The sequence below is a fragment of the Oenanthe melanoleuca genome, chromosome 3, assembly GCF_029582105.1.
Source record: "Oenanthe melanoleuca isolate GR-GAL-2019-014 chromosome 3, OMel1.0, whole genome shotgun sequence".
NCBI classification, from domain to species: domain Eukaryota; kingdom Metazoa; phylum Chordata; class Aves; order Passeriformes; family Muscicapidae; genus Oenanthe; species Oenanthe melanoleuca.
Genome location: NC_079336.1, coordinates 1,227,227 through 1,349,122, shown reverse-complemented (window position 1 = coordinate 1,349,122; position 121,896 = coordinate 1,227,227). Strand labels below are relative to the sequence as shown.

Sequence of the window (121,896 nt, the reverse complement as noted above, 5' to 3'; positions counted from 1 at the left end):
GCTGCTCTCAGTGCTCTGTTCTCGTCCAAGGGCGGAGCAACCCGCAGCCCAAATCCGCGAGTTTGTGTTTGCTGGAAGCCTGCCCGGCGTCCACGAGTGCAGATGTTGGCGGGAGATTAAAGTCTGGAAATCTTTCTTTAAATTCAGAGAGCTGCTGGCCAAAGTAAAACCGGATCTTTAATTATTTCACCTTTGTATCTCAACTGCTGAACCGGGTTTTTTAACAGAGGTAGGATTATACCCACGGGAGAAGAATTGGAAACCTGGTACCAGAGTTTTTCCATCGTTTTATTAAAAACTTCCAAAGGTCTAAAATGAAAATGTACACCAACTACAAGGGAACCAATTTGTACACTCACAGTTAAAGTGCTAAAAATTAAACGTTACAAAACCGACACTGGACTAACTGTAAACAAGTCTACAAGAGCTGAGTGCAAGTGGGGTCGGCCCACACATTCCACGAGTTGAGAGGATTCAGGGAGCTCCTTCCCGGGGATGTCCCAGCAGGGGAGGAAGGGCTGCGAGAGGCTTTGCATGCACCGAGCTCCCCACAACAGCGCCTGGGGGCAAAAGCAAAGCTGATCCCATTAGAGAGGAAGCACGGGGGGTGGGTAAAGCTTCACATTCAGCTGGACATTCTGCAGCTCAGGGGGGAGCTGGGATGGCTCCCGGGAGGGATGCTCTGCTCTGTGCCCTGCTCTCACCACACTGACACGGCTGTCGGCTCCCTGCTGCTTTTTGGGATCCTCAGTGCCCCGGAGCTGGGCTGCAGAACCGGCTCCCCTGGAAGGGTGGGCACTGCTCTTCTCCTTGTGCCCTTCCTGAGGGATTTTTCCCTCCCATCCTTGCTGGAACAGCTCAGGAGCAGTGCTGGATTGTGGCTGTGACAGAGCCTCCCGTGCTCACCACTGACCTCTCCCCTAGAGCTGGTGGCTTCAAGCTTCCAGCACAAAATTTGGGTCTAAACTGGAAGAAAAGGGGAGAACACAAACACACTGACACCCAAATGTGGCTGTTTGCTGCTGTTGGGTTGTTTATGGTTTAAAAAAGAGGAGCAGCTCTTCCATGCAACACGAGCACAGCTCTGATCTGGGATATTTCACAGGAGCTGAAGGGATTAAGGGAGAGGGAACACCACAAACTCAGGGGGAGCTGCTGTCAGCACAGTCAGGTTGGTAAAACAGGAGCTGGAGATCCCTGGGAACGCTGGGAATGAGGAGTCATGCATTTTGCAGCTTTGATGGAGCAGTTTCACAGAGCAGAGTTTTGGTGGGAGGGACAGGGCTGAAGTTTGGGATGAGCTGGAGAACCAGGCACTGTCCAGCTTCCCTGCCTGATTCCTGGGGACAGCAGCCAGATCCTGGTGCCCCTGCCTGAGATGCTGGTGGGTCACATTCCAACTGGGATGCACCTCAGATTTGGGAGCTGAAGCCCTGTGAGCCCCAGCTGGGGGAGAACCATGGCTGAGGAATGCTCTGCCAAGAGAGCACAGCTCAGGTGCTGAAGGTAGAAGGGAGTTTCAGTTTGATGTTCAATCACCTCTCTGGGGTGACAGGAGCCTGTTCCTTTAGGATCCATGAGCAAGGAACAACTTGGATATTCCCATCTGGAAGCAGCATGGGGACTGAGCCTCACTAATTAACAACATTTCCAGCAGGATCCTTCTCCAAGCTCCATCAGCATTCCTCTCCCTGTCTCTAAACAAGTCAAAGCATTGCTGCAATTTATTAAAAAAAGATAAAAGTACTGGAAATTGAGCCAAGAGGATCAATGTAAACCCTTGAGCTTATTTAGTTCAGTTCCAGTGTTTAGAAAAACTCATCTTCCACAGATCCAGATTTCTATCAGATCACTGTGAGGCAGGAGGAGCTGAATTTGAAAACAGCAAAGGTTCCACCCTTGGGGCTTCCAGGGAGTTGCAGCTTCTCTGGTTTAAATCACTCCAAAGGATTTTCCACGGGCTTTGGATCTGGGCAGTTCTCCCTGGGACAGGGCAATCCCTGGGCTGACAACAAAACTTTGTTACTCCAAACAACAAAAATTTGTTACTCCTGGGCTCTTTGTTTTCTCCTCCGACCCGGTGGGAGCAAGGAAGACAATTTGGGATGAATCTGTCTGGGAGCCTTTGATTGCACAGCACACAGGTTATGAGTCTGCTGTTGTGTCATCAGCTGCAGTTAAAAGGAGTTAATTGTGGAGCAGCTCCTGCCCTCGAGGTTGGTGCACAAAGGCTTCTCAAAGTGCCTCCAGCAGGTCAGGGAGGGAATTATGGAAGGACAATGTAAAATAAGGATTCATTTCCCAGCAGTGATCTGAGCAGTTACTGAGGTAGCTCTGCCTCCTTCAGCATGAACCTCTGCAGAAGATGCTCCAGCAGATCTCCAGCACCATCCTCGACTTCTGCCTCAAGTCCCCCACACAAAAAAAGCCCAAACTGAGAATTCTCTACCATGAATCTGCAGTAGGGGTTGAAAACAACCCCAGCAGAGGTGGATCTGTAACCAAGGTCCCTGAACTGTGGATCCTGGCTCCTCCTCAGCTTCCAGCTGCCACTTGCTCCATTTTCCCCATCTGGGGACAGCTCCTGCCTCAGTTTCCCCCCACCCATCTCTGAATTCCTGCTCAGCACAGAGAATCCTCCCCAAACAGCCATGACATCACCAGGCAGGTGGGGCATCCTTGAATCAACTCCTCTGCTCCTTCTGGCCTCAGCTGCTGGGGTTTGTAAACAGGCTCAGCTCTGGCTGTACATTCCTGCTTGGGTGACAAATTCAGCTTTTCTATGATAGTTTTTTTTAAATAGATCAGGAACAGGCAATCTCAGCTTTTGTACGTGACTCTAAAAAATAAATGGCTGAACATTATCTAGATAATTGCTTTTAAAACCCATCTCTTCCTACAGAAATTGTAAACCAGTAGAAAATTTAAATAGTCTTTTGTAAAAAATGCAAGGACAATACAAGTTATAAAAAAACTGCTCTTGCCTGCCTCTCTCTTCCCCTGAACCCTGTGGACAACTGAGGAAGAAATGTGATCCTCAGAGGAGTTTCCTTCTCCAAAATGCTCGTTCCTGTGGTGTTTCCAGTGTGACCAAACGCTGCCAGGCGTCCCTCAGGCAGTGCTGGACGTGTCCCCTGCAGGGAGGGATTCCTTCAGCCATCAAGAGTCCCCTCCAGTCTCATCAGAACAACTCCCAGCACGACCCCAACACCGAAATTTTGGGGCTGGCACAGAAGGAGGGACAGAGGGAGGGACAGAGAAGGAAGGGGGAGATGTTTTCCACAGAGAATCCGAAATTCAGCAGTTGTGTGTGATGAGTTCTCAAATAAATAATTACCTCCAGAGAGGTTTCAGAGGAGACAACCAGCTGTTTTTAACTCAGCCAGCTCCAAGCCGAGTTCCAGGCAGAGAAGCCAACCCCGACTCCCCACGTTGAGCCCAAGCTGAGCACCTGAGAGGCTGAGGACAATGCTGGGCGTGTCAGCTGCCGAGGAAGGCAGCGGGGCCGGCAGCCTCAGGCACTGGTGCCATCCTCCTCGATGACGCGGTTCATGCTGGTGCCGTGGCTGATCAGAGTCACCGGGTTCCCGCTGAGGTCCCGGGCGCTGCTGTGCCGCGACTGCTCGTTGAGCCGGTGCGAGCTGCTGTGCCGGGAGTGGTCGGTCAGCCGGGACATGCTGCCGTGAGGTAGTCGTTCCTCCACGCCCCTGTAGCTGCAGGGAGTGTACCTAACCCAGGGGAAAGATCAGCACAGGTTTTGGGAGGAAAGGCATTCCCTGCTATGGTGGGTTGCTGTGGCCAGAAATGTGAATCCTGTCACCATCTGTTAAAAACCGGGTGGGGTTTTATCCTTTTATTCCTTATCTCCTGGCACACATTATCTGCTCATGGGCCATCTTTAAACCAGCTGGGCAATCATCTTTATCTTCCCACAGCCCATCCTCCCTCCAGGAGATATCTCCTGTTCATGGCCAGTGAGTCCCAGGGCATGACTGATAAAATTCCATCATCCCATGGGAGATGCTCCAGCCAGGGGAGGAGCCAAGCCTTTCCTACCCAGAGAAAAACTGAGATTTGGAACAGCAGAGCAGCCTTTGCCACTGGATTCCAGAGGAAAACTGGACCTTTGCACATCATCCCTGGAGCTTCAGAGGAAACTGCACCTTCTCCAGGAGCACTGCTCCAGCTGAACCACATCTGTCCCTGCAGGAGGATGCAGCCACCATTGAATGGGACTGTGCCAACACCCTGACTGACTGACGGGTGTCAGCTTGGATTCTGACTCTGGCAGGGTTTGGGATTGTTCTGTGTAATACTGCATTTCTATTTTAATTTTCCTAGTAAAGAACTGTTATTCCTAATTCCCATATCTTTGCCTGAGAGCCCCTTAATTTCAAAATGATAATAATAATTTGGAGGGAGGGGGTTTGCACTCTCCATTTCAAAGAGAAGCTTTCTTGGCAGACACCTGTCCTTCAAACCAGGACACCTGCTCAGCTCCTACAGCCCCCAGTTCCAGCTCCTGCACAATGGGTCTCACTTGGTTCTTTCTCCAGCTAATTGATAATTAGGGGAGTGAAACACTGGATGATTAATTACTCTGGAAACCTTAGCTCCACTTCGACTCAGGGCAAGGAAACAACAAGGGAACTTGTGCCCTTGTTTACCAGGAGTACTGACAGTCACAAAATCCACTGGCACACGGACTAAAGCAGCCAGGAAAGTGCTGAGCTGATGCTGGGGCAGGAAAACCAGCTCTGCTGTGTAATTAATTCACCAAGAGCAGCACAGACTCTGAAATACCACAGCATTTTTTCTCTCTGATGCACCAGAACATCCCATCTTAGCAGAATTATGGCTGGAAGGAGCCTGTCCAACTTCTGCACAAGATTTACCAAAGAAGTTGTGAACTCCCCACATCTGCAATTATTTGAGGACAGGTTGGAGCAACCTGGGAGAGTGAAAGGTGGAAGGAGGTGATTTTTAAGGTGCCTTCCCACCCAAAACAGCCAGGATTTTTTGGTGGCCACTCAGGCAGGAGGAAGGAGGAAGGAGATGAGCCTTAAGGTCCTTTCTCCCCTAAAACACCCAGAATATTTTGTAGCCTGGAAGGAGGAAGTCTTTAAGGTCTCTTCCCACCCAAAACAGACAGGATTTTTTGGAGGCTGCTCAGGAAGGAGGAAGATGATGATCTTTAAGGTGCCTTCTCCCCAAAGCAGCCAGGATTTTTTGTAGCCTGCTCAGGATGGAGGAAGGAGATGATCTTTAAGGTCCCTTCCCATCCAAAACACCCAGGATTTTTTGGAGGCTGCTCAGAAGGAGGAAGGTGGAAGAAGATGATCTTTAAGGTGCCTTCCCCCTAAAACACCCCGGATTTTTTGTAGCCTGCTCAGGAAGGAGGAGATGATGTTTAAGGTCCCTTCCCACCCAAAACACCCAGGATATTTTGGAGGCTGCTCAGGAAGGAGGAAGGAGATGGTGTTTAAGGTGCTTTCCCCCAAAACACCCAGGATTTTTTGTAGCCTGCTCAGGAGGGAGGAGATGATCTTTAAGGTCCCTTCCCACCCAAAACACCCAGGATTTTTTGTAGCCCACTCAGGAAGGAGGAAGGAGATGATGTTTAAGGTGTTTTCCCCCTCAAGCAGCCAGGATTTTTTGTAGCCTGCTCAGGAAGGAGGAGATGATGTTTAAGGTCTCTTACCACCCAGAACAGAATTTTTTGTAGCCTGCTCAGGAAAGAGGAAGGAGATGATGTTTAAGGTCCCTTCCCACCCAAAACACCCAGGATATTTTGGAGGCTGCTCAGGAAGGAGGAAGGAGATGGTGTTTAAGGTGCTTTCCCCCAAAACACCCAGGATTTTTTGTAGCCTGCTCAGGAGGGAGGAGATGAAGTTTAAGGTCTCTTCCCACCCAGAACAGAATTTTTTGGAGGCTGCTCAGGAACGAGGAAGGAGATGATGTTTAAGGTGCTTTCCCCCTCAAGCAGCCAGGATTTTTTGTAGCCTGCTCAGGAAGATGCTGTTCCAGGCCCCTCCCCCAGAGCAGCCCGGATTTTGGGGCCGTACCGTCCGTCCCGCGAGCGGTGCAGGCTGCCGTGGTAGCTGCTGACTTTGCTGTGCACGCTGCCCGCTTTGCTCCTCTGCTCGTCCAGCATGGCCAGCTGCGTGGACGAGGCGTGCGTGGAGGTGCCCTGCGTGGAAGTGCCCCTGGATTTTCGGATGATGGGCGTGTTGGGGTCCCTCAGCAGCGACTGGGCGAAGTCCGGCTCCTGCAGCACTTGGCGGCTCTCGTTGACGACCCTGGAGCGATTAGCGCTGATTAATTACTGCGTGAGAAGTGACCGCAGAACGAGCAGCACTGCTCGGCAAACAAGAGCATTATTTATTTAATGATAATGGCCCTGGCTGCCCGATTCTGAAGCACCTCCCTATCCGGTTATTTCAGCCTTGAAGGGTGCACCAAAAGTCAGGGAGGAGTCACCCAAAGGCTTCTTCTGCTTTGTGGCTCTGCTTAAAAACATCTTCAAGGACACTATTAGCAAAGTACCTACCCACTGCTACCACAAAATCACCCAGCTCGTCTCTAAATCGATCCCAACCTTCATCTAAATTAATTTCAACCTTACAGAAGCTCCAAGAAATTCTTGTTGTCTCTATCAAACTGCTCTTCAGCACCAATCCATAAAGAAGATTTAAAGCAGAGACAGATTCTTTCAGCTGCAACCACGGTGAGAGGAACCTGTGTTTAATTTGAATTTAAAGCTCTGGTTCAGTTGGCTAGATGCACATTTATAAATAAAAAGTTTCCATTCCACCTCTCAGTAAGAGGCAGAATAGTTGCAGTGTTTATTTGATACTTAATTCTTATTAAAACCATTTTGAAGACAGACAAATGCAGATTGGATTCTGGAACAAAGAATAATTAGGGAGAATAATTAGGGATGTTGCCTGTGTTCTGAGAAGTGACTTTTCCATCCATTCCTGCCTTTCCCCCGTGACAAACAACCCAAACTCTCTCCCAGGGCAGCAAGGGAAGGGTTACTCTGCAGAATATCCGTACTCACTCTTTTTTCCTGCGCCCGTGGAAGAAGCTGGCCCACTCAAAGCAGGTCTTCTTGCTGCCCACCCAGAACACCGAGGGGATCCCGACCACCAAGGCCATCAGGTACTTCATGAGGAACAAAATCAGATCGGGACGGCTCATCTGAGTGACCTGCAGAGAGAAAAAGAGAAGAAAGGGCGATTCCAGCAGCCATCCGGGCTGGGCACTCATTTATTTCACACTTTTCAATCGTCCCTCCCTGCCTGGAGCCAAAGCAAACACGGCCAGGATTCCTTTGTTCCCTGACCGAGGGGCTGCACAAGCCACACAAAAGGCTCAACTGCTGTGAGGTCCTGGCCTTTATTTATATTTCTGGCCCTTTTGTCCCTGCCCTGAATAATTGTGAAATATTGTTCTAGTCTGCAAATCAGGAAGAGTCGTTCCTTTGATGGGATTAACCTATATAGGACCAGGTGCTGTGGCTGCTCTTGGGAAAATGCCCCTGGGAGCTTCAAGGATGGCCAGCACTGATCCTTTATTCCTTGGAGGGTTTTCCTGTCTCCCTCCCCTGGGAATTCAAGGCTCTGGCCAGGTACAAGTGCCTGGTTCTTATCAAGCCAGCAAAACTTTCTCTCTTCAGGGAGATCAGCTCAGCTTGAAAATGCTCACAAGATGTTTTTCCAAACGTTTTTACACACAAAGGGTTTGTTTGGAAAGGAAGACAAATGTTTTCCTTCCAGGAAAACAAACACCCAGGAGCTTTCTGGAACTGATAACCCAGCTCAAAAACTGAATTTTCACAGAGAGGGAACTTCCAGAGCAAGGCTGGAAGAGGCCACCAGGCTGTGGAGAGAAGGAACAAACTCCTGGTGCTGTGAAATCCTCTGTGAGCATTTGTGTGATTCCCTGGAATTCCAGCAATCCCAGCGACTGGGAGAACTGGGATAAAGGCTGGGAATTCACCTGGAGAGGAGAAGGATCCAGGGAGAGCTCAGAGCCCCTTGCAGAGCCTGAAGGGGCTCCAGGAGAGCTGGAGAGGGACTGGGGACAAGGGATGGAGGGACAGGACACAGGGAATGGCTTCACTGCCAGAGGATGGGATGGATGGGATATTGGGCAGGAATTGTTCCCTGGGAGGGGCTGGGATGGAATTCCCAGAGAATTCCCAGAAACCACCATTTCCCCCAACATTTCACCCACATCCTCCTGACTTCCACACCTAAAATACCATTTCTGCTCAATTCTCCCCAGTTTTCCAGAGTTAAAACATCATTTCAGCCCCATTCTCCTGAGATTTCCAGAACTAAAACATCATTTCAGCCCCATTCTCCTGAGATTTCCAGAACTAAAACATCATTTCAGCCCCATTCTCCTGAGATTTCCAGAGCTAAAACATCATTTCAGCCCCATTCTCCTGAGATTTCCAGAGCTAAAACATCATTTCCCAAACAAAACATCATCCCAGCCCAGAGCAGCTGTGGCTGCCCCTGGATCCCTGGGAGTTTCCAAGGCCAGGCTGGATTTGGCTTGGATCAGCCTGGGATAGTGAAAGGTGTTTCTGCTCATGGCAGGGGATGATCTTTATTTTTTTTTTCTTGTTTTTTTTTTTAATTTTTATTTTCTCAGGAGATGAGGGACAAGACAGAACTTGGAGGACAAAGAGCAGATTTCTCCTGATCCCAAGAGAAATAAACTCAGTGCACATCCCTCAAGGATTGGAGTGGCAGGAAGGTTTAGTTGTGGGGACATGCCCATGAAATCTTCCCAAATCCAATCCCAGCAGCTGTTTGAGACAGGCACTGGTGCTCTGTGAGGGGAGGGTGAGGCTGGAACACTCTGGGAATTCAAGAAGCTGCTCTGGCCTAGGGGGAGACAAAGAATGAGAAAAAGAATGTTTGAACACTAAAACATGGAGGGAAAACCACTTTAAAAGTGTTGAATGCAAGCAATAGGAAAGAAATACTGCAGCAGCCAGGAAGGGATTCCATCCTTGGGAGAGAAGGATTTTGGGATGGCTTCAAATATGAATTGTGGCACATTCTGGGTCTGTGACAATCAGAGCTCCTGTCTGGTCCTGTGCTGCTGCAGAAATACAGGCACAGCCTCCCAGAACAACACCCAGAACTGATTTCCTCCCAAACTGAGAATTCAAAGTCCAATCATGCCCTGTGCCAGAGGGATTTGTCAGAAATCAGCTCCCACCCTGTGATAATTGATGTTTCCACTGGTTTAATCCAGCAATCCACAGTTTAATATTTTGTATTATTGCACATTTTTTAGTCCTGGAGGTGGAAAATGGAAGTGCAGAAGTGTAATGAGATAATTAGGAGATGTTCTTTATTCTGCATCCACCTCTGCCCCAGGTCTTGGACACCACTGGATCTTCTGCAGCATTTAACAGAACAGAGCCAAGCTGTGAGATTCTATCCAGAAATCAAAAATATTAATGATTACCCAATAGAAAATTACCCAGCAAAACAAAGCTCTCAAAAATCTCAATTATTTTTTCATCACAAGCTCGTTTGGCACTAAGTGGAGTAAGAATTGAAATTAATCATTTCTTAATGAAGGTGACATCCAGGTGCATTTTTATATTTAATTATTTATATTTGTATTTCATGTCTGTCCACAGGGCCAGGTCTCCCCTAGCAGAATTTCTGTCCTGAAGGGGATTTAATTTTGAATTTTTCATCAAGAATAAACCACCAGTTGTAGTGCTAAAGCTCACTGGATTAATTCCAGCAAGATATTACAATAAATCACTCAACAGCAAAACTCCTGGCTCAATGTGCTTGTGCTGAGTGCTACAAATAATTCCAATGAAAAAAAAATTAAATTAAATACATCCAACAAATCTTTCAGGTGAAAGGAAGCACATCCTGCTCTTTGGCAAAAAAATAAATAAAAATTAAACATCACCACACACTTTTCTCCAAGCAGCCACTAAACTCACATTAATACTGAGTGACTGCACCTGTTTGAAACAATATTCATCTGCAGATATTCAGAATAATTAACAACATTTAGAATCATTAACACCATGAAAAAATGAAACTTGAAATTATTCTTCCAGGTTTAAAAACCAAGTGTTTGAAATTTTGAAAAATTTTAAACCCTTTGGGTTTAGAAGCAAATTTCTTTGAGCACAACCTTGTTCTATTTCTATTTACACCTGAATAAACTGTTGGGTTTTTTTATGAAACTTCCTTGAAAGCTGAACTATTGCAAGGAGAAAAAGGAATTAAAATGAAGTTCAGGAGAATTTAAAGCAATAGATAAATAAATAAATAAATAAATAAATAAATGGAACTGAAATGAAGTTCAGGAGAATTTAAAACAATAAATAAATAAATAAATAAATAAATAAGTAAATAAATAACAATAAATAGATAAAAAACAATAAGCATGTAAGTAAGTAAGTAAATAAATAAATAAATAAATAAAATATATTGTGTATATATATTTTTTTTTAATTTTTTTTTTTTTTTTTTTAATATAATTCACAATGGTTTGGGCTGGAAGGGCCCTTGGAGCTCATCTCACTCCAACCCCCCCTGCCTGATTTTTTCCTGGGAGGGATAAAAATCACAGAGAAATCACTGATGTGAGCTCTCTGTGCAGAATTTCCTCTTCTTTTACAGAAACATGAAGCCAGCAAAGCTCTGCTGCTGGTTTTCAGGCTGGAATTCACTCAGGAGAAATGATTCCAATATAAAAATCACCTTCTCAGCAGCACAGACACCCCTGGAATTTATAAATATAAATATTATATTAATATAAATTATTATTAACTATTTAGTATTAAAGTTCCCAAAGTGCAGCTAAAAACAGAGCCTGATTTTCAGCTGTGAAATAACAATTAATTATAATTTTTTTTTTTTTTTTGGTCAGAGATGGGGATGTGGAAATGCCACCAGAACATGATCCCTCAGTGTCAGAGTGAATTCCACTGCTAAACCCAATTTTAGTCTCTACATTCCTGCCAGCAGCTGAAACAATAATTGGGAATATTTACTGAGGAACTGAATTCTGCCATTTCTCCTGTTCCCCACCTGGCACCATCACCCTTCTAAATACACCTCAATGTTCTCCTCATAATCCAAAAAGTTTCAGAATTCCCCTTTTGCTCTGAAAAACTCAAATCCAGAGACAGATCTCTGGACCTTAAAAAAAATGGGATAATGTCCTTTTTAGCTAAAAACCTTGTTTCTATCTAAAAACTGCTTTTCTGTGAGGAGTTTTCCCTGAGTGAATCCAAGAATCCCCAATCCTGGTTCAGAGGAATTGCATCCTTCACAAAACACCAGTGGGCAGGTGCTGAGAAAGGAGGTTAAAAATATCAATTTCCAAATAAATGCACTTTTTAGCCCATTTTTTCCCTCCTATCTGCAGAGCATCCAAAAGAAAAGTTGGGTGAATCCAACTCTGAAAGTTGGTGAATCCAAGAATCCTCAGTGAATCCTCAGTGAATGTGCTGGTTTGGAGGAATCACTTTCCTCACAAAACACCAGTGGGCAGGTGCTCAGAGAGGAGATTGAAAACATCAATTTCCAAATAAATGCATTTTTTAGCCCATTTTTTCCCTTCTATCTGCAGAACATCAAAAAAAAAAAAATTTCCCTGAGTGAATCCAAGAATCCTCAGTCCTGGTTTGGAGGAATCACGTCCCACAAGAAACACTGGTGGGCAGGTGCTCAGAAAGGAGATTAAAAATATCAATTTCTAAATAATTGCATTTTTCAGCCCATTTTTTTATTCCTATCTGCAGAACATCCAACAAAAATTTTTTTTCCCTGAGTGAATCCAAGAATCCTCAGTCCTGGTTTGGAGGAATTGTGTCCCCCATTGAACACCAGTGGGCAGGTGCTGAGAAAGGTTAAAAATACCAATTTCCAAATAATTGCATTTTTCAGCCCATTTTTTTATTCCTATCTGCAGAACATCCAAGAAAAACAATTTTTCCCTGAGTGAATCCAAGAATCCTCAGTCCTGGTTTGGAGGAATTGTGTCCCCCATTAAACACTGGTGGGCAGGTGCTGAGAAAGGTTAAAAACATCAATTTCCAAATAATTGCATTTTTCAGCCCATTTTTTAATTCCTATCTGCAGAACATCCAACAGAAAAGTTTTTTCCCTGAGTGAATCCAAGAATCCTCTGTCCTGGTTTGGAGGAATTGTGTCCCACATTAAACACCAGTGGGCAAGTGCTGAGCAAGGATATTAAAAACATCAATTTCCAAATAAAAGGGGTTTTTTTTAGCCCATTTTTTCCCTTCTATCTGCAGAACATCCAAGAAAAACAATTTTTCCCTGAGTGAATCCAAGAATCCTCAGTCCTGGTTTGGAGGAATTGTGTCCCACATTGAACACCAGTGGGCAGGTGCTGAGAAATGAGGTTAAAAAGTTGAATTTCTTGATTCCCCCAGGGAACCCATGGCTGCTCATTTTTAAATAAAAGCTTCTAAAACTCATTCCTGAATATCTGCCCCTCCTGCCCTTGAATCATCCATCTCAGCTGCTTTTTTCTGACACTAAAAATGTGTGAAAATACAAATTAATGAGCACAGGGTGTGTGTGTGGGGGAAAACCCAAATAAAACACCTGTCCCCTCCTCTGGGGCAACAACAGCAATAATTTGATATTTCCCTCAGGATAAAAAGCAATGAAATTCAAATTAAATGGGAAAATTGGAATTTGATCTGCTTGTTTCCATCACTGTCACTGAGATCCAGGATTACACTCACAATTTGTTTTCCAGTCAAATGTAGGAGGAGTTGTCACTGTAAAGTAAATTATTGTTCAAATCTTGGTTTTTTTTTGCTTTTATCAGACAGTTCTGCAAGGCTTGGGTGGGTAACAGCTTCAAAGCTGACTCAAGGGAAAAAGAAATAAATAAGACATTGGAATATCAATTTATAAAATGATCATCTTCGTGGGGAACAGCTATTCTAAGAGAAAAATTCACCCTGGAAATTAAATAAATAAATAAAAATTTATAAAATTATCATCTTCGTGGGGAACAGATATTCTAAGAGAAAAATTCACTCTGGAAATTAATTAAATAAATAAAAATTTATAAAATTATCATCTTCATGGGGAACAGCTATTCTGGGGGAAAGAAATTCACTCTGGAAATTAAATAAATAAAACAGTAATAAAATTTATAAAATTACCATCTTCATGGGGAACAGATATTCTAGGAGAAATAAATTCACTCTAGAAATTCAATAAATAAATAAAAATTTATAAATTAGCATCTTCATGGGGAACAGATATTCTAGGAGAAAGAAATTCACTCTGGAAATTAAATAAATAAATAGAAATTTATAAAATTATCATCTTCATGGGGAACAGATATTCTGGGGGAAAGAAATTCACTCTGGAAATTCAATAAATAAATAGAAATTTATAAAATTATCATCTTCGTGGGGAACAGATATTCTGGGGAGAAAAATTCACTCTGGAAATGAAATAAATAAATAGAAATTTATAAATTACCATCTTCATGGGGAACAGTTATTCTAGGAGTAAAATTCACTCTGGAAATTAATTAAATAAATAAAAATTTATAAAATTTCCATCTTCATGGGGGACATCTATTTTGGAGAAAAAAATCCACTCTGGAAATTAAATAAATAAATAGAAATTTATAAAATTATCATCTTCATGGGGAACAGATATTCTAAGAGAAAAATTCACCCTGGAAATTAATTAAATAAATAAAAATTTATAAAATTTCCATCTTCATGGGGGACATCTATTTTGGAGAAAAAAAATCCACTCTGGAAATTCAATAAATAAATAGAAATTTATAAAATTACCATCTTCATGGGGAACAGATACTCTAAGAGAAAAAAATCCATTATGGAAATTAAATAAATAATTAAAAATTTTTAAATTACCATCTTCATGGGGGACAGATATTCTAATAGAAAAATTGGGAATTAAGGGATAGAGCAGATCCACCTCACCACACCAAATCCATCCATCTAAAATCCATTTTTTCCCCAAGAATTTTAACTGTTTAACTGCCTAAAAAACACATCCCTGACTCTTTACTGCACTGATATATATTCAAATATAATTACATTTTATTAATGATTTATTTCTACTTAAAACTCCTCTCAGTTCCCTCTGAAAAACTGCTTCAGGAGGAGGAATGGAAGTATTTTTATACAGTAAAGTTGGGTTGTTAAATCTATAAAATAATGATAATTTCTATCATAAATAATAGAAATAAATAAAATGATAAAAAATAAAATAATAAAATAAATGGAATAAAAATAATATAAATAATAAATACAAAAAATAATAAAACAATGCAAAATAAAACAATTCCCAAAATTTAAACACAAGCAGTAAAATAAAATCCCTGATTTGAACATAGCTCATCAATTTTTGATATTTTTTTAAATCAATTTTGATATTTCTTATTAGTTTTGACATTTCTTATCAGTTTTTGATACTTTTCAGTTTAGTTTTATTTTTGGTGAAAATGAGAAATAGACCCCAGTCTTGCTCATTTTTTGAGCAATTATTTTAAAATAATTCCGATTATTATTATTATTATTATTATTATTATTATTATTATTATTATTACCTCCAGAATTCCTATTCCTTAATAACCAGAATTCAGGTTGCTCCTCAAATATTTTATTTTTTTTTTAGGAAACCCTGTGATCAATTCCAATTGTGATTAATATGGAAAATCTGATTTTTATCTCCACCTTTGTTTTGGTTTTATTTATTTAATTTTTTTTTCTTTAAGGTGGAATCAGATTTAAGCAAATTTAACCTTTCCTGAGAGGAATTCTGAGCAATAAATAATGAAGAAAGAAAATGGAGGAAAAATCTGGATTTACAGACATTGATTTATTCTCTTTTATATGAATGGTGCTGAAAATTTCCTTTTTTTTTCAGCACTCCTGCAGCCCCACAGATGGCAAAACAGCTGAGACACTCTGGGTGAAAAAAAAAAAAAAAACAAAACAGAGGAGTGGAAAAAATGGGGAGAAAAAGGGAAAAAATGGGATAAAAATGAAAAAAAATGGGGAAAAAATTGAATTTTCTCCACAAAAACAGAGAAATTCCATCCTGACTGGAGCAGCACTGAAAATCCACAGGGTCAAGGATTAATTCTTGGTTTTTTGTTTGTTTTTTTCACACAATGTTAATTTTGGAAGCACAAAAAAAAAAAAAAAAATCCCAGAATTATTTGGTTTGGAAATTAATTAAAGCTCATCCCATTCCAACCACATGTGAAAGGATGGTAAAATATAAAAATATAAAAATAAAAAATGAACCATTGTCAGCTCATTATCAGAAAATTGCTGAATTCTTGATTTTAATCTTATTAGGATTTTAATCCTAATATTAAAACCCACTGGGATCCCATGCTGTCAGATAATTAAAATTTGCATTAAATTTGAGTTAAAATAGCATTAAAATTGGTGTTAAAATTTCAATTTTAACAGGAATAAATTGAAATGTGTATTTTTATTCCCTCTGTGCTTCAGTGAGTGGGTGAAATTCCAGTAAAAATCTCATTTTATCCCACAGGTCTCAACTTGGAATGAAGAAAAAAAATTAATTTAAAAAATTAAAATTAATTAATTAAATTTTCAATTAAAAAGTTTTAATTTTTTTTTTCAAGAGATCAGAAGGAAAATAGAAAAGATTTAGAGATAAGCACAGGAACTGCTTCAAAGAACTCAGTGAAAATTATTTTTGTAAGAGTTGTGCTCATTGTTCCTGCAGAAAAATGAAATAATCTCTCAAATTCCAGGAAATTCAATCCTCAAAAAAATGGCTAAAAAAAATATTCTTCCCTCATTTTCTTTCTGCAATGATTATAAGGATTTAACCAAGGCTGAATTTTTATAATCTATTTATTAATCTATATATCTTTATATATTCTGGATCTAGAAAATGAGTTTACAAGAGTTTATTCTCATTTTTGAAAGGGAGTGATTGCAAAAAAAAAAAAAAAAATCCTTCACTTTTTCTACCCCTTTTGCCCCATATTTTCTCAGAATTTTGCAGGAAAAATCCCCAAATTAAAAATCCCCACTAAGAGCCAATGTGACTCCCATTACAGCTGCAAATGTCTCTGAAATTGTTTATTTTCCTTTATTTTTTTCCCTTTGGTATCTAAATTTGAATTCTCTCCCAGCAGCTCAGGGCTGAGTCAATTTATGGAAATTGTGGATTTTATTTAGGTTTGGATTTGAGGTAAATTACTCCTAAAACTTTCTTTGCTTTGTAGGAAATCAGATTTTTCTTGGGTTTTTTTTTTTTTTAGAAGAGAAAAATACATTACAAGCACTTGGAAAAAAATCCAACCTCCTCTTTCTTTCTTTCTTTTCTTTCTTTCTTTCTTTCTTTCTTTCTTTCTTTCTTTCTTTCTTTCTTTCTTTCTTTCTTTCTTTCTTTCTTTCTTTCTTTCTTTCTTTCTTTCTTTCTTTCTCTCTCTCTCTCTTTCTTTCTCTCTCTCTCTCTTTCTTTCCTTCCTTCTTTCTTTCCTTTCTCTTCTTTCTTTTCTTTCTTTCTCTCTCTCTCTCTCTTTCTTTCCCTTTTTCTTTTTTCCTCCCTTTCCTTTCCTTTCCTTTCCTTTCCTTTCCTTTCCTTTCCTTTCCTTTCCTTTCCTTTCCTTTCCTTTCCTTTCCTTTCCTTTCCTTTCCTTTCCTTTCCTTTCCTTTCCTTTCCTTTCCTTTCCTTTCCTTTCCTTTCCTTTCCTTTCCTTTCCTTTCCTTTCCTTTCCTTTCCTTTCCTTTCCTTTCCTTTCCTTTCCTTTCCTTTCCTTTCCTTTCCTTTCCTTTCCTTTCCTTTCCTTTCCTTTCCTTTCCTTTCCTTTTTCCTCTCCTGAATTTGGGACACTGATTCCCTGTCCCTGTGGCAAAGATTTTATCTCACCAGGAAATTCATGGATTCCTCCCAGATTTGCCAAAAACCAGAATAATCCATACCCAGTGGGTGAGGATTTTTTTGCTTTCTCCACTTGGGAATATTTCAAATTTTGCCAACATTTCAGATTTTGGGCAGCCAGATAAACAATTTCTGGTTTTTTATGTGAACCCCAGCCTGGAGGTGGAGCAGAGAATCCACAGCTGCACATTCCCTCCCCCTGCACTGGGAATTTTCCAGAAGGATTTTCTGTGACATCATCTCCCATGGCAAAGATGATGTCACGCCCCAGTGGATTTTTTAACCTCGGATTTGCTGAGATTTTTGTTGGGAAAAAGCTCCTGACCCCGGGGAAGCTTCACACAAAAAACCCTTTTATTGACTCCAGCTATCCATTTAGGATGGTTCTGCTCTCAGAAACACTGCAAGTTAATTAAATAACATTAAAGCTCTGTAAAAATACACTCTTATTTCACATTTCCCCCCTAATTTAAAGATATATTTCACTAGCATGAGCTAAGGATAAAATAATTTCCCCCCACAGCTTTGAGAAATCTGTTTCAGTCCTAAATTTGGATTGTTTCATAGGGGAAAAAAAATACAAATGGATGGGTTAAAAGAAAAAAAAAAAAAAACACAAAAATCCAACCCCTCTAATGCTCCCTGGGGTCTGCAGGTCCTTCAACCCAATTTGAAGTGAATGAAACCATTATTGTTCTTTTGACTCCTGCTGGGCCATCACAGCAACGGTTTGCCAGGGATTTCAGCAGCATTTTCCTACATGGTTTCATTATCCAGCTTTGTTTGGAGGTTTAAAATTAAGTTTTTCCTCCTAATTTTGCCTCCTCAAAACCCTCTTGATTTTATAGGCTTTAAATTTAGATGTTGGATGTTGGAAATTAAAAGATAAAGACACGTCTCCCCCCCTCCCCCCCCAATTATTTTTATTTTTTTCATTCTTTTTAAGCATCAGCCAGTTTGAACAGATTCAAACTGCAGCAGTGAAGACTCAATCAAGCCAGTGGAACTGCCAAGAGATTTCCTGCCATAAAAATGCTCCCACATAGGATGGGAGGGAAGAATCCCACCCTAATAAAACCTCATAAAAAACCCAAAACAACCAGAAAGGGTTAAAAGGTAATAAAAGGATTATTATCAAGCCTAAGCTGAACCTTTAAGTGATATTTTATTGCATTAAAATGTAAGCTTTGATGACTCAGCTGGTGTTTTAACTGCTTCAGAGCCAAAATGGTAATTTTTAAATATCCCTCTGTGTGCAGCTGTAAAAGAGAGGTTTGCTGTAAAACCCTCTGGAAATAAAGTTCCTTTAAAATAAATTGCAGAAAATATCTAAGGAATGTCATTCCAAAAACAAACTGCCATTTTGGCCCAAAAGCAGGCAATTAATCCCTAAAATACTTTCTTTTCAACTGCATCTGAATAAAGCAGTGGAGAGTTTGATCTCAGGGCTCTCAGAGGCTTCTGTTCCTGTGATAACTCAATTAAACCAAGCAGATAAGCCTCAATTTCTTGGGAAAAAACCCAAAGCTGATGAGCTGCAAGCTCTGGTTTTCTTCAGAAGAGGCTTCAAATCAGATTTTATACAGATGTTCCTGGCACAAAATGAGCACAAAACCTCCAGGCCACCAAAGCCCCAAAATTTGCTAGAGATGAACAAGAACTACAAAAATCAGACTGATGACAACTCAGCTTAAACACTAAAACCTCACCAGAAAAATTTCCAACAACCAAAATTAAACTTATCAAGCCCTGGTCTTGAGGTTGGTTTAAAATAACATTTTTACATCCCACACAGCCCAAAAATTTCAGAAAAAATCACCAAGCAGATGATGGGAACTTCTGATTCCCCAACAACACCTGGCCTGAGGAATTTCCCAAGAATTTGAGTATGACAATGATTTTTTTTAATAGGAACAGCAGAACTTTGAGGGAGGAACAAGTAACTCTCCCCTGCCACCCAAATGAGCTTCCACACCCTGTAGGAATTTTTTCCCATTCTGAGGAAGCTTTTCCCCACCCACCCACCCCATAAACCCTCTCTGAGACCCCCCCAAGCTGCTCCAAGAGCAGCCACAGCCCCTCCTGCCTTGGGCTTCTCAAAATTGCCCAATAATTACTCAATAATTCAACATCTTTTGGTTTTAGCACCGAGTGGCCCCAAGCTCTGCTCCCTCCAGACCTTCAGCTGCTTGAGCAGGAGATTTTATTGCTGGAGGGACCCACAGGGCCCTTCCTGAGGTGGGGGAGGCTCCCAGAGGGAAGGGCACCATCTCCAAGGACACAACAGCTTTGCATGGCCAGCAACTTCTACCTGTGACAAAGGAGGCAAAAATCCAAAACCTCCCCAGGCAAAGGAGGGAAAACTCCACTCTCAACATCCCCTTTGAGTGGAAAGAGCCCCAAAAATCAGCTCATGGAATCAGCTCATGGCTCAAATCCCAAGTGATTCCACTGCTTCAAATCCACCATCATCCTTACAGAGGGAGAGAAACCAAGAATTCGTTTTCCCCACACAAATCCAAATTTTCTATGTTTGCTTTGTTCTCAGCACACATTTTAGGTCTCACAGCACAAAAAAGGATGATGGAAGGTCTTGGGTTACCATATAAGATGTGGCCAGCAATGTGAATTCTGTCCCCATCTGTTAACCCAGCTGGGGCAGTGACCCTGATCTCCTGGCACACATTATCTGCTCATGGGCCATCTTTAAACCAGCTGGGCAATCATCTTTATCTTCCCACAGCCCATCCTCCCTCCAGGAGATATCTCCTGTTCATGGCCAGTGAGTCCCAGGGCATGACTGATAAAATTCCATCATCCCACTGGGAGATGCTCCAGCCAGGGGAGGAGCCAAGCCTTTCCTACCCAGAGAAAAACTGAGATTTGGAACAGCAGAGCAGCCTTTGCCACTGGATTCCAGAGGAAAACTGGACCTTTGCACATCATCCCTGGAGCTTCAGAGGAAACTGCACCTTCTCCAGGAGCACTGCTCCAGCTGAACCACATCTGCCCCTGCAGGAGGATGCAGCCACCATTGAATGGGACTGTGCCAACACCCTGACTGACTGACGGGTGTCAGCTTGGATTCTGACTCTGGCAGGGTTTGGGATTGTTCTGTGTAATACTGCATTTCTATTTTAATTTTCCTAGTAAAGAACTGTTATTTCCATATCTTAATTTCAAAATGATAATAATTTGGAGGGAGGGGGTTTCCATTCTCCATTTCCAAGCGAAGCTCCTGCCTTTAGTGGCACAGAAGGAGGGGATGGGTGCCGGGCAGGGGTGCTGCTCACCTGGTAGGGACAGGGGATGTGGTACTCGCGGCAGCGCTCCTGCACCCACGTGGTCTCCCACACGCCGCGGTTCGCCTGCTCGTAGAAGTAGCAGCCGATGACGACCAGCAGGGGCACGAGGTACAGCACGCTGAACACGCCGATGCGGATCATGAACTTCACCAGCTTGTCCTGGTTCTCCTTCTCCAGCGGGATCTCGATGCGCACGCGGTTGAGGGAGATGATCCCGGCCAGCAGCAGGGACACTCCCACCACCACGTAGAGGCAGAGGGGAGCCAGCACGAAGTACCTCAGCGCGTCCACGTCGTAGAGGCCGACGAAGCACACGCCGCTGATGTTGTCGCCCTCGATCTTGTTCATGGCCAGCAGGATGATGGTCAGGGTGCCCGGGATGCCCCAGGCGCTGGCGTGGAACAGCAGCGCCTTCTTCTCGATGGCCTCGCTGCCCCACTTGGGCACGGCAGCCAGGAACCAGGTGATGGTGAGGATGACCCACCAGACGCTGCCCGCCATGGTGAAGAAGTAGAGCACCATGAAGAGCATGGTGCAGGCTTTGTTGTGGGATCCCTGGGTCACCGTGGAGGCTTTGTACTGGGAAGGGCTGGAGGCGTTGCAGGCCACCCGGTCCTCCAGCAGGAAGCCGATGAAGAAGATGAGGGACACCATCATGTAGCAGACGGCGTAGAAGATGATGGGGCGCTCCGGGTAGCGGAAGCGCGTGACGTCGATGAGGAAGGTCAGGAAGGTGAACAAGGTGGCCGAGAGGCAGACGATGGAGATGACCCCGATGAAGTAGCGGGCGAAGGAAAGCTCCTCCCGGCGGAAGTACATGTTGGGGCACGGGGGGGAGCAGTCCCGGACCCGCAGGAAGGAGTAGCCCAGCTCCGGGTCGATTTTCAGCTCGCGGGGACACCAAAAGCCGTAATCCCTCTGCACGGCCATCGGCGCCTCCTCCGTGGGCTCCCCGGCCAGGCTGAGGTCAACCAGGCGAGGATAGGGCTCGTCGCAGTCTGGGAACCTGCAAGGAGGCATTTTCAGGAAATGCACTCACTTTACAAGGACTTGATTTACCAAAATATGAGTACTGGTCTATTCCCATACTCAACTGGGATGGACAAAAGACTCTCTAACAATTTAAAGTCAGAAAGTGTGTTTATTCAGCGCTGGGCAGCAGTGAGGTAATCCTCTAATACACTGCCAAATCACAGGTGATCACAAAGTCTATTTATTAGCTAAGGATTCAAACAAATACATATTCATAATAACAGCCCTTCCCATCCCTCACTTCCTATGATAAGTAGCTTGAATAGCTATTAAGCATGCGTGATTGACTTCTTAAATTAAGTCTGGGATTGTTTTTGTGGGGAGGGGTCTTAAAAGGAGGAAGTAAGGTGAGTCTTCCTCACCCTGAACTCTCGACCTTTTCTATCACTGACAATAGAAATGATTTCTGGGGATAGTCCAGTTTTCCAAAGAATGGATTTCTGGTTGCATTGTCCATATTCCTTTGGATCTGCTCACTAGTTTCATCTTTTCCCATTGTAAGCACAGCTGAGCAAACATGAAATGACAGACAATCAATTTATTTAAGTTTCAGATAACTACTCCCTTCTAATTTTTAATTGTTTTCAGCAAGGTAACTAAGATCCTAATTTTCTAAGATTAGTGTTTCAGACTGGTAACTTCATCTCTAAGTGTGACTTCAGCCAAATCAGCTGGAGCAAAACTAGACAATCCAAAAAATGGGGAATCTGGGAAATCCTGCACAAACTCATCCCACACAGCAGTTTTAAAACTATAAAATAAGTGTAAAAATGAGACTGATAAGGAGCCCATTTGGGCCTTAAGAATGAAGGGAAGGATGTAAAATCCATCCCAGGAAATCTGTGAATTCAAGCCCATGGCAGCAGGATTTCAAAAACATTTGAAAGCCTTTCCTCAAAGCCTGCCTTTGCTGCCATCAGACAGAGCAGTGAGGTGGTGACACCAAAATTCCAACTGGCAATGCCACCAGTTTTAATAAATGGAGTTATGATGAAGATGTTTGTGTAGTTGACACCAGCATTAATAAATGGAATTATGATGGAGATATTGGTCTAAATAAAGCTCTGACTGGAAGATGGAGTTTCATTGAAGCAATCCAAATAACCTAGAAACATCCTCTGACTTATTTAACTAAAAAGTTAAATAGTTTAACTAAAAAGTTTAAAAGTTTAACTAAATAACTAACTTATTTAACTAAAATAATTTTAATTGCTTTTCATTCTCTCCAAGCCAAATGTAAATTATATCTTCCTGTTTCTGCTCCTCAGTTTCATTAACGGTTGGAGTCACTTACAAAAAAACAATAAAGCATGAAGATAGTGCTTCTAATTTCATGCATATTCTGTCTCAAACAGATTGAAACACCATGGGATGGTTTTTCCATAAATTTATTTGCACAATGTAAAGCTGAACACAACTGTTTGCAGCTCAGCATGGGGTACACGCTCTGCAAACAGCTTTGAGATTTCAGCCTCATCAAACCAGCCAATTTTCAGGTGACCTCTTGGGCGGAAACAGGAATTCAGTTCCCACCTCAGGAAAGGCTGCTGGCAAATGGGAAGAAAAATGCAGCTTAGTGATGGAAAACGTTTAAAACCTGCTTTTTACAGGTGTCTTAGGTTGGAATACTGGATGTGATCAAAAGTCTGTATTCTGTCCCCATCTGTTAACCCAGCTGGGGCAGTGACCCTGATCTCCTGGCACACATTATCTGCTCATGGGCCATCTTTAAACCAGCTGGGCAATCATCTTTATCTTCCCACAGCCCATCCTCCCTCCAGGAGATATCTCCTGTTCATGGCCAGTGAGTCCCAGGGCATGACTGATAAAATTCCATCATCCCACTGGGAGATGCTCCAGCCAGGGGAGGAGCCAAGCCTTTCCTACCCAGAGAAAAACTGAGATTTGGAACAGCAGAGCAGCCTTTGCCACTGGATTCCAGAGGAAAACTGGACCTTTCCACATCATCCCTGGAGCTTCAGAGGAAACTGCACCTTCTCCAGGAGCACTGCTCCAGCTGAACCACATCTGCCCCTGCAGGAGGATGCAGCCACCATTGAATGGGACTGTGCCAACACCCTGACTGACTGACGGGTGTCAGCTTGGATTCTGACTCTGGCAGGGCTGGGATTGTTCTGTGTAATACTGCATTTCTATTTTAATTTTCCTAGCACAGAACTGTTATTCCTAATTCCCATATCTTTGCCTGAGAGCCCCTTAATTTTGAAATTATAATAATAATAAGCTCCTGCCTTTCTTAGCAGACACCTGTCCTTCAAACCGAGACAATGGGCCTGAAATAAATATATCCTGCAATTAAAAAAAAAAAAAAAAAATTAAAAAGGGGGATTGGGGATGTCTCACCTGGTGCACTCCATATCCTCGGGCCAGGAGACGCCGAACATCTCCATGAGCTTGGAGCACTCGCTGTGGGCGCGCTGGCAGAGCCGCCGGCAGGGCAGCGTCACCCGCCCGTACTCCATGCACACCGGCGCGTACAGAGCGCACAGGAACGGCCGGAAATCCCGCGAGCACTCCAGGTTCACCATGGGGTGGAAGGGCTGGCAGAAAGGAAAGAAAAATAAAGAAAAAGAAAAAAAGAAAAAAAAAAAAAAGAAGGAAAAAAAGAAAAAAAACAAGAAAAAAATGAAAAAAGAAAAAAAAAGAAGAAAAAAAAAGAAAAAAGAAGAAAAAAAAAAAGTAAAAAAATAAAAAAAAAGAAAAAAAGGAAAAAAAAGAAAAAAAAGAAAAAAAAACAAGAAAAAAAAGAAGAAAAAAAAGAAAAAAAGAAGAAAAAAAGAAGAAAAATAAAGAAAAAAAAGAAGAAAAAAAGAAAAAAGAAAAAAAACAAGAAAAAAAGTAAAAAAGAAAAAAAAAAGAAAGAAAAGAAAAAAAAAGAAGAAAAAAAAAGAAAAAAAGAAGAAAAAAAGAAGAAAAATAAAGAAAAAAAAGAAGAAAAAAAGAAAAAAGAAAAAAAAACAAGAAAAAAAGAAAAAAAGAAAAAAAAGAAAAAAAAGAAAAAAAGAAAAAAAAAGAAGAAAAAAAAAGAAAAAAAGAAGAAAAAAAGAAGAAAAATAAAGAAAAAAAAGAAGAAAAAAAGAAAAAAGAAAAAAAAACAAGAAAAAAAGAAAAAAAGAAAAAAAAGAAAAAAAAGAAAAAAAGAAAAAAAACAAGAAAAAAAAGAAAAAAAGAAAAAAAAGAAAAAAAAGAAAAAAAAAACAAGAAAAAAAGAAAAAAGAAAAAAAAACAAGAAAAAAAGTAAAAAGAAAAAAAAAGAAAGAAAAAAAAAAACAAGAAAAAAAGTAAAAAAGAAAAAAAAAAGAAAGAAAAGAAAAAAAAAACAAGAAAAAAAAAAAGAAAGAAAGAAAAAAAAAAAAAGAAAAAAAAGAAAGACTGAATTCAATAGTCTGAATTTAATATTCCAAATTCAATATTCCGCTTTTGTGGGTTTAGCGGTTTTGGTTTATTGATTTAAATTTTTTTTTTGTTGTGAGATAGGATTAGGAGGAAGGTAAGACAGGCTTAATTTAAAAATGGTAAAAAGAGAAACTTCAGTATTAGAAATTGTAAGAGAAAAAAAATCAGAATAAAACTTTAGACTGTTTTTTCTTTTTTACACACTTATTTTCTTTTATACTCAAAATGTACAGAAAATAACTTAGTTTATTATCTTTAAAATAGTTTTTTACTAATTTTTGGGAGAAGAGACTTTTTTCTTTGGTTTATGGAGATTTTTTTATAAGAAACAGGTTTTTTGTGATTTTGATGTTCCAGTGATTAGTTGTTCGGGAGAACAGAATTCTGATTACTATGTAAAAATATCATTTTTTAACTAAGAGGTTTTTTTGGAACTATTATTGAGGACAATATTGATTATGGAATACATTTTAATGATTAAACTATATAATTAAATTATAACAGTTCAAATAATTTTTTTTTTTATTTTTTAAAAAACAGAGGTATTTTTTTTAATTTTATTTTTTTCTTTTCTTTTTTTTTCAAACCACCACCTTGGAATATGCCACTTTAGTGGCATCACCATTGTAACTGCGACCTGTTGGGAGAAATGATTGTCAGGACAGAACTTGGGGGTTCTTATTTAAATTCCCACATAGCCACAGAACTTCCAGGGCTGTAATCACACCGAAGGCACAGCCAAGATGTCATTTCTTGCCTAAACATCAGAAAAAATAATGAAATCAAAACCTGAAAAAAATAAAAAAATCCAAATAAATAACCGTTATCTCGTGCTCCTTTATAAGAGGTTTGGGTATCAATGACAGCGACACTCCTTGGAAGCTCTGAGAGAAAATCTGTCAGAGTTAGGCAAATACAGCTGGTCTGGAGTACTTCTGAAGGAAAAAGAAAGAAAAATAAAGATAATGGGGATTTATGTCTCAGAAGAATCTGGTGCAGGGTGATAATCCACATTATTGTCCAGTGTGGCTTCATTCTGCTCTTGGTTTTTGTGGTTTGCCCTTAAAACTCTCCAAGAATTAATCAATGTTTTATTCCAAATCTCTGTGGCACCATCACCTCTTTGGATATCAATGTAAGATCAATGATATTCCTGTGAGAGTGGAATTAGAGAATATTGGAATACTTTAGGATTTCCAATTCTGGAATAAAACAAACCCCAGACTGGAAAAACACCTCCATGAGCTACTTCTTCCCCTGATTTATATTTCAAATCACAGCTCGAAGGGAAAAGGTGACAGTGGCTTTTTCTACAGCTTTGTTCTACACAGATTTTTAGCAGAAGTCTATTATTTGGATATCATTATTTCTCCACAGCCCAGCAGGATTAAGGAGCAGGAATTCTGATCCTTGGAATTTGCAGTGCACAATGAAGCACAAATGAACTTGCTATATATAAATACCTAGAAATCCTTAAGCTTGTTACAAGTGCAGCTGAAGAGGAGCTGCAGAAAGATTACATTCTCAAGCAGCAATTTCCTGAGAAGTGCTTTAAACCAATTCAGCATTTTCTTTTTCCACACTGTAGAGCAGAACTGATCTAAGAGGAAAAAGTAGGTCCAGAAAATAGCAAATACCAGGAACTATAAGGAAAAGTTTCACTTCTCTCTTATCATTCTTTACTCTTCCAATCCTTCCCAGAAGTCTCCCTCCCTCTGCAAAATGTTAATTTTGGGAATACAAGACACAACCATGCCATGATTTTAATGTGTTTTTTTAAAACATCATTACTATTTACCAAGTTGATTAAATTTCCTTAATTTCTCAAACATCCCATGAAATTCAGCAATAACATGCAGGAAGAGCAGGATGAGCCTCCAGAGTTATCAATCAGGAAAAAAGCAGCAGCAGTTGGGAAATATTTACATTTACAGGCTCATGTTACTCAAGGAAGTCCTTCTGTTTGGCTGGATGTGTACTTCAGATTTATTTGTATTTACATATTGATTTGTGAGTATTTATTGTCTACAGCAGAGTTAAAGCCATTGTTTGACCACATGGATTCAAAAACTGATTCCAGGGAGTTACAACACCTGCCAGGAAAAGGTGGACATAAAAGCCTTCACTTAATGAAAAGGGAAAATAAAACAAGAACTCTGCTTTTATTCTAATAAGAATTTAACTTCCATTCTTTTCTAAAACCTTGAAAATGAGAAAATGAAGTTAAAACTTTACAAAAAAAGAGTTCCTGTTTTCATGCCTGCCCCAATCCCAAAGTTTTGCCTCCTGACACTTCAAGTTTTCACAAACCTACACCTAATTTCAACTTCTCCTGACAATTTCTCCCATACTTCCATCTGATACACCTCCCACTTAGCAAACATGTCCCAAAGTTCCTCTTTTCCTGCTATTTTGCCTTTGCTAAAAGATCTGTTTGGTTTTGGGGGAGCTTGCAGAGGCTGAACCGTTTAGGAAGAGACCTCAGAGTATCTCAGGGTGTGCAAACAGCTCCAGGTGAAGGGGCAGGACAGAAATGGCCTCAAGCTGTGCCAGAGGAGCTTCAAACTGGACATCAGAGGGAATTTCCTCATGGAAAAGCTGTGAAACATCAGAAGGGGCTGCCCAGGGAGGTTTGGAGTCCCCATCTCTGGAGGTGCCCAAGGAACAACACTCAGAGCTCTGGGCTGGTGACAGGGTGAGCATCAGTCACAGGCTGGACTCAGTGATCCCAAAGATCTTTTCCAGCCTGGGATCCTGTGAATTTTAAAATCAGGAAGAGGCTGAGCTGGAGAACAAAAGAAAAATCTCAACAACCACTCCTGATAACACAGAAAAAGAGACTCACTTGCCCTGAGCCAGCATTTGTGCCTGTGGGCAGCTCCCTCTGCAAGCACCCCAAAAATTATCTCCAAACTGTCCTCCCCCCTCGCAGCTCCCGAGATGAAAGGTCACCTCCACCTACTGATTATGGTGTTCCCTATTAAAAATAAACACGGGGAGATTAAAAGGCTCTTTTCATGCTCTTGCCCAAGGACGCAGTGCAAGTTATGACATCGAGCCGAACAAAAGGCTCTCTGTTCATCGGGATGCGCTTCACAAAAACGCCTGGTGAGCAACTCCAGGAGCAAAAAGGGAACAGGATGAGGGCAAGAGGAGGCGTGGCAGCAGCCAAACTGAGTGATTTGGGACATCAAGAGAAGGAAGAGAGAAACTCTTCTTGTCCTTCGTTTTGCCACTCAGGTGTTGATGTGAAGAGACCTTAAAATCCATCTCGTTCCAACCCCAACTTTCACCCTCCAAGGGATGAAAAGCAAAGGAGAGATGGAATGTGTAGATTTTCCCCCACTCCAAATAATTTTCTTAACAAATCCTCACTTTTGGTCACAAAGCAAGAGCAGTAACTCAAATTATAAACAGTTCCAATTTCAGACCTCATAACACTGCGAGATAATAAACCAAAATTACTTTCTTTTACGCAGACATTCGGCTGTTATTTAGGAAGTGGCTTTGCAAGATTTAAACCAAATTACCGGGGTGATCTTTCCCCCATTCTGTTTATTTATACATTCTATTCTTTGATCAGAGAACTAAAGAGGAAGAGAGGGAAGGAGGGAACTTTTCTCCCCTCGGGCTCCAGGGAAGAGAATGATGCTATGACTTTCAATTGCTGCTGCAATTCCCGGGTGGAAGCAGCTGCCTCGGGGCACATCCCGGCTCGGAGCAGCCACATGAGCAGCTCTTTGTCCTCAATCTCCCGGCCTTTGATGGAGCTCGCTGTTCATCAGGGAAAAAAATCGGGAATTGTGTCTCAAAGGGCGATGCCTCCCCTGGAGAACTGGATGTGTTTTGGATTTAACTCTGCAGGCAGCTCCTGCTTCCACTGAGCACCTTCAGCCTCTTAAAAGCAAAATTGGTTTCCTTGAGACTCTAAAAATTTATTTTTCATTCCCCCAGACTCCTCTGAAGCTCCCTGGGTTGTGCTGCTCACACTCCACCTGGAAATGTTTGCTCCAAGTTCATACCTGAGCTAAAAAGCTGCTGGAATAAAACAGGGTCCTGCTCAACCCAGCTGCTGCTTCCAAAAATAAAAACCCAGGGAATGTTCACCCAGGCACAGCAGAGCAAAAAGCAGGGATTTGGGGCATGAACTTGGCAGAAAATCAGGGTTATTTCTCTTTTCTCTCCCAGTTTGGCTGGATCATGCCTTGAGCCTCTTAAAAGCAGAGTTGGTTTCCTTGAGACTCTGAACATTTATTTTTCATTCCCCCAGACTCCTGGGAAGCTCCCTGGGTTGTGCTGCTCACACTCCAGCTGGAAATGTTTGCTCCAAGTTCATACCTGAGCTAAAAAGCTGCTGGAATAAAACAGGGTCCTGCTCAACCCAGCTGCTGCTTCCAAAAATAAAAACCCAGGGAATGTTCACCCAGGCACAGCAGAGCAAAAAGCAGGGATTTGGGGCATGAAGTTGGCAGAAAATCAGGGTTATTTCTCTTTTCCCTCCCAGTTTGGCTGGATCATGCCATGAAATCAAAGGTGGCAGCGAGGGCTGTAACACAGCCAGGTGTGCAGGAGTGAGTTTGTTTCTGCTGGAACCAGCCCAACTGAACACAGTGACTCTGGCACTGCAGCCCCTTTATTCTGATTTCTGAAGGCAAAAGGTGATTTTGCCCAAGCCTGCTCTGAGTGCTCAGTGCCAAGACACGTTCAGTGAGAATTCCTGGCACAGAGCACAGCCCAGTTTATCTCACCTCCCACTTCCCTGCTGAGAAACTCAGGTGTACTTTGATTTTTGGAATTATTTCTGGTTTCTCTCACTGCTACATGTATGAAAAGCCAAATGAAAAGCCTGTTGAGCTTCTCCCCTTCAGCATGGAATAAAGTTTTTCCCAATTATTTGTGTGAACCCCACATCTCATAATTTGATGGCAGCTGGAAAAATCCTGATTGCAACGAGGATTAAACTGACACTGCACTGCTTTAGGGGCTGGGAAGGGAAAAAAAATCAGATTGTTTTTACTTCAGCACTAAAAATAAATGTCTGCATTTAAATAGTTATTTAAGAAACTCCAACAATAAAAAAAGACAAGTAATTACTGTGTGTTTAAATGATATTTTCCATGCTATAGGTTGAACTAGGCACTCACCCTATTATTCACTTTAAAACCCAATTATTTTACCTGCCTTGCCCTGAGAGGGCAGCAATCATGAAAAACCATCCTCAACTTTCTGTCTGCAGACAGACAGCCAAGGTTAATTTCAGCAGGAAAAAAAAGGAGGATAAAGATGGAAGCAGTTAAAAGCCAGTGAATTACATTAATCTCTGCCTATAGGTGCAAAAAGCAAAGCCATCTGCTGTTGTTCTTTGAAGATGTCTCCTGCTGCATTTTAAATTCCAAAGTTCCTCTGGAAATGGCATCCATCTGTCAATCTGCACTTTTCCTGCATGTGGGATTTGTGTTTTGGGAATGGGGGGATGCAGATGGGTGGTCCTGGGAACCATTTCCATTTGGGTTCAGAGGGTTTGGGTTTCCTCCTTCCTCTCCACGTGCCTGCTGTGATGGGCTTGGGAGAATTCCAGAGGGATATGAGCAGGGAAATAAACCCACAAATCAATCCAGCATCCTCTGCACTGGGTTCAGATCCTGCTAAATGAAGACACTTTGCCTGGGTGAGGAAGAGACTGTGGGGCAGGAGCTGTAAATCTTGTCACAATCCTGTTTTTCACAGAAATGACACACTCCCATCTCCTGCAAGGATGACATTCCCAGTGGGAGTGTGATCACAGCTCCAGGCTGCTGGGAAATGCTCCAGGGCTGCTCTCACTGTGGGAGGGGAAGGAGACTCGTGGTGAGAAGTAGAGCAACAACAACCTTCTCCTTCTTCTCCTTCTCCTTCCCCTTCCCCTTCCTCTTCTCCTTCCCCTCCTTCTTCTCCTCCTCCTTTTTTCTTTCCTTTCTCTCCTTTTCCTTCCTCTCCTTCTCTTTCTTTCTTTCTTTCTTTCTTTCTTTCTTTCTTTCTTTCTTTCTTTCTTTCTTTCTTTCTTTCTTTCTTTCTTTCTTTCTTTCTTTCTTTCTTTCTTTCTTTCTTTCTTTCTTTCTTTCTTTCTTTCTTTCTTTCTTTCTTTCTTTCTTTCTTTCTTTCTTTCTTTCTTTCTTTCTTTCTTTCTTTCTTTCTTTCTTTTTCTTTCTTTCTTTCTCTTTCTCTCTCTCTTTCCTTTCTCTCTTTCATTTCTTTCTCTCTCTCCTTCTCCTTCTTCCCCTTCTTCTCCCCTCCTTCTCCTTCTTCTCTTTCTCTTTCTCCTCCTTCTCCTTCCCCTCCTTCTTCTCTTCCTCTTTCTGTCTTTCTCTTCTCCTCCTCCTCCTCCTTCTCTTCTCTTTCTCCTTCTCTTTTCTTTCTCCTTCTCCTTCTCCTCCTCCTCCCTCCTTCTCCTTCTCCTTCTCCTTCTCCTTCTCCTTCTCCTTCTCCTTCTCCTTCTCCTTCTCCTTCTCCTTCTCCTTCTCCTTCTCCTTCTCCTTCTCCTTCTCCTTCTCCTTCTCCTTCTCCTTCTCCTTCCCCTTCCCCTTCCCCTTCCCCTTCCCCTTCCCCTTCCCCTTCCCCTTCCCCTTCCCCTTCTCCTTCTCCTTCCCCTTCCCCTCCTCCTCCCCCATCCCTGATGCACCTGCAGGGTCACACAATTCCTGCCACCTCCAGGGAAGTCTCCTTGGAAAACTACAGGAGAGAGAGGAGTGTGGCAATTCACTGCTCAAAAATTTCTCTTGAGCAAAAGAGGAAAAGCTTTTGGTGGGATTTGTTACAGGATTTGACACTGATCAGATGGAATTCACAGGCAGATTAAAAAAAAAAAAAATCTGCCACATAACACACATAAACATAACATAAAACCCTACAGAATATAACCTGGCAAGCTGAATTTCCAAACCTAAGATTATTATTTATTGTTTGCAAGTTTATTTATCTTGTTCCTCTGCAGCCCTGACTTGGGTTTAAGGTAAATAAAGTGAATTTCAGAGTCTCAGTCCCACAGCAACTCTTCTTGCTGTGACAGAAGCATGAAGCTGTCAGAGCAGAATTTTGGCAGCTGGGAATGTTGAAGGAATCACCATCCAACAGCTCTCCTGACTTCCCTGTCTAAACAAGGACCAGCAACTCCTTGGGAAGAGGTTAAATGAGTGAATTTTGCTGAATTTTGCTCCTATGAAAAGAGAACTCACCTAAATCCTTCAAGGCATCATCCTGCAATATCCACAAAGTCCCTGCCCCAAATTAAACCCCAAAAGCAGTCAGGGGATAAAATGATGCATCTCAGAGCACAGCCCTGATCCACTACAACAATAGCCACAAATAACATGATGCAAAATAAAGTAAAAACATCATCTGCTGGATTAAAGTTATAAAAATTATTCTGGATAGAAAACTGTGTCTGCAATGTGAATGCTGATTATTTTTTAGCAGCTGTGTCTCAATCTAACACTGCAGACTGTGAAATCTGTTAAATTTATAATGCAGCAAAACCACACACACATTGGATGGGAGAGAAAATTTGCATCTTTGGGCCTCAAAATAAAGGATATTTCACAGAGAAGTAAGAGAAATGTATTGTTTAGAATAATTCTAATAAAGATATTATATTATTTTTGCTTCATGCTGCTCTGTCAGTCGAGGATACTGAGCTGGTTTCTTGGTGGAATTAATTCAAAAAATCAGCAGGTTGCTCCATGTGCAAATAATAATAAATAAATAAATAATAAATAATTCAGGATGGTTTTCTGTTCTCCACAAACTCTGCAGCCCTGCTGTCCCTTAAATTATGGAATCACAGAATTATGGGATGCTTTGTGTTGATTAAAGCTCATCCAGTTCTTACCCCAACATCTCTCCCTACCCCAGGTTGTTCCAACCTGGCCTTGGACACTTCCAGGGATGGAACAGCCACAAATTCTCTGGAATTCCATCCCAGCCCCTCCCCACTCTCAGAGGGAGGAATTTCTTCCTCATTTCTCTGCATTTCCTGGAGTAGATCCCCCCCAAATCAAGTTGCTCCACCACCAAATCTCAATTTGGCAGCACCTCCCATTTAATTCTGCATTTACTCCACCTCACCTGTTACTGCTGAATAAATATTTCCCAATTTTGAACTCCAGATTATTTTGTTTGTGAGGATTCTCATGGTTTGGAGATTATTTGAGGCAATTTCCATCACCAAAGAAACAAAGCTGCAGCACTCAGCACTCCTCCTGTATATTAATTGGGAAGATGTGGCCAGATTATGACATAATTCAGATTTCACTCACAAAAACCTGTAAATTTACCTGAAATTCTGGTGAAAAACCAAAAGTGTTTCTCTCAGTGTCCCCTGGTGCTCCACACAAAATCACCCTGTGCTTGTAACAAGCCAATAAAGCCATTACAGAAATCCAAGGTGAATTTCAGCTGAATCTCTCAATTTCCCATATTTTGGTATTCATGGAATTCTTCCAACAGCTGGACACCAACAACAAGGAAATGAGGTGAGTTTGGAGGAAAACTTCAATATTTAGAAAGAAATTTTCCTTTTCTTTCATGATTCTAATTCTATATCCAGCCTGTAGGGTCTGAACAAATAGTGAGAGAGTTTTTTGAGGATTTTTTTTTTTTCCCATCCCAATATAAATTTCTCTTCCCCAATTAAGGAATTACAAGAGGGCAACCCAAAAGGCCTCTCTATTAATAATGCAGAATAGCTGAGTATACTTTAATTTATTCCAATGGATTAAATGAAAATTAATTTAAGCTTCTAAATAGAGGAATTAAGATAATTAGGGGGTGACTTCAATTTTTAAGCATTTTTAAGCCATTTCTAAAAAAAAAAAATGGGTGAAGGCAGCAGCTGTAAATTAAAATTTCAGATTCATCAGGCAACACTCTGCCTTCCATTCAGGGCTGAGTTAATGAGGTCACAGCTGAACACTACAGGGGGGGAGAGGGGCAAAGAATTAAAAATAATTGCAATTGTATCCCACTTCAGACAGCTGTTCCCCACCTCAATCCCAAAAATCCTCCCCAAAACTGAGGGCAAACCCAAGGCCCTGACTTGATTTTCTCAGTTAATAATTCACCAGATAAATATTTGACAGGAATTCCCACTTATTTGTTTCTGAGGCCCCCTAAAAGGGTTTTTTTTTAGTGCTCTCAAAATAGATGAAAGAACATTTTGCCCTCCAAATTTTGGATTTTCTCCTGTTTGAGGCCAGGAGTTTGTTGTCAGCTCTGTTTTGGGGGAAATCTCTGGAACACTCAGCCAAAAAATAATGAGATTAATCAGAGTGAGGGAAACAAGGCAAGAAAAAAGATTCTGCAGAGGATAATTACAATTTCTTTCTCAGTGAAATAGAATAAAGAAAAATAAATATCTGTTGGAAAACCCCTACAAAGCCTTTTTAAACAGTAAATAGGTATGAGACAAAATAGAGATTTTTGAGTGTTCTGTCTTCTTCCTTCTTCTTCATGATTTCAGGTGGATTTTTGGCTAAATAAAACCAAAGGTCACAAGTGTTTGGTTATTAAGTCAAAAGTATAAATAATATAGATTTTAGCTCTTTATTAGGATATTCAGCTTTTTTTTTCTCTCCCCATTTTGCTCACTTTTAGCTGGAAGTCTTGCAGAACTCTTTGTACTTGAAATAAAAATAAATAAACAACTGAGCCCTAACATGAGAAAATTTGTGGGTTTTATCCTAATTCTGAGTAAAGGCAAAAAAAAAATAATAAAGACAAGCTACTAAATTAACTAATCCATAACAGGTAGGGAAGCAGCAGGATGGGGCAGTGTGAAAAATAAACTTTATTTTTTGGTAGATTTTAAAAAGTTTAATAAGAAATAATAAAGAAAATGTTGTAACAGATGGATGCTTGGCATTTAGCTGAGAGCACATTTGCTGTTTTGGAGAAACTTTAAATTTATTAGTTTGTTGCATATTTATAAACTTATCATAGATTTTGAAAACTTTTTATAAGTTATTTTTTTATATTTTAGGAATTATTTTACATGGTTACTTTTTGAGTCTGCTTTTTTAGACCATATATTTTTTTGGCTGTGGTTTTAATTTTTTTTGTTAGTTTTAATTTGGGTTGTGGTTTTTAATTTTTATAGATAGTTGGTAACTCTTGATAATAGGTATTTTTATTGGGTGTTATCTAATTAAGCAGGTAGTTTACTTAATACAAAGATATTTTATTACTTAGTGTTATTTTTAAACTGTATCTTAAAAACCATTAAAAACCCAATAAAAACACCTATTATTAATATACCAATTACCCACACAAATCATCTGTAAAAATTAAAAAGCACAGCCCAAATTAAGACTAAAAAAAGCCAAAAAACACATATACTCTAAAAAAAAAATACTCAAAAAGTAGCCATGTAAAACAATTCCTAAAATATAAAAAATAGTTTTAAAAAAGTTTGAAAATGTATAGTAAGTTTATGAATATGCAACAAGCTAAAAAATTTAAGTGTCTCCAAAACAAGTGTGCTCTTAAATGCCAAGCACCCAGCTGATATAACCTTTTATTTTATTATTTATATTTATTTATTATTTTATTTTATTTTATTTTATTTTATTTTATTTTATTTTATTTTATTTTATTTTATTATTTATATTTATGTCTGTTATTATCTTTTATTAAACCTTTTGAAATCCACCAAGAAAATAAACCTCATTTCTCACACTAGGAATGATTTGCAAAGGAAGAGGAAAGAAAAGATCTGTGTTTTAGCCACAAGATTTGGAGGACAGAATTCCAAATAATTCTTTTTTCTTGGATGTGAGGGAAAGACTTTTTCTGGAAGATTTGGATAATCTGTCATCCAAAAAAACCACAGAGAAAAACCTGGAGGAAAAGTGACTTTCATGCATTTAAATCAAACCTTGTAATTGAATATTTTTATATTTTTGTTTCCTTGGTTTTATTTTTTTTTTTGGTTTTTCATTATTGACAACAAGCAAACCTGAAACCCAAGGTCAAACTTTATAATCTTATTATTCTCTGCAGTTCCACCTGCACAGGGAGGGTTAAAATGTAAAATAAAGAGGGAAAATGAATTCTCAGGAGCAGAGAATTCAGCCCTGGCTCTGCTGATTCTCAAGGACACACAATTCACCCACTCCTCCATAAAGACAGGCTGCAGATAATTGACAATATCATTGAGTCCTTATGGAGTGGAAAATATGTAATACATGGGAGTTTTCAGGGAGAAAATTTAAAATCATGAGTGATGCTTTCAGAGCTGGCAGTGGGGAGAAGAAAACGAGTGGCTGGCCAGAGCTGTCTCCCTGAATTTATAAAAAAAGATGTTTCTCCTTGCTGGACACGCCAACTTTTGTCCTACAAATGGAGAAACAGGGAATATAAATAAGTTTACAAATTGAAAGCAACTTTGAGAAGATAAATTTCGGGCTTTCCAAGAACTACAAGGAGCCTTCCTCCCCTTGTTCAAATTCAAATGAAGCAGCTCTTTGTGCTTCTCTTTTCAAATTTCCTTCCCTGTTTCCATGGGAACCTCCAGGAGGCCAAGCTCAGCGAGGGGTGTGAAAAGGGGAGGGAGTCAAAGGGCAGAATTTGGCTCGGGAGGACCCAGATGCCAACCTTTGTCCCCCCACAAAGAGGGGGTAACCATAGGAACAACTCTGCAGGACACAGCAGGAGCTGGGGGGGCCAAAATCGCCAGGAAAATGGGAAGAAAATGGGAAGAAAATAGGGAAAACACGATGCCAGGACTTGGTAAAGTCTTAAAAAGAAAGCAAAATGAAAGAAAACTTGAAGGGCCGAGCATCCAACTACATCCAGATTGATTGATAAGAGATCACAGAAAAAATGGGAAGAAGGGATTCCCAAATCTGACAGAAGTGAATGTTCTGTGAGATGCTGAAGGGCTCTGCCAGGCTAGGAGCATTGCAGCTCATCCAACTACTCCAAAAAAAAACCATGGAAATAGCTGCTCCATAAAAATATAAATATGGCAGGTTGTGATTATTGCACTTGTAAAAGAGACAGCAGGAGGATGAGCCCTGTAAAACCACTAATGGCACAGCAAGGAAAGCTTGTTGTGTCTTCAGCACAAAAAGCAGGGAATAAAAAAGCAGCAGGTGGTTTATTGAAGATTAAAAAAAAAAAAAAAAACAAAACAAAGCAAAGAAACAACAGTAAATTGTGATTTGTGTGGATGTTGTTCTGAATGTCAGGAGAAAATGGATCAATTTGGAGAATATCAGAAATATGTCCCTGTACTGAGGATGGTTCTGGTGATGCCAGAATGAGGACATGGAATTGCTGGAGCAGCACAGAGATGCTCCAAGGGCTGGAATTCCCAAAAAAGCTATGGCTGCCCCTGGAAGTGTCCAAGGAAAGACTGGAGTGACCTGAGATAATGGGAAGTGTCCCAAATCCATAAAAACCCTCTGAACTCCCTCTAAACTCACCAATGCCCCCCAAAACAGAGAAGGGAACTGCCATGCCAGCAAGACAATTATTTCTGACAGCTGCTCCTTGGTGCTGAAGTGATCCCAGATTTATTCCTTGTCTTCTGTCTGGTGTGGTTTTTATTCCAGATCCATCCACCCTCTAACTGGAACCACCACCACACACCAGAAAAAAGCAGGGAAAAGCCAATTTCCAACACACAAAAAGCACATCCCAACCAAGCCATTCTGCTTTTAAGCAGCCAGACATTATTTATTGCTTATTTTTTGCACAAAAATCATACAAAGATGGGAAGGAATAGCTGTGACCTCATAATGGGTGAGATTGGTAAAAGGCAAACCAAATATTCCCAAAATATTACCAGAGAATTTCATCCTCTGGCACCTAAATCTGTCAAGCTACAACTGACTGTGCAGAGCTCTGTTATTTAACAATTCCAAATAAATCTGTGCTTGTTCCACCTTTCCTAATAATTCCTCCTTAAGGCTCCACCAGCTGCTGCAGAATGAGCCACAAGGCAGAGCCATCTGCCTCCCTGACCCCAAAAACATCCCCCTGGGAATACATCTTGATTAAGATGTGCAGCATTGACTTTCAACTGAATCTTTACATAAAAGATTTTTTTTTTTCCCCTTCCCCTATGTTTGCATTAAGCCATTAAGGTTTAACTTGGTTCTCCCATTTCCATCGTTCAGAATTAATCTTGGATTTGAGCAAATATGAAAAAGTGACAAAGTTCATCTCTCTGTCATTTTAACAAAACCTCAAAACCTTGTTTTTCTCTCTTCCTTTTTTCCTCTCACTGTCATAGCCAGCATTAAAAATACTCACATCTTGTTCTCATTAACAAACATAAAAGACTAAAAATCAGTATTTCTTAAATTATTCCTTGGGGAATATGTGTTAGGTAGGGGGGGGAAAAAAATCAGTGTTTCTCACACCTGTGATTTTATTTTGGTATTTGGGCACTGGTGATCTCCAGGCAGAAGTTTGACCCCTTGAGTGTTTTGTGCTTCTTTTAGAAGGAAATCTCAATTTTTAGATCCCCCAAACACAAACCACTGCACACAGCAGCCCAAAATTCCAAATTTATTCCTGGATATTGTCTGAATTAACTGCTGCCAAATATTCTCATCCAAAACTCTTTCCCTTTTTCCCTCCAGCCTCCACCAACCTCAGAGCAGCTCCATCAAACAGAGCTCTGTGTTTTATCTGAATGCAAATTTCCACCTCCTGTGGCAGCTCCTCCTGTCCAGACAATCAAAATTATTCTCTCTTCATGGAATTTGCAGAATTCACTCAGAGTACACTGGATTTTCCTGTGAAAACATCCAGCTGATGGCTCTAACAGGAGCTCTGCTCCCTCAGAAACCTCGTTTTACAGAATTGTCAGATCATGCTCATTTTTGTATGAAACCTGCTGGGGGATGTAACAGCTCTGGTTCTTCCCAGATTATCTTTTCCCACTAAGGATTTCACCTTTCCATGACACTTTGCAGATCAAGCCTGAACCAGAGGCTGCTGCATTTCAAACAGTTGAGCTCCAGGAATTCCCAAGGACATCATCAGCAATTCCTTGACTCCAGCTTTGCTTTAACAATAAAATCTAAAAGTTGGGGTTTTTTTGTTTTTTGTTTTTTTTTTCCAAGGTAAAAAACTCCAGCTGGAGATAAGAGAATATAAAATGAATGAAATGGAAGGCTTTAATCAGCTGGAGCACTGCTCACATCCCTGTGATCCTGCACAGCTCCATTGTTCTGAGGGGATCACAGAGAAAATTAATCCTTGCCTGAGATCAGGGTGCTTACAAAACAGCAGCTGATTAAAAACAACTTTTCCATCAGCTTTATGTGCCTGTGCTTCCAGGAGTCTGGGAGGCAGAGCTGAGGAACAGAGAGCCAAGAAGTGTGAAATTTGGGATCTGAACAGAGAAGGCAGAAAAAGGAAAGGAATAAAAGTGGAATTAAGTTAAGGATTTCCCACTCTGCTTTTTTGATGATTATTAGGAAAGAAACTCTAAATGAGCCACTTAATACCATATTTAATACCTACCTCTGCTGGAAAAATTCCTCTTATCACAGATGTTGAGATTGGGCTGGGAATAAATACAGCTATGCCTTCTGTTAATGCCATTTTAAATACACTCTGGTTCTTTTCTAATTAAAAAAAAGGTGGAAAAAATGGACTAAGACTCCAAAAAATAGGGCTGGCAAGGGCACACAGACCTTGCAGCTCTGTGGCAGGTCAGTGGAATTTCCTCTGTGAGCACCAGAACAGGCAAAAAAATCACTAAATCTGAAATAAGATGTCCTCACAGCTGTAGCTGGATATTCTGTGGAATATTTGGAATATTCTAAATATTCCAAAAAAGGGGATTTAATTTATATCAATGATTTCCTGGTAGGATCAGCACACTGCAAACCCCAAATCATCCTGGGATAACCCAATTCCTCCATCTCCTGGCTAGCTGCATCCCTGAGTCCCAACTGCTGCTCTTTTTTTTTATAGGGAAATAGGAATGGAGTGCAAAGGAAGAGCCATTATCTCCCTGGCCATATGGTGACTGCATCAGCTCCTTTTTAGAGCCTTTAACCTCCAGTTTAATCCCAAAAGAAAACTCAGATTCAGCCCTCAGCCATGTCTGGCTCCTGTCCTTTAAAACCTCTTTGATCCCCTCCAGGATTTTGTGGGGTGCCATAAAAACCAGGGTGAGGAAAAAGAAGTGGTGACAGCTTATTTAATTCAAAAAGCTTGGCAATCATCAAATGAAACTGCTTTTCTTCATCAGTGATGATAAAAGCTGTCATTGAATGGCCACAGGCCACCAAAATTCAGGTTTTCTGATCAAAATGTTTGCCCACAAAAACTGCACTGGGGCAGATAAACCCCACTGCTGCCACACCTCAGCAAATCCTTCAAGGAATATTAAATGGAAAAGGGACAGGAGATAATTCTTTGGAGCAATAATAACCCAAAGAGATGAGAAAACAAGGTCAGGTCCCTGGGGGGGACAGGGTAATTTGAGTTCTCCACCAGCTCAGGATTTATGGATTTATGGAACACACAGAGCTGCAGCATCCTCAGGAATATTTAAGGCACTGCTAAAAACAGATATTCCTGATGGATACTGGCCAAAAACAGCCTGTCAGAAGTTAGAGAAAATGTCACCTCAGAGCATGCTGCTCCACAGTCAGCAAACAATCCCTGGACAGCTCCCAGCTCTGGACAGCTCATCCCAAAAATTCCACAGCAGCTGGAAACTCCTGCCCTGGACACTGGGACTCACATCACACCACTGCAGTCACCACTCCTTTATTGCTGCTTTAGAACAGCACAGGTAAATTTTTTTTTTTTTTTTGCAGCAGAGGCAAAATAATTCTCATTTCAGTCTCTGTTGGATTGGTGTTTGTCCTAAAATAAATCCCCAAAGCCCTGGATGCAGCAGCCCTGCCTCCACTCCTGGATCAAAGCACAGAGCTGAAGGAATTCCCTTCCCAAGGAGCAGGAGCTGATTCCAGAGCACTGATGGGCTGAAAAAAGGGAAATTTAGAGGGGGAAAAAAAATCCTTCCCTGGGAAGGTGGGGAGGCTGTGGAAGAGAATTCCCAGAGAATCTGTGGCTGCCCCATCCCTGGAATGTCCCAGGCCAGGCTGGAGTGACCTGGGATAGTGGGAGGTGTCCAGGATGGACTTTAAAATCTCCTTTACCCCAAACCATCCTGGAATTCCCTGATTTTGCTGATTCTCTCACCTGATGCTGACTTTATTACAATTATGAAGGAACCACATCAGTTTAAAGCCTCAAAGAGGCAATTTAATTTGATTTTTCAAGAAATAATAAATAAGTTTTTAAGCAATAAGCAGCATGGGAAGAGAATTCCACTGAATTTACTGATGGCAAAACAACAGCTACAATAATTCTCTTTTTTTTTTTTCACTCTTTCTTTTATTGCACAAACCAGCTGAATTTTTCTTTTTTTTTTTTTTTTTAAATCAGGAACTGCTGTAAAAAAGAGGTTCTGCAAACCAGAGCTTTACAAAGTACACAAAATGAATCACCCTGACTCTGTTTCTACATCATTTTATGTTCACAGCAACCAGGGAGGGGGCTTGGAAACCAGAGATGTTCCCAGAAAATTCAACATTTAACAGCATTCAGCCACCTGAACATTAAATAATAACTAAACAATAATAATAAAAAAAAATTCCCTCTTCTTAAGTAGATATTAAAGTGCAATCTAAGTTAATACAAAGAATGGGAATAAATTTATGAAAATATGTAGATTTTTAGTCTTTTTTTTTATTTTTTTTGCTGCTGAAAAATCTCAAGTGGGAGAATTTAATGTTGATAAATTTTCGTTTTCCTCACAGCATTCACCTTTACTAAGAAGTGGCCCATAATCTGGAATTACCACCTTAAACACTGATTTTTTTATTGGCTAAAAGGAAGTGTTAAACACACCCACGAACCCAGAATGGCTTTGGTGTGAATTGCAGCATTTTGTGCTAGATAATTTCTGCTTTTAATTTGAATTTTTGCACCACAAAAGGCAGAGAAGCAACAAGAATGGCTTTGGTGTGAATTCCAGCATTTTGTGCTGGAAAATTTCTGGTTTTAATTTGAATTTTTGCACCATAGAGGGCACAGAAGAAAAGCTCAGTTCCCCTCTCCGTGGCAGGAAGCTTCCACAAAAATCAGAATAATTGTTCTGGCTCAGGCTGGAATTATTCCTCTGCACCCAGCAAATGGGATTTAAGTAAAAATTGTATTTTTGACAGTTCTCTTAAAGGAGAGGTTTAATGTGCAAGAAAAAGGCTGAAAAAACAAGCAGGATGTTGGGCATTATTAGGGAAAAATGGGATTTATTCATAAATTGTGTCCACACCCTGGACAAGGACAAGGCAAGGATAAAAAAAAAAAAAAAAGGGGAGAGGAGAATTCAAATTATCCCAGGAATGAAGCAGCAAAATTGCAGGAAGGAGAAGGACACTGCAGGAAAAGCTGGAAGGATTCCATGGAGAGGAAAAGCTTGGGGGATAAAAATCCCAAGAGGGGCTTGAAGGAAAGAACAGAAAAATGATTTAAAATAAGTTAGAGAATGAAAAAAGAAATGAAATTATTAAATTCCAGCATGGTTTGGGTGGGAAGGGAACTTAAATCCCATTCCTGACACTTCCCACCTTTCTGCTTCAACCTTGGAGAAAGGAAATTCCAGCTTATTTTTGCCAAAAAATTCCCTCCTTTTGCCCTGATTTAAAATAAAATTCACTCCTTTTGCTCTGATTTAAAATAAAATTCCCTCCTTTTGCCCTGATTTACAATAAAATTCCCTCATTTTGCTCCATATTCAGGATAACCAGAATCTGCAGATCCAAGCCCAAAGTTCCTCCAAATTTAAGGGAAAAGAGCTGAAATTTTTAAAAAATCCACCACATTTAATTCCAAACTCTTGCACAGACAAACCACACAAAGCTAAATGTTTATATTATTTTAAAATAGCAATGAAAATTCAGTTTCTGTGCTGTCAGGAAAAGAATTACAAGATTATTCTTAAATTTCTTACAGATTTATCCACAAAGGTTCCCCAAGCACTTTAAAAAAAATACAAATAAACCAAAATCTGCATAAATCCTTCATGGAATTTTGAGCAGGTTGAGAGCAAGAACTTGATAAATATTCTGAATTTTCATTCATTTTAGTCTTATCATAGAATAGCAAGTGAGGAAACTCATTGGGTAGGATGGAAAATAGACTGAAAAATTGAAAAAAATTATGATTTTTGAAGGTATTTAAAATACTAAGCACAGGCAGAGCATTTCCCACTCAGTGATATTAAATCAGATTGGATATTAAATATAATATCTATATATAAAATATAAAATTTTAATATTATATTAATATAATTAACATAATTGATAATATTAATTTAGATAATATATTATCTGAATATAATATCTATATATCAGTGATGTATAATCAGATATTAAATTAGGCAGAATATGTAGCCATGAAATATTTTGACTATTTAGAATATGATGGGAAACAGATTGAAAAAAATTTGTATAAATTAAGTTTTTTAAAGGTATTTAAAGTACCAAGCACAGGCAGAGCATTTCCCACTCAGTGATATTAAATTAGATATTAAATTAGGCAGAATGTGTACCCATGGAATATTTTGACTTAGAATATTAGAATTAGAATATTTAGAATATGATGGAAAACAGATTGAAAAAAATTGTATAAATTAAGATTTGTAAAGGTATTTAAAGTACCAAGCACAGGCAGAGCATTTCCCACTCAGTGGGAAATGATATTAAATTAGATATTTATTAGATTTAAAATTAGATATTGATTCAGATATTAAATTAGGCAGAATGTGTACCAAAGGAATATCTTTGACTATTTAGAATATGATATTTTGGGTTATATTTGAATTATTCAATACCTTAATTTATTTTTTTTTTTCATTCTGGATTCTCTCATCAATCATTGATGAACGAAAGGTCGAAATTAGATAAATAAAGATATATTTATGCCAAAAAAAATTAAAAAAAAAATATTTTTACCTCCATAGCCAGAGCTGCAGTTTGCTGGTCATAGTGGTTGAGGAGGTTGGGCATGAAGGTGGAGTTGTAGGGCAGGTCCTGGCACATCCTGAGGATGATGGGCTCACAGGAGAAGAGGCTGTGCCCCCCTGTGGGGCTCACCCAGCCCCCCCAAATCCCCAGGGAGCAGAGCAGCCACCCCCAAGCCATCCCTGCACCCCAACAGGGGGGCCAGCACATCCTCCAGCTCCTCATGGAGCTGCAATTCTCACCAAAATATCACCAGGGTTTGCTGGAGGAAGAGGTTTTGGGTTCAGCATCCTCAGCTCAATGTGTAAGAAATCTTGAAATCTTCTTTTTTTTTTTTTCTTTTTTTTTTTCTTTCTTCTTTTCTCTGTGGCATGAATTAAATATTGGAATTTCAACCACATTCCCACACCACTGAGCCCATGGTGGCAGGGCAGAGCTCCAGGGGATTCCTGCTTTTTTTTTTTTTTGTCCTGGAAAACCTGGAGCAAAAAACACAAGACAAAACACACTGAAAAACTTGGTAAAGCCATAAAAATATTAAAATATTTTACCTCTCAACTCCTAAACTGCTTCAAGGTCTCCTGGGCAAGGCTACAAGGTTCTTCTGCAAGTTTTAATCCTGATTTTTAAAAAAATTTCTGGAGGAAATGAGTGGAAGATGGAGGAATTAAATGGAAGAATTTGATGGAGGATTGCCACTAATTGGCACCAAAATTGACAGAATTGGATGGAAGAAAAGCACCTAAAAATGGTGAAAACACGAGGGTCATATTGATTATTATATTAATATTTTATATATTAATATATAAAATAATATATAAATAATAAATATATAATAAATAATAACAATAAATAATATTATATCATAAATAATATATAATATATATATATAATATGTTATTATATATATTTTAAATTATATAAATTTAAATTATGATTATTAATATTATTTTACATGTTTAATAATCCACCAAATTTAGCAGAATTGGATGGAAGAAAAGCACCCAAAAATGGTGACAACACAGGGGTCATACTGAATATTATATTAATATTTTTATATTTAATAATAATAATTTAAATTTCTGATTACTAATAGAATTTTGCTATTTAATAATCAGAATATTTGTAGAAACTCCCCCACTTTCAGCTTGGCCCCACTGAAACCAGGCTGTTTGTGACTCACTCACATGATAGCATCTCAGGAATAATTATAAATTCTAATTATAAATTCTAATTGTAAAACAAAAACACAAAACCAGTCACCAAGCCCACAAGTCCCAGCTTGTCACTGGCCTGCCCAGGGAGGTTTGGCTACCTGAGCTCAAATCTGGCATTTTAATCTGGTTTTTTTTTTTTAATTGCACATATCCATCCTCTCCTCCATTCACAGAGCCCCAAAAATACAAAAAAAAAAGTCAATTTTTAATAACAATTTTGTCTCACAGAGGTAATATTTGCAAAATCCAGTCTCTAACCAGCTGGTTTAATGTGAATTATTGTTAAAAAAGTAACAGAAATGTAGAAAACTCCAAATATTCCATCAATATTCCCAAAATCTGAACAGATTCCCAATCTTGAGAGAACAGAGATTTTTCCTTTTGCACATTTTTATTTACACAGGCCCATCTTATGGTCAGAAAAATTCAAGTTTTTAAAGCCTTGGTGCAGTTTTGTGGGTTGGACTGGATAATGTTGAGAGGTTCCTTCCAACCTAAACAATTCTGGTTTTTTTTGTGGGAGGGGAAAGGGTTTGGCTGGAGTTTTTTGGAGATAGGTTGGTTAAAAACAAACATGCAGAGAGATGGGAAAAGAAAAAAAAAAAAAAGAAAAAAAAAGGCCAAGCTGCTAAAGATAACCACATTAAATTCAGTTTATTGACAACTTTGCTTCTCCCTCTCACAAGGCACTGAAATAAGGGAAAAAAATAGAAATAGGAGAAGTTGCAAAGCCAGGAAAAACAAAACATGAGCCAAAAAAAAAAAAAAAAAAATAAAGAGGAAAAAAAGGGAAGAAAGAGAACTTCCTACACACCTGAAGTGGTAGAAGCAACACAGCTCAAATCTCAGCTTGTGTTCTGAAATTTTTCAGAAAAACTGCTTAGTTTTGTGAAATTCCCTGGCAGAAAAATTGGAAATAAATGGTTCTTTCCAACCCAAATTTGGTGTGATCCCATGTTGGACAAGGTGCTTAATCCCCCTTAAATCCATTCCCTTGGGTTTAATATTTTAATAACAGCTCCTCAAATTCAGAAAATTTAAAAAAAAATGTTTTTGAGTTTGTTGGCATCTCCAGAATTCTGGATTCATCATTTTTTGTTGTTTCTCCAAAGGATTTTATTCCCCAATTTTCAGTGTGGATGAGCAAGAGACTTTTTTTAGCTCATTGTAATTGAGGTGTAATTGCAGTGATCTGTAAAAAAACCTTCACAAAAAATGGTTCAGAAGCAACCTAAGGTGAACTGGGCTCCAGTTAAAGTCTGCACCACAAAAATTGGGAAAATCCAGGTTAGGATGTGGAGTTTTTTGGGAAAAAGTCCAAGAATGCTCCATAGAAATCTTATTAATGACACACAGAACAGCAGGATCCAAACAGATCCATTTCTCCTCAAAAACAAAGATTCAATAAGCCACAAAATAAAAAGTTAAAAAATAAAGTTTTAACTATGCAAAAAACAGAAAAAAAATTCATCTTGTTCCTTTTCCATTTCACGTTCAAGTTCATAATTAAAGTATCATAAATAAAATTAAGAATGTATTTCCAGGAGGTTGGAAAGCACATCAAAACAAAGAACCTGGCCCTGGGAAAAGTGAAACAATTCAAATAAAAAGAAAGGAAGGTTCCATTGTGCAAGGAGTTTTGCAGTGGATGATCCATGGATCGGTGCAGACAGATGGGTGCTGCAATAACCTGAGTGTCAGGAGATCTCTCACCACAGATCCAGTCTGTGCACTCTGGGTTAAGGCTCTGCACTTATTTTGGGGTTATTTTGGTGATGCATATGAAAACAAAACACTTTGGATGACACCAGGGATAAAAACAAGGAGGGGTGGCTTCCCCTCCCACCGCAAGCACTGGAAATAAAACGTAGCAAAAGGAGCAGTTTGTTGGTGTGGTTGTGGATTTTTACATTGTTTATCAGCCCATGCAATTCTTGCTGGGAAAGATTAATTAAGACATGCACTGACAATTATTATAAAGAGTGAAAATTCACGAGGAGGAAGGGTTGATTCCCACAAGGAATTTTTTTTTTTTTTTTTTTTTCAAAGTCCCTAAGGGAGCAATGAGGAAGAAGAATGAACTTATCAGACTTTAGGAAAAAAGAGAAAAGGGGAGATAAAACCACAAACCAGAGGAGAGGAAAATGTCCTCTCAGCTATTCCCCACCCAACTCTGACCCTGGAGAAAGCAGAACTCATTCACTGCATCTCCCCAGCCCTTCCCCACCCACACCAGGGCACAAAAGGAGAATAAATTATTCTCCCAGCTCCTTTCTAATTAATTACTCAGAGGGAAAGCAGCTCCAGCGCTGTTTTGAGGGACAGTTATCCCCCCACATCCCTTATTTCAATTAGCAGCAGAGGGAGCATGGAAAGGCAGAAACAACCCTGGCGAGATTTTCCATGATTGTCACGGGATAGAATGGTTTGGGTCGGAGGGGACTTTGAATCTCATCTAATTCCAAGCCCAGCCCCGGTCGGATACGGAGGGACAGGTCTGTCACCTCTCCAACAGAAGGGCCTGGGGAGGGCAGTCCCGGCGTGGGCAGCGGGCAGAGCCAGCGGCGCTTTCCGAGAGGCGCAGGAACAAGTGCAAGGAACAAGGGCGGGATCAGCATCGCTGCGGCACGGCCGGGGGGCGGAGAGCGGCGGGTCCGGCCGGGGTCCGGCCAGGGTCCAGCCCAAATTCAGCCCGGGTCTAGCCTGGGTCCGGCCCAAATTAAGCCCGGGGCCAGCCTCGATCCAGCCCGGGTCCAGCCCAAATCCAGCCCGGGTCCAGCCTCGATCCAGCCCGGATCCAGCCCGGGACCAGCCCAAATTCAGCCCAGATCCAGCCCAGGACCAGCCCAAATCCAGCCCAGATCCAGCCCGGGTCCAGCCTCGATCCAGCCCGGGTCCAGCCCGGGTCCAGCTCAAATCCAGCCCAAATCCAGCTCAGATCCAGCCCAAATCCAGCCCGGGTCCAGCCCAAATCCAGCATGGGTCCAGCACGAGTCCAGCCCGGATCCAGCCCAGATCCAGCCTGGATCCAGCTCAAATCCAGACCGGATCCAGCCCAAATACAGCCCGGATCCAGCTCAGATCCAGCCCAAATACAGCCCGGGACCAGCCCCGATCTAGCCCAAACTCAGCCCAAATCCAGCCCGAGTCCAGCCCAAATACAACCCGGATCCAGCCCAGATCCAGCCCGGGTCCAGCCCGGATCGCCCGCACCGCCTTCCCGGAGGGATCCGGGGAGAGCGCGGACAGCGCGGCACCCCTGGAGCCCTGAGTGAGGATCCAGCATTCCCCGGACCTTCAGCGAGGATCCGGCATCACCCGAGCCCTCAGCGAGGATCCGGCATCCCTGAGCCCTCAGCGAGGATTAACATCCCCCGAGCCCTCAGTGAGGATCCGGCATCACCCGAGCCCTCAGCGAGGATCCGGCATCCCCGAGCCCTCAGCGAGGATCTAACATCCCCTGAGCCCTCAGCGAGGATCTAACATCCCCGAGCCCTCAGCGAGGATCCGGCATCCCCCGAGCCCTCAGTGAGAGCGGTGAGGCTCCACCTCAGCGAGGTTCCAGCCCTCAGCGAGGCTCCAGCATTCCCCGAGCCCTCAGTGAAGGCGGTGGGGATCCAGCATCCCCTCCCCGGGGCCGCAGTACCGCACTACGGCACGCCGAGGCCGCGCCAGCATCCCCGGCCTCACGGGGAGCGGATCCGGCCCGTTCCCGGCGCTCAGGGCCGGCATCCCCCCGTTCTCCACCCACCCGCCGAGCTCAGCAGCACCGGCATCCCCGATCCCCGCGCTGCGCTGCACGGCCCCGCCGCCGCCTGTGCCCGGGGCGGGCAGGACGAGCCGCTGAGGGCAGCGCCGTGTCCCTGCCGTGTCCCTGCCGTGTCCCTGCCGTGTCCCCGCCGTGTCCCCGCCGTGTCCCCGCCGTGTCCCCGCCGTGTCCCCGTTACCTGCGCGGCTCCCGCCGCCCTCACGGTCCCGCGCGCGCTCCTCGGGCGGCGGCGGCGGCAGCGCCCGGCCACGCCTCCCGCATGACCACGCCCCCGCGCCAGCACGCCCCGCCCACTCCAGCCGCCCAGCCAATCAGAGCGCGCCAGACTGGTTGCTAGGTAGATCCGAAACCCCGGCCGCTCTAACCCCGCTGGGGGGGCTCTGATTGGCTGGCGCCCCCCGGGGTTGCCATGGAGACGGGATGCGGACGGGAGGGAGGGAAAAGGCGGGAGCTGATTGGTTGGCGCCGCTCCCTCCCCCGGGGTTGCCATAGCGACGGGATGCGGATGTGGGGGGGGAGGAGGAAGAGGAGGAGGCGGCGTCGGCAGGCGGGAGGAGGAAGGTGAGAGGACACGGGGGACACGGGGGGCAGGAGCGGACACACCCCAGGGGACACCAAATGCGCTGGGACACGGCGGGGAGGTGGCACAAACTCCGCTGGGAATGCGGAGGGGATAAGGGATTCGGGGAGGAAGGTGGGAAATGTCAGCGGTGTTCCCACTGTTTCCATCCCTACGGATGGAGGTGCCCAGGTGAGAAAGAAGCCGGTGGCACCTGGGCTGTGAAGGAGGACATGGAGCAGCTGGAGCGTGTCCAGGGCAGGGAACAGAGCTGGGAAGGGGCTGGAGCACCAGGAGAGAATGAGGGAGCTGGGAAGGGGCTCAGCTGGAGAAAAGGAGGCTCAGGGGGAACCTTGTGGCTCCGCACAACTCCCTGACAGGAGGGGACAGCCAGAGGGGTCAGGATTTCTCCCAGGGAACAGGGACAGGAGAGGGAACAGCCTCAGGCTGGGCCAGGAGAGGCTCAGGCTGGATATTTGGGTGGTCAAGCCTTGCCCAGGGCAGTGGTGGAATCCTCATCCCTGGAAGTGTCCAAACGCCACGAGGATGCGGCACTTGGGGACACGGGTTAGTGCCGGGCTCGTGTCTGGGTTTGCTCAGGTTTTCACCAACCTGAACAACCCTGTGATTCCAATAATAGGGGTTTAAAGGCATCACGAAAACAAAATAAGCTCAGGGAATGCTTGGATAACACATTGGCATCCATGGACAACTCCCAGCCTTGCTGGGCTATTGATTATTGGTTATTGATTATTGATTATTGATTATTGATTTCAGCCCCAGCTCCTTCCTACTCCACCCTCTGCCCTGCCTGTACCTCTGCTTGGTGCTGCTGCTTAAAACCTTCCTCCCACCACTGCACTGTTTATTTTGATATATTAATTTATAATCAAAATTGCACTCCTTTAACTTGAGGTTGATTCAGTTAAATCCTAAAATTTTTAAGTTTATTCCCAGCTGAATTTTTCCATTGTTCCATTGGTGCCACATGGATTGATGAGATTAAGGGAACACATCCTTAAACCTCTGCATGCAGCAGAACAAAGGTTTTATTTCTGCAGAGATGTGGTTTAAAAATCATGAATAAATAAATAAATCATAAATATAATAAATAAAGTGCTTCTGCTTCTGCAGGAGTTGTTTTGGGAATGGTTAAGCAGAGATTAGCCCAGGTAAAAGAAATTCTTCCTGGTTAATGGGATGAGATCATGATGGATTGTTGAGCTTTCTTCAATGGAATAATTTATTTTTTAAACCATTTTTAAATTTCAAATTGTGCTGGAATAAGTGGAGGTATTTCCAGTGGTTTCCAAGTGACACTTTCCTGCTGATAAAATGCACCATTCCTGTCTCCTGCCCTGTGAAATTTTGTTCCACAAATTTCTTGGATCCTCCCATCCCAACTGGGAACCATTCCAAGGGACTCTGGCAATTTTGCTCTTTTTAACTCTGCATAAATCACAAAACTCGGGATTTTTTCCCCCAAATTTCTTTTGCACTGACATTTACCATACCCACCACCTGCTCCTACATTTCCAATTTTTTTTTTTTTTAATGTAATTATGGCATTATGGAATGATAGAATTATGGAATTTTTGTATTATGGAATTATGGAACTATGGAATTATGGAATAATGGAATTATGGCATTATGGAATTATGGAATTATGGAATAATGGAATAGTGGAATTATGGAATTATGGAATAATGGAATTATGGAATTATGGAATTATGGAATAATGGAATTTTGGAATTATGGAATTATGGAATAATAGAATTTTGGAATTATGGAATTATGGAATAATGGAATAATGGAATAATGGAATTTTGGAATTATGGAATAATGGAATAATGGAACTTTGGAATTATGGAATTATGGAATTATGGCATTATGGAATGTGACTTCTCCATGTCACCCACCCAGATCATCACATCCAAGCCCTGGCCCTGCACAGACATCCCCAAAATTCAGTTTCAGACTTTCCCCAGATCCTGAATTTCAGACAGACTTTCCTCAGACCCTGAATTTAATATTTTTCAAAGATCCTGAATTTTCAGACTTTCCCTAAATCCTGAGGTTTCAGACAGATTTTCCTCAGATCCTGAATTTTCAGACTTTTCCCACATCCTGAATTTTCAAACAAACTTTCCCCAAATCCTGACCCACATTTTTGGCTCTTTAGGGATTTCCAAAGATTCCACCCCAACCCTCAGAGCTGCTTTGGGAATGGGGCTGCTCCAGCCACAAAATCCCAAATTGAAAATTGCAGGGAAACAAAACAGAAACGAGGCAGGGGATGATCCCAAATCCACCATAAAAAAAAAAAAAAAAAAAAAAAAAGAGAGAGAGAGAGAGAGAGAAAAAAAGAAAAAAAAAAAAAAGAAAAAAAGAGAAAAAAAGAGAAAAAAAAAGAAAAATAAAAAAAAGAAAAAAAAAGGGGGGGAAAAAAAAGAGAAATAAGGAGGAAAATAAAAAAAATCAGATTTTTGTCAACGAATTTATTTCCTGAGCACGGAGGGGAAAATGCAACAGATTTTTGCTTGGGATATTTTTGTTTTCTGTTTGTTAGTTTTTTGTTTGTTTTTGTTTTGGTTTTTGTTTGGTTGGTTGGGCTTTTGTGTATTTTGGTTTGTATTTTGGTTTTTCAGGCTTTTTTGGATTTTTTAAAGGGTGTTTTGCATGCATATGGTTTTTTTTTTTGTTTTTTTTTTTGCTTGTTTGAATTGTTTTATTTTATTTTTGTTTTCATTTTTAAATCGATTTTTTTTTTTACTCTGTAATAACACAAGAAAGGAAGGAAAAAATAAACAGAAAATTGATGTGATTTTTGAAGATTAATCCATTGAAAAAAAGAGGAACTTGGGTCTGGGAGTAGCTACAAAATCCCTTTTTCTGGGTGGATTTTGATGTGTTTGGGTTCAGCACAGGCTGGTAACACAAGATGGGATTTAATTCATGGATTTGCCTTTTTTTCCCCCAAAAAAATCCCATTATCCATCCTGCCACCATGAAGCTCCAAAGTGATTTGAGGTATTTACAGAAAAAAATTGCAGAATAAATATATGCAGGGAAGGGAGATTATTGTAAAATGTGGTAAAGAAATTACATTTATATGTATATTTATATGTATATTTATATGTATATTTATATGTATATTTATATTTATATTTATATCTACATTTATATTTATATTTATATTTATATTTATATTTATATTTATATTTATATTTATATTTATATTTATATTTATATTTATTATTTATATTATTTTCCAGCCTGGAAATTGGATAGCTGAGGTGGGGAATGAAGATGAAGGGGAAAATAAAAAATAAAAAAGTAAATAAAAATAAAATAAAATCCCTTTTATTATGCCTGGGAAATTGTGGAAAAAATCTGATTTACCCCAGTGGAAATTCCTGCAAAAATTTTGTCAATGTTGGAATAAACCTTTAAGGTCATCAAGTCCCACCATCAACCACTGAATTTCAAATTATTTTCCCATTTTGGGTCATTGCTGTGCTATGAAATCATTGGATTCCTTATTAAAATTATTTTTTTTCCCACCAAAAAAGTGCTATAAAACCATTGCACATTAAATGCTATTAAATCATTGGATTCCTTGCTAAAAATCTTTTTTTTTTACATGAAAACAAAGAAATGGCACAGGGATAACACCCATTTTTGTCCAATTAAATAATTAAATTCCTTGTTAAAAAAATTGCAATATTTTTTCCATAAAAAGTAAGGAATGGCACAGGGATAACACCCATTTTTGTCCAATTAAATCATTAAATTCCTTGTTAAAATTTTATTTTGTCCCACAAAAACAAAGGAATGGCACAGAGATAACATCCATCTTTTTTCTATTAAATCATTGGACTCCTTGTTAAAAATCTTATTTTTTTCCACAAAAACAAAGGAATGGCACATGGATAACATCCACTTTTGCCCAATGAAATCATTAGATTCCTTGTTAAAATTGTATTTTTCCCACCAAAAAAAGTTATATGAAACCATTGCACATGAATTGCTATGAAATCATTGGATTCCCTCTTAAAATCTTATTTTTTTCCATGAGAAAGAAGGAATGGCACAAGGATAACACCCATCTTTGTCCAATAAAATCATTGGATTCCTCTTTAAAAATCTTAATTTTTCTCCACAAAAACAAAGGAATGGCACAGGGATAACACTCATATTTGTCCTATGAAATAATTTAATTCCTTGTTAAAATCTTTTTTTTTTTCATGAAAAAAAAAAAAGAATGGGACAGGGATAACATCCATCTCATAAATCATTGGATTTCTTGGTAAATTTTTTTTTTCCATTAAAAAGAAGAAATAGCAAAGAGATAACACCCATCTTTTTTCTATGAAATCATTAAATTCCTGGTTATTTTTTTTTCCCATGAAAAAGAAGTAATGTCACAAGGTCAATGTCCATTTTTATCATACAAAATAATTAAATTCCTTTTTAAAATTGTATTTTTTTTTCTAGGAAAAAGAAGAAATGGCACAGGGATAACTCCCACCTTTGTCCAATGAAATCATTAGATTCCTTGTTAAAATTGTATTTTTCCCACCAAAAAAAGTTTTATGAAACCATTGCACATGAAATGCTATGAAATCATTGGATTCCCTCTTAAAATCTTATTTTTTTCCATGAGAAAGAAGGAATGGCACAAGGATAACACCCATCTTTGTCCAATGAAATCGTTGGATTCCTTTTTAAAAATCTTATTTTTTCATGAAAAAGAAGGAATGGCACAGGGATAACACTCATATTTGTCCTATGAAATAATTTAATTCCTTGTTAAAATCTTTTTTTTTTCATGAAAAAAAAAAGAATGGCACAGGGATAACACCCATCTCTGTCCAACAAAATCATTCAATTCCTTGTTAAAAATCTTATTTTTTTCCATAAAAAGGAAGGAATGGCACAGGGATAACACTCAACTTTTTTCTATTAAATCATTGGATTCCTTATTAAAATAATTTTTTCCCAGCAAAAAACGTGCTATGAAACCATTGCACTATGAAATCATTGGATTCCCTCTGAAAATCTTAATTTTTTTCAGGAAAAAGAAGGAATGGCACAGGCATAACATCCATAATTTTTCTTTCAATTCAGTGAATTCCCTGTTAAAAATCTCTTTTTTTCCCCATGAAAAAGAAGGAATGGCACAGGGACAACGCCCATCTTTGCCCAATGAAATAATTTAATTCCTTCTTAAAATTGTATTTTTTTTTTCCATGAAAAGAAAGAATGGCACAGGGATAACGCCCATCTTTGCCCAATGAAATAATTTAATTCCTTCTTAAAAATCTTATTTTTTTCCACGAAAAAAAAGAAATGGCCCATTTTTGTCCTACAAAATCATTAAATTCCTTGTTAAAAATCTTATTTCTTTCCATGAAAACGAAGGAATAGCACAGGGATAACGCCCATCTTTGTGCTACGAAATCATTAAATTCCATGCTAAAATTGTATTTTTTTTTCTTTTTTTTTCCATGAAAAAGAAGAAATGGCACAACGATAACACCCAACTTTTTTCTATAAAACCATTGGATTCCTTGTTAAAATTATGTTTTGCCCACAAAAATAAAGGGTTGGCACAGAGATATCCTCCATCTTTTTTCTATAAAACCATTGGATTCCTTGTTAAATTTTTTTTTCCATGAAAACAAAGAAATGGCTCAGGGATGACGCCCATCTTTATCTAATTAAATAATTTAATTCCTTCTTAAAATCTTTTTTTTTTCCCATGAAAATGAAGGAACGGCACAGGGATAACGCCCATCTTTGTCCAACAAAATAATTGGATTCTTTGTTAAAAATCTCATTTTTTTTCCATGAAAAATAAGGAATTCACAGGGCTAACCCCCCTCTTTGTTCTTTTTTTTTTGGCAGGAGGATCCTCCCTCCCCATGGCGTTTGCACCTCCCAAAAACCCAGATGGCTCCAAGCTCCAGCTCAAGCTGAGCACGTGGACTCCCCTGAACCACCAGCTCATGAACGACAAGGCAAGTTCCCAAAAAAATAAAAAATATAAATAAAAAAAAAAAATTTAAATAAATCAAATAAAACCAACCTGAAAATCGGGGGATCGCGGAATTGTTGGGTTTGGAAGCGACTCACGGAGATCATCCAGTCCAACTCCTCAAGGCAAAACCAACTGGAGGATTTATTTCCTCAATCTTGTCCAGTGGGTTTGGAATAGTCTCAGAATCCTCAATTTCACCAATTCCCAAGCCTGAGAAAAATTTAATTTTTTTCCCATGGAGGTCATGGGAAACGGAATAAAAACCTGGAGGTTTTGCTCCCTGTTACAAGTACAAAGAAATCTTTATGATACATATTTTTGAAATTAACATTAAAAGATGAAAAATTTACTTTTTTTTTTTATTTGATTTGCTACTTTGCCAAATAATTTGCTTCTTTTAAGAAAAAAAGTGGATTTTTTTTTTGCTGAAAGTCATAAAATTGTCCTTTTTTTTTTTTTTTTTTTTTTTTGGCACCAAAGTCCTCCAGTTTTACCCCAGAGCAAACTGAGTGTGAGTCAAAGGTGATCATGAGTAATGGAATAAGAACTTGGAGTTTTGTTCCCCTGTTGGAAATGCAGAGATATTAGCCACATAAATCTTTATGGTAAAATAATCTGAAAAGATGGAAAAATCTATTTTACCTATTTAAAGCAAACAAGTATTTAAATACAGCTATTCTTTAAAAATAGCTTTAAAAAAAAAAAAGAGAAGGTGAATTTTTTCTTTTTTTTTACTGAAAGTCACAAAATTGTGCTTTGGGGCAGGGGGGTGAAGAACTGACATTCCTTAAAAAAAATAAAATTTCACCACTTTCCTAATAATTTTCTTGTGTTTAATCCCTTATACCATAAAAAGATGAAACGTTGTCTCCTGTCTGGATACCTCTGGCATTAAAATTAATTTGATTTTTCCCTTGCTCCCTAATTAAACTCCTCTGCATCCAGCATTTCTTTTTCCCTGTGGAAGGACTTTTACCCCACTTCAAGCCAACACTTGAATTAATTTTATTTCTGATAAACTCAGGAGATTGAGCTCTTTGAAGTCCTTTCAATCTGGCAAATTCTCCAGCCTTTGAATCATTTTGATGTTTCCTACTCCCTTCCAACATTATTTTTGCAGATACACATCACTGTGCAATAAAGTATGACCTAACCAGAAATAAAAAAAACCACATTTTCCCACATTTCCCCACATTTTCCCACCTTTTTTTTTTTTTACTACTCTGCTCCTTAGCCAGTTGGATTGAGCTGCAGCAAAACTTTTAGGGATTAATACTGGATTGTTGAATAAACAGTTCTTGGAGATGCTCCAGGGAGTGAGGAATATACAAGAATATCCCAGAAAATGCCAGAAATTAATATTAAAAATTGAAAAAATACCAGGGATGAACTGGAAAGGCCTTTGGCACATGGGGAACGTGGTGGTGCTGGATTAATGGTTGGACTCAACGACCTTGGGGGTCTTTTCCAACCTTGGAACATTCTGGATTTCTTCCAAGATTTTCCAAGATTTCTTCTTGGAAGAAAAAGATCTTTTCTTGTTTCTGATCCAGGTTTTAAACCACTGACCTGGCAAAAAAAAAAATCCCTTTTTTTTTTTTTTTTTTTTTTTTTTTCCAAATCCCTACCCTGCTCTGCAGCAAAAAAATATTGAAAAATAGCTGCAGCAAAATTAGTTCTGACATTTGGAGTCAGGAGATGTTTTTATGGGTATTTATAGGGAGCTGGAGAGAGAGAAGGTGACATTGTACAGTCAAGGAATTTGTAGATGGAAGGAATGGGAATTAAAGATAGAAGGAAGAGAAGTTTATAGATGGAAGGAACAGGAATTTATAGATGGAAGGAATGGGGATTTATAGATGGAAGAAATGGGAATTAAAGATGGAAGGAACAGGAATTTATAGGTGGAAGGAATGGGAATTTATAGATGAAAAGAACAGGAATTTACAGATGGAAGAAATGGGAATTTACATATGGAAGAAATGGGAATTTATTGATGGAAGGCAAGGGAATTTATAGATGGAAGAGATGGGAATTTATAGATGGAAGGAATGGGAATTTATAGATGGAAGAGATGGGAATTTATAGATGGAAGGAATAGGAATTTATAGATGGAAGGAACAGGAATTTATAGATGGAAGGGATGGGAATTTATATTTGGGAGGAACAGGAATTTATAGATTGAAAGAATGGGAATTTGTAGATGGAAGGAATGGGGATTTATAGACAGAAGGGATGGGAACTTATAGATGGAAGGAAAAGGAATTTATAGATGGAAGGAACAGGAATTTATAAATGGAAGAAATGGGGATTTATAGATGGAAGAAATGGGAATTTATAGATGGAAGGAATAGGAATTTATAGATGGAAGAGATGGAAAATGCAGGGAGAGATGGGGTGTGTGAGAAGTGGACTCGTTGGAACAGGGAATGAGGGGCAGGAGAGGTGGGAATTCAGGGCTGGTCCAAGGCAGAATTGCCAAAATTCCACATTTAGGAGCAGACCTGGGAGTTTATGGTGTCATGAATTTGCTACTTGACAAATTTTGTGTAATTCTGGGTGTCCCATTGGCAGTTCCTGTACATTTCCATGGGTTTTCAAACATGGTGGGGAGTGCACTTGTCCCAGAATTCCTGAATGGTTTGGGTTGGGAGAAACCTAAATCCCATCTCATTCCAACCCTGCCAAGAGCAGGGACAAGTCTCACTATCCCAGGTTGCTCCAGCCTGGCCTTGGACACGTCCAGGGATCCAGGGGCAGCCACAAATTCTCTGGGAATCCTATTCCAGGGCCTCACCGCCCTCCCAGGGAAGAATTTCTTCCTAACATTCAACATCTTCTCAGGGGGTTGGAAAGAGATGATCCTTGAGGTCTATTCCATCCCAAACCATTCTGTGGTTCCTGAAATCTCCTGGATTCAGTGCCCCTGGATCCCTGACAGTGCCCAAGGCCAGGCTGGATGGGGCTTGGAGCAACCTGGGATAGTGGGTTGGAACTGGATGAGCTTTAAAGTCCCTTCCAATCCAAACCATTCCAGGGTTCCATGATTGCTTTAAAGGCAGGACCAGCACCAGGGACAGGCCAAAGCCAAGGAGGCACAATCAGGAAACCCCAAATTGTTCATGGTCACAAAAGCAGGGATGGAATCTCCAGGGTGGTGCTGCAGCTGAGGATGAAGCAAGGGCAGGAGATGGAGAGTCCTGCAGGAAGGGCTGGAATTGGGGAGAGGATTTGCCTTCTGCTGGGCAGGAATTCAGGTCTGAATTCCTCCAGAAGAGCCTCCAGTGGTATTTGCAGCAAAGGATGGAGGGATTTTCCAGCCACTTGAGCATCTTTGAACCCCCTGAAGCCACGGATGTGAGACAGCAGATCCCAAAATCATCCCGGGCCTGTGGCTGCATCCGAGGCACTCCACAGGTGTGGATCCACAAAGCCTTGGAGGAGAGGACATGGGCTTGATTATTACACCAAATTTGGGCCATTCTGTTGCTAATTAACACTCCTGAGTGCCTGGAGAGGCAGAACTTTGTGAGAGCCTCAGCTCAGATGTGTCTCCAAGAACGCTGAAAGCAAATCCGCGTCTGTCTTTGATCAAAGACCATAAACAGCTCCCTCCCCTCTGGAATTCTCCAACCCAAAACTCACATCTTTGACTATTCATCCCTTCCTTGGGGCAAATCCTTTTCCAAGTTCAGCTTGTTGGGTTGTTGGTTTTCTTTTTTCCCTCTGTTTTACCGGTGTCCCCCATGCAAATAAAGCAAATAAAAACTGTCAAATAAAAGAAATGTAATTTCCAGCCATGTCAGAGACACTCCTGCTGGGAGAGACAGAGCTGGAGCTGTCAGCTGCTGCAGCAGCCAGCAGCACTGATAATGTCCCTCCCTGCAGGAGCATCTCTGCACGTCTGGGGTTTGCAATGATCCCGCGTGTTCTCCTGCCCGCGCTTTAATCGCTGCTTTGTGTGCGGTTACAAGCCAGGCTTTTCTCCTCCCTCCCTCCCTTCTTTGATCTATCTGCTGGAAAAAATCATTCCCATCATTCCCTCACTTCCCAGGTCACCATCCCGAGGGTTGAGGTGGTTTTTGTGGTGCTGGGGGAGTCACATGTTAGCGCATGGGGGTGCAGCTCCCTATGGATAAAGGTCAAGGGCAGAAATCCTCCTCTGGATTTTGATAGGGTGGGAGTTGTCACTGCAAAGTGGACAGGGAACAAAGGCTGCTTGTCCTGGTGTGAAGGACAGGGGTCTGCCAAGAAAGGCAGAAGCTTCTCTTTGAAATTGAGAATGGAAACCCCCTCCCTCCAAATTATTATAATTTGGAAATTAAGGGGCTCTCAGGCAAAGAGATGGGAATTAGGAATAACAGTTCTTTACTAGGAAAATTAAAATAGAAATGCAGTATTACACAGAACAATCCCAACCCTGCCAGAGTCAGAATCCAAGCTGACACCCGTCAGTCAGTCAGGGTGTTGGCACAGTCCCATTCAATGGTGGCTGCATCCTCCTGCAGGGGCAGATGTGGTTCAGCTGGAGCAGTGCTCCTGGAGAAGGTGCAGTTTCCTCTGAAGCTCCAGGGATGATGTGCAAAGGTCCAGTTTTCCTCTGGAATCCAGTGGCAAAGGCTGCTCTGCTGTTCCAAATGTCAGTTTTTCTCTGGGTAGGAAAGGCTTGGCTCCTCCCCTGGCTGGAGCATCTCCCAGTGGGATGATGGAATTTTATCAGTCATGCCCTGGGACTCACTGGCCATGAACAGGAGATATCTCCTGGAGGGAGGATGGGCTGTGGAAAGATAAAGATGATTGCCCAGCTGGTTTAAAGATGGCCCATGAGCAGATAATGTGTGCCAGGAGATCAGGGTCACTGCCCCAGCTGGGTTAACAGATGGGGACAGAATTCACATTGCTGGTACATCCTGTATTGCAACCCAAGACACTGCTCTTGTTATCCCATTCCTGAAGGTTTTTTGCTGAGTTGGGATGGAATCTGTGCAGGATTTCAGGCTCCCAGTGCCTCCAAGTCGGAATTAATGGAATTTTGGAAATAAAGAGGTGGGAAATCTGGATTTTGGGGCACCTCCCATCACTACATGTCCAGGAGAGGAGAATTCCCGTGAATCCAGGCTGCGAATGTTCATCTGGAGCAGAGAAGGGTCCAGGGAGAGCTCAGAGACCTTCCAGAGCCTGAAGGGGCTCCAGGAGAGCTGGAGAGGGACTGGGGACAAGGGATGGAGGGACAGGACACAGGGAATGGCTTCAAATGGGAAAAGGGAGATTTGGATGGGATTTGGGAAGGAATTCCTGGCTGTGAGGGCTGAGATTTCCCAGAGATGTTGTGGCTTCCCAATCCCTGGATATTTTGTGTTGGAAGGGACCTTAAAGCTCATCCAGTTCCAACCCTGACACTGTCCCAGGTTGCTCCAAGCCCCTCCAGCCTGGCCTTGGACACTTCCAGGGATGTGGCATCGAATCCAGGAGGTTTCAGGAATTCAGGAATGATAAATTCCCAACAGCATCACCAAGGAACAATCAAGTGTAGGTGTCAGGAGAAGGGATGTGGGTTCTTTCCCTCTCCTCAGAAAAGATCAGGAATTTCTGGGCTCTTCAAGAAATAAATGGATTTATGGAATAAATCCAGCACAGGGCCTGGGGAATGATTAAGGAATTGGAGAACCTGATTTTAGGGAAGTTCTGCAATCTCCATCCAATAAAACACCCAAAACTCACAGACATGCCTCATCTACTCCTTTAGCTGATCCTGTCAGGGAGTTTGAATTAAACTCCCTAATTCTTTTTTCCAAAATCACCCATTCAGTGATTCCATTGATATTTTGTGGACTGTTTTTGAAGCTGGGTTTTTCTCAGCACATATTGAGTCCCTTTCAAATACTCAATTTTCTTTTTTTTTTTTTTTTTCCTTGTGCTTTATAGGTATTTGAAGAAAGAAGAGCCCTGCTTGGAAAATGGGTAAACTTTTCTCTTTAAATAAATATTTGCTACAGGCAGATTTTGGAAGTGATCAGGAGTTTATCTCATGGGAATATATAACTTCTCCTTTTTGGAAAAAGGGGATTCACTTCCCTGATGTGGCTGCTCTGCTTTTGAGGAGAGTAAAGTCATAAATTCCCTCAGTTCCCACATTCTGTAAATTTTGAAGTTGGGAAATTATATTCCATCATTGGAATGAGCTGAAATGAGATGAAAAAAACCCAGGAAATGTCTGTGAAGTCTTCAAAGGAGATGCTGGATGTTCAGATGCTGCCATGGCCTGCTGGAGGGTCTTTGAAATCTGCAATAAATGGCATTTTATCTACCAAGTGCACACATAGATTGGTTTGGGTTGGAACTGGTGGTTCTTTATGCTCAACAGTCACTCATGATTTATTTTTTTTGTTGCATCTCACATGGTCTTTACAGGCAAATATTTTGATTTTAAGGATTGTTTGTCTTTATAGGAAATAATATTTCCATAACTTGTTGTGTTTTGATAATAAGGGATTTCAGGGACACGAAGGAAATGAAATAATTGAGTGATTACTGTTCAAAAAACAGCTTTTAATGGGATAGGCAGCAAGAGGAAAACATTTTAAAAAAACTAAAACCAACCTTGGAAATCTCTGGATGTCTAAAAATGCCAAAATCTGGGAAGAACCTTCCTCCAACGACTTTCACAAGCCCTGAATCATCTCTGGAAGGTCACATTTCCCTCCTCGTGCTCCTGCCACCCAGCATCCCAAGGAAAGGAAACACAAAGGCTGCTCTCAATCCCTCCCGAGCCTGGGCTGTGTGGGAGGAACCACGAGGAGGAATCTCAGTGCTCCAGGCAGGATTTCCCACGTTGGGCTCAGGAAATGTGGGTTAAATGGAACTCAGATTTCCCAGCTGGGATCACGTTGAGTTTAAAGGATTTATTCTGGATCTGGGAGGCTGGAGCCTGTCCTGACTCCTGTTGAGCATTTTCAGTGATATCCAGATGATGGAACAGGAAACAAATCCTCATTTAATGGTTGGGCTCGATGATCTGAGAGCTTTTCCAAGCCTGATTCCATCTGTGGATGGAATGCCAGCCTTGGAGGGGTTCCCTGAACTTTGGGGGTCAGAAATCAGGCTGGAAAGGTAAGAGCAAGGGAAAAGTGCTGCATGAAAGAGCAACACCCAAAAACTTCACATCTGAGAGAATCCAAGGATGCAGCAGTTCTGCAGAAAAAAATTGCTGGGAATGAGAGTGGATCACAAACTGAAGGGGAAATAAAATAAAGAGGAATATCCTGAAGACAGGGATCTGCTCCCCACGTTTTGGGAAAGCTGGGGACAAGTCAGAGGTGAGAGCAGGTCCAGAAAACGTGGGAAACATCACTGTGCTGCAGGGAAGATGGAGAAGAGGTGTGAAAATGAACACAGAAGGTGCCAAAAAAGAGGAGGGGAGTGATCTGACCCCTGTGCTCACTTTGGAGGGGGCAGGAAATCCCAGGCCTGTGTTGGAGCTGTGGAGACACGATTTAGACACAAGCAAAACCCAGTGCTGCAGATAATTCCCTGCTGGAACAGCTTGCCTGGGAATTTGGGGAATCTGGAGACTTCTGAGGCTACACAAACACTGCAGGAATGGTTTGGGGAGAGGAGATCCTGCCCTGTGGCAGGAGGGGAACCAGATCAGCATCCCTCAACTTTTTCCATGCTGTGTTGGGTTGATGTGACCAGAAATGTGAATTCTGTCCCCATCTGTTAACCCAGCTGGGGCAGTGACCCTGATCTCCTGGCACACATTATCTGCTCATGGGCCATCTTTAAACCAGCTGGGCAATCATCTTTATCTTCCCACAGCCCATCCTCCCTCCAGGAGATATCTCCTGTTCATGGCCAGTGAGTCCCAGGGCATGACTGATAAAATTCCATCATCCCATGGGAGATGCTCCAGCCAGGGGAGGAGCCAAGCCTTTCCTACCCAGAGAAAAACTGAGATTTGGAACAGCAGAGCAGCCTTTGCCACTGGATTCCAGAGGAAAACTGGACCTTTGCACATCATCCCTGGAGCTTCAGAGGAAACTGCACCTTCTCCAGGAGCACTGCTCCAGCTGAACCACATCTGCCCCTGCAGGAGGATGCAGCCACCATTGAATGGGACTGTGCCAACACCCTGACTGACTGACGGGTGTCAGCTTGGATTCTGACTCTGGCAGGGTTTGGGACTGTTCTTTGTAATACTGCATTTCTATTTTAATTTTCCTAGTAAAGAACTGTTATTCCTAATTCCCCTATCTTTGCCTGAGAGCCCCTTAATTTCAAAATTATAATAATAATTTGGAGGGAGGGGGTTTCCATTCTCCATTTCAAAGAGAAGCTCCTGCCTTTATTGGCAGATACCTGTCCTTCAAACCAGGACACACAGAAGGAGCATCCAAGCTCCTGGAAAAGCAGAACAGGAAACAGTGCCCGTGGTTTTCCTTTATTTGGTTTTCCTAATACAGACTGGATTCAATTTGGGATGCTCATTGTTTATTTAATTCCTCCTGATTTTACTTGCACGTGTCCAAGGATTTACATTTTCTTTTTTTTTCCTGCTGGTGCCACAGGGCACCTTTGATGTTTCCCAGGGCGTTGTGGTCCATAAGATACAGGTTGTGAAACAAGGAACGAGGTGACCTGAAGGGATTTAATTTCTGATTCTGTGCACAGAAATTTGGGCTTTGCTTCCGGGGAATAAAGGACAGGACAAGAGGAAATTGCCTCAAGCTGTGCCAGGGGAGGTTTAGATTGGATATCAGGAACAATTTATTAAACAAAAGGGTGGTTGGGCATTGGAATGTGCTGCCAGGGAGGTTTGGAGTCCCCATCCCTGGAGGTGTCCAAGGAATGTCTGGAGGTGGCACTCGGTGACAAGGTGGGGTCAGCCACAGGTTGGACTCCATGGTCTCAGAGATCTTTTCCAACCTGAGTGATTCTGTGAATTAACCTCTTGTTTCTCCTTCTGTCACCTCTGTGTGAGGTCCTCCCAGGTGAGGGACACCCTTCCAGGGCCACACACCACGTTCTCTGCTCACCTTGCACAAGGACACTGCCCCTAAATTCACTGATAATAATTGATCTTCCCATGACAGGATTGTCCTTGGCTTGTTCTCACTTTTACCACCACATCTAACAAATAAACCTGACATTTTACAGGAGAATCACCGAAAGATCTGGGTTGGAAGGGACCTTAAAGCTCATCTCATTCCACCTCTTGGGACAGCTTCCACTATCCCAGGTTGCTCCAAGCCTCATTTCCAAGAGGAGATTCCTGGGAATACTCTGGGGAAGGGAAGGTGGCCGTGGGATCAGCTCCTGGGTGAAGGCCAGGCTGGACAGGGCTTGGAGCTTTAAGATCCTTCCAACCCAAGTCTTTCCATGATTCTCCTGCAAAATGTCAGGATTCTTTGTGTAACTACAGAGGGAAAAGTGAAACCAAACAGATCCCGGGGGGAGAGTTCCTGATTGCTGACAAGGAGCTGCTTGGCAGCAGAGATTTTGGGATTTGGGTGGATTCAGGTATTTTACAGGTCTCAGGTGCCTTGTTGGTTCTCACCTCGCCCAGCTCCAACAGATCCTTCCAGCAGGACTGGGAGAGAACAGCTGGGGAGGGAGAGGGAAGTTTTTTGTGCTCTGGAGAATCCATTCCTGCTGTTGCTGAGCACAGGGATCCCAAGCTGAGCTGGAGATGAGGGTTGTGTCCCTCTGCAGCTGGAGCCAGAGGGGCCTCTGGGCTCTCCCTCCGTGTCAGGCTGGGTTATTTGTGTGTGTGCACTCATGGATTAATTGTAAACCGATCCAGCCCTGCCTGGTGTCACACGATCCCCGCGGTGACATTGTTCTGGGGAAGGCCCTGGCAGGGGAAAAGCTGCGGGGAGAGGGAAGGAGAAGCGAGGGGAATCCAGTCCGACTGGTTGGGCTGCTGCAGTCACTCCAAGGGGAGGATCTGAGCACGGAGCAGCCAAGTGCGGGATGGGGACGCGCTCCTGAGCGCTGGAAAAGAGACAAAAAATGCCAATTTAACTCCTTGGCTGCTGCTGCTGGGCGCTCCCAGCACTTTTAAGTGGAGTTTAAGGGATGGTGGGAGGAATTCCCCCGCTGGGAAAGGGTGGGAAGGGTTAAAAAAGGAGCAACTCTTCCGTCTGCTGGGAAGGGCAGCTGGATTTGTTTTGACTGGTTCACTTAATCTCTTGATGTGGAAGAGACTGAGCCCGTCCCTCCCTTGTCTCCGGGGCTCGCACAGAAATTTATCAGCGCAAGTTGGTGATCGGGGATTGTTTTAACGAGCAGAGGGTGGGGTGGGATCGCGGATGGGGAGCAGAGGTTTTCCCCCTCGGAGAGACAGGGAAAAGCTCTTATTTCAAGCCGAGGGTGAGAAGGGGACGGGCTGAACCTCCTCTGTCCCCTCTGGTACATCTTTGTCTGATTTTATTCTCAGGGAACAATTCTAAATCCTAAATCCCCAAGTTCTGCTTCAGTTCTCCTTTAATACCTTGCTAAGCATCATTAGAACCGAAAGTAATATTTTAAAAAGCAGGGATTAAAAATATTCCTTAATTCACTGTGTCTGAAAAGACAGGGAGCTTTTTTATTCAGCTTTTCATCCCTCCAGGATCTCAGGAGTGCCAATCCCACACCTTCTTCATTCTGACCTTCTCGAAGCTTTGCAGAGGTGTTTGTGAGGAGAAGAAAGAAAAGAAAAAGAAAGAAAGAAAGAAAGAAAGAAAGAAAGAAAGAAAGAAAGAAAGAAAGAAAGAAAGAAAGAAAGAAAGAAAGAAAGAAAGAAAGAAAGAAAGAAAGAAAGAAAGAAAGAAAGAAAGAAAGAAAGAAAGAAAGAGGAGTTCTTCAAAATGTTCAAGAAAGAAAATTCTTCTCAATTCCCTTCACCAGCACAGTGCATTTTAAACTGTTATTCTGCCAGCTCTCTATTTGAGCCTAGATTTGAGGTGGGGAGGGAGCAGAGGAAAAAATAAAAATCTGCATTTCTAATCTGTTTCATTCTGACATGGAAAAGAAGGAACACTGGAGGACATTAAACTATTTATTTACCCATAATAATAATAATAAAAAAATCCCACAAGAAGAGCTTTTATTCTTATTTTTTAATATTAATTTTATATATATTTGTATATTTCTGTTTGTATTTGGGTGCAAATAAAGAAAAAAACAGGTGTTGAGTTCAAGCTTTGGGAAACATTTGAGTTAGGGCACACCTAATGTTCTTCCCACAGTCCTTAGTGTTTTATGTTAATTGTTCAAGTTCTCTTCCCCTATTGGTTCCTTCTTCTCTTTCTATGGTCACAGTTCCAGAAAGTTCTCCTCCCAAGGGAGAACTTTATTTTCTATTAATATTCTATATTCTATTTCTATTCTATATTCTATTTCTATTATTTTCTATTTCTATTTCTATTTTCTATTTCTCCCTTGTTCCTCTCCTTTATTTTTGCCACTTAAACCCTCAATTCTCTGAACCCAAAATTTTGTTGCCACCCTCACCATGACAGAAAGGCAGGACAAAGGAAAATCCACATTTCCCCTCAGGAAAAGCCTCTCCAATCATCTCATCCTGCTGCTCCTGCCCCTAAAAACATAAAATAAAATAAAATAAAATAAAATAAAATAAAATAAAATAAAATAAAATAAAATAAAATAAAATAAAATAAAATAAAATAAAATAAAGTAAAATTTAAAAATGGAATGGAAGAATAGAATAGAATAGAATAGAATAGAATAGAATAGAATAGAATAGAATAGAATAGAATAGAATAGAATAGAAATAAAATTTAAAAAATAAACTAAACTAAACTAAACTAAACTAAACTAAACTAAACTAAACTAAACTAAAATAAAATAAAATAAAATAAATTTAAAAATGGAATGGAATGGAATGGAATGGAATGGAATGGAATGGAATAGAATAGAATAGAATAGAATAGAATAGAATAGAATAGAATAGAATAGAATAGAATAGAATAGAATAGAATAGAATAGAATAGAATAGAATAGAAATAAAATTTAAAAAATAAAATAAAATAAAATAAAATTTCAAAATAGAATAGAATAGAATAGAATAGAATAGAATAGAATAGAATAGAATAGAATAAAAATACTTTATAAATTGTATATTTATACTTTAGGAATATTTTATAATTGTATATTTATAAATTGTGAGGTGCTCTGAAATTGAAGTGCTAGAAGCAAGGAAAATGGAGGAATGATAATTAACACTTATATTATTTATCCTTTTAACATAATAACTAAATTCCCATAAGCTTTAGTATAACACTAACTAACCAACAATAAACTACTACCTAAAAACCATTAAAAGAAAACAAACTCAAAAAAACCCACCCAAAATCTTCCATATTGTCCCATACCTGTTACTGTACTATAAAAACCTCAAATTCAAAAGCTTTTACCATATAAAAACACACACTCCCATTTCACTGCACACCCATCATCTCAAATTTAAAACCTTCTCCAAAACCTCCAGTCAAAAGCAAAAAAATCAATAGGAAAAAACACAAAAAAACTTTAAAACCCCCCAAGTTTCTGGGATCCAGAAGAAGAGAAATGTCAGGGGAGAAGGAATCAGCAATGGATCCATCACTGGGGCCGTTTCACATCCTGGAAAGTCCCAGCTGAGTTTCTGTGAGAGAAGCCCCAGCTCAGAGCAGCCCCAGCAGCGCGGGGCAGTCCCGGCCCCGCCGTTCCTGCAGGATCAGAAATCGTTCTGTGCTTCAGTTCCTTTCCATGTGGCCTCTCCATCTGTTCCCTCACACTGAGCCACCACTTTTATTTGAACCAGCTGAATCTCTGGTTTCTCTGCTCCTGAAACTCCGATTTTAATTTATTTTATTTTATTTTATTTTATTTTATTTTATTTTATTTTATTTTATTTTATTTTATTTTATTTTATTTTATTTTATTTTATTTTGTTCTATTTTTTATTGTATTGTATTGTATTGTATTTTACTTCATTTTATTTAATTTTATTTTATTTTGCATTGTATTGTACTATATTGTATGATATATTATATTATATTATATTATATTATATTATATTATATTATATTATATTATATTATATTATATTATATTATATTATATTATATTATATTTCTATTCCATTCTATTCTATTCTATTCTATTCTATTCTATTCTATTCTATTCTATTCTATTCTATTCTATTCTATTCTATTCTATTCTATATTTTTCAGTTTGACAAGTGGACAGACGGCCAGAGGAGGCGGGTCCTGCTGGAGCTGCTGGAACGTTGCTCCCTGTCCCAGCAGAAATTCTGTGCCCAGCAGCTCCAGGCTCGGGTCCCCATCGAGGCTGTGGATTTTACCACGAGGCTCCCCCGGGTCCTGTCCTTGCACATCTTCTCCTTCCTGGACCCACGGAGCCTCTGCCGATGTGCTCAGGTAAAAAAAATAAAAATTAAAATTAAAACAAAAAAGCCAACACCTTCCTGGGGTTCAGAAAGTCAGGTCAAAGCAGTTAAAAAAAAATAAAAAATAGAATAACACCGATTTTTGGTGAAGACAAAACGGCTTCTTACTTTGCAGCCTGTGCCAAATGTTTAGTGATGCTCATTGCTTGGGTCCTAAATTAGGCCAGATTGGCCAAGATTCACTGATGTGAAGAGTAATTTTTATTAAATTTTTTAATTTTATATAATATATGTAATGTAATGTAATGTAATGTAATGTAATGTAATATATATTATATATTATATTATATTATATTATATTATATTATATTATATTATATTACAACTACTATTATTATTATGTCTATATTTATATATTTATATATAAATATATATTCATAAACATTTATATTTATGTTATTTTTATATATAATTATTTTATATATTATTATACATTATTACATATTATTATATTATATTATATTATATTATATTATATTATATTATATTATATTATATTATATTATATTATATTATATTATATTATATTATATTATATTATATTATATTATATTATATTATATTATATTATATAATAAGCTTGGCTAAGCCTTGCTTTAGTAACTTTCTCCAGCCTTTCACGTGGATGCAACTCAAGCTCTCCATGCTCAAGCAGGGAGACAACAGGTTAGAAAATTATTTAAAATCACTGAATATCTTGAGTTGGAAAAGCTCCACATCACGAAGGCCTGGAAGGGTTTTACCAAAGGTTTAAGTGCAGAAGAATTGAATCCATTTAAGGATATGTGGGAATCATACAGAAATCTCAGGATGCTTTAAGCGCCGAGGTTCTCACCCCAGGAATTGCAGGTGAGCTGGCACTGGAAGCAGCTGTCGGAGCTGGACCAGCTGTGGATGCTGAAGTGCCTGCGCTTCGGGTGGCGCCCGCGCCGCCGCCCCTCGGCCCTGGAGCAGGGCGGATGGAAGCGGCTCTACATCGAGTCAGTGCGGGAGCTGCACATCACCCCGCCCAAGGTACATCCCACCCAGCTCTGCATTTCCCTCATTCTGAGCTCCTGGAGTCTGAAAAACTGTCCTGGTGTGAAGGACAGGTGGCTGCCAAGAAAGCTTCTCTTTGAAATGGAGAGTGTAAACCCCCTCCCTCCAAATCATTATTGTAATTTTGAAATTAAGGGGCTCTCAGGCAAAGATATGGGAATTAGGAATAACAGTTCTTTACTAAGAAAATTAAAATAGAAATGCAGTATTACACAGAACAATCCCAGCCCTGCCAGAGTCAGAATCCAAGCTGACACCCGTCAGTCAGTCAGGGTGTTGGCACAGTCCCATTCAATGGTGGCTGCATCCTCCTGCAGGGGCAGATGTGGTTCAGCTGGAGCAGTGCTCCTGGAGAAGGTGCAGTTTCCTCTGAAGCTCCAGGGATGATGTGCAAAGGTCCAGTTTTCCTCTGGAATCCAGTGGCAAAGGCTGCTCTGCTGTTCCAAATCTCAGTTTTTCTCTGGGTAGGAAAGGCTTGGCTCCTCCCCTGGCTGGAGCATCTCCCAGTGGGATGATGGAATTTTATCAGTCATGCCCTGGGACTCACTGGCCATGAACAGGAGATATCTCCTGGAGGGAGGATGGGCTGTGGGAAGATAAAGATGATTGCCCAGCTGGTTTAAAGATGGCCCATGAGCAGATAATGTGTGCCAGGAGATCAGGGTCACTGCCCCAGCTGGTTTAACAGATGGGGACAGAATTCACATTGCTGGTCACATCAACCCAACACAAAAACACACTCTGAGAAACAGAGGCTTCTCTGAGTTCCTCAGAGAGACACCAAAATGCAAGGTTTGAATTAAACCCTTTGGAAGGATTGGTTTATATTAAGGCACTGATATGTGAATAGAGGTGTAAGTTTAAGCTTTAATAAGTTAGAATATGTTTTAAGTGCCCGAAAAAGTAAAAGCTTTAGACATCAGTGCAGAAAACAAATCTTAAAAACAAGTCTCAGTGAGAGCTCAAACACATAGTTTTAGATGTTAGTGTAGAAAACAGGTCTCAAAACCAAGTCTCAGTGAGAGCACAAAAAGAGATTTTTAGACATTATAAAAATATATAAAGAATATTGCTTATATTTTCCAGAGAGAACAGACAGGCTACATGCCATATGTGTAGATTATATGTAAACTTTTCTATTATGAAACTAGAATTCTAATAGGTTTAGAAGAAATGTTTCAGATCTGTGTTTTTAGCTCACTGGGTAATCTGTATGTGAGAATCTGTGTATTGGAGTGAGAGCTCTCTCACTCTTTCTTCCTCCACCATCATCACCACACTAACACCACATGAGGAAGAAGAAGAGGAAGAAAAAGAGGAAAAGAACAAAAGAAGAAAAGACCAGGGAGCCTCTGCCTCTGCTCAGGACTCTGCTCTAGGCTGCACCTTCAGCCCTCTCAGGAGCTGCTTCTGCTTCTGACCAGGACTTTTCTTCTATTTGGGACTTTTCTTCTATCTGGGACTCTGTGCTGAAAGCTTTTAGCACAGACTTGAACACTTGGGACTCTTTGAGACTGATGTGCCTTTACAATTAAACAATTTTATAGCAACTGCTGAGCTCTTTTGAAGAGAACAACAATCCTGATGCTGTATTAGTGTAGTGTGTAACTCTAAACTTCACACAAAGTGTTAGCAAGCTCTCCTCACAGTCTGGTTGGACAAAACAATCCTTTTCCAGCCCCAGAACCAAGGACACTGTTGCAGCTTCAAGCCCCAAAAAATACAAACAACTGTAAGAATGTGACTTTATCACCAGAAGCTGTAATTGGCCAATTAACCCCAACATGGAAATGGAGTGAAAACTCATCACCCATCATCCATCTTGGGTGTAGCCTCAGCCAGGCTCTTGCACTGCCCAAGGTGAATCCTTGGAAGGGCTTTTTAATAAATACCCACTTTATTTCTCTGACTCTGTCTATTCCAGGTATCTTTTCCAGGCATCACAGCTCCTCCATGGGTGTTTATCCCCACTGGGAAAACTGGGGGGGGTCCCAGCCCCTCTGCCTCTTGATATTTTTGGGATTCAAAGCTCAGCCCTTTAAATTAAAGCCAAGTCTGCCACAGGCTGTCTGTAGCTGACAGAGGGAAGCTGATGCATTTCAACAGCAGCTCAGCTCATCTGAATGTGGGTTACAGGGTTTGGGTGGTGACAAGCACTGACAAGTGCCTCTCTCTCCACTGACCATAATGGAGACCAATTCTGAGTTAATCCCCAATTATTAGAACTCTACATTCAGGCCAGCCTGACTTTCACCATCAGCTAAAGCTTTTCTCCTCTCCATTTCTCCAACCAGACTCCTTCCAAGGACGAGTTCATCGTTATCGACGTGCAACCGGTAAAAAACAACGTCCCAGAGAGGAAACTCCCCGTGGGGACAGCCAGGGGGAGGAAAGAGCTGCGTCCTTGGCTGTCATCTGACAGGAACCCCAGGGACACCATCCGCTACAACTACCTGGACAACCAGCACCCCATCGAGCAGGCCAGGCAGGCGTGAGGGATTTTCACTTTTCTTTCCCCGTGGTACAAGATTTTCCATGTCCTCTGCCCATGTCATCCTGTTTTGTTTCATTTTTTTTGGTTTTGGTCCAAAGCTGCCACTGCTTTGTGTGCTTTCTGCCCAGCTTGTCAGGCTGGAACTCCTGGGGGAGCTGGAATGGGAGGAATTGGGACAAGAGTTTTTTAAGTCAGGCTTGCCAGGCTGAGAGGAATGTGTGGGTTTCACAGGGCAGAGGAAAGAATGAATTAATCGTGATGAAATATAATTCTATCACTCAGAGGATCTGCTGGCTGAATGAAGGATGGTTGAATTGCAGGGCAGGTGTAAGAGGATGTCAGGGCATGCAAGTGATGAATGGGGTTTGTGTCTGCCACTTCCTGGGCTCCCAGGATTATCCACATGGGGAAAAAAGAAAAAAAAAAAAAAGACATTTCCCTCCCAGAGCAGAGTTTTGCACTGGATCTGTGTTAGAGCTGCCACACTTTTTCCTTTGTCACCTCTGGCACCAGAGATTTTCCAAATTAACAAGCCCAGGGAGTGACCTGTGGGAAGAGTTCACCCTTTTCTCGTGTAAATCCCTGGAAACTCCACCCCTGACACTTCCCTGGGATCACCTCAGCCCAGCTGATGTGAAAAGGGTGATGCTGTCATTAATCCAACCTGGCAAAGAGGCAATGGATCCTCTGGACCATTCCCTGGTTCCTGTGGGAATCCACAGACAAGATTTGTGCCAACAAAAACCTTGGGAACCACAATGAGAAGCACCCAGCTTGTGTTTGTCCAAATATCCAAGAGAGCCAAGATTATCCCTGCACCCAGAACAACCAGCCCAGGAATTTCCCCAGCCAGGGATTGTTTGGCCAGGCACTCTGGGAGCTGTTTCCCAACGTGATCAACCCTGCTGGACCCAGCGCTGCTCCGGGGTGTTCTGAGCAAAAAAACCTTTTATGAATCACGTCCTAATCCGCGTCCCCTGCTCCTGGGGTATTGCACTACTTCAAAGAGAGTCCCAGTTTCCACCTCACCCTCTTTCTGTGGGATGTTTCCCAACTCCAACACCACTTTTGGGTCGAGCTCTTTGAGGTTTTTAACTGGATATTTTCACCCAACGCTTCCTGCTGCAAGCGAACGTCCCGATATTATTTTCCAGCCTTGCTCAATGGTTTTGTGTAGCAGCTCCCAGGGGTTTCCGTGGGGTTTAGGATTCTCTTGTGTCATTTCTGTGAGGTTTAGGATTCTCTTGTGCTGTTTCTGTGAGGTTTAGGATACTCCTGTGCCATGAAAAAAGTGGGATAAGTCTTGTCTGAAGAGTTTAAATTCGCCTGTCCAGCGCTGAGCTGCAGATAAAGTTTTCACCTGAGATCCAGGTGAAAAAATTCACCTGAAATAATGGAACAGTAAATGATAAATACACTCCCTGCTTGCCTCTCCTGAGTGAGATCCCAGCCTCTCTCCTCCATTTGTGGAGAATGTTTTAATGTTCCTGCAAATCTGCCATTTATCTGCAATTACAGAGGATTACTGTGAGGAGGGAGAGGAATTCTCTGAGATTTGCCTGTTTATCAAGGATCTGCCTTTAATATCACTTAAGCTGCAGGTAATTGCTGGTGCTCAGGCACATCTGGGCTGATTATTCAGCAGCACAGGTGCCACGTTTCAGGTGCTGACCCAGCCTCCCACTCCCACCACCGTGTTCTGGTGCTTCTTTTCCACGGACACTTTGCTGTCCCTTCCCAAAAATCCTCCCACTGAGGCTCTGTGTTGTGTTCTCCACCTTTTGGGAATGGGAATTCAGCTCTGGAGCAGGGGGACACCACCTTGAGTGTCCCCCAGGTTTTGGTTTTTTGGTGGTCCTGGTGACCAGGGCTCAGCTTGGAAGGCAGAACAGAATCCCAAGATAAAAATCTCCAACCCTGCAGCAATTTCAGGTTCTCCTTTAGACCAGCCTGGATTCCCGGAGCTCAAGGGCAGAAACAACCTCTCCTCATGTAAAATGGATGTCAGGAGGGATGAGATGGGTGTGAAACGAGATCCTGAAACAACAGAAATGATTTCCCAGGGTTTGCCAAAGGGAACCTGGAGAGGAAATGGCTTTTGCTGCAGTGGAAAGGATCAGGAGTGAGGATTTCCTTGAGGACATCACAGAAACTCCAAGTGATGGTGGAGAGGAAAGGACTGGAGGGAGCTCTTCTAGCCCAGCACCTGACTCAGGGAATCCCCGAGCCAACAAAGCCTTTTTTTCCCCTTTGAGCACCGAGGAAAACCTGAGCTGTGGTGAATTCCTTGTGAACAGACAGGATCACATCAAAGGAATTCCTGACGCCACCATCAAAGCAACGTGAGAGAGTCACTGGCTGCTGCCTGGACTCCAAGTTAATCTCCCTAATTCCAGCTTGGATTTTGCAGAATTTAAGTGGTAATCAACCAAAAATAAGTTTTTTCTAATTCTTGGGACTGGTTAAAATCTCCTCAGAGCTCGACCTCACTCTGAAGTTCTGGTCCAAAGGGAGGGGAGGACTCTGCTCAGCACATCAAGGTGAAATATTGACATTTAAATGACAGAGTTCATGGAATTCAAGAATTATTTGGGTGGAAAGAGGCATTAAAATTCATCCAGTTCCAGCCCTGGCACCTTCCACCATCCCAGGCTGCTCCAAACCCCATCCAGCCTGGGCTTGGACATTCCAGGGATCCAGGGGCAGCCACAGCTTCTCTGGGAATTCCAGCCCAGGTCCTCCCCACCCCCACAGGGAAGGATTTTTTCCTAATATTTAGTCAAAACCTCTCCCCTTTTAGTTTAAAGCTGCTCGTGGAAAAAGTCACTTCTTGTCATCTGTGATGCCAAAGAGTTTTCCTCTCTTTCTTGGTTGGCCTTTTGAGTCAGCAGCTGCCTTCTCCCTTCCACAGCAGCACCAAAACAACAGAAATCCCAGCTGAGAACTCATCCTTGTTTAGACCAAAAAAAAAAAAAAAAAAAAAAAAAAAAAAGGAAATGTGGGAAGCAGAACGAGCTACAGTCAATTCTCAATTAGGCAGTGCAGTGGAAATGGAGTCCTCTAAGTGGAAATATAAAACATATTCTGCAGGCTATGAGACCCTAATTGGCTCTTTAGCTTTGAAAAACAGATCAATACATTTCCTGACAGCAGCTGGCCAGTGCTCTCTGGGGAGAACAACAACACTGGGCCCCAGCTGGGGAGTGCCCAGAAATGGGGTTCATTTGCAATCTGGGTGATCACTGAAACCTATTTTTTGTTTCTTTGCTGGTTGCTGAGAAAGGCAGGAGTCTGTACCCTAAAAACCAAGCCCAGCAGCTCAGTGAAAACCCCTGTGGGAGTGTGAAGGAGATGGGACAGACATCCCCCAGTAAATTCCCTGGGAGATTTTGGGTTTAGACAGGACACTGAGCAGGGAAATTAAGAATAGCAACGATCAGATGTGCAGCCAAGGGAGTGGTGAGGTGATAGAGAAGAGATCCAGACAGGCTTGAATGACAAATTGCCTGGAAGGGGTTATCAAAATCCCTCAACAGAATTATAGCTGTGACTATCAGTGTTGTAATTTATCACAGCGACCATTTCTGGTAGGTCTGGTTTGTTTTCTGCCTGAATTGCCCAAGCAGCATTTTGTTACAGACAAAAAAAAAAAAAAAAAAAAAAAAAAAAAAAAAAAAAAAAAAAAAAAAAAAAAAAAAAAAAAAAACCTCCAGAGATCAGCAAGGAAGGATTTGCCTTTCTGGGCACAAAGAAATATTGCAGAGGGGAAGTGAAAGATTTTTATCTGAGTTAGGAAATTTTTCTGCAGGGGCCCAGGAGGGCGTTTCTGTCAGGCCCTGCGTGCACAGCTCTGCTGGAAGGCATCTGCTTGCCAATAAATCCCAAGCCTTGCCTCCCCCTTGGCCATGAATAATGAATTCCGATTCCACCCGGGCGCGGGAGCCCCGCCAGCCAAGACAGGGCCCTGCCACTTCTCACGGCCAAAGCGCCTGGTCCTGCCCCCCCTCCCCTGCCTTGGGTAATTTATGGCCGTGGGCTGGCTCTAAAAAACAGTTGCATATTGTCCTGGAGTGTTTACCCGACGAGAAAATAATTACTTGCAGTAATTGTTCAGCCAGCGGCCCAGGCCCCGCTCCTGACAAAGCTCGCGTGAGAAGGACGCGCAGCAGCCCCGTCCTCCCGGATCCCCTCGCTCGTTTCTCCTTCTTCCTGCTGCTGAAAAGGCAGCTCAGCTCCCCCCGAGCATGTGGGAATCAAAAAAATTCCTGAAGGGTGGAAAACAGGGTGAGAAATAACGAGTTCAGCGCCGGGAGTGAGACCCGCCGTCGTTTTTCCTCCTCCTCGCTCCTTCCATTTTCCTGAGTTGCAGCTGGGCTTGTGGGGCTGAGCTGACACCAGAACACAGCTCAAACATCTCAATTTACAACAACAGTTTACAATAATAATTTATGATAATTTTACAATAATATTTTATAATAGTAATTACAGTCACAAGGCCTGAGCTGCCTTCTCCCCGAAGCTCACAGCGTCATTTAGGATGGAAAACACCTTTAAGATCACCGAGTCCAGCCATAACCTGGACACTTCCAGCTCCACCAAAATCACCAATTCATTCCCAGCTGGAATATTTTGGATTGAATGTTCTCCCTTGGCTCGTTTGTGTTTTATAAACAGGTTGCGGGTTTTCCTCAACTTCCTGTTTGAAATAATGGTTTATTTCAAATAAAGATTTGACTTTGTCATCCTGGGCTGGGGTGAGGGAATCTGGACACGTGCTGGTGTTGTGTGTGTGTTATGTGGTGTGATCCTGGCTTTTTACAGGATAAAAGCTGCTTTTAGAGTCCATTTCCACTCTTTATATCCATGATTTTGTATTCCTAATGTGCTTTTTTTGCTGCCCAGAGACATTAGGAAAACCACTCAGAGCTTCTGCTGTGAATTCCCAGATCCCATATCAGGGAATTTGAATGTGGAATGAACGCCTTCGGATAATGAACCTGCCTGAGTGCTCAGAAATACTGCCTCAGAGCCTGGATTTTACTCCTGATATTGGAAAAAATGTGGCAGCTGGCCGTATTCCAGCACAACTCACTTAATTTTCACACTCTGGAATATTCCTGTTCTGCCAGTTAATTGTGTTGAATTTAACAGCAGCTGCATGTATCAGAAATATGCAAACACATGTATAGAATTATTTGGCTATGAAAACACTGAATAAACACCTTGTTGGAGGGGGATTTTTCACACCTCAGGTCACACAGACTTCACTGAAAACTCCCAAAAAGAAAAAAGGAACTTCTTTTCTGTGAATTTCCCTAAGGAGCTGTAACATCTTAGCTTAAAACACTGAGTCCCAAGCTTATGTTTGAGTGCCAGAATTTATCACAACTTTGAAAATAAAAATCAAATCCCCACCTTCCCCTGAGCCCTGGCAGCTGACTGAGCTCTTTGGGGCAAGATAAAAACGTGTTATGGGGCAAGATAAAAATGTCTTATCTCAAGCTGTGTCTTTTCAGGTGGTGCTATCCCAAAGGATTTGGTTTTTATCACCGCCAGGGCAGCAAGAGCAGAGCATTTATTGATATTCTTGTGTTCTGCTCTGCAGGAGGAGGAAGGGAGGAGGGCACACCCCAGACCTGAGCAGGCAGGCGGCTGAGAGGAAGAAGAGAGGAGGTCGTGGATCCACTCAGCTCCAGGAGGTGAAATCCCTGGCAAGTGTCCCCAGTGTGTGATCCCAGCACTTGGAGCAGTCTCAGGATGTTGGAATTTGGAGATTTTCCCTCAGGGAAGTGCTGCTGAGAGGAGGGGAGGAGTGGGACGCAAAACCTCTCCGTGGGTGCATCACAGACATCGCTGTGGTAGAAAAGGGACAGCGCTGTCAGTGCAGAGAGTCACCCTGTTCCTTCCTGTTGTTTATTGCTCCTCCCTCTCCTAACCACCCCCAAAATCCCTTCCCATGCTTTTTACCACTTTTCTTCTACGACTCTTGCATCCCCTCCCCAAAATTTCACAACTCTGGGTCGCCGCGTGTCGCTATACGCGGAGAGCGGCGCAAAATAACTACAAATGACTTCTTAAGCAAGAGAAGCAAAAGAAGCATTTTATTGAAAAACCAAACCATATTTATAGAGTGGTTCACAAGCCTCAAACAGGACAGTAGCCCATTGGATAACAGGAGAAAACATCTCCTGTCATGTACATCACAAACTGCCCCTCAGTCAACACCAGGTGTTAATCTCTGTTTATTAATTCCTTTTTATTTACACGGAAGTTATCATCCTGGGAAAGGCTCAGAGCTGAGACACTCTCTCAGCCTGGGAGAAAAACCTCCCAGCCTGAGAAAGAGAAAAAGAACTCAGAACCTGAGAAAAGGCCTGGCTAAAATCTGCCTGGGCCTTCAGCAGTGTCCACAGCCGCCGTTTGACGTTGGTCCGTTCTCGGAGCGAAGCAGCCCCAAACCTTCACACTGAGGGCTCTTTGTGCTCAGGGCTGCTAAAATAGGGCATCCTCCCATGAGAGGAGCCCAGGGAAGTCGTTCCAGAAAGCTCCACGGGTTTTGTGGCTCTGGAGAACAAAGGGCTGCCAGGAGAAGGCCGTGCTCACCAGCGTGTCGGGGTTCTGGGAGCAGATGCGGTGTTCCCTGAAAAAACGGTGGCACAAAGCAGAGGCTTTGTCTCCCAGATGGGGAAGCATCCCCCTGACCCAAATACAGCCCCTGTGTGCAAGGAAATTGGTGCTGGCACTGCTGGGGAACAGAAAATATCACGGTTCAGCCTCCTGTCTTGCGCTCGGCGCTCTCTGGAGGATCGGTGTCCTCGCACGGGCTCAGCCCATCACAACTTCCTAATCTCAAATTGTTTTATTGCCTGGCCAGGAGTGAAAGGATCTCAGCTCAGAGTGAAAAAAAAGGAAAAAAAGAAAAAACCAAAGAATTTTGTTTTCTTGCCCTGGATTTTAGGAAAGTTTTGTGATCTTCAGAGCTAATTAATTTGCAGCCCCAATCAGGAAGCATTTGAGTGATGAAAAAATCACCAAATTGTTGAAGTTGGAAAAGATCTTTAAGATCATACAGTACATTCCCAAGGCCACCACTGGTCCATGTCCCCAAGAGTCACTTCCTTAGGGGTTTTGAATCCCTCCAGGGAGCCCATTGGAGCTGTGCCAGGGCTGGACAGCCCTAAAAACAATAAATCCGAGGTCAAACCAGGCTGATGCACAAGAAAAACTGAAATATATACAAATATAATTCTCTAGGAATAATCCAAAATTAATTTCCTTTTCTTATTAAAGGTAGCATTGGGAAACCTGGTTGAAATGAAAGACCTTTGAAAAGGCTCCTATTTAATCAAGTCTAAATAAAGAGGCTTAATGTGCAAATCATTCAGCAAATCCTCAGAAGAAGAATAGCCCAGGATGAAAGAATAAATGCCCAAGGCGAGCAAACACCGAGTGAAATTAAAATGAAACCCTCAAACAGATCAATGATCCAAAGTGCAGAGTGTAGGTGAGAATAAAGAATATTACAGCCAACAATGAAGATGTAAAATGGGGTTATTAGGTGGAGCTCCACCACCAAAATTAGAATAAACACTTAATTAAGGGGACATCCACTGGCTCCGTGTTTCCACGTGGTGAATGAGAAAACCTGGGAGGGTTTGGAGTTTTTTACTCATCATGGAAAGCAGAAAATGTGACCAGGCTGGCTCTTTGTCTGGAGTAAATGAAAGTCAGTTGGCCCAATTAGAATAAAGAGTAAATTATGGCCAATTAAGTTAATTAGGTTTTGAATGAAGGGCCACATTCTGCACGTGGAACCCCCATGTCTGTGCAGGGAGCAGGGAATTCCTGAATTCCTGAATTCCTGAATTCCTGCCCTCTCTTTATCCAGGGAAAGCTTTAAGGATGCTCCAAGGACCCCACTCTGACCAGGAGCTGTGATTTCTGATCCCAGCACCCTTCCCACGAATCCTTCCCAGCAAATTCCCAAATATTTTATGGGAAAAGTAAAACTGGGTGGATCAACATCAGCAACGAGGGGCTGGGTCTGCCTTTGTCTGCTCCAGACGCTGCCCCACCCTCACAGCTGCTCCCAAATTATTTTTAGCCCTCTAAAAATTATTTTAATCCTTAAATAACATCTTTTTGAGAGAGTTACTCATTCCTGCCTCCCTGCCTGTGTCCTAAGCAATGGGATTGCAGGATCTGAAGGCAGAATTGCATTTTGTTCCACAGCATTTTGATGGGGAATTGATGTTCTGAGTCAAAATCCCATTTCCAGGAGCTGGGAATAGCCAGCAGGAAAATCCAGGATTGCCAGCACATGGTCATATGCAATGTATATTTATATTTTATTAACCTTACTTTGAATTTTCTTTATTCAACAAATTAATGTTTGTTCTCTATTCTTGACAAATAATTTGGATCAGTTAAAACCAAAAATATTTCCAAGCTGTTCTTTTCCAGAATCTGGAGAAATTTTTTTGAATTTTTGAGATCTTTCTCAAGGAATAAACTGAGTTGTTGAGTTTGTTTGGGCTTTTTTTTTTTTGCTTAATTTTTAAACTAAATAAAAGTTAAAAAAAACTTCATCCTTTACACTTTTGAGTATTCAAACACTGAACAAGAGTGGGGATGTGCACAGGGGAGAATTTTGGCATTAACATATTAATTGGTGTGGAGAATTAAATAATGTGGGTTCAGCTTTGCTGGCACCAATTTCTAATTGGGTCCTTCTGGCCTTAAGGTAGATTTGCACCACAGCACACCTCAAATAAAGCAGGTTATGGCTGTACTTTTTAGGAATATCATTAAGGGATATAATTTAGGAACAAAATTTATAGAATTAATATTTATTTATATTATTCTATAGAATCAATAGAATTGAATTTGGGAACAAAATTTATAGAATTTCTCAATGGATTCCAATGTTTTCAGATGCTCTGAAGCTGTTGAGATTATGATCTTCTCTACTCTTTCCTCTTTCCTCTTTTCTCTTTTGCCTTGCCTTACCTTGCCTTCCCTTCCCTCCCCCCTTCCAAATTTCTCTCCCCTTTCCGCTTCCCCAAATCCCATTCCCTAAACCCCCTTTCCCTTCCCTAAATCCCATTCCCCTTCCCTAAATCCCATTCCCATTCCCTAAATCCCATTCCCTAAATCCCATTCCCCTTCCCTAAATCCCATTTCCTAAATCCCATTCCCAATCCCATTTCCCTTCCTTAAATCCCATTCCCATCCCATTCCAAATCCCATTTCCCTTCCCTAATTTCCCTTTCCCTTTCCCTTTCCCTTCCCCTTCCCATTCCCCATTCCCTAAATCCCATTTCCTAAATCCCATTCCCAATCCCATTTCCCTTCCTTAAATCCCATTCCCATTCCCCTTCCCCTTCCCATTCCCTAAATCCCATTCCCATTCCCATTCCAAATCCCATTTCCCTTCCCTAAATTCCATTTCCCTTTCCCTTTCCCTTTCCCTTTCCCTTTCCCTTTCCCTTTCCCTTTCCCTTTCCCTTTCCCTTTCCCTTCCCCTTCCCATTCCCATTCCCAAAATCCCATTTCCTAAATCCCATTCCCAATCCCATTTCCCTTCTTTAAATCCCATTCCCCTTCCCCTTCCCTAAATCCCATTCCCATTCCCAATCCCATTTCCCTTCCTTAAATCCCATTTCCCTTTCCCCTTCCCTTCCCTTCCCTTCCCTTCCCTTCCCTTCCCTTCCCTTCCCTTCCCTTCCCTTCCCTTCCCTTCCCTTCCCTTCCCTTCCCTTCCCTTCCCTTCCCTTCCCTTCCCTTCCCTTCCCTTCCCTGAAACTTCCCTGAAACTTCCCTGAAACTTCCCTGAAACTTCCCTGAAACTTCCCTGAAACTTCCTTTCCCTCCCCTCCCCTCCCCTTCCCTCCCCTCCCCTCCCCTCCCCTCCCCTCCCCTCCCCTCCCCTCCCCTCCCCTCCCCTCCCCTCCCCTCCCCTCCCCTCCCCTCCCCTCCCCTCCCCTCCCCTCCCCTCCCCTCCCCTCCCCTCCCCTCCCCTCCCCTCCCCTCCCCTCCTCCCCTCCAAATTTCTCTCCCCTTTCCGCTTCCCCAAATCCCATTCCCTAAACCCCCTTTCCCTTCCCTAAATCCCATTCCCCTTCCCTAAATCCCCTTCCCTTTCCCATTCCCATTCCCATTCCCATTCCCTTTCCCTTTCCCATTCCCATTCCCATTCCCATTCCCATTCCCATTCCCATTCCCATTCCCATTCCCATTCCCATTCCCATTCCCATTCCCTTCCCTTCCCTTCCCTTCCCTTCCCTTCCCTTCCCTTCCCTTCCCTTCCCTTCCCTTCCCTTCCCTTCCCTTCCCTTCCCTTCCCTTCCCTTCCCTTCCCTTCCCTTCCCTTCCCTTCCCTTCCCTTCCCTTCCCTTCCCTTCCCTTCCCTTCCCTTCCCTTCCCTTCCCTTCCCTTCCCATTCCCATTCCCATTCCCATTCCCATTCCCATCCCATTCCCTTCCCTTCCCTCCCTCCCAGCTGTCCCTCCCTGCCGCCCCGGACCCCGTCCCAGGTCCCCCGGCCCGTCCCGTCTGGGCGTCCCCTCTGCAGACGGAGCCGCGGAGCTGCCGCTGGAGCGCCGGGACCCGCCCGGGACCCGCCCGAGCCCCGAACCGGCGCCAGAGAGGGAGCGGAGCTGCGCCCGGGGGGGACACCGGGGCACCGTGTGAGTGTGGGGGGCTCCAGACAACATCCAAATCCTGGGGTCACAAAATCATGGAATGGTTCGGGTGGGAAGGGACCTTAAATCCATCCAGTTCCACCCCTGCCATGGGCACCAACCCCTCCCACTATCCCAGGTTGATCCAAGCCCCATCCAGCTTTTCCTTGGACAATTTCAGGGATCCAGCAATATATAAAGCAAATATTAAAAATCTGTACCTTCTCCATATCATTTTTATTTTAAGAAAACCCACTAAAATTAGACTTGGGAAAAGCTCTGCTCAGCAGCTCAGGGCTGTTACGCTGAGTGTCACATTATGGGGCACATCTACTCATAACCCACTGTCACCAAAAGGATGGGAGTATTTCCTAAAAAAATAAAAGAAATATCAGAATATGATGTTATAGAATCACAGAATCATAGAATGGTTCGGGTGGGAAGGGACCTTAAATCCATCCAGTTCCACCCCTGCCATGGGCAGGGTCACCTTCCATTACCCCAGGTTGCTCCAAGCCCCATCCAGCCTTTCCTTGGACACTTTTCCAGGGATCCAAGGGCAGCCACAGCTTCTCTGGGAATCCCAGCCCAGCCCCTCCCCACTCACCCAGCCAGGAATTCCTTCCCAAATCCCATCCCAATCTCCCCTTCCCTAGTGGGAAGCCATTCCCTGTGTCTTGTCCCTCCATCCCTTATCCCAAATCCCTCTCCAGCTCTCCTGGAGCCCCTTTTGGGTGGTGGCAATCCAGGGAATCCAGAGGACAGGGTTTCCAAAAATAAGAGTGACACGACCCAAAACAATTTGATGCCATTTCAGCCTGGGCTTTGCTTTGGAAGCTCTTCCTGGTGCACACCAAAGCTGCTCAGGGTCAGGTTTCAATCTGTGACCCCTGGTGGTTTTTGGTGTAAAAAATGGTGAAGAACCTGGAGGGAGCAAAGGAAAAGAGGATTTTGATGGAATTTTGGGGATTTTAGAAAGGCACAGGGACAGAGTGATGGGAGATCCTGCAGGTCAATGATTATCCAGTAATTATTGGAGATCCCATCTGGATGGGAGATGATGGAGCACGTGGAGACCCTCCAGCATCCCTGTGGATCTCCCAAATCTGCATTTTCAGCAGATCCATGGCTTAATCTCCATGAGGATCCACAGTCAGCATCCCTCTGGATGTCCCAAATTTTATTTTCAGCAGATCAATGGGTTAATCTCCATGAGGATCCACAGTGCATCCCAAATCCTTGTGATGAGAGAAAGGATCTGACCACAGACAAGGGATGAGGCATCAGGAAAGCACTGGAATGCTTGGATTGGGTTGGATTAGGGATCAGATTTAAATTGAGGGTAGGAAAAATTCCTTCACTATGTCCAGCCTTGGAGGGATTTAAAATCCATGTGGATGTGGCACTTGGGGACACGGATCCATGGTGGAATGATTGGATTTGATAGTCTTAATCTTAATTCCATGATTCCAGGAATGAGGCCTAAGGAAAACACAGGAATTAAACCATAAAACCACCAGGATCAGGCTGGAAAATCCCATTCTCTCATGGTGCTATTTCCATAAATTTCCACATTTATTTCCATAAATAGGCCCCTGATCCTGGAATCCCACAGCCTGAATAAAGCTGGGAATGGGGAGAAGGTGTTGAAGTCTCTCTGAATTTCTCCATGAGGAGAATTTCAGTGCTGTCAGGAGAATTCCCACAGGGATGGGATCTCCCAGGGATTGTTCATAGGATGGAGGATACTGGGACAGGCTGGGATGTGCCAAATCCCATCCTGGCTGCTTCCAGAAAAATTAAAAACTCTGGAAGAGGAAGGGGTTAGGAGGGAAAGAATCTACCCACACCACTGCTGGGGTAAATGATCCCTGAGGGATTGCACCTGGATTAGGGGCAGTTTTTCAAGGCAAAACTGTGTTTTGGAATTTTTTGTATCAGAGAGACAAATCCTATCATAATTCTTTCAGTGACCTCTCCCAGACCTCAGGCTCTTCCCAAAGTAAACATCCAATTTTGGATCCTTTGCCAGGCTGTGTCAAGAAGGGACAGAAAAAGGGAAAATGTTTTGATTGATGATTATTTTCCCTATAATGATATCATGAGCAGGAATAATCTTCCCACTCCATCCCAATTTGGAAAGGTGTTTGAGGAATTAAATGCCACAAAAATCTTAGGGATTGGCTGAGCACTTAGATAAATTCAGAATCTGAATTTTCTGAGTTAATCTGAATTCTCTGAGTTAATCTGATTTGTATAACTTCTCTCTCATGCAGCACCTCCTCTGTTTGAGGCTCAGCTCTGGCCCATTCCTTCATCCAACCAAGGATCTGACACAGAATGAGGGAGGATCCAGAGAATCCTTCATCCTGCAGAACAGAAATTTATCCTCCTGGCACTGGGGAAACCACAGGAAAATTCCTGCTGGGTTTGGGATCTGAACCTGTTTTCCTTTAGCTGGTGCAACATTCCCTTTTCCTTCTGGATACATCCAGAATTTCTGGAATTTTGACCACGGAGACTCTTCCTTAGATCCTTGTTGGAGCTGCTGGACCTCATGGGATCATCCCAGGGCACATCCCATGGAAAACCTGGAGACAGAATTCCTTTCTCATGTTAAAACAATTCCATCTTTTCTGTTGTGGTAGCAAGAAGGAAATCAAATCCCACACTATGGATTTGCACTTGGATCCACCAGGAGCTGGAATTTGCCTTTTAAGAGATTGGGAATCCAATTTTCTCTCTCTTATTGTTCTTTTCTGCAATTTGGGAAATTCCCAGAAAATGTAAAGAGCAATTTTTAAGGATAAGGGGTGACTTTAATTCATCCCACAGAGCTGGGACAAAATTGAACCATCCCATATTTTGGGAAAAAATCATGGCAAGCACATGAATCTTCAACATTTATGGATAAAAATCACATTTCAGAGGAAATTCCAACCACCAATCACAGTCACAGAATGATTAAGGATGGAAAAGACCTTTTAGATCACCAAACCCAGCACCACACTCACAGGTTTTCTGGGCACTCCAGGAATGGTGATTCCATTCAGTGGAAATGAAGATTCCATTCTTTCCATGAAGAAACTGCTCCTAATATCCCAACCTAATCCTCCCCATGTGCAATTTTTGGCTGTTTCAATGTTGGATTAGGAGGAAAATTCTGCTCTGTGAGCAGATTAATCCGTGTCACTTGAGGGTTTCACAGATTTTGGCAACACCAGGCACCAAATCATTGGTTTGACAACTCAGTGCAGCTCCCTCTCCCAGATTTTGGGGTTTTTTTTCTGGATTTCCTTGGTGCTTGGAAGGACAAGTTCATCCCAACCAACCCAAACACCTAAAAAATGATGAATCTGAGCTGCCACCTCCCAGAAAAATCAGCCAGGAACTTGCAGATGGGAATGATCTCCTGTATCTTCAGATCTGTTAATTGTGCAGCAGAACAGATGGATGGATTTTGATTGAGAAAGTGAAATTTTGAGACTTCAAAGTGAGGTGGAGCAAACCAAAACATTCACCAGCATCATTCCCTGGAATTTCAGATCTCTCCTTCCCAGCTTTTTTTTTTTTTTTTTTTTTTTTTTAAACAAGTTACACCAATCACTTCATGGTTGCTTCCTTGGCTTCCTAAATTCCTAAATTCAAGCTTTTTTTTTTGTTTTGTTTTGTTTCCATTAGGCAGCAGTTGAGGGTCAGATCCACATTCCAAACAGGTTTATCTCTTCCCATCAATATTCCCTGGAATTGTACAATTCCCAGGATCTGAGTGATCCTGGAGGTGAGTTTTGGACAAGCTCTGTGCCTTTGCTGCATATTAAGTGCTCACTGCACATTTCAAAGCTTAAACCTTCTCTGATTTATAATCTTTTTTGTATTCATGATGCTGTAAAATAATAAACAGAAATGTCCAGGAATGTGTTGAGCCAAGTCAATTCTACCAGCAGACCTACAGAAAATGTTTTAATCAGAATAAAATCAGATGTACTTATGCAGTCTGAAAACATATTCCACATTATTCCTGATGGATGGAATTTGAAATGGAGAGGGGGAAAAAGAAAAAATCTTCATCAGCTTGGGGGCAAAACACATCTGGCCTGAGTGCCTGGGGCTGCAGATGGTCCTTGCCCCATTTCAGAGTTCCCAGATAAGGAATTGCCAAAGTGCAGAGCTGGGAATTCACATTTCCCTGCCCTGCTCAGCGTTTCCATGTCCTGCCCAACTGGAATCAGCCCCAGCCTGTGATTAAAAGGCACCTCTGGAAGCCCAGGGGCCACTGAATCAGCAGCAGCTGAATTCCAGCAGAGATCAGAATGGCAGCCCTGGGCTACAGCCCTGCTCAGATGTGGGGAACAAACCCAAACACGCCAGGCTCCCTCTGACTCTGCCACCCCAAATCTCCACCTGCACCTTCCCTGGTGTTCCTTGCCCCGGAGGAATGGCAGAGTTGGGTACTTGGGAGCCAAAACCAAGTTTTTCTGATTATTCTGAGCTAAAGAAGCAGAAATTTGGATGGGAGGATTTTTGGAGATGCCCAGCTCAGTGTGGAGAGGTGGGAGATGAGGGAAAATCTCTCCAAAATCTCAGCAGCAGCCTTGGAGGAATGAAGGGTTAATGGATGGTTCTGGAAGAGCCTGGAGACCTTGTGGCAAAGGGAGAGCAGCCAGCAGAGAGGAAATAAATGCAAGATAAAAAGTTGCTGTAATGAGTGGATGAAGCTGATAAGGAGCAGGGAGCACAGCTCAGCTCCAGGGCTGAGATGAGGAGGCAGCACAGGGTGTGAGGAGCTGTTTTTAGGGAGGCACAAGGATATGGGAATCTATTTGAAATCCAAACCTTGTGCCTGCTGGAGGAGGCAGCAGTGGGAGTGGATTATTTAACCCTATTTCAATCTGTTCCAGATTTCCAAACAGCCAACCTCAGGCTCTTTAAAATCTTAAAAATCTGCCTTTTAAATCATCCTCTCCCAGTGGGAAGAGCTCCTTCCTCGTGCCCTTTTCCCTCCCTGCAAGCCCTGCTGACCCTTCAGCCCTCACCAGAGAGGTGCCAAAAAGCCTCAGAACAACACCTGGATCTGGAGATTTTCCAAGAAAATTTTTAACTATCCCACAAACGCCCAGAACAAGTAATGTAGCCATTGCCAGCATCTCCCTTCAGTTTTATTTATAATTTAGTGGGGTTTTTTCCTTTGCTGCCTGTCCTCTCCTCCTCCTCCACAGTCCTGTTTTTTCATCCTCTTAGCTCACAGGTAGGTTCCTGATCCACCAAAATCCAGAAGTCACTGGATATTCACAGAAGAATTTCAAGCTGATTTTGTAGGATTGTTGCAGAATTTGGGATGCAAGAGGGCCCAGGAGATCTCTGGTCCAGGCTCCTGCTTTAAGATCTGGGATCATCCCATGCTGAGAGCTTTAGGGGCTGCAAAAAAAAGAGAAGAGGACAGAACGGCTGTGTGGGGGACATTGTGACACTCAGGGAATTGTGGAAAATCCTGAGTTGGAATCATCAAATCCAATCCCTGGCCCTGCACAAACCCCAAAAATCCCACCCTGTGCATCCCTGGGAGCGTTGTCCTTGGGAATGTCACCGTTATTTGGGGATTCTGCCCAAACCTTTGGGGGAAGAACCTTTTCCCAATAAATCTTTTCCCAATAATCCTTTTCCTGACATCCAGCTTCACCATGCTGGTTTTGCTTCTTCAGCCCCTTTCCCTCAAAAACCTCATTCCCCTTCCCTGCTGCCCTCTCCGTGCACTCCCCGGGAACCCGCGGGTCTCCAGGAGGATTTTTCTCATTTTTTGAGGAAAATCCTGCTCGGTTTTCCCTCCCCGAGCCGATGCTTTGCTTCCATCTAGCGCTGAGGGGCCGCGGCCTCCTCGGGGCCCTCAGGGCGGGTCCCAGCCCGAGCGGGAATTGGGGAACAACAACCTGGGAAAAACGGGATTTTAACGGGGAAATAGGGTGATCCCACTATGCCATTAATGGGGATTTCTGTTTTCAGCCCTAAGAGCAGCCACAAAGGTGTTTTGGATGTTGTGTCCTCCTCAAGCCCCCTTGGGAGCCCTCAGGGCGGGTCCCAGCCCAAGCGGGAATTCGGGAACACACTACAGGGAAAAACTGGATTTTAACGGGGAAATAGGGTGATCCCACTATGCCATTAACGGGGATTTATGTCATCAGCTGTTAAGTGCAGCCACAAAGGTGTTTTGGATGCTGTGTCCTCCTCAGGCCCTGTGGGAGCCCTCAGGGTGGGTCTCAGCCTGAGCGGGAATTTGGAAACGACACCCCGGGAAAAAAAATGGATTTTGACGGGGAAATAGGGTGATCTCATTAATGGGGATACACCCCGGAGAAAAACGGGATTTTAACGGGGAAACAGGGTGATCCCACTAATGGGGATTTGTGTCATCAGCCACAAAGATGTTTTGAATGCTGTGTCCTCCTCAAGGCCCCTTGGGAGCCCTCAGGGCAGGTCCCAGCCCAAGCGGGAATTCGGGAATGTGCAGGAATTGGGGAACAAAATCCCGGGGAAAAACTGGATTTTAACAGGGAAATAGGGTGATCCCATTATCCCATTAATGGGGATTTCTGTTTTCAGCCCTAAGAGCAGCCACAAAGATGTTTTGAATGCTGTGTCCTCCTCAGGCCCCTGTGGGAGCCCTCAGGGCGGGTCCCAGCCCAAGCGGGAATTCAGGAATGTGCAGGAATTGGTTTAACGGGGAAATAGGGTGATCCCACTATGCCATTAATGGGGATTTATGTCATCAGCTGTTAAGTGCAGCCACAAAGGTGTTTTGGATGCTGTGTCCTCCTCAGGCCCTGTGGGAGCCCTCAGGGTGGGTCCCAGCCCGAGCGGGAATTTGGAAATGACACCCCGGGAAAAAAAATGGATTTTGACGGGGAAATAGGGTGATCTCATTAATGGGGATACAACAACCTGGGAAAAACGTTATTTTAAAGGAGAAATAGGGTGATTCCATTAATGGGGATTTGTGTCATCAGCTGTAAGAGCAGACACAAAGGTGTTTTCAATGTTGTGTCCTCCTCAGGCTCCTGCGGGAGCCCTCAGGGCGGGTCCCAGCCCGAGCGGGAATTCGGGAACAACACTACCGGGGAAAAGTGGATTTTGACAGGGAAATAGGGTGTTCCCATTAATGGGGATACAATAACCTGGGAAAAATGGGATTTTAAAGGAGAAATAGGGTGATCCCACTAATGGGGATTTGTGTCATCAGCCACAAAGATGTTTTGAATGCTGTGTCCTCCTCAGGCCCCTGTGGGAGCCCTCAGGGCGTGTCCCAGCCCAAGCGGGAATTCGGGAATGTGCAGGAATTGGGGAACAAAATCCCGGGGAAAAACTGGATTTTAACGGGGAAATAGGGTGATCCCATTATCCCATTAATGGGGATTTCTGTCATCAGCTGTAAGTGCAGCCACAAAGATGTTTTGAATGTTGTGTCCTCCTCAGGCCCCTTGGGAGCCCTCAGGGCGGGTCCCAGCCCGAGCGGGAATTCGGGAACACACTACAGGGAAAAAATGGATTTTAACGGGGAAATGGGGATACACGCCAGGGAAAAACGGTATTTTAACGGGTAAATATGGTGATCCCATTAATAGGGATTTCTATCATCAGCTATAGGAGCAGCCACAAAGATGTTTTGGATGCTGGGTCCTCCTCAGGCCCCTCAGGGAGGGTCCCAGACTGAGTGGGAATTTGGGAATGAGCGGGAATTTGGGAACAAGATCCCGGGGAAAAACTGGATTTTAAAGGAAAAATAGGATTATTCCATTAATGGGGATTTCTGTCATCAGATGTAAGAGCAACTACAAAAATGTTCTGAATGCTGTGTCCTCCTCAGGGCCAGTTGCAGCCCGAGCGGGAATTCAGGAACAAGAGGGAATTGGGGAACAAGACCCTGGGGAAAAACGGGATTTTAATGGGGAAATAGGGTGATCCCATTAATTGGGATTTCTGTCATCAGCCCTAAGAGCAGCCACAAAGATGTTTTGGATGCTGTGTCCTCCTCAGGCCCCTGTGGGAGCCCTCAGGAAGAGTTGCAGCCCGAGCAGAAATTTGAGACTGATTCTGTGAATCTGTTAATCTGTGACTCCATGATTCTGATTCTGTGGTTCTGTGATTTTGTGAAACTGTGATGCCATGATTCCATGATTCTATGATTCTGTAATTCTGTGAATCTGTAATTCCATGATTCTGTAATTCTGTAATTCCATGATTCTCTGATTCTGTGGTTTTATGATACTGTGAGTCTCTGATTCTGTGATTCTGTAATTCCATAATGCTCTGATTCTGTAGTTCTGTGATTTTTGTGAGACTGTGATTCCATGATTCTGTGATTCTGTAATTCCATGGCTTTGTAATTCCATTATTCTCTGATTCTGTAGTTCTGTGATTTTGTGAGACTGCGATTCCATGATTCTGTAATTCTGTGATTCTGTAATTCCGTGAGTCTGTAATTCTGTGATTCTGTAATTCTGTAATTCCATGAGTCTCTGATTCTGTGGTTCTGTAATTCCATAATGCTCTGACTCTGTAGTTCTGTGATTTTTGTGAGACTGTGATTCCATGATTCTGTGATTCTGTAATTCCATGAGTCTGTAATTCATTGATTCTATAATTCTGTGAATCTGTAATTCCGTCTGTGATTCCATGATTCTCTGATTCTGTGATTCTATGAGTCTGTGACTGATTCTGCAGTTCTGTGATTCTGTGTGTCTGATATTCTGTGATTCCATGGCTCTGTGGTTCTAGGATTCTGAGAGTCTTGTGAATCCATGACTTTGTGATTCCACGATTTTGTGATTCCATGATTCTGTGATTGACTCTGACACTGTAATTCTGTGATTCCATCACTCTGCAGTTCTAAGATTGTGTGACTCCCTGACACTGTGATTCTGTGATTCCATCACTCTAAAGATCTGGGATTCTGGGAGTCTGTGATTCCTTGATTTTGTGATTCTCATTCTGTGACTCTGAGATTCTGTAATTCCATTATTCCATCACTCTACAGATCTGGGATTCTGGAGTCTATGATTCCACAATTTTGTGATTCTCACTCTGTGATGCTGAGATTCTGCAATCCTGTGATTCCACAATTCCATCATTCTGCACTTCTGAGATTCTGTGACTCTCTGACACTTTGATTCAGTGATTCTACAATTCCCTAATTCCATGATTCCTTGATTGATTCCTTAATTGATTCCTTGATTGATTCCTTAATTGATTCCATGATTGATTCCATGATTGATTCCATGATTGATTCCCTTATAGATTCCCTTATAGATTCCTTGATCCAGGCGACTCTGCATTCACCTGACACCACAACTTTCCACAAACACCATCTCAGCGGGGACCACACAGGCAGATAATTGATATCCCCTGTGATAATTGACAAATGATTCGTGCTAATCATAGAAGTTTTGGAGTTTGTATAAACCAGAATACTCAAAATAAGAAAAGAACATGGACCTAGATAAAGGGAAATATATGATTAAACCCACTCTGTTATGAATATTGTGTATACCAATTTGTAAAAGATAAATAAAAAGTTTTTCCATAGTCTGAAAGGTTTTTTTTTTTTTGCAGAATCAGATTTCCTGCCTTTGTGTGATCAATCACAAACTACCTACTAAAGATCAGACTTCCCACTTCTTCTGTGTTTTATCTATCAAGACCAGATGGTTCCATGACCAATTGTCCCAGGAGCTGTCCCACGGAAGTTTGGAAGTTTCTTTGACCACCACTGCTTACCTGGCAGAATTATGACAACAAAACAATAACAATTATTGATTCCCACAAGGAAAACCATTCTATAAAAAGGGAGCTGCAAATCAAGTTCAGGCTGTTTTTCCCCACAGCTGCTTGCTCTGTCTATAGAAAATAAACCAATCGAAATTTTGCTAAATATCGAGACTTTTGTTTCTCATTTATAACACTCCCAAACTCCCCAGAAACCCCCAAATCCCAGGATTTTTCCCAAAAAATTCCCGTGGGGTCGCGGCGCCTCCGGGTGGTTGGTGGAGAAACGGCACTACGTTTTACGGCGCTTTCGCGACGGCGCGGCGCGGCGTTGCTTTACGGCAGCGCGGCGGCGTTGCTTTACGGCAACAGGCCGCGGGATCCGCCGGGATGAAGCAAAAAAGGAAAAATGGAAAAGGTAAAAACAACAAAAATGGGACTTGAGGGGCTGGAACGTGTCCGGGGGAGGGAATGGAGCTGGGGCACGGGCGGCTGAGGGAGCCGGGGGGGCTCAGCCTGGAGAAAAGGAGGCTCAGGGGGAGCCTTGTGGCCTCAGGGTACCGGGGCAGCCTGAGGGAAAAGAGCCTCACGTTGCGCCAGGGCAGCCTCAGCTTGGACATTACAGGAATTTCTTCCCTTAAAGGGATTTAAAATCCCCCTGGATTGGTGGGGACATGGGTGGCATCCCTTGTCAGGGAAAATCTCTGACTCTCACCTGTTTTTCCCCTTTTTTCCCGTTTTTTCCCCCTGGTTTCCCCCCCCCCCCCCCCCCCCCCCGTTTCCCCCGTTTTTTTCCGGTTTTCTTCCCTTGTTTTCCCCGTTTTCTCCTGGTTTTCCCCCTTTTTCTCCCGTTTCCGGTTTCCCCCCCCATTTCCCCCCATCTTTCCGTTTCCCCCCATTTTTCCGTTTTTCCCCGTTTTTTCCCCGTTTTTTCCTCGTTTTTTTCCCCGTTTTTTCCCCGATTTTTCCTCGTTTTTTCCCCGTTTTTTCCCCGTTTTCCCCCGTTTTTTCCCCGTTTTTTCCCCGTTTTTTCCCCGTTTTTTCCCCGTTTTTCCCCGTTTTTTCCCCGTTTTCCCCCGTTTTTCCCCCGTTTTCCCCCGTTTTTTCCCCGTTTTTTCCCCGTTTCTTACCCGTTTTCCCCCGTTTTTTCCCCGTTTTTCCCCCGTTTTCTCCCCGTTTTTTCCCGTTTTCCCCCGATTTTTCCCCGTTTTCCCCCGATTTTTCCCCGTTTCCCCCCGTTCTTCCCGTTTTCCCCATTTCCCATCTTTTCCCTCTTTTGTACCGTTTCCCCCCGTTTTTCCCATTTTTTCCTCAATTTTCTCTGTTTTCTTCCCTATATTTTCCCCCGTTTTTCTCCCTGTTTTTTCCCTGTTTCCCTCCTGTTTTTCCTGTTTCCCCCCATTTCTCCCTCTGTTTTTCCTTGTTTCTTTCCCTGTTTTCTGCTGTTATTATCCCCATTTTTCCTGTTTTCCCCCTATTGTTTTCCCCTTCCCCCCCCCATTTTTCCCTTGTTTTCCCCCGTTTCTCTCCTGTTTCCCCCCCTGCTTTTTCCCATTTTCCCCCATTCCCCTCCCATTTTTCTCCTTCTTTTCCCCGTTTTCCCCTGTTTTTTCTGTTTTTTCCGCCACCTGTTTTTCCCTGTATTTTTCTCATTTTTTTCTCATCTTCTGCCTTGTTTTTTCCCTGTTTTTCCCCCTGTGTTTTTTCCCATTTTCCCCCTGTTTCCCCCCGATTTTTCCCTGTTTCCCCCCCATTTCCCCCTATTTTTCCCGTTTTTTCCCCATTTTTCCCCTTTTATTCTCGTTTCCCCCATTTCCCACCCCCCCCGCCCCGTTTTTTTCATGTTTTCCCCTGTTTTTTCTCTGTTTTTTTCCCCATTTTTCCACCTGTCTTCCCATGTATTTTTCTCATTTTTCCCTGTCCTCCCCCATTTTTTTTCCATGGTTTTCCTCCTGTTTTTCCCATTTTCCCCCTATTTTCCCCCATTTTTTCCCTGTTTCCCCCATTTTTCTCCCCCATTTCTTCCCTGGTTTTCCCCTGTTTTCCCCCCCATTTTTCACCATTTCCCCCCCTGTTTTTCTCTTGTTTTCCCCTGTTTTTTCCCATTTTCCCACCTGTTTTCCCCTGTATTTTTCTCATTTCCCCCCACCCTTCCACCCATTTTTTCCCCATCCTCCCCCCTGTTTTTTCCCACTTCCCCCCTGTTTCCTCCCATTTTTTCCCGTTTCCCCCATTTTTCTCCCCATTTCCCCCCCCATTTTTTCCCTGGTTTTCCCCTGTTTTCCCCCCATTTTTCCCTATTTTCCCCTCTGTTTTTCTCCTGTTTTCCCATGTTTTTTCCCATTTTCCCACCTGTTTTCCCCTGTATTTTTCTCAATTTTCCCCATCCTCTGCCTTGTTTTTTCCCTGATTTTCCCCCAATTTTCCTCCCTATTTTCCCCCCATTTTCCCCATTTCCCCCCCTGTTTTTATCTTGTTTTCCCGTTTTTCCCCATTTTTCCACCTGTTTTCCCCTGTATTTTCCTCATTTTTCCCCACCCTCCCCCTGTTTTTTTCCCTGGTTTCCCGCCCATTTCCTCCCTATTTTCCCCCTGTTTTCCCCCCATTTTCCCCCCTGTTTTTCTACTGTTTTATCCTGGTTTTTTTCTGGTTTTTCCCCATTTTTCCACCTGTTTTCCCCTGTATTTTTCTCCTTTTTCCCTATCCTCCCCTCCATTTTTTCCCTGGTTTTCCCCATTTTCCCCCTATTTCCCCCCATTTTTTTCCCCATTTCTCCCATTTTTCTCCCCCATTTCCCCCCCCTCCCCCCATTTTTCCCTGGTTTCCCCCTGTATTTCCCCTGTTTTCCCCCATATTTTTCCCTATTTTCCCCTCTGTTTTTCTCCTGTTTTCCCATGTTTTTCCCCATTTTCCCACCTGTTTTCCCCTGTATTTTTCTCATTTTTCCCCACCCTCCCCCTGTTTTTTCCCTGGTTTCCCCCCCATTTTCCCCCCATTTCCTCCCTATTTTCCCCTGTTTTCCCCCCATTTTCCTCCCTGTTTTTCTACTGTTTTCTCCTGGTTTTTTTTCTGGTTTTTCCCCATTTTTCCACCGGTTTTTCCCCATTTTTCCACCTGTTTTTCTCCTGTATTTGTCTCATTTTTCCCCATCCTCCCCTCCATTTTTCCCCTGGTTTTCCCCCCATTTTCCCCCTATTTCCCCCCATTTTTTTCCCTGATTTTCCCCCCATTTTCCCCCCATTTTTTCCCTGGTCTTCCCCTGTATTTCCCCTGTTTCCCCCCATTTTTCCCTATTTTCCCCTCTGTTTTTCTCCTGTTTTCCCATCTTTTTTCCCATTTTCCCACCTGTTTTCCCCTGTATTTTTCTCAATTTTCCCCATCCTCTGCCTTGTTTTTTCCCTGGTTTTCCTCCTTTCCCCCCCATCATTTTCCCCCCATTTTCCCCATTTTCCTCCCTGTTTTTATCTTGTTTTCCCGTTTATTCCCATTTTCCCACCTGCTTTCCCCTGTATTTTCCTCATTTTTCCCCATCCTCCCCCCTGTTTTTTCCCTGATTTCCCCCCCATTTTCCCCCTGTTTTCCCCCCCATTTTCCCCTGTTTTCCCCCATTTTTCCCCCTGTTTCTGCAGGGGAGCTCAGCCAGGCCGAGCTGATGGTGATGACCATTGCTGACATCATAAAGCAGCTGCTGGAGGCTCACGAGCAGGGCAGAGATGTGGACATCAACAAGTCAGTTCCTGGCCTCTCACCTTCCATTTCCCTCTCATTTCCTGCTAACAAAGGCACCAGGATCAATCAATTCTGAGCTGATTTCCTACAGAGTCTCAAATGGATGGGATTGCTGAAAAACTCCAAGAAAATCTCATTGCTTTTTTTTTTTCCTCCACCTGTGTCCATCCCTCAGTAGTCCCAAATCCATCAGGGAAAGGAACCATTAATACAGAAATAATGTTAAATCAGATTTTTTTAGCAATGGGTCACACCCAAATTTATTGACAGAAACTTTTCTTTTTTTCATATTTGTTAAAAAAACTGAATTTGTTGTTTGCAGAAATTTCTTCCTCCTTTATTTATATGGAGCAAGAAATCCTGAATTTGTTGTTCACAGAAATTTCTTCCTTATTTGTTTATATGGTGCAAGAAAAATTGAATTTTTTGTTTGCAGAAATTTCTTCCCCCTTTATGTGGAGTGAAGAAACCTGAATTTATTGTTCACAGAAATTTCTTCCTCCTTTATTTATGTGGAGCAAGAAATCCTGAATTTGTTGTTCACAGAAATTTCTTCCTTTTTTGTTTATATGGTGCAAGAAAACTTGAATCTTTTCTTTGCAGAAATTTCTTCCCCCTTTATGTGGAGTGAAGAAACCTGAATTTATTGTTCACAGAAATTTCTTCCTCCTTTATTTATGTGAAGTAAGAAAAGCTGAATTTATTGTTCACAGAAATTTCTTCCTTTTTTTTTTATATGGAGCAAGAAAACCTAAATTTGTTGTTCGCAGAAATTTCTTCCCCCTTTATGTGGAGTGAAAAAATCTGAATTTATTGTTTACAGAAATTTCTTCCTCCTTTATTTATATGGAGTAAAAAAAGCTGAATTTGTGGTTTGCAGGAATTTTTTCCTCCTTTTTTTATGTGGAGCAAGAAAACCTGAATTTGTTGTTTACAGGAATTTCCTCCCCTTTTATGTCAAGCTAGAAAATCTGAATTTATTGTTCACAGAAATATCTTCCTTCTTTATTTATGTGATGCAAGAAAACATGAATTTGTTGTTTTGCAGAAATTTCTTCCTCCTTTATTTATGTGGAGTAAGAAAACCTAAATTTGTTGTTTACAGGAATTTCCTTTTTCTTTATTTATGTGTAGTAAGAAAAGTTGAATTTATTGTTCACAGAAATTTCTTCTTTCTTTTTTTATGTGGAGCAAAAAAACCTGAATTTTCCCCACTTTTCCCACTTTATTGACATAATTCTAAACTTTTTTCCTGGAAATTCCTGCCAGGAATTGCCTGGGAAATGAACTCAGCTACAGGCTGGGTGTGTAAGAATTAAACACACAAATGAATCAGGATCAAATGATGATCATCAGGAATTAAACACTATAATAATCAGGAATTAAACATCAATCAGGAGCTGTCCTTGAAAATTGGATAACCCCAAATTTAGAAGGAAAACACACAGAAAATATTTGATTTTTGGGTTGATTTTTGGGTTGATTTTTGCCATTTTAACGCATGTTGCAACGGTTTGGTTTTTAATATTTTTTTCCTGGAGAGCCAAATTGGAGGATCTGTGTGTCACTGGTGGAAATGAGGGCAGATTTTGGTGATTTTTGGTGATTTTTGGTGATTTTTGGTTGCAGGCTGAAGACCAAAACCTCAGCCAGGTACGGGCTGGCGGCGCAGCCCCGGCTCGTCGACATCATCGCCGCCGTCCCCCCGCAGTTCAGGAAAGTTCTGCTCCCCAAACTCAAGGCCAAGCCCATCAGGACAGCCAGTGGGGTGAGATAAAAGTGATTTTTTCTTCTTTCCTCCTCACTCCTCCTGCTCCCATCCCAAAATTTGGGTTTAATTCCCACCCAAAATCCGTTGCTTTCCTTTTCCGTGCCCACAACGCAAAAATTTTGGGAGGAATTCTCCTTCCTTGAGGTTTTCATGTGGCTGCTCCATCTTTGGGATGTCCAAGGGCAGGGTTTAGAGCAGCCTGGGATTGTGGAAGGTGTTGGGATTGGGATTTAAGGTCCCTCCAAGCAAAAAAATCCTGAGATTTTTCTGAGGAAAAAGGGGAATTGTGTTCACGTCACTGGGGATGTTTTCAGCAGAGAAATTCATCCAATTCAGTGTAAACCATCAAATTCTTCATATCAGACCCAAAATTATACTGAAAGCACCAAATTCTTCATATCAGACCCAAATTTATACTGGAACCACCTAATTCTTCATATCAGATCCAAATTTATACTGAAAGCAACAAATTCTTCAAATCAGACCCAAATTTCTACTGAAACCATCTAATTCTTCATATCAGACCCCAATTCCTACTGAACCCCCTAATCCTTTATATCAAACCCTAATTTCTACTGAAATCACCTAATTCTTCATAAGAGATCCCAGTTTCTACTGAAACAACCTAATTCTTCATATCAGACCCCAATTTCTTCTGAAACCACCAAATTCTTCACATTAAACCCCAGTTTCTACTGAACTCCCCCTAATTCTTCATATCAGACCTCAGTTTCTACTGAAGCCACCTAATTTTTCATATCACACCCCAATTTCTACTGAAACCATCAAATTCTTCATATCAGACCTCAATTTTATCTGAAATCACATAATTCTTTGTATCAGACCCCAACTTCTACTGAAGCCACCAGATTCTTCATATCAGACCCCAATTTCTTCTGAAATCACCAAATTCTTCACATTAAACCCCAATTTCTACTGAAATCTCCAAATGCTTCATTATCAGACCCCAAATTCTACTGGAACCATCAAATTATTCACATTAAACTCCAATTTCTGCTGAAACCACCTAATTCTTCATATCAAACCCTAATTTCTACTGAACCCCCTAATTCTTTGTATCAAACCCCAGTTTTTACTGAAACCACCTAATTCTTTATATCAGACTCCAATTTTATCTGAAATCACAAAATTTTTTATAATAGACCCCAATTTCTACTGAAACCACCAAATTCTTTGTCTCACATCCCAATTCCTACTGAAAACACCTAATTCTTCGTATCAGACCCCAGTTCCTACTGAAACCATCAAATTCTTCACATTGAACCCCAGTTTCTACTGAAACTACCTAATATTTCATGTCAAACCCCAATTTCTACTGAAACCATCTAATTTTTCATATCAGACCCCAGTTCCTACTGAACCCCCCTAATTCTTTATATCAAACCCTAATTTCTACTGAAACCATCTAATATTTTATGTCAAACCCCAATTTCTACTGAAACCATCTAATTCTTCACATTAAACCCCAATTCCTACTGAAAACACCTAATACTTCATATCAGACCCCAAATTCTAGTGAAACCATGAAATTCTTTATATCACACCCCAATTTCTGCTGAAAACACCTAATTCTTTATATCAGGCCCCAGTTTATTCTGAAATCACCAAATTCTTTACATCAGACCCCAATTTCTACTGAACCCCCCCAATTCTTCATATCAGACCCCAGTTTATACAGAACCCCCCAAATTCTTCATATCAGACCCCAATTTCTACTGAAACCTAATTTTTCACATCAGACCCCAATTCCTAGTGAACCCCCCTAATCCTTTATATCAAACCCCAATTTCTACTGAAACCACCTAATTCTTCATATCAGATCCCAATTTCCACTGAAACCATCAAATTCTTCACATTAAACCTCAGTTTCTACTGAAACCACATCATTTTTCATATCAGATCCCAATTTCTACCAAAACCACCAGATTTTTCTTATCAGGCCCCAATTTCTACTGAAACATGAAAACACGAAATAATATTTAATAACATTATTCCTATTTTTTTGCTGTTTTTTTTTTATACCCCTTCAAATGTTAACCCACAGCTATTTCAGCACAGAACATCCCAAAATAACCCCAGCCCTGTGATAACTCATTAATTTGGGTGATTGCAGAGGTGATTAATGTGATTTTTCTTCCTGCAGATCGCCGTGGTGGCCGTGATGTGCAAACCCCACCGGTGCCCCCACATCAACTTCACAGGCAACATCTGTGTGTGAGTTTGGGGCAGCCCAGATGTGCCAGATGTGCCCCCTCTGGGTTGGGGACACTGCTGTGACACACAGCAGTGCTGGGGGTGCTTTGGGCTGGATCTCTTGGAGATCTTTTCTGTCATTCCATGACCCAAAAGTTCATTTTTCCAGCATTTCTGTAGAAACTCAGCCTTGCAGGAGCAGCCACCAAGACCAAAATCTGCTTTTTTTTCACTTTTTCCTCAAGGGAGAAAATCTTCTCCTTCCATGACCCAAACCCACCATTCCATATTAGGTTCCCACCTTGGTGATTATTAATTTATTAATAATTTATTAACAATCAGGTGGGGTTTGTGTCCCTGATGTGTCTGGAATTACAGAGCACAGATGGAGAGGAGGCCTCCAGCTGCCAAAATCTGGAATTAGCTCAGTTTTATTTTAATATTTTATTTTATTATTTTATTTTATTAATTTATTTTATTATTTTATTTGATTATTTTATTAATTTATTTAAATAAATTAACATGAACTTGGCTTACATTGAATGCTCTTCCACATTTCCACTTCTTGAAATCTGATCTTGCTTTTGCTTTTCCCATTTCTTCATTTATTTCCAAACATTCCCTGCCATCAATCCATGGATTTCACTCTGGTTTTATTTTCCTTCTTCCATGACCCAAACTCATCATTCCATATTAGATTCCCACCTTGGTGATTATTAATTTATTATTAACTTATTAACAATCAGGTGGGATTTGTGTTCCTGATGTGGCTGGAATTACAGAGCACAGATGGAGGGGAGGCCTCCAGCTGCCAAAATCTCCTGGAATTAGCTCAGTTTTATTTTATTAATTTATTTTATTAATTTATTTTATTAATTTATTTAAATAAATTAACATAAGCTTGGGTTACCTTGAAAGCTCTTCCACATTTCCACTTCTTGAAATCTGATCTTGCTTTTGCTTCTCCCATTTCTTCATTTATTTCCAAACATTCCCTGCCATCAATCCACAGATTTCACTCTGGTTTTATTTTCCTTCTTCCATAACCCAAACTCATTATTCCATATTAGGTTTCCACCTTGGGGATAATTAATTTATTATTATATTTATTTATTATGACCCAAACCCATCCTTCCATATTAGGTTCCCACCTTGGTTCTTACTAATTTATTGTTATATTTATTATTATCTATTATTATATATTATTAATTTATTATTAAAAATATTACCTGATCATAATTTCATAACAACCAGGTGGGATTTGTGTCCCTGATGTGGCTGGAATGGCAGAGCACAGATGGAGGGGAGGCCTCCAGCTGCCAAAATCTCCTGGAATTAGCTCAGTTTTATTTTATTATTTTATTATTTTATTTTATTTTATTTTATTTTATTCTATTTTATTTTATTTTATTTTATTATTTTATTAATTTATTTTATTAATTTATTTTATTAATTTATTTAAATAAATTAACATGAGCTTGGGTTACCTTGAATGCTCTTCCACATTTCCACTTCTTGAAATCTGATCTTGCTTTTGCTTCTCCCATTTCTTCATTTATTTCCAAACATTCCCTGCCATCAATCCATGGATTTCACTCTGGTTTTATTTTCCTTCTTCCATGACCCAAACTCATTATTCCATATTAGGTTCCCACCTTGGTGATAATTAATTTATTATTATATTTATTTATTATGACCCAAACCCATCCTTCCATATTAGGTTCCCACCTTGGTTCTTACTAATTTATTGTTATATTTATTATTATCTATTATTATATATTATTAATTTATTATTAAAAATATTACCTGATCATAATTTCATAACAACCAGGTGGGATTTGTGTCCCTGATGTGGCTGGAATGGCAGAGCACAGATGGAGGGGAGGCCTCCAGCTGCCAAAATCTCCTGGAATTAGCTCAGTTTTATTTTATTATTTTATTTTATTATTTTATTTTATTATTTTATTTTATTTTATTTTATTTTATTTTATTTTATTTTATTTTATTTTATTAATTTATTTTATTAATTTATTTTATTAATTTATTTAAATAAATTAACATGAGCTTGGGTTACCTTGAATGCTCTTCCACATTTCCACTTCTTGAAATCTGATCTTGCTTTTGCTTTTCCCATTTCTTCATTTATTTCCAAACATTCCCTGCCATCAATCCATGGATTTCACTCTGGTTTTAATTTCCTTCTTCCATGACCCAAACTCATCATTCCATATTAGATTCCCACCTTGGTGATTATTAATTTATTATTAATTTCATAACAACCAGGTGGGATTTGTGTCCCTGATGTGGCTGGAATGGCAGAGCACAGATGGAGGGGAGGCCTCCAGCTGCCAAAATCTCCTGGAATTAGCTCAGTTTTATTTTATTATTTTATTTTATTAATTTATTTTATTAATTTATTTAAATAAATTAACATGAGCTTGGGTTACCTTGAATGCTCTTCCACATTTCCACTTCTTGAAATCTGATCTTGCTTTTGCTTTTCCCATTTATTTCCAAACATTCCCTGCCATCAATCCATGGATTTCACTCTGGTTTTGATTTAAATTCCTCTGAGCTGTTCCAGATAATTCCATGCCTGGAAACAGCTTGGACTGCACAAATTAATGTGGGCAGAGTCAGCCAATAATTAATTTATAATTAATTTTATAAAGACTGGAGGTGAGGAAATAAATCAATTATCCCAGGGCTGGCTGGGTGGGATTTGCTCCATCAGGAAAATTCCCTGGATGCTCCCTCACCTTTCCTGCTGGGCTGAAGGACTCTGAATTCATTTCTGAATATTTGGGATATTTTATTTATTCCATAATACATCCCTAAGTTCAGGGAAAAAACACAGCTGAGCTTTTTCACCATCAAAATATTTAAATTTTGAAAATTACATTTAAAATCAATGGTGGACCAGGGTGATATCCCAATTTTACATCTCTCCATACCCCCCAAAAAATAATATTTTTCATCACATAAATGCTCTTGAGAGAATCATGGAAAACATTCAATTTGTGGAACTATTTTTTTTAAAAAATTAATTAATGTGTGTTTAAATGTTGCCCCAGAACTTGATGGTTGCTCCCTAAAATAATGCAATATCCCAGAAATATTTTCATGGATTTTGCTTCCAGAAAATCTTGAGGTGGATGCAGGGATTTGAGCTGGTTTTGGACATCCCATCCTCATTAAAAATTAATTAAAATTCCACTTTTGCACTCCTCACTTGGTGTTTGTAAACACAGGTGAGCTCAGCTCCCCCCAGCATTCCTGGATATTTTATAATTTATATAATTCTATTAATATATTATTACATATTATAGAATTATATTATTGGGATATTACATAGAATTATTATATATTACATATAATTATTATTTAGAAGTATTGCATAGAATTATTATACACTAAATGGAAATATATTCTATATTAAATGTCTATATTCTATAGAATTATTATATATTACATAGAATTATTATATATTATAGGGAATTATATATTTCAGTTATGTAATTGTAATAATATTAGATAATTCCAGAAATTGCTGCAATTTTGAGTTTAATTCCTATCTACATTATATAGAATTATTATATATTACATAGAATTAATATATATTATATGGACTTATGTATTATAATTATATAATTTTAATAATATTATATAATTCCAGAAATTGGTGGAATTTTGAGTTTAATTTCTGTCTATATTCTATAGAATTATTATATATTACATAGAATTAATATATATTATATAGACTTATGTATTATAATTATATAATTTTAATAATATTATATAATTCCAGAAATTGCTGGAATTTTGAGAGTTTAATTCCTGTCTATATTATATAGAATTTTGATGTATTACATGGAATTATTATATATTATATGGAATTATTATATATTATATGAAATTATATATAACAATTATGTAATTTTAATAATATTATATAATTCCAGAAATTGCTGCAATTTTGAAAGTTTAATTCCTATCTACATTATATAGAATTATTATATATTACATGGAATTAATATATATTATATGGACTTATGTATTATAATTATATAATTTTAATAATGTTATGTAATTCCAGAAAGTGCTGGAATTTTGAGAGTTTAATTCCTGTCTATATTATATGGAATTTTTATATATTACATTGAATTATATATTATATGGAATTATTATATATTATATAGAATTATGTATTTTATTTTATACATTAAATAGAAATATATTATATAGAATTATATATTACAATTATGTAATTGTAATAATATTATATAATTCCAGAAATTGTTGCAATTTTGAGAATTTAATTCCTGTCTGTATTATATAGAATTATCATATATTACATTGAATTATTATATATTACATGGAGCTATTATATATTACATAGAATTATTATCTCTTATATAGAATTATATGTTAAAATTATGTAATTTTTATAATATCATTTAATTCCAGAAACTGCTGGAATTTTGAGAGTTTCATTCCTGTCTATATTGTATAGAATTATTATATATTACATGGAATTATTATATATTACATAGAATTATTATATATTATATGGAATTATATATTACAATTATGGACCTATGTGTTATAATTATATAATTTTAGTAATATTATATAATTCCAGAAATTGCTGGAATTTTGAGAGTTTAATTCCTATCTATATTATATAGAATTATTATATATTACATAGAATTAATATATGTTATATAGACTTATGTATTATAATTATATAATTTTAATAATATTATGTAATTCCAGAAATTGCTGGAATTTTGAGAGTTTAATTCCCATCTATATTATATAAAATTATTATATATTACATATAATTATTATATATTATATGGAATTATATATTACAGTTATGTAATTGTAATAATATTAGATAATTCCAGAAATTGCTGGAATTTATAGTTTAATTCCTGTCTATATGATACAGAATTTTTATATATTACATAGAATTATTATATATTATATTGAGTTATATATTACAATTATGTAATTTTTATAATATAATTTAATTCCAGAAACTGCTGGAATTTTGAGGGTTTAATTCCTATCTATATTATATAGGATTATTATATATTACATATAATTATTATATATTATATGGACTTACGTATTCTAATTATATAATTATAAAAATATTATGTAATTCCAGGAACTGCTGGAATTTTGAGAGTCTAATTCCTATATATATTATATAGAATTATTATATATTACATGGAATTAATATATATTATATGGACTTATATATTCTAATTATATAATTTTAATAATATTATGTAATTCCAGAAATTGCTGTAATTTTGAGTGTTTAATTCCTGTCTATATTATATTGAATTATTATATATTTCATGGGATTATTATATATTACATAGAATTATTATATATTAAATAGAATTATATATTTTATTTTATACATTAAATAGAAATATAATATATAGAATTATATATTACAATTATGTAATTGTAATAATATCATATAATTTCAGAAATTGCTTCAATTTTGAGGGTTTAATTTTAAAATTAAATTGAGAATTTAATTTTAATAATATTATATAATTCCAGAAATGGCTGGAATTTTGAGAGTTTAATTCCTGTCTATATTATATAGAATTATTATACATTACATATAATTGTTATATGGAATTATATATTACAATTATGTAATTTTAATAATATTATATAATTCCAGAAATGGCTGGAATTTTGAGAGTTTAATTCCTGTTTCCTGTTTTTCACCCTGCAGGTACTGCCCAGGGGGTCCTGACTCTGATTTTGAATATTCCACCCAGTCCTACACAGGATATGAGGTACAGATTTCCCAAATTTTGGGCAATTCCCAACATTCCTTAAGCCTGGCTTTGGGTTAGGCTGAGCTTTACTTCTCATTTTGAGAGAATAAAGCCAAAAATAAATACAAAAATCAATCCAATAAACCAAAAAATGTCATTACCTTCAGGTTTTAAAGCAGCAGTGAAATTCTTAATTGCAGGAATTAAATTAAAATTTAAAAATTGTGTCAGAAGGATCTTCAAACATGAGTAGAGATGTGGAGAGGTTTCTACAGAATTAAAAAAAATTATAAATTTTGCTAAAACCCTCCATTTTTTAGCTGTTAGTACCTCTGAAAATTACATTAATTCCCTTTTATCTGCAGTGGCAGCTCCTTAAATTCTTATTTTTCCAAACTTTTTCCTCCCCTGTTGTCTGGAGAAAATTTAACAGCAATTTGTGACTGAATTATTGTGCTTGGTTTTAACCAAAAAAACTCAAAGCTGTGGTAAAAATGTGAAGTGGGAAAATGAGATAAAATCCAACTGGATTAATTTGGTGGAAATTCCTTTTAAATAAAAATTTTATCTCTTGTTACTCAGTGATTTAAATTTTATTCCATGATGGAAATAGAAAAAAAAAAAAAATACCAAGTGAATTCAGGGTGCAAAAATTGAAAATCTTAAAATATTATTAATAGGCTTCCATCAGCTGGTGATAGGAAAAATAAAAAGATATTTTAGGGATTTTAATAAAAGGAATAAATTTAATTTAGAAATATTTGAAGCCCAGACTGAGTCTAGAGGATGCTGGTGAAAACATTTTGTGATTTTTGTAACACTTTTTGTGACTCAATGCAGAGATTTTTTTAGCTAAAAATTGAATATTTTTGGTGTTTCTAGGTCATGTCAGGGTAAAAATATTGTATCTTTTTAAGAATTGAAGGAGACATTTAAATTAAATTTTTAATTTGAAAATTTTAAACATTTTAAAATTTAAGAATTTAATTGTTTTAAAAAAATCAATTTTACAGAGTCTCGCTTTGTGGGTTTGAAGGCTTTGGGTAAACCAGGATTAAAAAAAAAGCTGAAAGTTGGATTTTTTTTTTTTTCATGGTGTTTTTTTGGGGTAAAAAGTTTCTAAAATGATTTTTTTGGTGTTTTTTCAGCCAACATCCATGAGGGCCATCCGGGCTCGGTATGATCCCTACCTGCAGACCAGGCACAGAGTGGAGCAGGTACATTTATCCTTGGGATTGAGATGCAAAAAAAATGAGAATTATTTCCATTTCTATGACTGGCAAGCTGCAAAAATGAAATCTGTACTTTTCAATTGTATTGAGATGGGAAAAATTGAGATTGGGATGGGAAAAAACGAGAATTAATTCAATTTCTTGGACTGGCAAGCTGCAAAAATTAAATTTTTGCTTTTCAATCATCCAGCTCTCATTTCCATGAAATAAATTGTGAGTTTTGAACTCTTCTAATATCTATTTATGTGCAATACCTGATTAATAATAACAATAACAATAACAATAACAATAACAATAATAATAATAATAATAATAATAATAATAATAATAATAATAATTCCAGAATTACTTTATTTGGGTGTTGCTTGAAGAGTTGGATGAGAAAAGTTTCTCAGTTCTGTTCTGATTTGCTCAGTTTCCATTGGAAATTTCTCCATGAATTCAGTATTTTTTCCACCAAGATTTTAAGGAGAGTTTGTTCTCTATGGATTGAATGAATTCAGATTGAAGGAATTTTTTTGGCCACATTTAGGTTGTTTCAAACCAGAACAAATAACTCAAATAATTCTGATTTTTCAGGAAAATGCTCTGCACTGGGTTCAATACCTACACTAAATTCTTGCAGTAAAAAATGACTTTTGAGGATTTTTTTTTTCCAAGGGGAAATGATTGTAAAAACCTGTACAAAAAAAAATTAAATTTCTCATTCATGGAAGGAAAACACAACATAAAAAAAAAAAAAAAAAAAAAAATCCCCTCTGAGCATTTCTCCTGTGATATTTTGAATTTTCCAGCTGAAGCAGCTGGGCCACAGTGTGGACAAAGTGGAATTTATTGTGATGGGAGGGACATTCATGGCTTTACCTGAAGATTACAGAGATTATTTCATCAGGAACCTCCACGATGCCCTGTCAGGTCACACTTCCAACAACGTGGCAGAGGCTGTCAGGTGAGGAGTTATTTCAGCTTTAAATTGTTTATTCTTTAAAAAAACATCAAGAATTCTATTTTTTTTTTTTTTATTTTTGAAGGGAATGGAGTATTTATAGCTCTGCAGACCCCTGGAAATGCAGCAAAAAAAAATAAAACTTCATTCCTGGTGGGGTTTTTTTTGGTGTTTTTTGTTTTTTTGGCATTCCAGCCAGCCCTTGTCACGCCTCATCACCTCGATTTGGAGTTGTGACGAATGCCAGAGCCACGGGATTTATTCTTTATTTATTCTTGATTTATTCCCTGCAGCTGGGGAGGGGCAGCTGGGACGTCAGGGATGACTCATCCCAAAAAACGTCAGCACTCCCTGCCCCTTCCAGCCCCAACCCAGCAGCACCTGGGTGTCACAATCTCCTCTGAACAGCTCAGAAAACACAGCCTGAGCCATTCAGGGGGCAGGAAATACTGAGTTTCTGGTGGGTTTTGGACAAAAAAAAAAAGAGGTTTGATGTTTTGGGGTTGTTAAATGAGTGAGTGTCCCTTGGGTGGGTTCAGTTTGTTGTGTCATCGCTGTGGGGTTTTTATTTGTGATGTTATCACCTCCAAGAGAAGTGATTTTAGAACTTCTATCTGCAGCAGAAGTGATTTTAGAACTGTAATCCCCCACACAAGTGATTTTGGAACTTTTATCTGCAGCAGAAGTGATCTTAGCATTGTGTTCTCTAAGACAAGTGATTTTAGAACTGTGATCTCCAACAGAAGTGATTTTAGAACTGTGATCTCCAACAGGAGTGATTTTAGAGCTGTAATCTCTAACAGAAGTGATTTTAGAACTGTGATCTCTAACAGAAGTGATATTAGAATTGTGTTCTCCAACAGAAGTGATTTTAGGATTGTGTTCAACAGAGGTGAGTTTAGAGCTGTAATCTCCAAGAGAAGTGATTTTGGAATTGTAATCTCTAACAGAAATGATTTTAGAGCTATAATCCCCAACAGAAGTGATTTTAGAATTTTTATCTCCCACAAAAGTGATTTTAGAACTGTAATCTCTAAGATAAGTGCTTTTAGAACTGTAATCTCCAACAGAAGTGATTTTAGAAATTTTATCTGCAACAGGAGTGATTTTATATCTGTAATCATCAACAGAAGTGATTTCAGAACTAATCTCCAACAGAAGTGATTTTAAAACTGTAATCTCTAACAGAAGTGATTTTAGGAGTTTTATCTGCAGCAGGAGTGATTTTAGAACTGTAATCCCCAGCAGAAGTGATTTCAGAACTGTAATCTCCAACAGAAGTGATTTTAGAACTTTTATCCACTACAGAAGTGATTTTACAACTGTAATCTCTAAGGGAAGTGATTTTAGAATTGTAATCTCTAACAGAAATGATTTTATATCTGTAATTTCCAACAGAAGTGATTTTAGAACTGTAATCTCCAACAGAAGTGATTTTAGAACTAATCCCCTGCAGAAGGGATTTTAGAAGTGTATTCTCCAACAGAAGTGAATTTAAAAACCAGCCCTTTGTATCTCAAAGCTGTGATTTAATTCAGTTTTTCCTCTGGAGGGCACCAAACACTTGTGCTGCTTTTCTCTGCTTTTTTTTTTTTTTTCTTTATTCCCCCACCTCTCCTCTCTCAAAGACCAAACAAAAAGCACCCTGCTGCTTTTTCCAGGTGGGTTTTATCCAGGATAAAACAGCAAACAAGTTGGGCAAAGAGTTTCTGAAGGACACAGCTCCTCAGGAAGGTGGTTACAGGTTATCCATTCAAATCACTGCTGTGATTCATGGTGTGGGAAGTCCATTTTTATTTTTTTTTTTTTTTTTCCTGCTGCAGGTGTCTTAGCTGATTTTATTGGGCTTGAAAGAATTTTTCAAGCAGCCTGGCCTTTTGCTCTGCAGATAATAAGGGAACTATTTCTGCCACAGCAATTTTAAACCCAAAGTGACTCTGTGGAGTCAGAGCAGGGTGACAAAAAATCCTGCCCTGGCAACGTGTGGGTTCTTCAGCAGACAAATAAAGGTTTACATTTTTAACATAAAACTCATGCTAAGTGCTTGGTAAATGGAGTTCTGTGGGAGTCAGTCGAGTTGCATTTCCTACATGTTGGAGAGGAGGAGAAAATGGAGCTGGAGATGAATCAGAGCTTTTTCTTCTGGTTGTTACTCTGTGTCACTGCAGCGTTGGTTGGGACGGTCAGTGACACTTGGAATAAACACTCAGGGTTGAATTAATTTCTTTTTGTGGTGAGGATTCAGCTCCTCCACCACTTCCAGCTGTGAGGAGTTCTGAGAGCCTTTTCCCTGCTCTGGGATCTGCCTCTCACCACTCTCTCAGTGGGATTCTGGAGGTTTTATTTCTTAAATCAATATTTAAGTTTGGATTTTGTACAGAGGTTCCTTCATGTGGGAAAGAACCTTCAGCCAGGAGAATGCTGGTGTGGTTTGGGTTCATCCCATCCCACCCCAATTTTCCCCCTTTTCACCCAGTAATTTCTGGTTTTTGTCCCAAACCTTTGCTCTGCTCTGCTCTGCTGTCACAAGCTGAGGGATCATCAATCTGACACCCTCCTCCCGACCTAATTTTCAATTTTCTTCTGCTGATGCTTCATCTCCATCAGCCCTGTGAGGCTGCTGGTTAATGTGATAAAAAGGATGTGATTCCATGCAGGTCCCAGCCTGCCAAGGGGAGGTCAATCCTGTCCCTCACCAGGAACAGGCACTGCGAGCCTGGATACTGAAATTACCCCTCAAACCCCCAAAATTCCAAGCTGGCTTCCAGTTTTCCTACAGATAAATGCATGAACTCACCGACCAAAAGTGTGATTTTTTTTTTTGCAGATAAACAGAAACTTCGAGGCTTTTTGCAGCAGCTCCACTGAGAGCAGAGGAAAGAAATGAATTCCCTGGGTTTTAATATTTCTGCAGCACCTCCCTTTTGGGGTAATAAACGCTTTTTTAGACCCTTCAGACAGAAATCTTTGCTCGAGGTGCTTGGGTTTGCTTGAGAAATAGGTTGGCTGAGGAGTGAGTAAAGAATTGCAGAGCCAGGGGGGAATCTTTGTTTGAAGACCGAGAAGTTTTAATTTTTCTCAACTGAGAGAGCACCACTCAGGAATTTCTGGGTGCCTGTCAAGCCAGACTTGTGGGCTTGGTGATAAGCTCCCCTTCCTAAGAGCAGGTTTGGAATTATTAAGAATTTTTCAATAGCCCAAAGAATCCCTGCAAGGATGGATTTTTTTTTTTTTTTTTTTTGAGAAACTCATCATTTCCCCGGGAGCTGCTCCCATCAAGCCCCAGAGCGTTGAGTTGATTGCGGTGCTTTTGCTCTTTGCTGAGGACAATCAGAGCCCCAGAAGGTGTAAAATGCACATGCAAATGAGAATTTGCTGCTCCTCTCACCTGACCCGTGAGTCATGAGGGGTGTTGGGCTTTATTGAGCTGCCACTGAGTCACCGAGCCGGGAGCTGACTCCTAATGAGGGAGCAGGGCACAGGGAGAGCTGGGGAAAGCAGGAGATCAGGAATCTGCATCCCTGCAGCTCCTGGGACTGCAGCCACAGCTCTGCCTCTGCTCTGAGCCAGCCTGGGAGAGCTGGGGGTGCTCACCTGGAGAAGGGAAGGATCCAGGGAGAGCTCAGAGCCCCTTGCAGGAGATCCAGGAGAGCTGGAGAAGGGTTTGGGACAGGACACAGGGAATGGCTTCACTGCCAGGCAGCAGGGTTAGATGGGATTTTGGGAAGGAATTCCTGCTGTCAGGAAGATGAATCCACAAACACCAGAGGTTTATGTCCAAGAAGGAGACAGGGGAGTCCTTTTTGCTTTATTCGAATAAAGGGAGAGGCCATGGGACAATCTCTCTAATTTTTGGAGGATGCAGCCTCCCTTTCATCCCAGTTTCCCTCTCTCTTTCCCCATTGCTGAGGTACTTGAGAGGCACAGACTTCCCAAACACCTGACACCTGAGATTCCCCTCTAATGTACAACCCTCCCTTTTCATTTTTAATTCTTATACAATTCATAGTTTTTCCCCATTGCTTCTTTCATCTTCTGATATCCAATTTCATTTATCAGCAAACCTACAGTTTGTTTGTGAAGGCAAATCTCTTTTCCCATTCATCAATCAGTGGAATCCATCCCATTATTTCTTTTATCTCTCAGTGCTGGTTTTATCTACCAGCAGATCCACAGCTCCTTTGTAAAGACAAATGCAACATTCCTGTCAGGATGGAGGGACAGGACACAGGGAATGGCTTCCCACTGCCAGGCAGCAGGTTAGATGGGATTTTGGGAAGGAATTCCTGCCTGTGGCACTTGGACAGAATTCCCAGAGCAGCTGTGGCTGCCCCTGGATCCCTGGAAGTGTTCAAGGCCAGGCTGGAGCAGCCTGATCTAATGGAAGGTGCCTGCAGGTGGTTGGAACTGGATCTTCTTGAAGGTCCTCTTCCCACCCAAACCATTCCATGATTGTCACAATTTCTATGTTTCAGTATCTTAAGAGACATGGAAATAATGTATAATTTTAATTTTGTTTTGTTTTAAGGGTGTGGTAGGTTGCCTGATAGAGAAAACCCACGCTCTGCAGTTCAAGTCTCCCCTGATATCATGAGACAACATCCAGGTGCAGAGCAGACACAATTATTCCCATAACAGATCCAGAACTGGGGCATCAGTCCTTTCAAAAGTTCATTTTCCATATTGAACCCCAGAGCTGTGAGGAGCCATGGCTGCATTTGACTCCTCATGGAGCAGCTGCACCTTTTCCTTGGATTCCCATCGATTGCCTGTGCCAGGAGTCCTTTTGTGCTCCAGCATTATCTGTGTGTCCTCCCTGGAGCAGCAGTCACCCACAATTATCCCGGTGGGGAGGAAGTTTCCTTCAGGTACCCCAAAAGCCACATTGATTTTTTTTTGGGGGGGGGAAAGAGGACAAATGTGAGCTCTGCATAGGTTGTAAATAATCAGAGTTTAGGACCTTTTAATCCATTGAGGCAGAAAAACCAGCCCTGAGCTCTGGCACTTCCTGCAGTGCTTGCTTTGGGATGTGGAGCTCCAGACTCCTTTTTAAATCCCAGCTGGAAATGTGTCCTGAAGAGGCCAGGTCAGAGCTGTGACAAATGTGCTTTGTGTGATTATCCTGTGCTGGGCTTTGTGGGAAGGTCGTTGTGTACAAAAGGAAAAAAAAAAACAAGCTTGGAGGATGAACAGAACAGAGAGGTTGTGGAGTCTGGAGATGCTCAGATCCCACCTGGATGTGATCCTGTGCCACCTGGTATCCAGCCATTCCCAAATTCCCACGTTCATTTCAGATTCCAGCGATTCTTCTGATCAGTTGCTCCAGGAAATCCTGGTGGCTGGAGGCAGAGGGCAGGGTTAGGTGGGATATTGGGAAGGAATTCCTGGCTGGGAGGGTGGTGAGGCCCTGGCACAGAATTCCCAGAGAATCTGGCTGCCACTGGATCCCTGGAAGTGTCCAAGGCCAGGCTGGAGCAATCTGGGATAGGGAAAAGTGTTGGGGTTGGAACTGGATGAGATTTAAGATCCCTTCCCACCCAAAAAAGTCTGGAATTCTGGGATTGTGAATCGAACTCAGCCATGCCCTGAATTTGCTTTTCATTATTGAGAAGCAAACCTGCTTTTAAAAATGGTGCTTTAAAAAGTTGAGGTCTGTTCTAAACTCCCCAAATAAGATTTTTGGACCTTTTCTGGGTGGGAGGTTCCTGCAGGGAGCTCTGAGCTTGCTGGTGCTGCATTTTCACCAAAATTCAGCCTTTTTGCTTGGCTTTTAGGACACTGTGAGGTTGAGTGGGGTAAAAACGAGCAGCTTGAGCCTGTGCCTGTATTCCACAGCGAGAAATCCTCCTGGCCAGAGGGCAGAGCAAACCCATTCCACCTGGTGGCTCCTGCAGGCAGGGAAGGAGCTGCCCTGCAATTCCAGAGCTCCTTCCACTAATGCCTCTTAATTGAGCTCCCCGAGTGCTAATTGTGACTCCAGCAGCAAACCAGCCAGGCTTTGACTCACTCTGCAGTGATTCACGCTGGGGCCATCCAAGAGGTTGCTGTTCTCCTTTCATCTGCCGTGACCCTCTGCTGCAGGTGACCCCTTCCAGAGCTGCCACAGTTCACCCCCGGGGCAAATCCATGGAATTTTGGAGAGGAGAGCCATTTCAGAGCTCCTTGTCTGCCTGAGGGGAGTGGGAAATTAAGAATTTGACAGTCAGCTCCCACCCCTGGCCCTGCCCTAATGAGTGGGTGCAGTGACAGGGAGGCTCTTGAAGCTCCAAATTGCCGGGTTCAGCTCCAGTTCCAGCTCTGATTCCAGCGGCAATTTTGGGATGTGGGGACTCAGCAGCCTCGTGTCCCCTCCTGTGCCTGGCTGCTGGCAGAGGAAGGGAATAGCAGGAGGCAGCAGCATTGGAAATTGCCGTGCCTGGATCCATCAGAGCTTGTCTGTCAAATCCCTCTGGACATCCAGGCAGGAGATAAGTGGCTGTTGTTTTAGTGCCAGATCGTTTACAGCAGAAAATCTGCCTAAATTTCCTTTTGTTCCCAGAGATTTGGAGCCCAGCTCCTAATCATTCTGGAAAAGCAGGAGGATTTGCTTTGTTTCCAGCTTTGATGTGGTGTGGCACTGGCACAGATGTCCCAGACAGGTTGTGGTTCCTCATCCCTGGAAGTGTCCAGGGCCAGGCTGGAGCAACCTGGGGCAGTGGAAGGTGTTGAGGATGGGATGGGATGAGCTTTAAGGTCCATTCCCACCCAAACCATTTTATATTTTCCATTAAACCCGTTTATCACCGAGTGTTTATCCCTAAATGCTTTCATAACTCTTGCAGAATTTAAGGAACTTTACCCCAAAGCTGCCTGGCCTTTGCTGCCCTCCTGGTGCTGCTCATTTCCTGCTGCATTTTCCAACTTTTAACTGCTGGAGTTGATGTTATTTGGAAGCTCTCTAAGCAAAAAGTCATTTCATCAGATCCTAATCTCGTGGTGGGGAGCTTTCCATCTTCTTTCCTCCCTCAGCCATGGAATGGGATTGCTTATCCCATTATCTGCCCTACTGCAGGTGAAATATTCCATTTTGAGGCAGCCAAACCCACCCTTTTGTGATACTGTGTGATTTGGGGTTTTCCAAGGGGGATGCTGGAACCTCTCAGGTGTTTTCTCAGGAACTGGAGCCACCCCAAAATTAGAAATATTTGTAAATCCACGTTTTATCCCGTGCTGCTGGAAACAGCATCAGCCTTAGCGGTCATGACATTGTCACAGCTAAATAATGAATTTCCCTGCTTTTTTCCTGTATGTTTCCAGCAAATTACTGCTGAACACCTGCCAGAGGGAATACTTTGCTCGTTCTTGCTGCTCTGTGTCATTTGGCAAAGCACAACAAGTTCTCTGGTGACCTGCACTAAAATGTTAATGGTGGGATGGGATCCGAGTGGCCAGCTGGGGTTGGTGGCTGGAGATGCAGCTTTTCTGCTTTTTTTTTTTTTTTTTTTTTTTTTTTTTTTTTTTTTTTTTTTTTCTGGCCACCTGTGTGAATTTGAACCTGGCCTGGTGATTATAGGGTTTTAATTCCAATTTTGCCGGTGATCCAGAGGTAATGTGGCAGAGAGAACAGGGGTGCTGTGCACCAGCAAGGTTTTTGGGTTAATTCCCTCATCGTTTACACCATCCTTGCCTTAATCCCTTCCTCACTGACACCCATCCTGCAGCTCACAGGAGCATCTCTGATCTCCCAAGCAGCCACAACTCAAACATTTCCCATTCCCCGAGCTGCAGATGCTCCAGAGCATCATCCCATGCCCTGCAGCGCTGACAGGGGACCCACACTCCCCTTTTTTTTTTTTTTTTTTTTTTTTCCCCCCTCTCTCAGCAGAGATTGCTGTGCAGCCTGGCTGGAAATGAGCTGGTGAAAAAGGGAGATGTGGTTTATGGTTCCCTCAGCTGTGCTCTGCTCGCCTCATTGCCGCTGGAAACCCGGAGCCCGCCCGCCTTTCAAAATTAATTTGAAAGAAAACTCATTTTCTGGTGACATGGTGGGTGCAATCAGCGTGGAAAGGGGAGGAAAAAAAAACCAAACAGGTTTAATTTTCATATTTTTGCAGGGGTTTGGCTGTGGCTTTGGGGAGCAGAGCAGGAGGTGCCCTGGGAATCTGTGCTTTTCACAAGTTTGGGAAGTTGGATGCTCCAAAGCTGGGAATGCAGATTGGGAGGATTTTGTGCAGCATGGGTTTGCTCACCCTCTGTCTGGGCCTTGGGTTGTGCAGTGACCTCATTGTTTAACTCTCTCTGCACGACCTTTGCCTGCTTTGTCTCTAGAGCCATGGTCTGAAAATGCAGAAATTAGCAGGAATTTGTTCCTTGGGTAAGAAAAACCTCCCCTTTTTTTTTCTGTGGCAGCTCTGGGGTGAGATGTGGGTTCAGCTGGTGGGTTCAGAGCTCAGCTCAGCTCCCTGCAGGAGGTGAAATCAGCAGGCAGGATCCACCTCTCTGACTGCCATGGGAGGTGAGAGGATCCCACCCAAAAACCACACAGGAGGAGTTTCCACCTCCCATCTCTGGCTCCTTGAGCTCATACCAATCCTTGCTTGATGGAAAATACTCCTGTGCCTTCCAGTGTTTGGTTTTCCATTAATTTGGTTCCAATAATTAAGTTTAGAAAAGACCTTTCAGGTCATTAAGTCCAGCACTAAAACACATCCCCAAGTGCCACATCCATGTTTTTGAGCACTTCCAGGCATGGTGACTCCTTGGGAAGCTTGTTCCAACCCTTCTGGGATGAAATTATTCCTGATATCCCATCTAAACCACAACTTGAAGCTGTTGTTCCTTGGGAGGAGAGGCCAACACCCCCAATCTTTGCTTTTCCCCAGCTCTGGGATGACACAGGTGGTTCCTCACCTTTGGCTGTGTCCTCTCAGTGTAATTGTGATTAAAACCCAGGTTGTGCCATTTGAGGGGGTTTTAGCCAGGAAATATTTCCCCTCAGCCCATCCCTGGGCCAGCACATCATCCCTGGGGCTGTGAGGGATGGCTGTGCCCGAGGATGATGCAGTTCTGAGCGGCTGCAGCAGCTGAAAGCTGAAATCATTTTCCAAACAGTGACTCAACCACCATTAAAAGTTGAGTAAAATCATCAAATTGGCTTGGCCAGGGCATTAAAGCTCTTCTCATTCTGGAGGAGCTGTGGCACCTTGGAGCTGCAGCAGGAGCTGGGGCAGAGACACCACAAGTTCCTGCAGCAAACCCTGGAGTGGTTTTTTTGGGGGGGAAAACAATGATTTTTCACATTTTTCACTTTGTTGAGAGCGATCCTATCACAGCTTTGTAGGTGGGGGACTTGCTTTGGCACAGGATCAAGATGAGCTCTCCACTGGCAGTTCTGGCTGATGGCTGCTTTTTATTAGCTCTCTTTATAATTTTATGGATACAATTTCTTGGTTTCCTCAAAGCAGCAATCAAGCTGTTTTCCTTCCTCGAGCTAAATGTTTTCTCTCACCGAGTCAGATGGGGACGAGCTCAAGCTCATTGGAGAGGTGGAGAAAGGAACTAAAAAGCAAAAGGGCTGGACTGGACATTTGCAGCTCTTTTAGGCCATTGAGTTTGTGGTGTTTTTCCTCAGGAAAACTGAGAATAGTTGTTCCTAAGAATATCCAACTTTCCTTAGCTGCAGTGAGTCGATATCAGTGCTGAGATTGGAGTTGGGTTTTTTGAAAGTCCGTGTCAGTCTCACCCAGCAAGAAAAACAAACTCGAATTTCAGGGCGGATTTAATAAAAGAGGCTGTTGTCTCGTTTCTTCTGTAATTTTAGATGTAAGGATTTTTTTTTGTTTTGTTTTGTTTTTTTTCTTCCTGCATCCTTTGTTAGCCCACGCCTGCAACTCAGTATTGACTATTCCCTGAGAAACTTGTCTTTATAGTTATGACCTAATGGTTGATTGTATTGATTTGGCAACAAGCGGTGGAATTGTGTTTTTTTTTTTTTTTTTCTTTCAAGTTTTTCCTGAAGTAATTGCAATGCAAAGATGAGAAAAATCAAGGACAAATCTTGGGCCATCTCCTCATGGAATTTTTCCACCAAGCTTTGTTTCAGGGGTCACTGTGGTGAAGAGCTGGCAAAGCTGAGAGAAAGGGGATCAAAATGAAATATTGACTGAGTGCTGCTTTTCACCCCCTGAAAGGAGGTGCTTAAAGCAGAGAGACACTGGTGGGTGTTTATCCTGGATTACTGCGCAGAAATCTCTCCTTGGATTGCTCCTCCTGACAGTGGGGAGGTCCTGGCACAGTTTTCCCATCCCTAAAAATGTTCCAGGCCAGCTTGGACGGGGTTTGGAGCAACCTGGGGTGGGGCAAGGTGTCCCTTTATGTTAGAGTCAAGCTGATCTTTAAGGTCCTTTCCAACCCAGACCTCTCTGTGATTGTGTGATTCTGTGAAATCCCCAAATTGTTCCTGAGAAACGCATTTGGTTCTTTCTGAAACACCAGGGCTCTGAGCATCTCCAATTTCCTCTCTTTGTGCTGAGCATCGCTTTGTTCTCAGCTTTCCTTCTGCACCACGAGCCAAAAACTGCTTTGGAAAATCATCCTGGTTGGGGTTATTATCCCTCACAATTGGGATTTTTCCCACTTGAGCCTGGCAGGGCTGGTTTGTAAAATTACTTTCACAAAGAAATCAGTTTAGCAGTGCTTGGGACAGGGGTGGGTGCTGGGCTAGGCAGTGCTGGTTGGGCTTGAAGGGCTTTTCCAAGCTTAAGAAATTCCCAATTCTGTGATTCTGGATTGGGGAGGAGCCCCAGGTTGGCACAGGAAACCTCACCCTCACCTGTAGATCTTCACAGGGCTCTCAAACTTCTGTCCTGAACCATTCCTTCCTTTTTTTGTAGCTTTGTCACATCTTCCAGGATGCCTTTTGGGGCTTCTTTTCTTTGGGTGTCATTGCCAAGTGCTGTTGGTGGGAGTTAAATGAGATGGGAAATCTGTGGGAGCATCCTGGGAGCAAGGAGAGCAGCTTTGGGATGCCATCCCATGGTTTCATCCATGATTTTGTGTCCTGGCTGCAGGAAACCCAAGCTGGGATGATCAGTGGTGTGCTGCATTTCCCATATCTAAGATGAATTGTTGCCTTTTTTTAGTGACATTCACACATTAATCTGAGAGTGAAACTCTGGCTCATGGTGAAACAAAGTGTGAGCCCTCCTCACCTGATAAATTGAATATGGGACATTTTACAAGAGCTTTGTGTATTTCCCTCTTCCAGACAACATTGCAAAATGTGTTTTGCTGATGTGTTGGGCCTCAGTTGTATTTATCAGGACAAGATTTTATTTTCTTTAGCCGCTGAAACCCCAGAGCACCTCCCTGTTCACGCAGATTGAGTACAGAGAGGTTCTTGTTTTGTTCCCATCGTGTGGCAGATGAATTCCTGCCCTCTGGCTACAGGAAATGCTTTCAACAACACATTTGGGTTGTACCTTTCTCTGGAGCATTTGACAAATCTCTGTAACTTTGCCTGGATTTCTAAAAACCCTTCACTGGATTGTGGGAACAAGAGTGGGGGTTTTGCATGCTGAAATTATGGAAAGATATTAAGAGATGGATTAAATGATCAATTAACACAACAGAGGGAGATCATTAGTGTGTCCCTGTGCTGGAGCAGGTTGTTTTGACCTCAAAAACAGTTTATGTTTATAAAAGAGATTTTTTCCTGTTTTTACTCCAGAACAACAATCTCCAGGTTGGCTGGTGCCACTCAGGAATAAGATTTTAAAGTTTGACTTGGTAACTGTGAGAAGCACAGCCCTGGTGCTTGGTATTAGTTAAAAAACCAGCTCAGTGTGAGGAATTACAGTGATGGGAATAGAGAGAAAACTGGGAAATGGTGTTGTCATTGAGCCTTGCTCATTTCTTCCCTTCAGAAATCAGGGAGGATGAAAATGATGCTGTGGGAGCAGGGAAAAGATATCTGAGAGTGATATGATAGAGATTTATGAGGTGCTGAGTGGCACAGAGAAGAGAAAAGAAGGATAAAAGTTGATTTTTCTTTGACACAACAAGAACTGGGGTTATCTGGTGAATTGGGAATTAAATCCAGAGGAATCATTTCCTTGGCCAGGCCATGGCTGGGCTGAGAGTGACCAAACACAATCTGAGGAAAAACATCCAGTGGGAACTGTCTGATCCTGAAAACACCACAACCACTAAAAAACCATCAGGGAGTCCAATTGCAGACTCAGGTCTCCCTGAATTTCAGTGTGAGGAATCTGGGACCTCGTGTTGCTGCTTCTCTGCTGGGGAAAACCTGAAGCCATAATTTCCAGACTGTAATTTGGCTCACTGGGAAAAGCAGAGAGCTCACATAAGGGAGGTGGAGATAAGCACTGCCTTGCCTCAATTAGTCTTGTTTGGGTTTTTTTTTTTTTTCCTCTCTAAACATTTATTTTTTATGGAGGTGGGTAAAAAACAAAACAAAACAAAACAAAAAAAAAAAAAAAGGGAGGTTGCACTTCTGTTCCAGCCACGCATTTTCCTTGTTGGAAATATTTCACTCCAGCATATGTTAATTCATCCTGGTGTTTGCAGTTACAGCTGGCTAATAATTTGTTGCTGAAAAAAAAAAAAAAAATTGTCTGAATTGCTGTTGCCATGAACTTGATGGATGGGAGCTCAGAAAACACCACAGGCTCCAAAAACCCAGCGGTGTGAGAAGGTCTTGTCAGGGTTTTCATGTTCCATGTCCTTTTTTTTTTTAATTTTTTGTTGTTTTGTTTTGCTTCCTGAGCTGAGACAGAGCTTTCAGGAGCTGCTGGGATGTCTGTGAGAGCAGGCAGTGATTATGGCTTTTGGGATAATTGTGCATTAATCAGCCCAGTGTGGCTCTGGAGTGGCAGCATCCCTCCAGATCTTGCCCAGAGCTCCTTGATGGGAGCTGGGAGATAAATAAAAATAAACCAAAAAACACTTTTCTCTACTGCAGCCACCATTGCTGATCCTCATTAACAGCCAGGAGTTAATTAGTGCATTAAACACTCCTGCTTGGGAGAGGCTGAAGGTTTCTGAACTGAGCCACTGCTGCTCTTCCTGGGCCATTCTTTGGGTTTTTGGTTTGGCAGAGCCATTCCTTGGGGTTAAAATGTGGTAAAAATGCTGAGAAAGAGAAAAAAATGGTATGTTTTATGGGTTAAAATGTGATAAAAACATTGATAAAAAGAAGGAAATGTTTTTTTTTTTTAGGGTTTTCACCTCAGAATGGGTTGGGTCTGAAGTGTGTCTGAATGGAGCCACGTGTGCTGTGCCATTTTTTGGAGGGTTTTTGGTTTGGCAGAGCCATTCCTTAGGGATAAAATGTGGTGAAAACATTGAGAAAGAGAAGAAAATTGATGTGTTTTAGGGTTTTTACCTCAGAATGATTTAGCCTGAAATATCTTTTAGCTGATCCAT

The 121,896-nt window shown here is 41.4% G+C and overlaps 3 protein-coding genes across 3 annotated transcripts in view; 2 read left to right on the top strand and 1 right to left on the bottom strand.

The window, feature by feature from the left end:
- Positions 1–274: 274 nt before the first annotated feature.
- FZD3 (frizzled class receptor 3) lies at positions 275–49,008 on the bottom strand. Its single transcript, XM_056488254.1, has 7 exons — positions 48,917–49,008; positions 43,744–44,231; positions 23,666–23,862; positions 20,258–21,275; positions 7,064–7,212; positions 6,066–6,299; positions 275–3,728 (listed from the first exon to the last, which is right to left on the bottom strand). Exons 2-7 carry the CDS (start codon positions 43,975–43,977, stop codon positions 3,515–3,517), a joined length of 2,046 nt encoding a protein of 681 aa, XP_056344229.1. The 5' UTR covers positions 43,978–44,231; positions 48,917–49,008; the 3' UTR covers positions 275–3,514.
- A 254-nt stretch (positions 49,009–49,262) lies between these two features.
- On the top strand, positions 49,263–86,075 carry FBXO16 (F-box protein 16). The gene is made up of 9 exons (XM_056487470.1): positions 49,263–49,299; positions 55,208–55,320; positions 61,266–61,301; positions 68,561–68,767; positions 69,646–69,810; positions 72,129–72,325; positions 77,934–78,039; positions 82,830–83,016; positions 85,287–86,075. Exons 2-9 carry the CDS (start codon positions 55,225–55,227, stop codon positions 85,352–85,354), a joined length of 1,062 nt encoding a protein of 353 aa, XP_056343445.1. The 5' UTR covers positions 49,263–49,299; positions 55,208–55,224; the 3' UTR covers positions 85,355–86,075.
- Positions 86,076–93,102: 7,027 nt separating this feature from the next.
- The window catches only part of LOC130251880 (uncharacterized), a 58,148-nt gene continuing 29,354 nt past the window's right edge, over positions 93,103–121,896 (top strand). Inside the window, exons 1-7 of the mRNA XM_056488890.1 lie at positions 93,103–93,184; positions 96,396–96,495; positions 98,125–98,263; positions 100,431–100,501; positions 106,248–106,311; positions 107,442–107,510; positions 108,320–108,474. Coding sequence (XP_056344865.1) covers positions 93,157–93,184; positions 96,396–96,495; positions 98,125–98,263; positions 100,431–100,501; positions 106,248–106,311; positions 107,442–107,510; positions 108,320–108,474 — 626 coding nt within the window. The 5' untranslated portion in view covers positions 93,103–93,156. The remainder of the gene's footprint in view (positions 93,185–96,395; positions 96,496–98,124; positions 98,264–100,430; positions 100,502–106,247; positions 106,312–107,441; positions 107,511–108,319; positions 108,475–121,896) is intronic.

Coding starts and splice junctions, on each gene's coding strand:
- FZD3 (XM_056488254.1), bottom strand. CDS start 43,977: ATGAGGAGCTGGAGGATGTGCTGGCCCCCCTGTTGGGGTGCAGGGATG. Junction 7,213..20,257: donor ACATCCCCTGTCCCTACCAG/GTGAGCAGCACC, acceptor TTCTCTCTGCAG/GTCACTCAGATGAGCCGTCC. Junction 3,729..6,065: donor CACCGCTCGCGGGACGGACG/GTACGGCCCCAA, acceptor CCCCTGGGTTAG/GTACACTCCCTGCAGCTACA.
- FBXO16 (XM_056487470.1), top strand. CDS start 55,225: ATGGCGTTTGCACCTCCCAAAAACCCAGATGGCTCCAAGCTCCAGCTC. Junction 55,321..61,265: donor ACCAGCTCATGAACGACAAG/GCAAGTTCCCAA, acceptor TGTGCTTTATAG/GTATTTGAAGAAAGAAGAGC. Junction 72,326..77,933: donor ATCGAGCAGGCCAGGCAGGC/GTGAGGGATTTT, acceptor TCTGCTCTGCAG/GAGGAGGAAGGGAGGAGGGC.